Source organism: Symphodus melops, assembly GCF_947650265.1.
Source record: "Symphodus melops genome assembly, chromosome: 17".
Lineage (NCBI taxonomy): Eukaryota > Metazoa > Chordata > Actinopteri > Labriformes > Labridae > Symphodus > Symphodus melops.
Genome location: NC_136707.1, coordinates 6,696,938 through 6,811,785, shown reverse-complemented (window position 1 = coordinate 6,811,785; position 114,848 = coordinate 6,696,938). Strand labels below are relative to the sequence as shown.

Below are 114,848 nucleotides of genomic sequence, written 5' to 3'. Positions count from 1 at the left end.
TGAATCGCTGACAGACTTTCAGACACCGATCTTTGTTTTGTCTCTTAATCGTGATACCATAGACTTAAAGAAATATGGCTTTAGAAACAGAATGTCTCAGAACCCTTGTGTCAACAGCGCATATCTTCTTCCCTCATGTCACTCAGTCTGGCTGCCTTTAGTTTTCCAACTGTGACAAATATTCACTTATTTTAGGAGGCTCATGGTTCAGCTTCAACACTTAAATGACCTCTGGCTCTGTCCAATCGGCAGGCAGGTCTTTCTCAGAATGACCCCTCAGGTCACTTGAGCACCGTCCTTCTCTGTGGCTGCTTTTCATTTCCCTCTTGATGAACAACATGAGAGATAAGGTGATAAATACAGCAAAGGGAAACAGGAGACATTTAATGCATGGAGCTGGAGGACGAGAGTCATTTGTCTGTAAAGAGATCTGCTTCTGTCAGGCGAGGTCAAAAGTTAAATAGAAGTCAAGTTAGTGATTGGAAATGTGGTTTAAACAACATCATCAGAGAAGCACTGTAAGCCATGTTTTTTTTTGAGTTCCTACCCAACAGACCCGCCTCTTATTCTGCCATAAAAAGATCAAACACAGATATGTTTGTTTACATTAACCATAAACACTAATGCATCATGGGAGGCCTTTCAGCATGGGCTGTGATGTATTTTCATCTACCAGGAAGCTGGTGAAAACTGACACTGGGACACATGACTTTGTGATCTTTGGGAGTGGAATTATCTGTGTTTGCATGTTCATTTAAACCACAAGTAGACGTTGTTGCTTTCAACAAGTGCGTAAAGGACATGGAATGTGGCTAAAATTAACGTACACCCGACAGGAACAAAGTTACATTATGTTGTTTTTTTTTTCCAGTAAAGGGTGTTAAAATTACAAGTCACTCAGCAAAGCCTGTAGTGCATAAATGGTCCTCATGTTCTAGTTTAGTGGGATCTGCTATTATTGCCTGTGTGTGAGTCAGATCCATGAACTGCAGGCATACAGGTGTACAGGTCTAAACAGTGAAAGATGTTCAAAAAAAGTCAGTGTTTTAAAACTGCATTCTTCCTAATGCCTGGCAGAGGGCAACCTGATTTGACAGTATGGACATTTTAAAATAGCATGAAGTGAACTGAAAAGCATATAAAGCTAGCTTGTTATTGTGGTATTTAGTGCTGACACATCACAGCAAACTAGTTCTTTGTTTTACTCCCCAAAGGGATATCCCCTTGTAGAGAGAGAATGTTCTGGCTTCTGCCTACTGAATACTTTACTTTTAATTTGTAATTATGTTTGGAAAAGTGCACAAAACAAGCAAACCGACAAGTACTACAGGTAATAACAGTTCTTTGGTGGTTTAGATGTCAGCCCTACAACAGGTGAGCAATGCAAGGCAGGCCAGTGTTGTGGTGGATAGTTCTACTCCCTTGCAGCAACTACATAATGAAATGGCAGGCTATACACATGTGTACAAGTTGGGGTATTTGGAAACATCTGGATTAAAGTGTTGGTGGCCAAGGTAGTCTAGGCACCATTTGAAATCTTTGAAGGTAAATCCATTCGTGCTTAAATCATGATTAATCTCAGCCCCTTCGGTCATTGCTCTTTTTTTTTTTTTTTTTTAAATCAATTGATGCACGAAAAATATTCTCCCCACGGTAGAGAGACCAGTTACTTTTTATAGTTCTCTTCCTGTTGTGTCATTTATGAATTCAGGGCAATTCCCACTATACTCAAACTGTTCAGACACCATCTGTTCAGAAATTCTTTTCATGTGAACCTGTGTCTGTTAATTGACTAGATGTGCTCAAATGCGTACGACAAAAAGAAGAGTAGATAATAGGACCATAATGTGATACACGAGACGACTGCAGAAGAACACATTGTGAGTGGAGGGGAGATAACATACAGTACATGAAGCAGGGTTGCCAAAAACATAGGAGCCGTAACTCATAAATCTCAAGGCTTCACTTGGAGACCACCAATGTCAGCAAGATACCATGTGCGACCCCCCCCCCCTCCCCCCCCACATGTCATGATTTAGGAGCAGTTACAAGGTTAATGTTGCGCTAAAGGCTGTGGGGACGGGTTGTTGATTTTAGCATGTCGTTTTCACACTGTAAATCTAGACATGTTAACCACGCATGGTTTAATAACAATTATCAGTACTAACTCAGGACCAAATGTACCAGTTTTTAGGGAATAGGAAAGTATTTACAAATACTCTAATTGTACCTGTAGTCAGAACGCTGTCAATATGAACATAGTTTAAAAGATTGATCGTTGTTGTTTTCTTGATTTATTTCACGTTTCTCCATTGCTATTATTATTCTAGATGACAAAATGTGTTTTTTAATATTTCATCTTTAATTACATTACATAACCTATTAGCTTGGGTGATAAGGTCTAACTATAAAGTTGACAATATCCATCAAATATACTTTTTTTAGAGCAATAAAAATACTACTAACATTTCAATCTTCATATGTGTTGGTTCATTGCCATAATTTAAGGGCAGTTTTTTTTTTCCTGAAACACATACTTTTAGCTTTAACTACAGTTAGCTAATATTACTTTTGGACCTTTTGCTAGGGTACGACTCCTACTTAAGTTAAAATTGTGTTGTTGTTTTTTTAATTGTTATTTCTATGCTTTCAAAAAAGAAAAGGCTCTTTTCATCCACCAAAGAAATAATAATAAAAAACATCTACCATTAAACATCAGTTTAAATAGACACAAACTCTTGGCAGTGTTTATACTGAGAGCAAAACTTACACAGAAACAGTGCATGGGCAACGAGTGAGAAGGAGGAAGCACCTGCCTTGTCAATCAGACGAGAGCGACGAAAATGACGAGGGGAAGTCTCGGCAGTCCCTGAAAAGCATCCCAGGAGGCCTTCACAGATTACAGCCTCACACTTATTGTATCCCCTGGCTATACATGTCACCATAGCGCCATCATGTTAGTGTGTAATGAAGTAACAGGATAGCATGTTTAATGACCAAGCCTGCTCGTAATGTACACTGGTATATTACATAGTGATCGTTGAGTGTATAGTGTTGTGCATAGAACCCCTAAACGCACCCAAAGGTCATGGTACAATACTATTTAAGCCCTATCACTGACAGCAGTAAGCAGCAGGTGTTGAAATTTGTTTTCATGCCACTCACAGAGCCTATTAGGTATTAAAGGAGTCAGCGCTAAGCGGGCATTCGGGCTTCATTAAAATTCTGTTTTTAATAGCAGGGGGACACTTTCTCGTGACAGCAAGCTATTACGTTTTATTAATTAAGACATGCCTTTTAAAGAAACCCTTGAGACCAGAAGGTTCAGGACAGACACAAAGTACAAGTTCAAACATGATGGCTCACTGTTGGGAAAATACCACCTAAATTCAGCAGTCAAACATCATTTTGGTGAACATGGTTCTTTTTGGTGCTATATTCAGACATTATATATTTGTTTTTGTGTATTATAAAAGCAAACTAAACTATAAGACAAACATTTGATACACAAAGAAGTGATTGTTTTTACAGTGTTAACAAGGAAGCCATAATCAATACACAATTTATCATTTGAAGAGCAACTGAAGAGCCATGGAGAAAGTGAACATCATTCTGTAAGCTACCGTTATACAAAACTTAATGTTTGCTTAAAGAGCCAGAACCCAGCTAACATTAATTTGACCATATGACAAAACAAATGTGTAGCTGTGTAGTAACGGTCATAGGCTGAATGCTCCTGCAAAGGAGGCTGTTGCCTAATGTTAGCTTTTAGCCAATTATTTGCAAACATGTGCTTATTACACTCATAATTCAAATGTCGAGCTAACAGTGATTTACGCTCAGAAAAAACTCTTTTGGGCTATATTATATCAAAGAAATAAGCAACCTGTTGTTCATGTAGATTATATCCAGTTCACATTATTAAGAAAACTATTATGAATACTAAGCAAAGCTTGTGTTTAAATATCAAAAGATTTGCTTTGTACCATAAATATCCCTTTATGTTCTTGTTTGTTTTTAGCTTCTTGCACACAAGGGTTCAAGGCCTTTCTTATGTTCCAAACATAACCAAAAAGGTTCATAAGTCTGCTCTTCCAGATTTCAGACATTTATTTGTACAGTCTACTTATTTGCTCAATCTGTATACTCCCTTCCCTTCTAACCTCTACTTAGGACTTGCCTTTATCTGTCCTACTTTACACAAATCCAGCCTCCTCTGATTAGACTCAGCCCCACAAACAAGCCTGTTCCTTCCCCTTTGTAACAAGTGGTTTTGTTTATTGCGCCACAACAAGCTTTCCAGAATTCGTTGTTTGATTACTTATTGGACTGTGAGGTTTTACAGGGTTGTTGATTGAAGTTGTGTTCTGAGTCATTAAGCTTAACAATTCCTACCTTTGCATATTCACAATTTTCCCATAAGAAAATGAATGGCATTAAAACAAATAAATTAAACGAGAATGTTGTATGTTTGGCATACAAAACAAATGGCAACGTTATTTAAAGGGGAAGAAGCATTTGCAGTCACTGAATAACATTTTAATTTTGGATGATTAAAGCCAACAATCTGACATTTAAAGTCCTAACTACAAATAAATGTGATTAATTAAAATTGGTTACTTGAGAAGACTGAAATGTCAGTAACATCTGTGAGCACGGACTACTTACAAGCTGTTATTTTCAAGCCCTGACCACATCAGCAGTTCAGTACACGTTATTCCAAGTTCTTTGCAAGAGTGCCCCTACAGCAGCTGCTGATTGATGGGATCTGGAGATTGACGACAGCTCTCCCAGTGAGTAGCTGGCTGCCATCTTACATACTGACCACCCTGGCTCCTCTTTGCAGAAACACCTACAGCACGTTTCAGAGTCAGTTTAAATTAAATTCAGTCGCCCTTGGGTCAAAGCAAAGCCAACCATTTGAATTTGTGTCAGAAAAGAGGCATCAATCTTTGATTCCCACTTTGCTGCAAAATCCATTTTCCATCCATTAATAGAAACCTCAAATTTGTCTGATTATTTCTCATCTTGGGTGTGTAAATCCCATCACATGCTCGTCCCATGTGTATGCAAATGAGAACGCATACTTGGGATATACTGGGTATTTGCTTGTCTCCATCTGATCCCCAGAAAGGTTCGGGAGTTTCATGTGTCATGACAGTGACCATCCTTTGCAACCAACCAAAACTTCCCTCCTCCCTCCCCATGCTTTAGGAAGTCAATAAGAGTGACCCTCCAGGGACGCAGAGGCATTATCAAAAGAACCCCACCGTTTGATGCCAAACAGCACCGGGAGCACAAAGGGAACCATGCCTGTGCCCAAGAAAGCAGGTAAGAAACCCTCCTCCTACTCGTTTCTGTGAGGGACTGGATTCCACAAGACAGGATGAGAGCATCGCCAGTTTGTCATTTGGCATCAAATACATATTAATTTAAGAAATATAGAATTAACTAATTGAGTATGCTACAGTTTACCTCAAAAGCCTCAAAAGCTAAATTGAAGTGAGTTTGTAAACTATAAAGTGAACAATAATAGCTATTTGAAGCTCGACACAAAGGCAACTGGATTGGTTGAAGATCTTGAAGACATTTAACCTCTACGCCGAAAGAACTTTTAATCCCCACAGAGGCTTACATTTCTAGCTCCGGCCACTACATAGTTTAGAGGAGAAGAAGCCTCTCGGAGGAGAGGTGAAACGTCTTCAAGATCTTCAACAAGTCCAGTTGCCTTTGGATCAAGCTTCAAAGTTACTATGAGCTGAATGACTGAGAATCTACACAGACAATTTTAGCACAGATATTTTTTTTTCAATGTATGAACAGGTTACATTTTTTTTATTGCTTTTCATTGTTTTTATTAGGATACTGATATAAAGTGCTCAATTTGATGTAAAAAAAAAAAAAAAGTTAAATCGTCTTTGTAATTTAGTTTATTTTCAGCATTGCTTAATGCTCTTCTTCTCTCAAGTCTGAAAATATTCTGTCCCTGTCCTGCTTCTTTTGTATGTCTGATCCCTGCACACTGGCTCCCATTTTAAAAAAATCGCTTCGATAATGAAGACAAACTCCTCTATACAGATTTTACAACTGCCTTCCCTGGCAGTCACAGTAACTAACTGTGAAATGCTGCACAGTATCTCAAGTCAACAAAATATGAAAGAGTGCCTAGCTTTGATTTATGATACTGCCGCTATGTAGCAAACAGCACAGGTCTCTGAACTTTGACTTCTCCCTGGCACAAGTTTTCTTTGTCTGTCTGACCCAAAAATTGTTATATAAATGCACGTTAACCCAATGTCAGTTACAAAAAGCTCACAAAATATTATAAAAAATGTTTTACATTGTTGTTCTGTGCATAATGACTGACATTTTACTGATTAGTCCCATTTCTTTTTGTCTGTTTTTATTCCATTTACCCATCAATCTCTGAAAGTGTTACATTTCCTTTAAAACACACGTGTGGTCATCACTCAGACGCAGGGCTTCAAGCCAGGATGTCTTGACAGGAACCAGAGGGATGAGTCTGGGCCCACGCCACATTCGCTCATCTTCAGATCTTCTGATCTCGCTGTCTCAGTAGGATGTTTTGAACCTGATCTGCACAGATTATGTAGCTCTGTCCCACTGAGAGGGGAATCTGGGGCGGGTCATCGTCCATCGTGACTGTGTATAGACAGCATCCAACGTTGACCTTTTGGTTAAGCTCTCGACTCTTTCAAACATGTGCTCACGAGGACAAAACTCGTGTTGTGCCTTGTAAATGGCTCAAAACGAAGACCAAACCCTACCTTGTTAAATGTCTTCTCCAAATCTTCTCATTTTTATCAAAATTCCAGCTGTGCAGTTTAAGCTCAGACTTCAGTATATTCATTTGAATATTCATCCATTATTCCTGACTTGATTTATGAGGTGTTGGCTTTGGTCCTTCTGCCCTTAAATATTTTAATACCTCACACTTTGCTCCCCTCAATCCCTCTGTGGCTGTGATGTCAAGTCATCGATCTTTCTGAGCATCTGTTTATCTCTGTGGGGATTTTCTGTTGATGCTGTTGGGTGTGGAGAGTTATACGCAGGGGATTAGACGAACTGGTCGACTGGCATATCTCCAATTAGCCATCTCACTTGTCAGCCTGATATCTCACTCCAAGGTCATCGAGTTGGAGTGGATTGAAGCCAGAATCCCAGGGGGAAGCAAGAAACATCTTATAGATTCTAAGACTCATTTCTTCACCGTGAACGTCTGTCTTCCAGTAATTCCCTCTTTAAACCTTGATGACACTGTTCCACAAGGCTTTTCTTTCACCGTGTTCTAGTCTCACCTGCTCTCTTCCTTTATGGATGCCATCATGGAGGAACGAAGGGGAAGAAAGACAGATGGAGTGATCTGTCACCACCGCTTTTCATCCCCGCTAATTTCAAAAGAGGACTGCATGGCCTTCACTTGATCTCTCAAAGTCCTGCCAAACCTCTCAGCTTGTCTTCATGCTTTCTATCCAATGTACATGGACGAACAATGAAGCACACTTTGATTGTCTGTCAAGTCTGACATTATGCACAAAAACATTCGAAAACAGATTTGGTCTGTTATGCGAACCAAAGCTCTTATTAATAACTCTGCTGGCCAAATAATTATCAAACTTTCGGGTGTTAGCGACTCTCACGCAGGTAATTAGATTCCACATAATGAAACAGCAATGCACTGTTTATTTAGATCTTTACTTTGAACAAAAAGTGTTGAAAGGAGTGAATCTTTGCCTTATAGCAAACAGTTCTTAAAGTCTGCACTTTCAAAAACAACAACACTGAATATAACCACAGGCAATCACGAGCGAATGAAAGTAATGCCACCATCTCATCTCAACTAGTGCCTGCAGATGTTATACCAGGCTCACATTTACCCCTGCCAGTTGGTACATGACTGGCGTCTTTCACAGCGGAGGGTCAGGCATGCTGCAGTGTCTAAGTTTCTCAAGCTCAGATATGTACTGGGATCAACCATCCCTCCTGAAAGAGCTGACTCGCCTCCTCAGGGTGCTCGTCCTGCTGTGATCACAGAGACACAGCCACCTTTGAACTCTCATACTGTTGACCACATGTTTTCATCACGAATACTCTTTTTTCAGGCAAATAATTGCAGTATGTAACTTTGGCCATTCTTTTAGCATGCAGTAATGTGGCCCAAACCTGAAATACCATAACAATGGAGGATTACTAGTGCTACCTAATATGAAGAAACAAAAACCCATTGTGAAAACGGAATAAAAATGAAATATCGAGAGGGAAGTTTTGTGTGAAAATATAAATAAGATTTGAACATTGTCTTTTTTAATATTTCCAACCTTTTTTCTCAAATGTTTTCCCTTGCCTATTTTAATTTAAAATTATTCCGTTTTTTTGTATGTCAAAGTGAAGCAAACCATACTGATCATTTTTTTCTCAATTTTCGTCAAATGCAAAAAGAAAAGTTCAGACTTCTTTTTAATATATTTTACCCAAAAACAATCACAAGCTGTGCGCTACCTCAGTATGCAATTACAACACATCGGTTCGAAAGCCCTCATATGTGGACACTGGCAAATTGAGGCATTTCTAAATTGTCTAAATTTGGCCAAAGCAAAGGATGACATGTTATGACGACGTAACCATCTGATAGACAAGTGGGTACTTAGTAATCTGTGTGAAATCTGAGAAAGCGGTAACTTGAGCGCACACAGAGGGGTATCGGATCATGATCAGGCAGTCAGTATTTAGATCTCAATTTTCTGAGAAATTACGAAAATGAAGTGACTCATACGCTGGAGGAGGAACAAACAGAGATGATACACCATCCCACAACATGACAAACATACCCTCAGCAGTATGAAGTAACCGCATCATATAGAAAAGTATATTCTTAGAATGACAGTCCTGCTGTCAGTGATCATGATGTGTGTCCTAACAAGTAGATGCTCCGACCTTTTAAATTCCTTATGTTGAAACCTAAACCAATGGTGGCATGATGGGAACTTCATGAATCAGTGCTGAGCACTCATTCCCCTCTGTGATCTAAAGCATGTTGAGAGTAGTTGATGATCTCTTGCGGATAAATGACAGCCAGACAGAAACATCAATGAAGAGAGAGGCTTAAAAAAAACATGAGAAGCCCGCATGGTTTGGCTTTTCATATCCCAACAAGATCTTAAAAAACATCTTCAAGCATTAATGCTAAAGAAATTAATCTTTCCCTTGACTTTAAAAAGAAATCCATTGATAAACTACAATGAGTTCAGCTGTAGCCTATGACTTTGAAGAACAACCCAGTTATTCACTATAATAGAGAAACACAAATAAGAAAATCAGGACCAAAGTTTGTGTGCACAAAAGTTGGGGATCGCACTAACAAAGGCTTTAACTGTGCATGAATCCGAGCTAATTCAATTCATTTACATTATTTCCCGCTACATTAACACAACACAATTCAACCTTGACACAAACACAACCCAAACATCTTTAGCTCTCTGAGTTTTCACTAAACAACTACATAAACACATGATAACCCTACATTCAGGTGAGCTAAGGTCCAAGTGTTGCTAGCATATCATGAGGTTATCAGCAAACAATAGCACGAGCGAGCTAACTGGCTATTCTATGTGTATTCGTCATCCATGTTTACTTGAAAACTACTGGAGAAGTTGAATTCATAGGCTGTTGGCAATTTTACTTCCATAAACTGAATATAGGATTCTGAAGGGTCAAAGCATCAAGACATTGAGTTGGACAACACAGTTGTTCATATCTTATTGTTTTAGTTTATGTGCCAACGATGCACATTGGTGGGTCTCAGGGCAGTAATAAAAATAAACCTTGTGTGAGTATTGGATTCCCCCTACTGGCCATTAGAAATAATGCAGGTTTAAGGAAATTATAAATCCAGAGGCTACATCCATTTGCAATAGTTGTTTTTTTAATTAACCTTTTTGTTTTATTACATTCAACATAAGACAAATCCGTATTCTTTAACATATTTCAAATATCAAGTATTGGACATGTTGTCAGTGTTTGGTGCTTGGCAGTGTTACCACAGTCTTTATTTTTATTTTTTTCAGGAAGGAAAAACAGCAGCGCCCAAGAAGGTAAAGACCAATATGTGGGAAAGTCTCCCTAAATAACCAAAGGATAACAATACCTTTATGAACAATAAATAATAGATATCATGATTAATTTATCTCCCCCTTCTGATGTTTGTCCCCTCAGAAAAGCTGCCGCCATATGAGCCCAACGTCCCTGAACCCACCACCAGAGCTGACTTCATGAAATGTAAGGTTTCTGAAAAAATCATTACAAAGTTGCTTTTTTTTGAACATTTTGATCATAAAACAGTTGGATACTGTCTTAACATTATATTTAACACAACAGTGATAAAAGAAGAAACTAGTTCACTAAAACTGATCAATTTGATCATAGAAGAAACTAGTTAAAATTATTGCGAACGTTAACTATTAGTGGGGTCTAAAACTACAATTAATTTTAAAAAAAGACTTGTAAAACCATTAAAACAGATTTGTTTTTATTACTTTAAGACAAAGTAATTGACTCACACTGATTCATAAGCCTGATAGTCTGAATACATAATGTTCATTATATCTGCTCATTAAACCTCAACATAAAACAGATAACTGATTACTTATATGGGTTTTTGGGATGACAGATCTTCATTTGAGCAGGATGTAAATCCATCAAGCATTTACATTTTCTTTGATTTTTTAATTAGTGAGTGAAGCAAGTCATCATATTTTTAGCAGCTTTCGTGTTCTTTTTCTTCAACTGTCTCCCTTTCCTTTTTCCCTATTCATGCTCTCAGATTGGATCCCCATCACTCTGGATGATAAAACTGCACAGAAGCTACTGTGGATTTCACAGGGTGGTTTAAAGGTGGCTCGTACATCTGATGCAGTCTGCCCATATCCAAACAGACCTGAGAGATACGAACACTCCCCACAGGTGGGCTAGTCTAAAGACTAAATGGCCACTTTACTTGAAAACATTTCCAATAGAACTGTATTATAGAAGAATTGTTGAAGTTTTAAAATTTTTTGAAAACTTCGGCATTAGTGAAGCAGCTTCAAATAATAGGCTACTACATTTCAGTAATAATAATTTACCCCGCTGCTCTGTATGAGATAAATCTGTGTTGTTCCTGTTGTCACTTAAATCAAAATGTTGACCCTTTAATAATCTTCATTACTCAGCCACTGAGTTATTTGTCTTGTGTGTTCAATTCTTTTAAATTTAAATTAAATGCTTTTTTGTACGGTTTGACAAGTCACAATAAATAGAATAGTCATCTAGTAACTAACTTTGTGTAACTCTGAAATAAAACTAACCTCATCTCCTGTCTTTAGGTGCTGTGTAAGGAGAATCTGCTGGGACATCGGGGGTATTGGGAGGTGGATTACGATGGCTGGGTGGTGATCGGGATGGTCTGTGACAGCGCACCCAGGAAGGGCCAGGAAGGGCCCAGCGGCCTTGGAGAGAACAGCGGCTCCTGGGGTGTCGGCTGGTCCGGCTCCTGCTACCAAGTGTGGCACAACGGCGAGAATGTGGACGTCACGCTCCCCATGACATCCAAGATGGGCGTCTACGTGGACCAGCCCGCTGGCATCATCAAGTTCCTTGTGGTGGAGGGCGAGAGCGAGGACGAGAAGGAGGTGCGGCTGATTCACAAGTTTAAGGCCAGCATCCAGGAGAAGATCTACCCTGGGTTCTGGGTCGGAACAAATTCATTCTGTCTCATTCGGAAAAAGGAACAGTGAAACAGCATCATAGGGGAGGGGGTGGGGGGGTTGATTTGTGTACATTTGAAAGTTCTTGAGAGGGAAATGAAAAGGTTGTTTGGGGAGCAAGTGTGGGAAGTTAAGTGGAACAGGAGCATCACAATATATCTTTGAATGTTGTGTTTGCTTTCTCTGGTGCATGTAGAAAGCATTTCTATTTCCTATATATCCAAAGATGTCCAACTATTTTATTAACTATTGTTTAACTATTCTTAGAATTTTAGGCAGTGTCTTGTTTTTGTGACACTAAGGGCTTTGCATGTATTAGAATGCTTCCTGTATTTTTTTTTAAGTGCTGTATGTAGTCAATAAATGTTGCTTCATGTAACAACACTGACAATGTAATTATTTGCATCTTGAATCATATATTACTTAGATGTGTCCCTTTCACAGTATGTAGTGAGGCTTTCTACAGGCTACATCAAATTGTAAAGAGTAGAATTAGTCTTTTTCATTTGGTGTTGCTCCTTTATTGAAACATAAAAGTACTTAACAGAATACTTGGTTGCGTCTTTGAAAATGTCTGATATGGACTTTTTTTTTTTCTCCTTTCAAACCATTCTATTTCTCTCTTTCATACAGTTTCTCACACATACAGTCATTCTGAACGACTTGCACTGGAGCAAAAAAAACAAAACAAAACACACCACCCCCTTTAACTCAGTATGGATTTACAATCATTCTATCAGTCAGTCATTCATTGGCATAAAAGTAAAAGTACAAACAGGCATGTTAGGAGGAGCTGCTGGTGTCCTCCGCTCACATTTTGAAAAGCCACAAGCTTCTTGTGAAGTGAATCATGTGTCTGCTTTTGACCCTCTGAAAAATGGATGTTGGTTTTTTTTAAAGGGTGAAAGGGTGTTGGGGGATGGTCAGCAACTAGCCTGTTGGGTTATTTACCTGTTCAAGGAAAAGAGCATGAAGAGAAAACATCCATATGATTTAGGGAGATCACTGGCTCTTGGGCTTCATGCTTGGACTTCAGCAGTTACTGCCCTGAATGATGGCGAGGCTGAAAGTAAGAGCTGGGAAATGCTAAACTTAGCATAAATACTGGTAATAGGGAGAAATAGTGAGACTGAGAAACAGTACACTGACTGAGAAATGATATCTCCCATTGGTTTAGTGTCAATAAACCATTTCAAGATTGCAGTTTTAGAACCATTGCTGGTAGCTACTGTACGTATAAATGTAACTAAAAGTGAACTAATATAAATCAATAAACCTCTTTTAAAACTTAGTTATAGCACTTTTTTATATTCCCTTGATTCACTGCTCTCAGTATATAGCTTTGCTAAGTCGTCCTTCATGGGGTGTTTATGAAATGTGGCTACAAGGCTAGCAGTTGGCTAAACCCCTTTGATGTCAGTACAGCAGTTGTTTGCTAACATTATGCGATTACAGAATAAAGCTACAAACTTGATATTGTATTCCTGTTTGTGAACGGTTTAAACATAGATTTCATACTTGGAAAGAGTGAGACTAGCCTGCTTTGAGTCTATACTAAGCTGAGCTAAGCTAAGTTAACTTTCTCAAAGATCTAGTTCCAAGCTTCACAACATGAGTCTCCTTTTCCTAGTTTAGCTGTCAGAAAGAGGGCGCAAAGCATTTTACCAGGAATTAAAACAAATAATAAAAGCTTATTTTGTATAATTTTCAGAGAGAGGGAATAAAGTGACACTTTTAGCTCTCACCAGAGAAGGATTTAGCATAGGATGATAAAGCAGCACCAAAGCCAACAATCTACCACATATCAATGGCTGTTTCTCAGGTTCTCATCACCTCATAGGACTTGTTTTTACCACAGGCCAAGCTTCCACAAACCTCAGTCAGTGCAGAAGGTTCGTAAACATGGTAGATTCAGGTAGTTTTAGTGTCCTTGTTGGACATATTTAGGTCCAATACTATTGTAGTGATGTGGGATAGTGGCACTGTGAAATGTGTAGTGACAAAGAGAGGATGGGGGCTAGTGTTTTTGATGTTATTAGTGTTTATAACATTTCTTCTTTGCTTACTCCTCGAAGCATGTGCCGTTAATTTGGTTAGTGCATGGAGGTACTAGCTTTCACACTGTTTCACATACTGAACGCCACATCTGCCGGCCGATCGGATTTTCTCCTGTCATTACACTACATCCCTCCACTTTCGCGTTTTTGCTCTGATTTGCTCTCTCTATCCATTTCTCTCTCTCTCTCTCGCTCTCTCTCTCTCTCTCTCTCAGTGCTTGAGGGAGAAGTCTCCTGTGTTAAGACGGGGCCGAGGCAAGGCCCCAAACATTTCTGTCCCATCAGTGGCTCCGGGGGCCAGCAGTGCCTTCATGCTGGCAGCAATGTGTTCCAGATCAGCACAGCCCACCTGAAAAACAAACAATGTCGTGATGGTAGAGAAACACATTGGGCAGAGTTTCCTGTACATCAAAGGTGATTTATTTTGCAAAGATGGCTTAAGGAAAAATCTAGACAGAAAATTGCAAACAATTTCTCTTTTTCATGACAAACTAATTTGGGCAAATATGTCAGAAATCAGAAAATGGAGCAAAATGGTGAAACACAATCAGTGCCTCAAACCTTCCACCCAAAAATTTGAGGGTGGAAAACTAATACAAACTGTAAATATCGATAAATTATACAAAATAATTCTACTCAAATATGTGTGATCCCCGTCTGAGATTCTTACCTCTGACATCCTTGAAAAAGGCAAAGTGACTATTAATCTATAAACATGTCGCTCTTTGATCTTTAACCCCGACAGCTCTTTAGTCTTTTCCAGAGTTCTGTACTGCTGGTGACAGTGATGTTATGGTCAATAGCTGCTCTGTTTACTCTGATATCCTGATGTTTCCTCACAACATTTACCTCATAGAACAAATAACCATGTTCATCTAGCTTGCTTTAGCATAAACTAGCAATTAGCATTCAGAACACTTGATATAAACCCGAAGAAGCTGGTTCACCTATGAGCCTACAAGCGTTTACTTAGCTGAACTCTGATGTCCAAACACTTAAAAGGCCTCAGCGGAGAAGGAGAGGATTTTATTTCCTCAAAAGCCATGATGTCACTCCCTTTAAAGCCACCAGACTCCATTTAGAAACACATTCATTAACTATGCACAGCATGGGAATCGGTTGTCTACCGCTGCCACAGTCAATCTGTTTCGTCGTGGGGTATTTGTACCTTTCAAACATACTGTGGTGGGTCGAACAGGACGATTTAAACGCCCAAGTCACATGATAACACAAGCAAACTAAATAGCGAGCAGTTGAACAGCAACTCTTTTGCTCTAAGCTCAAATAACTCCTCCACTGTCCCTCTGTAAGGTGCTCACCCGTTCTCCACTGCTGTTGTCCCCTGGAGCAGCTCTGCCGCCCCTGCAGCCCCACACAGGCACAGATACGGGAAGCGAGCGGGCCAGAGCCATGGGGTGGGGGGCGTGCCGGGACGAGTACGCAGCCTGACCCATGGCCATGCCGCGTGTCGGTGGAGGGGCATCCTCACTCAGAGAGCCTATGACAGGACGAAGAGAAAGTATGTGGATGATGCGTTCATGTTGGATCGGCGCAGATGTGTCAGAACTGCAAACTCTTACCATCCGTGCTCTCCTCCTCGCCATCAGATTCAAAGAACGGCTCACAGTCCCGAGACAGAGAGTCCTCATCCATTGAGAAGACCCCTGTTGCAAAATGATAAACACACAATGTTTTTGTCAATGGAGTTTTTTAACAGCAACACAACAGTATTTTTTTCTGGTAAAAAAAAAAATATATAAAATTTTTTCCAATATAATAAAGGTATTTTAGGATGAAGAGTGAAATTGTGAAATTGCAGCCATGACACTTAAATGGCTAACTCGAGCGATACATAATTCACACCCCCACATTTATTGACAAAAGGGCTACAGTTTAAAAATACCAAAAGACTTCACTCCTCACCAGCACTTTCATTCCCGTAGGGTCTCCTCTCATCCATATCCTCCTCATCTTCCTCATCCTCACACTCTTCCTCCAAGTCCACGATGGCGGACCTCTGTCTCCCCCGCTCAGCCTCCAGCAGGCTCTTCTCCCTTTCTCTCTCTTCGTTACTGTTCTGCGTGGCGCCCTGACCCATTGCGGCTCCGGAGCTGTAGATTGACGGGTAGCTTTGGGAGTACATTCTGCTGTTGGGACTGACTCCGCCCACGCTGCCGTCTCCTGTAAAGTTCTGGAACGATAAAGAAATTCACTGTTTTCTGTATATCTTTGATAAGCATCACAGAGGAGAATTAAATCCGAGAGCAAGCCACTTACCCCCCTATGTGCGGGGTCAGAGGTAAGGTCAACCACCAGCTTGGCTGCTCCCTCGCCTCCCGCTTGGCGTGTGTGTTTTTGGGCTGTTAGCATGGTCGTGGAGTGCAGCACGCCGATGTCATCCATGTAGCGACGCGCCGACTCGGCCAGAAAGCCTTGCCCCCACACATTATAGGAGAAATCACACTCTGTAGGAAAGGCACTGCTGCTCTCCCGTTTCCTCACGCCCTCTCCAGCCAATGACCGGAACTTCTTACAAGCTGTAAGTATGGCCAGGTCACAGCCAGACTTTTGGCAATATGCTTCTGCTGCAGAAAGTAGCGCCAGCCAGCTCTCTTTGTGGTTGTCTGGGATCTCAGGCTCAGATGAGTAGGCGATGGAGGCCATAACGGTGCTATGTTTGTTTGCAGGTTTCTTCAGCTGGACTGACTTGAAGAGAGTAATGCTGATGAACGATGAAGTGTTTTTTTTGTTTTTTTTTAAGGTTTAAACTCAATACTGGATACTGAGCTGAATACAATATTGACAAGAAACTTTGGTAGCTGTGGTTTATGTGACTTTGATCAAAATGCTTTTTTTTTTAAAAAAAAATCACTTCCTTAGTGATTCTTCTTGACCTGCTGGTGTAAGTTTACTTCTTTTTTGCCCTGGTGAAGATGAAGAGGAGTAAAAGGATCTATCAGGTACAGAGGCACTGGTGACTTAATGATATGATGGATTTGGGAGGTGTCCTTTTGCACTGGAGAGCCAGGGGAGAGAAGAGATGTTGCCAATTTGCTGGTGATACCTTAAAATAAAAACAAAAAAGCAACAACAACGTCAAGTTTAACTCTAAACCTCTGAAAACAGAAATTATGTCCACATGTGTGCAGTGAATGATGCAGCTTTGTTTTCTTTTTGAGACGAGTTAGAAAATGAGTGATTGCACATTGAAATGTGTGGATATAAACATCCAATAGAAAACTCATGTGTCCTGACTGACGCAGATCCAGCCACCTCCATCATGAGCTTGTCAGCAAACCATGCTAACTAATGTAGCTACTGTAAGATTAGCTGCTGTAGCCTCATCATGAGTCTGCTCTCTCTATTGATCCTCTTCATTTACATTACAATCACCCATCTCTTTAAGCTGCGTGCTGCGGACTCTTCTGCACGGCTGCTTGTCGCTGCTGCAGCTGTTGTTGTTGATCATGTTGTCTATTCAGTTTTTTGTGCAGCCTCTCTCTCTCTCTCTCTCTCTCTCTCTTTCTGATGGAGCCACATTTCACCTCCATTTGTCGGGCTTCAGCAAGAGCCGAGACGAGCGAGCGTAAATGACAGAAGCGAGTCAAGATGTTCACCTACCTCTTCAGTGTCTTTCTTCACCGTTGCCAGATGGCTATCAATCTGAACTTCACTTATTTTTAATCATACGTTTTCTATCTTCTCCCACGGTTTCTCTCCCCTAGCCAGGCTCTACACCAGCAGCAAGCCAGCAAGGACTATATGCGGCTTTTCCGTAGAAGCTTTTCAAAATAAAAGACGACAATCTCAGCGCAAAGCTCGAAGTCAATAAATGAATTGTATCTTAGAAAAATGTGTGACAATTTATCATCGATAAACCCTTTTTTGCCCGAAGCGATATTCAGGTGAACTTGTTGATTTGGTTTTAGTAGGTGCCTATCTAATGTTATTAAAAATGTATTTGTGTTTTGTGTCTCAATAACTTCACTAAAGTTTATTGTAAATATGTGGCTGATTAAGGAGTATTTTGAGCAAATAAGAATACCCAAATTTTCTTTATCAGTCAGGTGATCAAACCGATATCTTGATGGAATGAGTCTGTAAACATGTCTATAAGAACTGTTAAAACGTGTAAAGGCCAATGTAAATGAACAATCATTTTCCAATGAACGTTATCATGCAATGTTTTGACCTTTACATATTTTACTGAAAGATATGTATCAAACACGCTGTTTACTGTATAGTGCATGTAATGAACGTTTTTTTTCCTATATACAAAAATATCTAAGTATTTCTTATAAGATGAATGAGCAAACAATAATAATAAAATTAAGAACATCTCTGGTTTGTTTTTGTTTTTTGAAGTGGTAAAGCGATTATTTGACGTTTCCATAATTATTCCTTACTAATAAATGCCTGGATTTTATCTGCGTACATTTCACTTTACCAGGTCTTTGGTTTCCGTTTCGTTGCTACTTCATTGTTGCCAACTTAACACTGACGTCACCTGTTTACAGACTTCCAATCGAACGCACGTTGTACACGTGACCGATATCAATGGGCGGGCTCGTACCCGCCTCGTCCACATGCACGTGTACGTCACCGAAAATACAAGATTTTTCTTTTTTTCATACATGAGCAGCCCTAACGACCTGCTAATTTAGTTGATTGTTAAATACTCATAATAGTAAGTAGCCTAATTCTCTGCACTTTTTAAGTATTACAACATTTTGAAAATGTAACTTAAGAAATAAGTATTTATTAGACAGTATAATTACACAGGTTTTCAAAATTATTATTTTGGTTAACGTGATAATAGTTTCCTGGTTCTGTAATTTCTACAACGACCCTAGATATTTAAAATCATCAGTGTGTATTGTCCTCTAGTGGTCAGTATTAAGAACTCCAGTCAAACAAATGAGTCAAGTTCCACATTGTAGTGATTTGAACGTATGATTTGAACATCCTTTTAAAAAATTTCAAAATAAATTGAAGTTGCTAAAAGGGAAAATAAAAGGAAGAACTGACCTAAAATGGGGTTTAACTTCCGACACGCCATATTTCTGTTTTGTTAAAAAAGTGTTTCTTTTAAAATTAACAATAAACCAGTCTGGTGGCCCCACATTCCAACTGTTGACATGACGTCTCTTTGGGGGCGGGGTTTTCCTTAGTCAGGAAATGTGACGTAACTTTTATTTTGGAAAACGAGTCGAGCCAGAGGTGAGAGAAGAATGGAGCAAAACGTTGAAGATTACAAGGTATTTTCATGGTTTTAAGAATTATAAAGTGTTCGTTTCGAAACGATTTCTTCTACTCAACTACCCTCACTGCAAACTGTGAGATTACATCTGGAAATATCCGACTTTTCCGTCAATGTTAGCTGTCTTTAAGCTAGCGCTCATTAACGTTTTACATGACTGAAGCAGTAACACTACAGTATTGAGTGTTGTCATCTGAAAAGGGTGTCGGATTTTGTTGTTAGCTCGCGGATGAGAAACAGGATGAACCTGAAAATGTGTCTTAGAAGGAAGTCAGTCGGTTTTTATTTCGTAATATTAAAATCTATCTAAAGTTTCTCCGTGTGTTTTGATCTGACGAGGCAGCCACAACTATCATGTGACCCTGGGCTGTCAGGAACCAGCAGACTGTAAAGTCATCAACTGTTTCAGCTCAGGGTCAGCTTTAGATGGGCATCTTTAGGACAATCCTTAAAGGACACATATTATACCCCTTTTCCACCTTTTCAAGCGGTCCCCTGTGCTCTAAATGAAACGTCTGCTGTGCTTTGGTCCAAATATAACATGAATGAAGCACCAGAGGAGGTTTGTGATAGCATATAAACCAGGTCTGTCAGAACGCTTCGTTTTGGGGTGTGTGTGTGTGTGTGTGTGTGTGTGTGTGTGTGTGTGTGTGTGCGTGTGTGTGTGTGTGTGCGTGTGTGTGTGTGCGTGTGTGTGTGTGTGTGTGTGTGCGTGTGTGTGTGTCTCATTAAATGCAGCCCCCCTGAGTTTTCCCAGTAGACGTCACTTCTCTGTAGAGACAATAACAATGGTAGACCTGCGCAAAAGTTTTACTCTAGGCTGGAGGTGGAGTCCTTGAGTGGACATACCAGGTGAAGGGAGGATATTTTCTTACCGGAATCCAACTTGTGATGTCACAAACTGAGAAATTTTGAAACTTAAGCAGACCACTAACAAAGGACTGGATGGATTTATTTAAAATTTTGTGGGTTGATAGACGCTGAGGTTATCCAAATAAATGTTCAAAAACACATAAGTGGATTTTTCATTATGTGTGTCCTTTAATTTTATGTTGGCGGTTTATGTTCCATTTCCTTTCACACATTTCAGGATGTGTGTCTTTTCTTTAAAGGGTACAGTAACACTTTGCTTATCCTAACAATGCGTGGAATTAAATTGATTATTACCACACACTTATTTTACATTTTAGAGTAATCAATATAAACGCAGCCTTAACATTCAGATGTATTTCAATTATAATAATGAATGTTTTTTTTGTATCCCTCAGCTGATATTCGAGAAGGAGGGGGTCTACCTCCACACAAATGCTAAGAGGAGTAATCATGAAAACACCATCCCAGGATTCATCCGCATTGTGGAGCGGGTGAGCAAGTCTGTGTTTATCCAAGTTGTTCACACACACAAAGATTGAAAAAAAAAAAAAGAGAAGAGTCAATGACCTTGTTTTGCTTTAGGTTGGAGTGCCTGCTTTAGAGTGGAGCCCACTGGAGGATGAGGGTCGCAACGCCCCCGCTGTCCTCTACACCAAAAAGGTCAGAGATCACCTTCATATGAAAACTGTAAGAGTGTTTATTTTCTCCTGTCTGTTTTTAATGTAATCTCCTTTCAAATCATTTGTTATTGTCAGGATGGAGAAGGAGGGGAGGAGGATACAAACTTTGACCCGGGGTATGAACCTGATTGGGCTGTTATCAGCACGGTGAAGAAAGATCGGGAGCAAGTCCCGGTCAGAGACTCAGGTGCAGTTTCCTCTTCTGTCACTTTCTCTCACAGTTATAATAAGAAAGTCAAAGCGAGGGCGCGTGTTAAAGATTCTTTACATAACCATCTAATGTGCTAGTTATTGACATAAATGATCATTGATTGTGTACAGTCAATGTCAGAGAGCTGCGGGGAAAGAAGAGCTCATCATTATTTCCAAAATCCTTAAATGACGTCTTAAAATTACTTTTGTACAACCATCACAAAACCTGCTAGTTACAATGACCAGCAGAAATTCAACTGGTATCAGAATGTGTTTTTACGTTGCTGCTTTGAAAATGACTGAACCGATGACTCAATATTAAAAAATAAGCAGCAAATGTTTTTTTTGTCTTTCCTTCGTGTTTCCCGTGCAGGTCAGTGGTCGTTCTCGCTGCCGCTCTCAGAGTTGTACTCCCTCCGAAGAGCTCGCTTCTCGTTGGGTCGAAACTTCCTGGTGCTGACTAGTCGAGGGGGGCACCCGCTGCCCCCGCTGCATTTCCACAGAGGAGGAACCAGGGAGCTGTTTAGGGCGCTGCAGCACTACATCACCCTGGACCAGTAAGAATGGTTGTCCTGATGTAAGCAGTTTTTTTTAACGCCTTGTTTTCTCAGTCACACATCACACTTTTTTTTCTTTCTTTTTTTTATTGTCGTCATCGACAGGTCTCCAGTTGACGGGCGGCTCTTTCTGGCCTATCCTCAAGACCCAGGCGCTCTCTCTCAGTCCTTCGACAAACTGCAGCTCCTCGACGACGGAGGCTCAGATCTTGTTTTGGTAATTTGCCTGAAAGCCATTTAAACTATTGATCACCAAGCGCCTATATTGGAACATATAGTGATTTCTGTCACATTGCAGCAAAAAAAAAAAATCGGACACGATGAAAACAAACAATGTAGGAGCAGATAAACTCTGTCACTTTTTTTTTGTGATTCTCTATCTCTTCTGTGTCCTTTCTTTGATCGCCTGAGTAGAGATTTATCCACGACCCGTACGCCACCACATTTGGCGGATTCTCAAAAGTCACCAACTTCTTCAAGGCTGCCCTTCGACCTCCAGATTCCCCAAACCACTCTCGTACCTCTCAGAATTCCAGTTTCCCCCCCCAGTCCGATGACGAGCCAGGCTTCGAACTCATCACATGCGTACGAAGGAATTACATCATGTGGAACCATATCATGTTTAGAGAATGAATTAGTTGCTCATGGGTCCATTTTGTGTCTTATTCTGAAGGGGGTCGAGCTCGGCCCCAGACCGCGTGTAACCAGGGGACAACCTCTGGATACCTGGGAGGAGTTTTTGGACCCAGAGGGGCGAGTGAAGAACCCAGAGAGGATCAAAGAAATTGTGTTCAGAGGGGTGAGACAGAACATAATTATATGTCCATTCATGCTGAATATGTTGAAGACACACTTCTCTCTATCTACCGGACGGTCATGTTAAAACATCCTTCTTGTCCCATGCAGGGCATCACGCCGAACCTGAGGAAGGAGGCGTGGAAGTTCCTGCTGGGCTTTTATCCGTGGAACAGCACCATGAAGGAGAGAGAGGACATCCTGCGGCTCAAAACGTTTGTGACCCCGACGAGCAAGAAAAAAAAGTCTAACACATGCATCCAGAAGCACAGTGTTTGCACAAATGGATCAATAATAATCCAACCTTTGACCCTGTCAAAAGAATCCTTCGCGAGCAGATACGAGAGATCCCCGATTGAACTTTTTCTGTTTAAATCAATCCACGAGAAGGACACAGGTTCAACCTACTGTGTCATTTCTTTGTGTCGAGCGCGGTGCAAAGGAAACGACGGTCACATGGATCTGAGATTTAAAAACACAACAGCCTCAGCCTAGCTTTCATAAAAGGTCTGTTTAACAGGGAACAGAAGCATTTCCCAAAACTGTAATCATGATGTGCACAAATATGAGTGTAAAGCAGTGGCATCAATGGGAAGCTTCCATTGCAGAGTTTGAAGATTGAATTGGGGTATTTGAGATCTGCAGTCAGGTCAGTTTTGTTTTCGTTGGACTGAGCTATGCTGAGCTGTTTCTCCCAATTTGCAGTCTAAGCTAACCAGTTAATTCCTTTTAGTCCAACATTGAACTCACAGACGGGATACAATAAAGTAGTGTTTTCTCTTCCTGTAGTTCTTTATCAACCTGTGTGTGCGTGTGTCTGCAGGGACGAGTACTTCAGGATGAAGGTGCAGTGGAAGTCGGTGAGTGAAGAGCAGGAGATGAGGAACTCCCTCCTCCGAGGATACAGAAGCCTGATTGGTCAGTGATGCAGTCTTGTCAGACGAACAGATCTCTGTCCTGTGACGTCAGCCAGCTTACCTGTGACAAAGTGTTCCGACACGCGTTCATTAAGTGCCCGTGTTGTGTTGTGTTGCCACAGAGCGAGACGTCAGCAGGACGGACAGAAACAACACGTTCTTCTCCGGGAACGACAACCCGGGGCTGACCCTGCTTCACGACGTGCTGATGACGTACTGCATGTACAACTTTGATCTCGGTACGTAGCTCAGTGAACGGACACCACAAACGACAAGGAGTCACACGATGCTCTGAGCGGTGTTACGTGACGATAACAATCCCTAATAGTGACAGAAAAGCAAAGTAACCAGACGAGGGTTATACTCAGAATATCGATCTTAACAGATGCGTCTGTGAGGAAGGATTGACTGTGCTCACAAAACAACACACAGTTGAGTTTTCATGCACGATAATAATAGTTGTGTTTGGGTTCCATGAAGGATATCAATTATTGACCATTCATCCATCAACCAACACAAATGATGCTGTAACATTAATACTTTGACCTTAACGTTAAGAAGACAGCCGTCTTTTCCTGTCAGCCGACGGCTCTCTGTTTGAAACCAGGCAGCTCAACCTGCGTCATTTAGAGCCACCAAGGACACTTTTCAGATCATTTCTCACTTTTTGAATTAAACGTTCCTTATAAGTAAGTAAGTCTAGTTTCATTGCAATCATGAAATTCTTATTGTGGTTATGAGGAACTTGCTGTGCAGTCTCGTTTGACTGGGGAGAAACTGGAAACACAAAGAAACATTAAAAACAACTTCACCTGTAAAAGTGTCCCTCCTGTTTTAAAGTTTAACCTTTCGACACTTCAGCCATACTCTGGGTTGAACTTGATAGTGTCTTTAGTTTGTTTGACGTTTACCTGATTTGTCGTGATGCTTTAATTAAGATGATCTGAGTTTCTACTGATGCCTGGGTTCAGGTTATGTCCAGGGGATGAGCGATCTCCTCTCTCCTCTCCTCTTCGTCACCCAGAATGAGGTGGAGTCCTTCTGGTGTCTGACAGGCTTCATGGAGCTGGTGGTGAGTACACATATCTCTGTCTGTCTGTCTGTCTGTCTGTCTGTCTGTCTGTCTGTCTGTCTGTCTGTCTGTCTGTCTGTCTGTCTGTCTGTCTGTGCTGAGGGCAATCATATTATGATTATGCACCATCAAAGCACAAGGACACTTTTTAGAGATGCTTCAGGAAGAGTTAGAAAATTATCAGAATATCAAAGCTGACATATAACAAAAGGGTTCTGTAACTTTTCTGTCCAACAACTTAAACGCCACAACACACAACTTCCTTTAAAGGGAATTTTTTTATTTTTTTATTTTTTTTATTTTTATTTTTTTCATGAAGATTGAAGAGTAGCCAACTCAATCGATGATGAATGTTTTTGGATATGTGGTAGGAAAACCGGAGCGTCCCGGAGGAAAAAACCTACAAAGGGTTAGAGAGAGCAAACAAAGTCCACACAGAGAGTTCCCACTGGTCGGTAGGTTCTCCCTGTGAGGCCACAGTGCTGCCCTCTGACATGACTACAAGATGTTTTATGTCATGTTTTTTTCATGAACCTTATCAAAGCTGACATTTTGAATTATTATGGTAAATCAAAATGTTAGCAATGAAAAAGGTTTCCTTTTTTTGGGGGGGGGGGGGTATTGTCGTGGGGTCAGGGGGGTATTGTCGGGGGGAGAGGGGGTTATTGTCGAGGGGAGAGGGAAGAAGGTTCTTTCTTTTTCTTCCAACTCTCAGGTTTTCTCAGTCCCAGGAAGTGCCTGACTCGCTTCAAACAGGGCTTCTTCTGCTCTGGCTCTTGAGGCTGCATTGTTTCCACAGCTTCAGTAGCCTCTGCAGTTTCTGCCACTCCTGAAGTTTCTGTAGGTCCCACAGGTCCTGAATTTCCTGGAGCTTCTTCAGTGACTTGGGGGAGAGTCTCTTCCATGCATGAAGATTCGCCTTGCTTCTCCTCACAGCTTGCTCTCTTTCTTGTTGGAAGCGTGCGATCCTCCAGATGAGCCTCAAGTTCACTTGAGAGCTCCTTGTTTTGTGAGCTCAGGAGCTGAATCTGGGTTTCCAGCTCCTCCACCTCTTCACACTGGATGCTCTCCCTCTCCATGCTGATCTGCTGCAGGGTCCTGATATTTTCTTCCATATTTTGATGGAGGACGACCTTTTCAGTGTTCAAATTCTCAGTTGAAAGCTGATTGCCTGCCACGGTGTTACAAAGAGACTGTGTTTCGGCTTCAAATTCTTTCTGATGGCTCTCAGCCTGCTGTGTCAGAACCAGTACATCAGTTTGGTATATTGGGCTGTGCTCTTTGCTGGACGCTCTAAACTCCTCCAGTTGTTCTTGGAGAAGCTTGCTGTTGTCCTTTTCCTTCTGGAGCTCAGCAGTAAACTTGTCCTGGCTGGTTTTATAAGCCACTTGTAGCTCCTCAAACTGCTCCTTGATGACTTTCTGATCACTGAGCTGAGTTTTTAGGCCCTCAAGCTCAGTAAAGTTCATCTTCTCTGACTCAAAAGCAGCCTGTTGCAGGACAGCAATCTCTTCTCTCGCCTTCTGACCGAGGACCTCCAGTTCAGCTTCCAAGGTGGAGATCACCTGCTGGTCTCGGGACACTCTTTCTGCGTGAGCCTGACCTTGCTGCTCATTCTTGCACTGAAGCGTCTCCACCAACTGCTTGGCAGCGAGCATGTCGGCTTCGTACCTGACCTTGAGCTCATGGTGTGAAACTTTGCTGCTGTCCAGTTCTTCTTGAAGGAGCTTATTTTTCTCCTTCTCACTCTGGAGCTCTTTTGTGAACTTGTCGTTGCAAACTACGTATGCCACCTTGAGCTCCTCGTAGTCGACGTGAAGATCTTTCTTCTTCCTCTGCCTGGTGGTGTCGTTCACTTTCTGGGCGATCTGAAACGCAGAGAGGGTCTCTTCGTTGCTGTACTTTTCCAGCCTCTCGAGCTCTCTCCTGGTGTCTTTCCCCCGGTTTATGTACATTTCCTTGAGGGCTTTCTGCTTTGCCAGATGTTGCTTTGTCTCCTCCAACTCTTGGCTGATCAGGAGTTTTTCGTTCCTCTCCTTACAGCACTGTTGTCTCTCTCTCCCCAGGAGATCAGTGAGGTTTTTCACATCTTGATGAAGTCTTTCGAGCTCCGAGTGTTGACCATAACCCTGCTGTCTGAAGGTGTTGTTGTTCTTTCTTGGGTAGTTTGGTCGCTGCATTTTCTTAGGCTGGTTGTTTAAGTCACAAAGAAATGCTGCTGTTGTTTGTAAATTGTCTCTGATGAACAGATATGTTGATCTGAGGTGATCGTTGAGTTATCTCTCTTAATGCTGCCGCTTGCTGAAAGGTTCCAATTCAACTGACTGTCTAGAAAGCTGTTGCCTCATACAACGACCTGATGACTCATCAAAGACACTTAGAATGGAATCAGTCCTTTGAAAAATAACATTCCATGGAGTTCAGCAGCTTAATTTCTTCTTCTACTCTTTTTTCATGTGTTGTTTACATTCGTTCTTAATAATAACACAGAGTTTAATGTAATCAACACAAACTCACAGTAAAGCAAATGTCTGTCTGTCTCTCTCTCTCTTCATGTTCTATTCTGACCCAAGCACTGCACAGACAGCACAGTTTCATTCAGACAGGTGTCCTCTTTAAAGTAACTGCATGACCTACACCAGGTCCTGTTGTTTGTGCATGGTGTAACTTTTCTATTCATCCTCTTGTTGTTTTGTTTTTTTAAATGTAACCTTTATTTAACCTTTTATTTAAAAAACTAAAATTTCGGTCTAAGAAGATTTTTCAGAATTAAATTATTTTTTTTTTTTAAATGTAACCTTATCTAACCTTTTATTTAAAGAAATTAAAATTTCGATCTAAGAAGATTTTTCAGAATTAATTTTTCTTTTTTTAAAAAAATGCAACCTTTATTTAACCATTTATTTAAAGAAATTACAATTTCTGTCTAAGAAGATTTTTCAGAATTAAATTCTTTTGGGTTTCTTTTTAAATGTAACCTTTATTTAACCTTTTATTTAAATAAATTACAATTTGTGTCTAAGAAGATTTTTCAGAATTAAATTGATATTTCAACACAAATCCAAATCTCCTTTTGTCTCTGCAGCACCAGAACTTCGAGGAGTCTCAGGAGGCCATGAAGCAGCAGCTCCTTCAGCTCACTCTCCTGCTGAAGGCTCTGGACCCCGAGCTGTACGACTTCCTGGGTGAGTCAGCTCAAGCCGGTCCTGTCAGGCTGGATCGGCTCAAAATAAAAACCCGACGAGACCCCAGGCCATACTGTGTGCAATAAAAATAGGCGAATCAAACAGAATGTGACCTCCAGGCTAAACATTAGAATCTGTTAGATACAGTATGTATAGAAACATTTCAAGTGATTTACTGAAACTCCAGGATATGGAGAGTTTGCTCGAGGTGTATGGGATATAACTTTGGATATGACTCATGCTTCCTTTGTCCACCAGACTCTCAGGACAGTGGCTCCCTTTGCTTCTGTTTCCGCTGGCTGCTCATCTGGTTCAAGAGAGAGTTTTCCTTCGAGGACATCCTCACCTTGTGGGAGGTGAGAGAGAGAGAGAGAGCTGCAGCTTCACATATAGGAACAGTATGATACTATGCCCAGACGACATCTGCAGGACATTCAGGCTAGCTCTATTCCTTCCACCTTCATGGTGTTAAGCTTCATACTTTGTCAAGACGTTATATTGGACGTTAATCAGGAGTGCTTGTTAAAGCTTGTTATGGTCCAAAGGATTATAAAGAGAAAGTACATCCAACACAAGGCTGTTTTTGACACTGTTGTAAAATCTGTATGAACACATTCCGTCAATGAAAGCTAGAGAATAAGACCTTTTAATAAGGTCAGATCGTTTTTGATGGCAAGAAAACATTGTGAGCGTCATCGCTCTCTTCATAGCCACCAGACTGACATCGACAAAAATATCCCTTTCATCTTGCAGCGTGATGCTCTTCCACTGCTTTTACTTGTCAGTCAGTAAAGTTAGTTTGTTGTGTTCAATCCCAGCTAGAAGCTCTAAACTTCCAACAGAAATATAAACTGGGTAAAACAGCAAGAGACGAGCCTATCCTGTATTATGTAAGTGTAAAATAACCCTTGAAGCATCTTAGTTTTTTTTTTTTTCATATCTTCTCAGGTCCTCTGGAGTCGACTCCCATGTGACAACTTCCACCTGCTGATCGCCTGTTCCATCCTGCAGTCCCAGAGAGGAGAGCTGATTGGCTCTGACCACGACTTTAACACCATTCTGAAGGTGCGTTCTGCGTTACACTTGGTCTCTGAATATATATTTGTTATGAACACTTTGTCAGTGTATTTTAAAGGGTTGCGTTGATGCACTTGATCCATAACCTCACACACATGGTCTGTGAAATCTCCTCAGCACATTAACGAGTTGACGATGAGGTTGGACCTGCAAACTGTTCTGGTGGGAGCCGAGGCCATTTACCTCCAGCTGATTCAATGCAAGGTACAGTAAGCCCAGAAAGACCCAACATAGAGTAACAGAGTGTCTCAGTTGGTTTGAGATGTTTTCAGAACAATCAGAGTATCTCGCTCCTTTCTCTCTTTTTTTTTTTTTTTTTTTCCTGTCACTGTAGCTTCTTACAGAAAGCCTCTCAGCTCCTACTTTACTGAGTGTTGCAGAAGTGGTTGTTTGGTTGAGCACTCAGGCCAGTGCAGCGCCAGTGACAGTGCCACTTATCATTGCTATTTAAAAAAAACATGAATTGTGTTGTTATGGTAGCTTTAAAAGGTGGCCTAAAACAGAGACAACTGGCAGAAAGGTAACTGTAACCTGCTCCTGCTGTATTTATTTTTTTTTGTCATTGTACATGTTGGTCTGTAAATGTTTCTAAACGTTTGATCAACGCTGGCGTTTTAGGAGCATGCTAGATGTATTTTATTTGTCAAGAAAAACAGGAAATGTATACAGGAAAAAAACCCAACTGTGGAAATATGATTCAGCAAGTTCTTCAAATGACTCCTGTTTGTTGCATGAATATGACCGCAGGGTTCGTTGAACTTCTCCTCTCCTCCCCAGGAGCTTCCCCTAAAGGTGCAGCAGGTTCTGGGTCTCTACGTCCCGTCCAGCTCTGAGGAGGACAGTCCCGTCTCTCAGGCCAGCGAGACAACGGGCCACCTCAGCAGCCAATCGGAAGCATGCGCTGCTTCGTGTAGCTCAGCGCGCGTCCCCACCTATCCTTAAAGGAGCGGGGCGGCTGGTGAAGCGACACAAACGTTTGGAAAGTATTTATATATGAAGACTGTACACGTATCAACTCATATGATGAAGTCAGAAAGTGACCGTGTTGAAAACCGTTCTTACTGTTTGTCAACAGCAGGGGGCGTTGAGGCTTTTTCTTTTCTTTTCTTTAAATGTACCCATGAATGTTGCTGAGTGCTTGCAGTGCTCTTTCATTATGTTGTCATCTGTGTTGACGTGTCTCTGCTGCCATTCTTTCTCCCCCTCCGTCCTCCTGTTCATGCTGCTGTTTTACCTTCTCTCACATTATTTAATCATAGCTGCCTGTCATTTTGTTACGCCGTACTTTGGTTGAGATGACCCCCCCCCCCACCCGCGCCACTTAACCTGCAAAGGGAAGAAAATGAAGGAATAACTCTCCTTGTTAGTACTGTATGATGCCATTCCAGCTCTATGCAAACTTTTTGCATGCCTTATAGATTTCACAAGTGGCGTGATTACATTCTAAGCCTTGTAATTACCTGTATTATGTCTTTAATGTGATCATCCCCTCATTATTACATAATAAAAGGCTGAATCTTAATGAAGAAGAGTTTGTCAAATTCATTTTTTCTCATCTGTCTTTCTCAGTCGGGTTTTGATACAGTACATAAACCGTCATCTGCCTCGTTTTAAAAAGTGAAGTTGCCCCACTGATAACTAAACAAAATGTTGGAAAACTCCTCAATAATGGTCAAAAATATTTGGAGACTCACAAGTCAGCAGTTAAAAAAAGGAATTCAACTACTTGAATCAGTCTGACTGAAACGGTAACATGGCAACATAAGCTGTGGTCACAAATGCACTCCACAATTTCTTGAAGTTTCAGGAGAGCCCGCCCCTTGTTTGTATTTTTTTTAGGGGGGTCTCAGGAAGCAAGCCATAAAGTGAGGCTGACACCGAGTCTATTCCTTTCTATCACTGTTGTGTTATTTGGTGTTTGCACAGTGACGAGAGAGTGGAGGAGATTCTGTCGACCCCCCCCCCCCCCCTTCACTCACAGTGAACTCTTCTGACTTTTCACTGCAACGCTTCTGCATTAAATCTTGCCCACTTCATGCAGAGGCTGAAGAAAAATTAGGCGGTTTCACAGGTGCATCTCATCAAAGAAATGTAAAGAAATATTCAGGAGTTTTGTGTTTTTGATGTTTGAAAACAGCAGTGCGAAGCAGCACAAAACTCCATCAATACAAAATGATGCAACAGAAACAGAAAATCATGTAAATCCCAAAAGTCTAACTAAGTGTTTCTTTAAATCTATACTTAAGACATCTGATGTTATGTTGTCTTTTAAAGATGTTAAAAAAAATCTATTCATCTATAATTCATCCCTCCAAACAATTATTCCCTTCTTGTCATTGTTTATGTAAATATGGTCATAATGGAAGATTCTTAACAAAGCTTTACTTTTCCAGTGTGTTGTACGCTGAACATGTCAGGATTCTTTACATGGACTTCTGTCTTCATGTGCTTCAGCTACATTATGTCATGTTTACTTTGACTGTGGATGATAAATGGGGTTTGGTTACAGTTAAGTCATTCAAATAAGATCTGAGGAAAAGCAAAGGTATCATTTTCACCCTTCTTTAGTCAAACACACACAAGAGTAGGAAAGATATTGTGATAAAGTGAATTTTGTGATCACAAAAAAACCCTGTAATTGTGTTAAATGTAACAAGTGTTTGTTTATGTGATGTGGTGTCCTAACTTGTGAACTGGTTAAACTTTGGCCTCCCCCCTTCCCCCCTTCCTCCCGCCAGCAGGTGTCTGTGTGAGGTGAATGGCTGTGTGGAAAATAGGACCTCTGTTCTCCACTGTCCCGGGAAATGAGCTGGAAAATGAGGGGCGGGGGAGACACACCTCCTTCTCAGGACCTGCTGCACTCTTCTCTTTCTGTCCCGTCGCCGTCTCTGTCCCCCTCGATCCATGTTGTTTGAATACAGCTGGAACGTATGAATTGAGTAGGCTGCTTAAACAGGCCGACGATCTGTCACTGTGTTTCTCCGAACACGCCCCTTTACATCTCCCTCTCCATCCACCCCAACCTGACCCCCAGAGCCAAAGTCACTCCGTCCCTCATTCAAACTCAATCTGCTTTCAGCCCCTCTCAAAGCCTGTTCCATAAGCGAGGTCCTTGTCGACAGCTTTAAACCTCATATTCTTTCACTAATGCTACAATCGACTGCATAGTGGAGGATTACACTCTCTTTATCTTGTCATTATGTCAGATGACTCAGATAAGGAGATTTAAGCCTCTGGTTTGTTTTTGAGTACCAGAAGAAATAGAAATGATCAGATCATTAAATGAACTTAAATAATTAATACACACTGTGAAAATACCCGCTACATGTTAAAAGGCTGCATTTAAAGCTTCACTTAAAACTCCCTTGAGGAGTTTCGACCGGTTATGAAACTGATAGTGATAGTGCCAATCAGTGAGCCCCCCCCCCCCCAAAAAAAAGCAGACTGCAAGCGAGAATGTTGATATTTCTAATTATTTGTAATACCTGTAATCACTGCCGCGGGGTAGGTGTCAGACAAAGTGAATTATAGCACTCTGCAGAAGCAGACAACAACAGTGTTCAGTCTGTTCAAGCTAAGATATTTATGCCCCTGTGACTCACAACAGAACACAGAAACGCAAGGGAATTGACAGACTGGGATACCAATATTACAGAATCAATATGAATGTACAAAGACACGATGATGTCTGAGCTTAGTTATGGCTCATACATTTTTTCACAGCAAAGTCAACAGTGAATGATATTATTAACTTTCAAAAGTCGGCAGGATGAGATTTTAAAAACATAAAACATGACTTACACACATACAAGACAAGATCAGAGGAGAAGTAGTGCTTTATCCACTGTGGGAGCAAAATATTACTCAAAGGAGCTTTAATATCTGACGCTTTAGAATTACATTTATAGCTTCTTTTATTGTATGTTGCATTATACAAATGTACATTTTATAGATAGATGTAAAGGATTGTGTTAAGTTTCACTACTATACAAATCTTCAACAATACATCCAATTCAAAATATTTATTTTTTAGAACGCTCTGTATTCAGTTTCTTCAAAATGAATCTGATTCATTCATGAGGATTTTAAACTATTTATTTAGCTGTGAAGTACAAAAGGAAAAGGAAACTTTTTTTTATTTTATTTTTATACATTAAGTGGATTTAAGGTTCTTATCCAACAGTTGTCTGTGGTACATTTTCGAAACAAGTCTGTGTGAATCCCAGACTGTAACCCTTTAAAATGTGGAGCAGTTCCAGGGGGATAAAAAGGCTCTAAACAAACATTGAGATGTCAACCATCAAGAAAACTTATATGTATTTAAGTGGCCCTTTAATTGGCAATTACATAGTACAGGCTACAGATGGATTCTTAGGGCTAACAGTTTTTGTGTCAGATTCAAAACACCAATCTGTTGTACAAAATAAGGAATTTCAACTATGCATTAGAAAGAGAGTCCATATGGCGCAAGAGCTGCTGTTCTGTTTATCAAAGACTGTCACCAGAGACTGGACCAAAGACAAGACATTTAGTTTCTTTATTTGACTTGATTTTCTGTATGTTTAACTTCTTTTTGTTAAAGAACACCTCTCTTTTGTAACAGCCCATCTTTATTTACATGTCATAATAAAAAGAGATGTCATATACGATGGTACTAAATACCTTTTTGGTTCCATTTTCAGTAACTATAGCTCATACTCAATGTTTACTTAGGAAGTCCTTCGATGCAGTACCTACTTTGAAAAAAAACTGTGGATTCCTTCTTCCACCAATGTGAAATATAAAAGGACCAAAAACAATAAAGGATGTTTGTTTGAGATAAAGAGACATAACTTCAATGGTTTATTGATGACCTACGGAAACAGTTTGCATGTTCTGCTTAAATATCATTCACTGATTGAAGTTAAGTTTCTTAATTTTGTCTTAAAAAGGTTTAAATCCTCGGCTGTACTCTGAGCCCTGGCTGTATGTTGAATAGAGGATGAATAATTGATGCTCAGCATCAGCCATGGTGTCCGTGTGCTCGTCCATTTAACTCCCATTAGAAACATGAGCTGCCACTGAAGCCGTAATGTGTGAAGAGCCACCTGTAATGACTGTCAAATACAATCTGTGTTGTCTCTCACTGCTGAGTGCGACCCCATTGTGACCGGCAGAGGAGTCCCTGGAGAGCGTGTGAAAAGTGTGTCTACGCTCAGTGTGTGTGTGTGAGGGGCCAGCAACAGGCAGAAGGCCAGGGGCTGCTGTCTGACACTGATTTGTAAAGGGAGACAATACGGCTCATTGACCTGGCCAGCTCCACTGTCTGTTGCACATACCTCGCCCAGCCCACCGGCCCTCCACGTTGGCTTCACTGCTCTTTAAACACGAGCGGCAGATTGCCACAGGCTCTCGAGGAGGGGGGGGGGGGGGGGGGGGGGCACAGGTTGCTTTGACAATGAAAAAAAAACTCTATATGTATGTATAGTGGGGCACAACCAAAACTTTGATGAAAATATATTTAATAATCCTTACAAGGATATGAAGCTCAGTATCTAAACTCAATTTATTGTTTAATGTTAATTTTTGTGTTAGCCTGAAATTTTCTGAAACAGGGGCGGGGCTTAACATAAGTAAAGTGAAAAGATGTCAAATCAGCATACCTCACAGGAGCTTTAAACTGTTTACAGAAGTGATGCAATGGTTCCCATATTTTACCTCTATTTCCTTTGCAGACTTTTTCTTATTTGAATATTTTGCCTTGTGAGGTCAAACAACATCCTACTCACCTAAAGAAAACACCAGTGCATTATTACTGAAATGTGTATTTGTTTAAAGCCTGTCCAACTCAACAATCTTGTGAGACTACTCTTGATTGGATTTTGCCGGTGAAAAGATTTGAACATTTTTCAACATTAAAAGATCAACAACAATACAAGTAAACAAGTCTTAGTGATAATTACATGTCAAAATTGTTTACCAAGTTACTGAATATATGATGGTTTAAAATGAGTGAAGATCACATGTATGCGTGGGGATATTTATAACATCCATCCAGAGTGTGACATCTCCTCTCTGGTGCTCGCGTTGTAAACAAACACTCATCCTTTTGTAATCCATTCCCATTGTCAGAGTCTGGATGTGACCTTTTCTCTCCCCTCACCCCTCACACCCTTTTCTTTTTCCTCCCTTCTCTCTTTCACTGTCGAACTCAAGCTGTTGCATCGTCCCTGCGGGCCACTCCCTCACTTGTCTGCCCCCCTCGCTCTGATTCCCTCTCCCTCTCCCCACCTGTTGGAGCAATTGTTGCACTCTTATTGTTGTCTTCTTATTATTTTATGTCACTCAGGAGGGTCCCCGTCTCTCTTTCTGCAGGCTTCCCCCCCCCCTTCCCCCTGTGATGCCACTCCCCCCTTTTTCTCCACCCTGTTGGTATAAAACTCTGAGACCGATGTGGAGGACTGATATTCAGCCAAAAACCACAGGAGGTCAAACACTATTTCCAAAAAGAGGATCTGCAGAATTCTCCCAGCTTCCTCAGCTGACACAGGGACACAATCTTTCTTTTTTTTCATTTGGAAGTAAGCAAGTTCAGATTTTACCCAGGAAGCTTTGCAAATGGACCAAAGTGAAAATATGTCTCTGTGGTGTGAGGAGGTGGAGGATGATCAGAACCAAATTGAGGCACAGAACCAGCTCCAAATCAGGGGTTCGGCTCAGCTGCGGGCCGCCTGGGACCCCATCGTGTCGGGGCACCGTGTGATCCAGAGGCTGCTGCATGTAGAGGAGAGGTACATGCCTTCCACCCTTTACATCAGCATCATCCAGAGGGACCCAGAGTGTCGGGAGGAGGTTGCTAAATGGGCCCTGGAGGTATGAAACACATTATTATACTTCACTTTCTCTTTGTCTGAGTTTAGTCACCTCTGCAACTGATGTCTCTCCTCTTGTTTCCTCTCTTCAGGTGTGCTGTGAGTGCAGCTGTGACGAGGCCGTCTTCCCCTTGTCTGTCTCTTTGCTGGACAGGTTCCTGTCTAACTCTCTCTCCATACCTGTCTCACCCTACTGCCTTGCTGCCGGCTGCATCCTCATCTCCTCTAAACTCACAGAGTGTGACAATGTGACCACCGACACGCTCTGTGCTGCGGCTGAATACAGCTTCCAGCCTTCCAACTTGCGGGTGAGTCAGACACATAACAAGCTGGACTGTTTTTGACCTTAAAGTCAGGGCAGTAATTGAGTGGTTTCTTGACTTTCTGTGATCCTTCCCAGTTACTGCTACCTCATATCATCCAGACATTTAAACTTACTTTTAAGGAGATTTAATTGTAAGCTTGCAAACTCAGTTGAAACCTCAATTTTAAAAGTAGAATAAACTTGTTATCATACAGCTAATAACAAATTAGCTTAATTAAAAATGAAAAAAACAATAATTCTCTTTTGATTATTGTGATGCCTTATCACATCCATTACATTTTTAAACATTTAGGTTTGTGTATCAAAGGAATTCATTAGATGATGAATATCAATCAGAAGTAGAATCAGAATGAGAAGCTGGAACCTGAGACATCTCAGGGATTTTTCGATACAGATTGAAACATTCAATAAATAAAAAATAAAGTTTCCGTTCATCCATTTCCCCACTCTTAAATCTGCAGATAGGCCTATCTCATTTTCAAAATATTTTTCTATTCAATATTGGTGCCTTCTTCCAATTCTAAATTTGAAATTGGAGTAGATAGAAAAGTCAATGACAGCGAGAATGAGAGACCATTTTAGATGACTTCAAAGCAGAAATCAGGTTTGAGCTTTTTATCAATACGTCATCAAATGATTAAATCCCCACTGTGTCCAGTCACACCACATTTTCTGCATATTAACATCATGCATTTTTGTTGGATCATTACAAAATCATTCACCTAACCACACCTGTTTTTCCTCCTGTAGGAAATGGAACGTGTCATCCTCGCCACCCTCCGCTGGGACACAGCAGCAGTGACACCTCAGGACTTCCTCCCACATTTTCTCACCTCAGTGAAGGAGAGAGGAGTCGGAGATAGCAGTGAGTCTGAGGGGGAGCTGATCTCCACGCTGCGGCGGCACAGCGACACCCTGGCTGCTATGTGTGCCTGTGACTCCCGCTTTTTGGATGCCCCTCCATCACTTGTTGCTGCAGCCTCACTGAACTGTGCCCTGCGAGGTCTGGGCAACAAAAGCCAAGCTCAGCTGGCTGCTATGGGCGAAGCACTTGCAGAGCTCTGTCAGACTGACCTGGTGAGTAGACATGAACCTTTTAAAACCTCTTGATTTGGTTTAATTTGATTAGATTTAGGATTTTTGTCGGGTTTTGAATAGATTTTTTATTTTTATTCTATGCAAACAGATTTAGAATACCTGTGTTTTGAGGGACCGGTTTGTTTGTTAGTCATGCAAAAAGCAGAAACAGTGTGTCAAAAAGCTTTAATGTCTCCGTCTTCCATTCCAGGCAGTGCTGCAGTGCTACAGTGAGATGATCGAGTATGCTCTCAGACAACGGCTGAGGAGTGGGCTTCAGCAGGGCCCGATGGAGAAAGATGAAGAGGTGGAGACTGAAAGGCCTGGAACACCCACTGACATGAGAGAAATTGATTTCTAAACACTCAACCAACTATTATATTGAGAGTGGGAATCAATTAAAAAGCTCTCAAGTTCATCAGTCAAACTGATGTAAATCTATTATGACCTCAAAATGCTCTGACATGTTTTTATATTATAGAAATGTTTTTATCCAGTAATGTTAATTTATCATTTTAATTTATTCATGATGAACTTTTGACCTTTATGTGTTTTCCATGTGCCATATTTTATCTATTTTTATTAAATTTATTATAGGCCTAGGTGTTTTTGATGCATTATATTTATTCTTTTTAATTTATGATCCCGCACAATTGTTGGCTCTTAACATGTTAATTTATTTCATTTTGCCATGTCTTTGTATTTCTTTAATGATATGAAACACAAAAAATATATTTTTCAAAGCAATTAAAACGTTTTAAACGTTTGTATGTACTTGGTCTGTTATTTATTTTTAGATGATACCTTAAAGTTAGCTTGTAATTTTAAGCTGCAGAACGATTTCCTTCCCTGATTCTGGAAAATTATTGGCTATTAGGGAGTTGACACGTGCACATTTTTATGATTTGAACTTCAAAATATCATGCCAGATTTTCCTTTCATTATTATTATTTATTTAGTCTTCTTTATTTGTTTATATCCTTTATTTATTTTGATTGCAATAGAAATATATCCATTTTTCCGATAGTCCATGAAGGGAGCATGTTGGACAGGGGGCTGTATCTCATGACGTCATTTTTAACCGACGCAAACACAGATCGTGCGCGGAGGATCTTATAATATATATGTGGTAAGAGACGAGCTTTTTAATGTTATAGTGTGTCGACACACATGTTGAAAGTGTTTTAAATATCGGAACATGTTCATAGGAAGAAAAGAGAGATAATGTAAAAGATTGTCATCCTTGTAAGAGATGACGGTAACATGAGAAGATAAACGTGATCCTGTGATGTTGACAGTAAATGTCACATTTATTTATAAGACAGATTTGAAGTTTCTTTTTTTAAATGAAATGATGGGTTGAATTCTACCACGGGTGATCTCACCTTCATAAAGGTTCCTGGATCCGCCTCCGCATCCGTGTTGTCTTTTTTTAAGCTAGTTAGCTCAACAGCTACGGACAAACAGTATCGTTCAAGTTAGTATTTTACTAACTTTTATTTAAATACAGATATACAATAACCCGACTACTCTGCCTTCTTAAAATGTATATAGCTTGTTAATTAAACCCAATAAAGATCATCTACACTGAACTCCTTTTAAAGTCGGTATGGTTTTTTTTCTCATTAACAGAAAGATGACAACAAACGTGTACGTGTATGAAAATGTCCAGACTAGTTAAACCTGTACAGTCAGCTGACAATGATCAGCTCTCTGTGCAGGCCTATTTATGAATGTATTGATGAATAATAATGGACATTGTTTTACTGATTTCGTTGTGTTGTATCTTAAATATGACCAATGCAGTATTAGAAGAACACGTGGTATAATAAATAACAGATAGTCAAAGTAAACTACAATTTGTGACTGATAAAAAATATAATTCTGATGTGGAGTAACGCATCGAACCAGGAGGACTGAGAAAACTACAAAACTGTCTCAAATAATTCTTTCCGTTTTAGCCATCAGCCTTTAATTAATTTTGCCAATCTGTTCAGTTTTACATACAGATTTAATAACTAATTAGTCATTGTTGTCTATTTTGCAGGAGGATGAACCTAAAACCTTGCTGGCTGCTGCTTCTATCCGTCATCTGTGTTGGGGTCCGGTCGGTGCCTATAGATCGCAATGTAGGCCAAGAGGAAGCTAAAGAGGAGGTGCAGGAGGAGCATGGGGTAATGTCATTTCCTGTGTTTAAAATCAAAGATTCACTTCAGATGCAGCTTGGTTTGTATAACCTCCCCTCTCTCTAACGTGTGCCTGTAGGACACCGGTCTGTACTATGACAGGTATCTCAGAGAGGTGATCGAGGTTTTGGAGACAGACCCTCACTTCAGAGAGAAACTGCAAACAGCAAACACAGAGGACATCAAGGTCAGTGTCAAACATGTTACTCTGTGTTCTCACTAAAACTAAAGCTTGCTGGTTAACCTTTTATGATGCCTTGTGTTCTCTGTCAGAATGGTCGTCTCAGCAAGGAGCTGGATCTGGTCAGTCACCATGTCCGGACTCGCCTGGATGAGCTGAAGCGGCAGGAGGTTTCTCGCCTCAGGATGCTGCTCAAGGCCAAACTGGACAGCACCAACATTCAGAGTGAGTCAGCTCGGTCACATTTTTACCTCTATAGATGCACTGTATGAATTCAAATGAAATCTCTTTGGTGGATTGATTAATGCTTCTGTAGAGAGGGGAGGATGTTCTACAAGACAGTAGCTGAATAATTTATTATCTTGTGTTTACTATATCAAAACTCACCTGTTGAAAAATGCTGATGTTACCTTAATAATGTTTTAACTAAATATCAGATACTAAATTTGATCCAACATACTCGAGCTAAAAAATATAAAAAGTACAGAAAATAAAACTTTGATAATGTTGGGTTTTTTTCCCAGTTCATATTTTAATGATTTATTTTAGATGTTTTTTTGAAACACACATTGCAGTCACCATCTGAAGAAGTCTTTCTAACGTGTGTGTAAATATATACAGTATAATGACATGAAATGTCTGATGTGTTTTTATATTTGTATATCTGTAAATGTTTTTGTTTTGTTTCTGTAGTTTTGTGTGAATGAACGTAACTAAACGAATCGTTTCCCGAAGCACTATTTTGTCTAAAATAGACATATATAAAGGGAATGTTGAGAGAAAAATGTTGACTCCGTTCAGATCATCACAGGGGACACGTGGCACATGTTTGACATTTCACGCGTTCGCTTTCAAGCTCTGCAGATGGACCACGCCTCGCTGCTGAAGCAGTTTGAACATCTGGATCATCACAACCAAAACTTTGAAGCCAAAGACCTGGAGCTGCTCATTTCAACAGTGAGTCTATCATGAGAAATCAAAACGCTCTTATAGACAGTGTATTCTGTCCAGATTTTAACATCAGATTTGATCAAGCACGTTACAAATACCAATTGTTAAAAAAAACAAAAAAAACCAGCTTTGATGATACAGATTTGTTTGTTGGCTAGGCCACCAAAGACTTGGAGAACTACGATGCTGAGAGGCACGAGGAGTTCAAACGCTACGAGATGCTGAAAGAGCACGAGAGGCGGGAGTACCTGAAGGGTCTGGACCAGGAGAAGAGGGAGAAGGAGGAGAAGAGACTGCAGGAACTCAAGGAGAAACACAGCCAGCATCCAAAAGTCAACGCTCCGGTGCGCACACATAGGTTTTCATTTGCGGTGGGGCGGGGGGCAAGGAAGTTCTCCTGCAAATCATCATTCACGTTTCCTTTCTGCCACACACTCTCAGGGTAGTGTCAATCAGCTGCGGGAGGTTTGGGAGGAAACCGATGGACTGGATCCTCAGGAGTTCAACCCTAAAACCTTTTTTAAACTGCATGGTCGGTGACAGCTCTTTTTTCCTTTTAACATCACAAGGATTACATAGGCATCTGAATACAACTCTTTACATGTTCTCTGCTTTTTAGATACGAATGAAGATGGTGTTTTAGATGAGCAGGAGTTGGAGGCTCTCTTCACTAAAGAGGTAGGGTACTGTACAGTGCAGCTCTGACTTGTTCTGGGTTTAAAATGCGGTGACGGACATTAACGGCTTCTAACGTCTGTCCCCCCCCCGCCAAGCTGGAGAAGGTCTACGACCCCAAGAACGAGGAAGACGACATGATGGAGATGGAGGAGGAAAGGCTGAGGATGAGGGAGCATGTCATGAAGAACGTAAGAGATTCTTTTCAACCCTGCCGCTTCCGTCTTCATTGTCAGAAGGGAGGCAGTCTGAAGCTTTTTTCTTTCCGCTGATCGCAGCTCGTGTTGTTTCTGTGTTGACAGGTGGACGCGAATCGAGACCGCCTCGTCAGCTTGGAGGAGTTCCTCAAATCCACAGAGAAGAAGGAGTTCAATAATCCCAAAGAGTGGGAGGTAAAGAGCGTAAAGGGGGGGGGGGGGTTTGAGACCGGACGCTCATAGTCAAGAAACCCAAACTGTTCTTTCAACATGCCGACAAAAATAATAACACTGCGGAGCTAACGCTAACGCTAACCGTCCAGTGCTCTTACGTCAGCTCAGGAGAAAATCTTTTTTACTCTCCTCCTTGCTTCAGTTTCTGGATACTTCACATGTGAATGCTAAAGCAAAGATATGTTTGAAGGCTTTGGAAGGATCAATGTGATCATCATCTGGGTGTGATATAAGACGTGCTTAACTGGTTTGGTGTGTGCACAAATCTCGTGACGCCACCTCTACACCTCCATAAAACAGCTCATTGTCCACCTGGAGAAAGAAGGTCGCAACATAAGGGTTAAATATCAAGCAAGATAGATAGAGGATAGTGGACCAATCAAAAAGCCCTCCACTTTAGTAGGTGTTTTTATAATCCTGTAGATTTCAGTCATTCCATTCATTCACCCGCTGCCTCTGTAGACACTGGAAAGCAAGCCGGCATACACAGAGGAGGAGCTCCAACGCTTTGAGGTGGAGCTGAGGGATAAAGAGGAGGAGCTTAAAAGGCGGGAGGAGACTCTGCGTCAGGAGCAGGAACTGCTGAAGGAGAGAGGGAAAGCCCTGGAGGCCCAGAAGAAGGAGTACCAGCAGGTGAGTGACCCCCCCCCCCCCCCCCCCCGGCATAAATTCAAACATTGATGTGTTTTTGTTTGAGATGTTCTTGACGATTGAGATGTGACGCGTCATATTTCAGGCGGTGTTAGAGATGTCGCAGAGGCAGAAGGATCAGCAGGCAGCGGAAGCGGCGCCTCCCGCAGGTCCTAACGGAGCGCTTCTCTTCAAACCAGATACGAATAAAGAGGAGGATAAAGGTGAACGTCTCTGACAAGTGACACATGCGCTCATGTCATCGTCGTTTGTTCGTTTTTTTTTTTGGTAAATGAACCTTTTTTTTTCTTCTAGAACTCGCAGGGGAAAAAGTCCCAGCTGCACCCGAAGCAGAAGTCCAAAATAACCTGCCAGCAGAGCCTCCACAGAATCTGCCCATACACACTTAGTGCAGCACGCTCCAACAGCCTGAACACACACACACACACACACACACACACCTATTGCACTGACACAGATGTCCAGATGGCTCCTACTGACTCGACTATGTGAACTGGATGTATAAACTCAGACAGACGTGGCTCATGAATCATGACATATTATACTGTGTTTTCATCAGATTAAAGACAGAAGATGTGGATATCATTTACAGGTATTCCCAGAAATCGACAGTTTCAGGGAAATCTTCATTTCCGCAGAGTATTTCAGTGTGAAATCATTAACATCTCAATAAAGTCATAATTGGAAACCACTAAACCTGAAGTCCTGACCTCATAATACTTACCTCTGTAGTTTTTGGGGTTTTTTTCCCAAAAAGGAAAACTTACACAAAATTCAGCCCGCCTCATCGTTCTTCAAACCCTGAACACTTGGTCCAGTTTATTCCTTCCACTGATGAATTACGTTTTTATGTCAGATGCTGCGAGCTTTATTTCCCGATGTGAAAGAAAGAGTATGGTTAGCACACTGGCACCTTTAAAAATCGTCCACAAAACTGTCGAAAAATCCTTTTGTGAAAAAAAAATAAAAAATAGGAACGGAGGAGGAAGTGACGTGCATGCTCTAACCTTTTTGTAAATGTTAACAGTTGAAGGTCTCATTAAGATTGTAGTCCTTCCATAAAGATGTCATATCTGTTGTAGTATAGTAGTTGTGTTGTACCTTTATGACAATGACAACGGTCTCTAGATACAACCTGCGTTAAGGTTGAATCAGGACAAGTAACCCGTTTTCTTCACTCATTACTCTAAAGACACAATTTGACTTTATAATGTGATCTCGGAGCGTTAACGTTTAAACTCATTGAATCATTTTGCTCTCTTTCCTGTGTGTTGTTAAAAGGTTGAAACAACAGTTGAGTATAAACATATTGACAAAGATCACGTCAGAAGTAGAGCGTCACATTGATGTAGAGCCGGCGTACGTTCCTGCTCCTCCTCTTCCTCCGTTTGCTCCCGCGGACTCTCTCCCTGGTGTCCACTCTCACAGCCCTCTGGGGACCTGCTGCTGATCTCTGTTGTCCCGCTGACATGATGCTCCCCGAGCTGACACTCGGAGCATTCCTATCAGCATTCCTCTGACCCGCTGACCTGTCGTGACCCCTCACGGACCCTCCTCTCCTGGTGACCCTGCAGCTGTGTCGTGTCACTCACTGCTCCCAAGTCAGCCAAATAGAGACATCTTTAGGACGCATCCTGGACCTGTAATTCATCCTTTCTTTCACATAGAGTCTCCAGAGTTCAAACAAAACGGAAAGGCTTGAATCGGGAAAGAGGTAGGTGAAAGTTGCTTGTTTTCAAATATCTGAAATCATTCACAGCATCTCATAAAAAATTAAGCGATATGATTTAAAAATTAAATTTTATTCAAAATAATAAATGTATTAACGCCTACTTCCACAATAGAAAAGATAAAACATTTGAGCAGCAAGTGGTGATAAACAGGCCCTCGCACCTTTATGCACCTTGGGGTGTGTCCTGGCTGTTGGGTGTGTTGCAGCGTCTGAATTTCGCTGCAGCTTCAACTGTAATCCAGTAGATGGTGCTGTCACCATGACTCACACTTAAGTCGAGCTGTTCAGGCCAACTGGCAGCGTCTGACAATGTTTAGGCAGAAAGAACACAAAGTATTAACGTCTTTTACGGGGGGGGAGAGTATAACCATCATCCTTAGATGTGATTGTACATTTATACTCTGATATTTAAAAGAAACAACCTGATTTTTACTTTTAACGTTATAAGTTGCCATTCATTTGAGAACTGATCTTGAGCTTTGAACTCCTCAAAATACCCACACTTCCATGAAGTTCAATATTGATGATGAAAAAAGTCTGCAGAACTGACTGCTTAAGAAATGTAGTTAAATTAAGTTATTTTAAAAAATCCTCATTATTTCTGCCAAAAAAGTGAAGTGTCCTGAAATTAATGTCCATAATTGCCTATATTTTCAGAAAAAAAATTCTCAGAAAATTCAGACCAAATACCTGATGAATATTCCCAAATATTGCTGAGGAAGTTTTGCATTACTTTTTATCGAAAAGTTGTAAATAAATCAATCTTGTGTATTTAACATATATGTTTTCTCCTTTTTAGTTCACCTGTGTGTGTGTGTTTGCTTGTTTGTTTGTTTGTTCTTTTTTCATTTTTAAAATAATGTCTGATTTTTGGTTCCTGCTAATTGCAGGTGAAATTCAAAGATTTCTTAATCGTCAGACTGGATCCACTTTCAAACACTGACTTGATATCTGAGTACTTTGCTCGTGATGGGATGTTTGTTTGGTATGCAGATCCGTCTGTGTGGTGTATTTGGGCCCCTGGTATTCTTGCTGACAGGCAGACTGGAGCTTCTGTCCTGAACCGGCTCTCCACAGAGTCTCTTTGTGACTTCTCTCTGTTTGGGTTCAGTGGTGCTGAGTCATATAGCCAGCTTAAGCCCCCCTGATTTTCATCCCCACTGATGGTCAATGAACAAACGAGTCAAAACTGCTTATGCTCATTAGGGGAAGCCAAGTCTGCCAGGTAAATAAAACAATAACAATAATACAGTACTGGGCATCTCTACATATTGCATACTTCACCTTCAGTAAGACTTTGAATCCAGGATTTTTACTTGCCATTCTTTATTTTAACTTTTTGGTTTTGTAGCCTTTTCACTTGTTTCTATCCCTGTCGACAAAGATGTGCAGCAATGATAGGTCTACATCCATGAACAAGTTGATCTTCTTGTAAGCATGACAAGCCAAATGTAGTGAAATGGATGCTTCATGGCTAAACACGACCCTCAAGATGCTCCATAGTTCTGTTCAGCTGCCTCGTTTTCAAACTAACTTCTTGGTCAGAAGCGTTTCACTGTTGATCCCAAACATCCTTTTCACTCTCAGTGTTGATCAGTTAGGGATTTTTGTCATCAGCTATTATGGTGTTCTTTTTTGCTCCATGTTTCTGTCTCTGTTTCCTCTCTTGAGAAGAAAAACTCCATACTTTTTTGCGAACTTACTCAGCCATTGCATTGCTTGAAGGACCAGAATTCATGGTAGTGAAGTCTGTAATTGTATGTGGGAATGAAAACAAACCAAAACGTTTTCTAGATTGAGGTCTATGCTGCTTGTTTAATGTTCACGTCTTGAAACAGGGCTATGAGGTGGTGATGGAGCTGTGTCTGAGACGGTCGTGTTTCAAGCTGGTTCGTTAGGATTCCATTTGGAATGTGGCCATGTACCGAGCCGTGATTGATGGTAACGGAGAGGTTCACGCTGCGTATTCTGGATGTAAAATGTCAGAGCACAAAGCAATCCCAGCTTATTACACACTCTCATTTAGCTGACAGGCAGCTCCTTGGGCCTCCGATCAGTCAGAATCAAGCAGCATTGAGATTCTACCCCACACCCTTTTGCCTTGTACGTCCTGCAAATGAAATGATCTCCTCATGTGGGACACATGAATCAGCTGTTTGACTTGGCCCTTTAATAACTTCAGCGTCAGTGAGGGAGGAGAGAGAGAGAGAGAGAGAGAGAGGCCTTCTTCTCCTCTTTCTTCTCTCTCTCTCTCTGAATGTTTAATCTTCAGGACATATTACCTCAGTGACCAGATCTGAGGCAACGCTCAAGATTGTTAAAAAATCCCGAGGGCAGAAACAATCAGTGTCTGCTTAATGATGCAACCGAACATTGGTCCTTAACGATGGAGCCTTTTAAAGTCAACAAATCTCTGCCAGACTTACAGTGTGCCATCTCATTTAACCTCTGTTAACAGAGTCCAATTGGGATTCAAGGCACTGTGTTGTTGTTTTTCGCCGCTAATAGCGACAACACTCTGAGGCCAAATAGTAGAGTCGTACGAGGCTTTATTTACTGCCTCCCAGTACCACTGGTTTCCACTCCCGGTGATTTTATGAGCCAGAAACAAAGACGTTTATTGTGTCCCTGTGCTGTTGTGGTTTTACGACCTGTGGCAACAACACAGCTGAAAAAAACTACCACTGTTTTTTTACACAATGTGTCTTTATTTTCAAATCATTCGTACAAGGTAATGTTGTCTATTTAATTGTGGTAAATTAGCTAGAAATTTATAATAAAAAAAAGAAAGAAAGAAAGAACACTTATACCTAAACTCTTCCCGTCTTCAGGGATGCTCACCAAAAGATAAAACGCTCTTTACTCTTCAAAGAGCAGTCAGAAAAAGAAGATCATTTAAAGTGCTTTATGTGTGGCTGTTGTCAAGGTGACGCACGATACTGGTTTGTATAGCTACTGTAATTCTTTCTGGAGTTCAGATTAGGTCTCACCCTCTCCCTCCCTCTATACATAACCCCCCCCCACCCCCCCCCACCCCCCACCCCACCCCTCCACCCTCTTGTCTCCATCCATCCGTCTTCAGGACGTCTAACAACCAGAACATGTGGAACCACCCTAAAGTCCCACTGTTTCACTGGAGCCTTGGCTACAAGCTACCCCTGCTATGTAAGGGTGTGAGCGTGCTCAGAGTCAGAATTATATACATACAGTATATGTACACATTTTCATAGGAACATTTTATGAGCGATTGCTGTGGAACATAACTGCAGCACACAGAAAAACAATGGATGTTGGCAACAGCTTCTAATTCCAACTGAAGCAGTTTCAACAAGCAGACAGGTAAAAACACTTCAGAGGCAACATAGGCTAGAGCCTCAAAAGTATTTTTGGACTGGACCGGGGTCCCGGGCGAGGTGTTCAGAACAAGGACAAAGACAAGTGCGGTAATGTGGGGGCTCAGACGTTCTCATGCAACAGTTCAAAATGGGGCAACAAAATTGCAAGGGAGCAGACGGGAGACGTGGTTCAGGGATGAATAGATCCATAATCGGGTGAAGGAAGCAGCCAATGGGAGAGGCAGACAGAAACATTGAATGCTGGGAGTGAACTCAAGGTCTGGGACAGAGGGCTGAGGTAATTTCTGGGATTGGGGACAAAGAAGGCAGGTCAGAGGACGACACGGTCGGCAACAAGGACTCAGTCTATGAAGTCTGGTGTTCGGTCCGTTTTGGGTCATCATTTTTTTTCTAAACTATAAAACAGAGAAAACAGTGACTTTTATTAAAGCCTTATCTGCTTACAGTATACATTCAGGTAAGCAGACATTAATAAATAATTATCAAGAGTTGGGTTTTTTTTATGTAACTCTGCCTGACAAAGAGAAGAAAAAAAAAGGTTTTGTCCTCCATGCTGTTTGTTTCCTCTCACAAAGAGAAATTCACCCTAAATCCTGCAGGTTATGTGTTGTCCAATAGCTTGCATGTACATCCCAGCGATACATGTGCTTTTTTCCCTCCTGTCTCTGTGTCTAATTGTCTGCTTCTTATGTCAACAGGTTCTCCCTTTCTCTGACTACAGTGTGAAAGTGTCGTCCCGACTTCTCCATCCCTTTTGTTCGATCAAACTTTCTGAGTCTGTTTTTTGGGTTGTTTTTTTTTGAGAGCTCATGTGTGGTCAGGTTGAATTTGGTGGCGAGACCCCGTCACACACATTCCTTTTCATTCATCTCGAAGAGAAAGGAGGAGAGCAGGACAAAAAAAAGGGGGTGAAAGTAAGAGTGAGACAGAGAGGGAGTGAGTCAGAGGCTGGGGAGAGTTGGGGGGGAGTAGGGGAGAGAGACAGGGAGAAGGCCAAGAGACATTTGTCGTTGAGTGGACGAGCATGGACAATCCCTGGCACACAGCTCTTTGAGTGTCATGTACACCACCCCTTCACTCTCCCTTTTTGTCCCTTTCACTGCCTGCCACCCTCCCCTCGCTCTGCCGCACCCTGTGGCCTCTCTGCTATGGGTTTGGGGGACTTGCCCGCCTCTATAAAAACCCTGTTTGTGCCCCAAGTGGGCTTAATTCCCCATCATGGAGAGTCAGAGAATCAGTTCCTCTTACAGGAAGCGTTTTGGGCCTCAGGGCTCGAGCATCGCAGGAGTCCGAATTGGGAGCCTTTCTTCCAGCCGTGCCTCCTGGCATGGCACCCCTCGCAATCTCATCCACTCCAGCCCCGTTTCCCGGATCTCCTTTGGTTCAACCAACACGGCCATGCTCCTAGGAAGCTCCGGGGACCGGCTGGACTTCTCAGCTGACACCCTCATGAAGGCCCATTACAAGGAAACCCGCACCAACGAGAAGATGGAGATGATGGGCCTGAACGACCGTTTTGCCAGCTACATAGAGAAGGTGCGCCTGCTGGAGCAGCAGAACAAGGTGCTGGTGGTCGAGTTGAACCAGCTGAGGGGAAAGGAGCCTAGCCGCCTCGGAGACATCTACCAGGAGGAGCTGAGGGAGCTGCGCAGGCAGGTGGATGGCCTCACAACAGGCAAAGCTCGGCTGGAAATAGAGAGGGACAACCTGGCATCAGATTTGGCCATGCTCAAGCAAAGGTACGAGGTAGCAGGGCGGGACTCCTGAGGGAGGGGGCTCAGATTGGCTGAATTTACAGTCATGCTATTCCACTATGTTGTTATGTTTTTCCTTGACACTTATTTTGAAAAGATAACTCTCATTGAAAGCATCGTATAAAAAGTTCAGAAACTCTGGAATTTGCACACCACTTATTTGACATGCATGCATACTGTGATGACATTTAAATGTTGGCATTAGTCAAACATATTGGATGTTTCCAGTCACTTCTAAAGGCTTAAATACAATATATTATAATTGTATCATTATCAGTGCAATAATACTATAATGTTTTTGTTCTAAAATATGATACCTATTTGAAATTAACATAGAGGGCAGGAGTGACAAAACTCTTCGAGCGTAAACCTTTTTTGGTATATTTCAGAATCTAACCGTGTGCTAAACATTAGTCATAGTGTGTAGTTAAATGTGCTTGACACTATCGATAGCTGCTTCCCAAATATGGACAACAGGTCCTTATTTGGGTATTGATTCTGCAAACTCATTATTTTAACTTTTTATTACAAAGCAGGCTTAGTTTATTAGGATTTCTTTATCTTTTTAATTACAAATGCATTTCTATGCAGATTTACTCTGATCCGATTCGTTGGAATGCAGCCCACTGTGCTCAGCTTTACTCCTGGATCCCTCTTTACAAACTTGATCCTGACTGAACCACTCGTAGCCTGAGGGAGTGTGCAAGAATGAGGCAAACACAATGGTGGCCCTGTACAATGGGAGCAAAAAGACAGGCAGATGTGCTGTTACTCTAAAACTCAAAGACTTTTCCACTATAAGGACAAGCATGGCTTGCATTTATAACTAAATGTTGTCAAAAAAAAATGAGGAAAAAAAAGTGGATGTCTCTGAGTAAGGTAATGTCCACTTCAGAAGCCTTAGAGGAGAGAATAGTGATAGGCACCTGGAAGGTCAGAGGTCATGATTGTGATTTCCTCTGGTTTTCAGGAGGAAATGCTGTGTGAATCTTTACAGATGTTAGCTGCGTATGGACTGTGTGCGTGTGTGTGTGTGTGTGATCTCCATCCCGTGGGAAAGGCCTCTGGCTGTTGTGATGTGAGGGAGAGTGTAATGATGCGTAAGTTGTCCTTTCAGCTGATTATTCGTCATCCCCGGAGCACAGCAGAGGCACAGAGGGCAGCAAAATAATTCATTTTGTGGCCCCATTTATTAGTTCTCCTTTATAGAGGACTTTAATATTCATGATAAAAAAGTAGTATACTCTTGTGTGTGGTGTTTTGCAAAGAAATAGCAGCAAGAAGAAAATGAATAGTAAGACATCAGAGCAGAAAAGGACATGTTCTGAATACTTTTTTGTATTTTTAAAACACCTATAGTCTAACATATCTGTGAGTTTTAAACACGTTTCTTTTCAATATTCCAATTGTACATGTTGCTCCACTTGAACCAAGCTGTAACCTGTTGAGAAATGGAGACTGACTGCAACAGCTGGGAAATCCACATTAGATCCCATGTTAACAAACCCATTTAAAGCCGAAATAACCCTGTTTACGATGTGCTTAAAAAATGGTGGTTACGAAAACTGACTGCTGAGTTGACTGATAGCTGTGTCAGGAGTCTTAAATCAATAGTCAGGTACATAGCATGTCCACTATGGCTATTTATAACAACTCTTCAGAAATAATTGAAACAGTATAAATAGATGTGTCTCGATGGATAAAAGGAAACTTTTATGTTGTGATTTAGTATCATCCATGATCTGTCTCTGAGCTCCTTTTTTTTCTGTTTCAATCAGGCTCAATGAAGAGAATGGCCTCCGACAGGATGCAGAGAACAATCTGAATGCCTTCAGACAGGTTATTTCCTTCATAATTTCTCTAAATTTATACATAAATAAGTTTTTGACTAGCTTCCTTTCTGAATAAGCCCTCACTCTTTTCATAGGATGTGGATGAGGCTGCCCTAAATCGGGTCCAATTAGAGAGAAAGATCGATGCCCTGCAGGATGAGATCAACTTCCTGAGGAAAACTCACGAGGAGGTACGAGTCAGAATTGAACTGTAATAATAATAACCTTTAACCACATTCAAGCACCTCCTTTAAATATTTACTTTGACATCACTCTTTATCACCTTCTGCCTGCTCAGGAGCTGCGTGAGTTACAGGAGCAGATCGTTGCCCAGCAGGTGCATGTTGACCTGGATGTGTCCAAACCAGACCTGACGGCTGCTCTGAGAGACATCAGGACCCAGTATGAAACCATGGCAACCTCCAACATGCAGGACACAGAGGAGTGGTACCGCTCCAAGGTCAGAAGACTCACTTATGTCTTACTTATGTCGTGTTCAACAAGTTAATTGAATACTGTATGTGATTGGACGAATATTAAAACTGTAAAGACATCAGTCATACTCACAGGCTGTTTGTCTCTGTCCACAGTTTGTCGACCTGACAGATGCAGCCAATCGTAATGCAGAAGCCCTGCGCCAGGCCAAACAGGAGGCCAATGAATACAGGCGACAGACCCAAGTGGTGACCTGTGATTTAGAGGCTCTCCGTGGGACAGTAAGTGCACAAAAATATAAGTGTATAAAGTGTAAATGAAATGCTATACTCCAAAAAGCAGTTTAAAACTACAACAGAAAGTTTGAGCAATGACTTTCAGCTTTACCATGTTTACACCATATCAACAAAATGGCATCAATTTCTGGCATTATTTTCACATTTTAGGACACTTGTGGATAAATTGGTTAAAAGTATCGTTAAGTTTTCTTTACCAGGGAAATGCTGCATTGATTTATCTTTATATTAGACTTTACATGCCACTGGTTTAAGAAATACAAAGATGGAAATACAGCTAACTGTGACACATTATCAGCCTAAATTTGACACTAACACTGCAACCCCTGGATTGATGATAACTTCAAATGTAAGCCATCCGATTACTAGTTTAAGATGATAGTGAAAATTAAGCTTTAACCTTAGATGTGCATATGTTGGTTCACAATAACATCATGAGCTTGCAAACAAACAATTGAGTAGTTTACAAATGAAAAGAGAGGAGAAGTATTTTAGCAGTTGTGTTTTTTGTTTCATGGGAGATATTATCATTGCTACGGTCTACAGGGTAGAAAGGGTTGATTCAGTAACAAAAGTAGTAAAACAAACAGCAGAATAGGTCTTAAAGTAATAATATTAGCCTACGTATGTTACACTCTGTTATATTAGACGTTTGCTATACACATGGGTCTTATTATCTCTTCTTCTCTCCTTTGAGAACGAGTCTCTGGAACGCCAGCTCCGTGAATTGGAGGACCGCTTTGCCATGGAGACTTCAGGTTACCAGGATACAGTGAGCCACTTAGAAGAAGAGATCCGTGCCCTAAAGGAGGAGATGGCGAGACACCTGCAGGAGTATCAGGACCTGCTCAATGTCAAACTGGCTTTGGATATCGAGATCGCCACCTACAGGAAGCTGCTGGAGGGAGAGGAGAGCAGGTGCGCCGCAGCTTGGAAGATAAATGTGAATAAGTCGAGATAGTAAATATTTATTCACTGGTATTGTTCCTTCTCTCTTCCTCTAGGATCACCATTCCAGTTCAGAGCTTTTCCAACCTGCAGTTCAGAGGTCAGTATCAAAAATGATGTCAGATTCAGTTCATTTAACTTATATTTCAAGTAAACAAGCAAAGAAGTGAACTTGGCCACGATGAGTGCAGTTTGGAGTGGAATCTGACCTTACATCCATTATTTATGCTTACAAGTACCAAATGTTGGCCTGATAGAGAAACTTGCAAAAGAATCAGGGGTTTGTAGCATTTACGATTCTGGATCTTTAGATGGTTTTAGTTTATACAAGGTTTTTAATAACATCCTTGGTTAAAAACATGCAGTATCATTGAGATTAGAATTTCTTCCTTTAATACCCTTTTATTCAAAGAAATATACAAATACAGTTATAAACACAGACAGATGTGCAAATGTTTTGCATATAGAATGTATTCTTCAACAGAAGTGGGACCTTGATGTTATTTTCAGGCACCAAAACGAGAACTCTAACTCAGACTTATGTTTTGCATTACACACTTTCTCTCCCGATATTTCCTATCCTCTCTTTTAGCATTTAGCATCAAAGTGTTTTTTTGCTCCCTGAAAGTCAAACGTGGGAATGACATGTATTCCTTCCATGTCCTTGTATTTTTTCACCTTTTAATTCAATTCAATTCAACTATATTTGTAAGGGACTATGTGCAATTTAACATAAATGTAACCATTTATTTTAAATTGCACCAGAGTTAGCCTTGCAGGTAACAAATAAAACTTATATAAAAATATCAAACACCACACAGCTAGTAAAGGACATGCAGCAAATAGCAATATATTGCACATGAAATGTCCCTCGCAGGCACACATCTTTCGTTGTCCATCATTTATCATCAGAGATGATCTTGATGGCACCGGGAGAAATCCTATGATTAAAATTTACTTGGGTTGTTGAGTTGAACTCAATTTTACCTTCAATCTGATATTTCAGAAACCAATCTGGACACTAAACCCCCAGAGGCCCATGTGAAGAGGAGCATCCTGGTTCGAACTGTGGAGACTCGAGACGGGGAGGTACAGCATGTGTTTTGAAAGAACAACTCACCCACTCACAGGAAGGCAGCTGATCTGCACATGGACTCTATTCCCTCTGGGGGGCAATGTTGAACCCTTCTGCAGATTTTCACCTACATTCATTGTAGCTCAGCACACCTGATGCCCAATGCTGGTTAAACAGTCGCAAAAGATTGATCTATTCTTCTCTCTTTTTAACTCTTATCTCTTTTCCTTTCAGATCATAAAGGAGTCAACAACTGAACATAAAGATCTTCCTTGAAGTTACACAACCACAAATCTGAAGACTTGAACGCTTCTTACATTTTTTATTTCCATACCCCAAAGCTGCCCCAAACAGTCATCGCATTATTCAGTGTTAGCCTTTTCATCTGAATCTGCATGCTAATAAGACAACCATGATTTAACCATTAAACACAGCTTGACTCGCTCGTTAGGATGACTCCAAAAACATGCGTTAAGTTTTTGACTCGAGTTGGGTGCAGGTTGGTAAACTTTAATTTTTAACTTGATTGATGGATCAGATTTTGTAACATTGTTTCAGATTAGTTGCCATAGAAGAGGCCTTGAATTGTAGCAATTGTCTTCAGCTAACATGTAGCGTTGTGGAGGTGGATAATGGTATTTGTGTATGTGAAATGAGTAATAGTAAGTATAAGATGGGGATGCAGTGTAAGTTAGTTAAAGACAGGGATTGAGAGATGTGTGTGTATGTATTATAGAGCACCTTTTGGCAGGACAGCAGGTGATTTTGGTTTGTATTTAACCCTTGTATGGTGTCATTTCATACATTTGTTGTAGCCACCTAATATAGTATGTCTGTGTGTTGTCTTGTATTAAAGATCCTATATGATTGCTCAGGTGTTTTCAACTGGTGCATTACTGTCTCACATCTGACTCACAAGAAGTGTGCTCACATTATTTACTTCTTTCTTTTAAGGTTTATTTTTCTGGCTTTTATGCCTTTACGTAGAGAAAGGACAGTGGATAGAGTTGGAAATTGGGGAGAGAGAGAGAGAGCACAGACAGGCATGCAGGACAGGAACCAAAGGTCAGATTTGAACCCGCCTGCTTGGACAACTTTGGCCTGGAAGGGTAAAACTGAAACCAAGAGGACAAAAATAAATTGCAGTGTAAAAACATAACTCTGATTTAATTACCTGTGGACACTGTGGTTGAAAACTTAGTTCCAAGATATATTGCCATCGCAAGCAAAGTGCCATAGAAAGCACAATACGTAATCAAGAATCAATCAAGATAAGTAGGCAATATAGAAAGGAGTATGATGCAATATTTCACTAATGTCAGAATGTACTCCAAGTCCCATTCTTAGACTTCTTAAATATATTTTAATAGTCACAGTGTAATGTTTATTTTACATTGATGACACATGCATATTGTTCATAAAAATTGTAACTGTACATTAACAAGAGCCTGATATGAGGTCTTTGGCCTATCAGTAAACAACAAGATTTTCCTTTGTGCAAAAAACAAAAAGATGATTTTCTCGGTCACTTGAGTGCATCCAGAAATGAACCCCTCAATGTTTCTGACACCAAGACATGTCAGGGCGTGTTTTATCATCATCTAGCAGAGGTGTGAGGGACATAGCCAGTTTTGAGGTGTTGGAAGAGGTGTTTGGAGACTGATGTGATCCTTTGCCAATCTTCCATGTAATCCACTGACATGTTTGATTTACAGCAGACAGAAGGTGGAGATAACCTCGAACAAATCCCTCGACACTTTTTATTTTATTTTGAAAGGGAAGACGCTGGGGTAAAAAAGGAAAGAGGCTGGGATGGAACGGGTGGCAGAATGGATGGATAGATGTCACAGCTAGAACACAATAATCGCAGCTTCTTGCTTTGCAGGCTGTCAGTAGCTCTCCTGACAGTCCCCCCGCTCTAATGAGAGTTGTGCAGTGCCAAAGCTGCCTGTTGCTGTACTTGTCGCCAAGGACACACGTGAATTTGTGTTCCCATGTGCCTCCCACCCACCTTCCTCTGCAACCCACCCCCCGTCACTAAATCCCTTCCCCTGCTTTTCTTCTAACATTCAACCCCAGTTTGTATTCACTCTGTCAGATAGAAGTCATGACAAAGACAGCTGAATCCTGCTTTTTAAAAAAAAAAAAAAAAACTTCTGCATCTGTGAATATAACATTAGGTTTTTTTTTCCAATGCTACAGCATCTTGTTAACTTACCAACAATAAAACATTTTGTTGGAGTTGATGCTTTCTTGTTTTAGTCTGAAGTTGTTGATCCTTAATCATTTAATTGTGACACATGTCTTCACTGATGACGTTTTTTTTTTCCAGTGAAATGTTATGACAGCCAACTTGGGGGTTTTAGAGATTTGACAGCAGTGGTCAAACGCTGTTCATCAGGACTGATTGTTTCAGCCTCACCGTTAGGCCTAGGCCTCACCGTTGAGCAGATGGGAGATGATGAGTGTTACCAAAAACAGGATGTGCATGGGCAAGGAGAAAACTGTGGTCAAAAACAAGTAAGAAAAAAAACAATACTAAAAAAATGTCTGTTTTTCACACTTTCATTTAACCAGTTCAGATACAAAAGAGACAGAAACATTATCATGTTGTAAGTGCAGTCATTTAAGATTCAGATTAGTTGTTATTAGTTGATGTTAGTTGATGTTTTTGGACTGTCTCAAAGCAAAGCACCACAATCTTTCAGGTTTAGGCTAAATGAGCAATGTTTATTTTCTTTCTGTTTAGTTCATCTGAAATGTCCATTGGACATTCAGAGACACACACCGATGCCTTTTAAATAGTAGGTGATAGGGGAACATTTACGTTCAACTATCTAGAGTGGGAAAAAAGAAAAAAGAAAAAAAGGAAAACACCATTTAACAAATGAAAAAAAAAAACACTTCAAGGTAATGGCCACTATCCAGGGAAATACAGATGCAGAGATGCTTCTTGCCTTCTCCCCCCGTCCACACACACACACACACACACACAATGATTAAACTCTGAGATTGTCTGAGATTGAGATAAATGGACTCATCCCCAGATCCTTGTTGTTTGGATGAAGTGTGTAATGTGTGTATTAAACTGTGTTTAGTTACTTGAGGTGTGTAAAGTACAGTGAGTATCTGTTTAGCCTGGCTGTAATCAGAAGTATGGATGGTCTCTGGTCTGCACCGAAGGCGACCCTGAGCTGAAGGAATTTCAGTGGAGATAAAAGTCATCTGGGACGTCTGACTTTCAAACACTTTCCCATCAGTTACACAGAGCAAAGAAATCTGCATTTGCTCATCATCTTTGCAGCTAGTGCCAGGCGACAATATGTCTTTTAGGCTTAAAGATGGAATTCAAACACCAAAATACTGAAGGCTATCTTTGAAGAATTACACATGCATTTAGTACTTTCAGTGTTTTCTTATTTCATACTTTTTCTCAATAAGTATTGCACACATAAGTAACACACAACTCAACACACACACACACACACACACACACACACACACACACACACACACACACACACACACACACACACACAATTTATCTTGCTTTTAATTCCTGTAATCAATTCAGGAAAGTGCAAGTGTCAGAAATCAGGTAGAAAGACAATGTGGAATAATATGCAGGAAAGGAGCAACAGGTCATTGTCAAACCCCATTTAATGGAATTAAAGCCATGTTGCTCTGTACAGGTTCGGCCACTGGCGTTCCAACAGCCCACTTTTTCTTCCATGACTTTATCTGGGAATTCACCAGCTATCCCCTCGGTTAAATGTATGCAAGAGGTCGGGGCAATGAAAGAATGGAGCAGGTAACATTCAGGAAAATTTCACGCAACAAAGTTAGAGGGGGTGTTGAAGTTTTTCTTGTAAATGATTCAGTTTGCCATCATGTTTTCTGCTGATCTTTTGTGTATAGATACAGTAAATGCGTATGACTACACGGGATTGTATCAAGCTCAGTTTGCCAAATAACACTGTTCAATGGGGACATGTGTGAACAAGCCACTACAGAAAGAAATTGTGTAAAAAAGTATAAAAAACGTTTTAACTATAATATATCATGCAGTGTAGCAGCTTGTTATCTCTTGCAAATGCTCATTCCCGTCTCACTTGATTCTCACACAAAAGGGTCACAGGAAGGCATGTGTGCTCCTGAGTTATTTTTACTCCTCAATTATCAAAGCTGTTGAGACAGAACACAGAACAAGCACCTCAACCTGTCTGCTGAAGCCAAGAACGATGTACCCTCTGATCTCCAAACACCTCACAGAAGGAATAAACACGGGTTTATGGTGACCACTTTTCTCTGAAGAAAGTGGAGTAAAGACATCCTGGTTTAGGCTCATTAATAATATTATTGATAATAAGAAGAAGTACTACAACAAAAACAAGTAACTAATCTGTACATGCACAAGATCATTTCACCCCTGATGTCCAATTTGTTTGACTGGTGTTAGTGCTCCAATCCTTGGCCCTGACACACTTGGAAGAAGTGTGCTTCAGCATGGTACCCTTAATGTATCCTCTCTACCCTTTCTGCCTTTGATCTTCCTTCATTGTTGTCTTCACAGGATTTGAACCCTGAGCCTTCACTCTCTAAGGCAGCAGTCCAAACCGCTTAACCACACAGCTGTTTGTTGTTGCTTTCTGTTTCGGGCTTTGTCCTTATTTCAGGACATTTGGACAGTTCAAAATCATGCTCCATGGTAGAAACTCAGATCAACATGTTTGGCTCAACCAAGATTCAAACCCTCAACCTTTTGCGTCAGAGATGTCAGTCTTTGCCACTACACTGTGCAGCCTTCAACTGCATGGGTTGTTGTCCTATTCATTTCAGAACAATAGGATAGTTAAAAATCACACTCCATTTGGGACTGTGGATATGGCCACCATGTGATGAATATGTCAGATTAAATATCAACTTCTATAAAGAACTTTTAATCAAGAAAAAGAAAAATTGATGCAGGCCTCATGTCTGTGCTGCAGTTGGAGACACTTTACTCCCAGCAGTAAACATTTGGTTGGTCAATAAAACCTGTCAGTGGCAGCTAAACAAAACTAACAATGTGCAGTGCGCTCTTGGGTCTGGGACCTCCTTGAATGCTCTCTGTGTGACCTTTAAGTAGGTATACAATTGAAAATGTGTCCTGAACAACTGCTCTGTGTCTAAATACAAAGTGTGTGCCAGCCGAGTGTCCCCAGTTTGGGTTCAGAGGCAACATGTCATTAGCATCCAGGTGAAAATATAAGTTATTAAAGCTAAATTGCTTTTCTTTTCGTGTATTGTAATTTTGAATTAATCGTATTTTCTGCTCAGTTCTCGGACAGTAAGCTTGTACGTCTGTAAAGCCATAGCTTCTCTTCTCCTCATCTGGCCGTACAGCTGTATTGTATTTTTAATGTTGGACCTTTTCTGTATTTGACAGGTCTATTTCTGCTCTAGTGGCACTTATCAAGCTCATTGGTGTGTTCTGATTCATAATGCCACCCCTCAAGCCCACTTTTTCCCATCATTCCCAAAGTAACTTCGCGTTTGAAAGCAGAGAGATAAATCTTATAAACTGAGGTTTTATTGTCCGGACATTTTAAAGGGACAGGACATCTCCCACAGACACCACATATATTACCATTTTAAAACTTAGTATGAATATAGATTTTCTGTAACATTTTCCAGAAGTGTGATGGCAGTCACAGAAAGAGAGGATGCTGCTATTTTGAGCCCAGAGACTTGAGATGTTGAGTGAAGCAGAGTGGACAGATAAAGGGGTCTGCACTATGTCAGAGTCACATCAAGTCGTCGCAGTATAAACGCTAAGGCGGGGGAGGATTTTCACAATAAAACATCCCATGGCTTAAAGTCATTTCTGGATAATTGGGTCAAGACATCCAAAATATTTTACTTCTATATATGATGATAGATTTGGATGACACACACAGGTTATTTTTCCATATGCAACAGCCTTTTTAATTGATATTTTCGGAATTTTGCATTTGATTTTGGGCCTGCTTGGTGAAAACCATGACATGACAAAGACTTGACATGACCCCCCTGATCCCCCTCCAGCTATTCCTCCCCTGCTCTGCTGATCAGGTAAAGAACAATACCCAATTTTAAAAAGAGCAATCAATCATGACGTTACATCCCATATTTCCACATCAATGAATCAATAAAAAAGGGCAGGTTATGACCTGGAGTCAGGAGGAGGAAGAGTTCTAAATAATTTGGCTTCACTTCCTGTGCTGTCAATTGTTTTTTACAGTCCTTGGTGAAAACCATGCCATACTTGGCGTTTATTTTGAAAGTATGTCGCATTGTGTTTCCGTTTTGGACTCGATTGACTCTTTCTCCGTTGACGCTGCTGACAGCAGCTGCTGTCAAGCCAGGGGGCAGTGGAGAGGCCAGTAGGTGAGGGAGTTCTAGTTAGTAGGAGCGTCTTCTCCGTCGTCTCCAACGTGCTATGTCCAGACTCTTGGGAGTAACTTCGACTGAAGAAAGAAATGAGAAATTCTGCGCTTAATACGAACTTTGTTTAACAAAGCAGGCAACATTAAATGTAAAGCAAAAAACTAATGTTGAGAATTATGTGCAGCTTGTTTTTACGCGTCAGTGCACATGGCGTTTGTAGCATCACGTAGCCTACTTCCCCCCCCCCCCCCTCCCCTTGATATGCGCGTGCAACATCCTGCTTGTATTATTGCCAAGGCAACCAGTCCTCCAATCCGTCATCCTCTCGCACTTCATCCCTCGCCATCACCATCATCGAAACCAAAGGGGGTACAAACCTGCTTTTGACGCGTCTTCCACAAGAGGAATCTGATATTTTATTAAGAGCTGGGACTTTTCTCTCTTTTCTTATATATTTATTTATTATTGAAAGCCGTACATGTGTCGGGGAACTGTTTTCGCTCAGCAAAATGCCTGTGAGACGCGGTCATGTTGCGCTCCAGAACACCTATCTGGACACTATCATCAGGAAATTCGACGAGCAAAGTAAGTGCACATGAAATTAAAGATCCTAAGTTTTCAACAACTGAGGAAACATAATGTAGACTATAGTGAAAGATAAAACAGACATCAATGATGTTTAAACGCTCATCATGGCGTGCATATTATTGGCAGATGTAAGGCTCTTTGCTTATAGTGACAAATGTGTTTTATTTATTTAAATCAATCTCCACACACTTGCTGATAGAAAGTGAAAATTGTTTCGTGTTGTTTAGTTTGCCCTCCATTATGTTTTAGGATTAGTACACCTGCAAATGTGTTTGTGCTCAGTGCTCACCTGATGCCTCTCATTCTGTTCCATTTGCTCACATGTTCCACTGGCTGTAATGGAAAAATAAATCCTTTCTTTTGTCGACAGCTGTTGAGGCTTGTGACAAAACACAGATGTTGCATTTAACCTCCTCCTTTGATAAGTTTGGTTCATTTTTAAATGAACTTCCTTTATCATGTAAACCTAACATCAGTTATTTACCTTTACAATTAGTTATTAGGACCCCAATCATTTTCCATTTTTTCCATTTCTCTTTATTTCCCCCTGCCTGCTTTTTGTCGCTGTGGACCATTCACCATATTTTGAAATTGCTGTGACTCTAATAAGAAGCCAGAACAACATGGCGAAATAGGTGATTGCTGACAACTCTAAAAAAGGAAAGCTCATTTATAACTGGGACAATTATTTATTTAAGGTATCACCCCTTAATATATTGCAAGTCCTCCACTGTATGTCTGTTGGTTTTTGTGCACGTGCAGTCACATGTACATAGACCACCAGGTGAGCGCACATCCCCAAGCCAGCGCTGCTACTTAGCAACCGTGTGACAATCAGTGTTCCCACTCCGGGTCCAAGATAATGACTTTGGATGGACTGGTGCTTTCCATCAGAGGATCTGAATCCTTTACTTTACAGAGAGGGGCTGAGTGAGTCCCCTCCTCTCATCTGTGCAGCTGCAAACAGACGAGCTGTTTAACTCAGTTCACCACATCAGGATTATACAAAGGCTGTTGAGAGGCTGTATAGGATATACTGTATGTACTCTTCATTCAGCACTTTAAACTCCTCCATTAGATACGCTCAAAGTAAACTGGCCCAATTTACTTTCATGGTGGACAGTGCTTTGGCATGGTGACTGTAGAGGCCCTTTATAAGCTACAGACACTACAATAATTAATAACAGGAACGGGGTGGTATAGCTTTAAAATAATACTGTGTATTTTGGTGAGTTAGTAACTTAGCTAATCAACCATGACGAATTCAATAATGCAGGAAAAAACATAATTGTGTTCCTGTTTACACTGTACTCAGTCAAACCACTGTAATACTTTCACTTTGAACTTAACATAAAAAAGTATTTACTTGTAGTTTATAGTCTGAGGTAAACTTAAATAGGAAAAACGTTGTTTTATCTCATGAAATAAACATTTGATTCCCAAATAATTCAATATATGTGGAAAGATTACTCTCTGCTATACATTTTAGCAATATTTAAAGCTAACATACTATTTTTGCTCCTTAAATCAAAACACACCCAGAACCATTTAAAAGAAAGAACATGTTCAAACATAATTCAGTCTGACTCAAAATATTTAAATTACTAACTATTATTAGTACAAAAAAAAAAAAAAAAAAAGCTAACAGCATTCACAGTATAAGAACATAGGCTCTGAAAAGCTAATCCTGATCGACCATGGACAACCTGTAATTTCCCACAATTAACAATAGAGCAGGTGTGACACCACAGACGCCACCTGCTCCTCCTCGGCCCCCTTGGAGAAACTGTGTTACTTAAGACATTATCACCATGGCAAGATGGACCTCATCAATTCTTCTTCAGCTGATTGTACAGAGCCATAATTCAAAACACCTGCACTTAAATGAATTTGTTGAATCAAAGGATTTAGTATGAAGTTTAGTTTCACTGTAGATACTTTTACACATGTTGAACATTTAATTTTGTGGTAACTTAAAGAAACTAGTGGCATATTCCTTTGACACTGAAATCATTGACTAAACATGCACATTTAAAAAAAAAAGTAATAACATAAATACTGGAGTTTGTTTTACTGTTTGAATTATTAATGCCAGTTGTTAAAGTCTGATAACAGCAAACGTGAAGTTCACCAAGCTTCAAAACATATCATGAATAACTTATAATATTAAAAAAAAAAGATAATAAAACTAAACAAAAACAAGGCCAAACAAAGCTAAATGTTATAACCTTCTAAACTTCTAGGACTGTCCAACAGATTTGTCATCCAGGTAGTTTTTCATCCTACAAGGGAGGCAGTAGCTGTCCGGTTATAAGATTAGCAGCTAATGCTAGCCCCACGTTAGCTTAACATTAGCTGTAAACTGATACCCTATTGGGTTTCCTGGCTTAACATATTCAGGGAAACAATACAGCATCTTGTCATTAAAAGATTTAAGTGTGTCACGGTTTGGCTAGCTATTCTCTAATCTCAGTGAATGTCTTAGTTGTATCCTGTATCTGTTACTTTGAGCTTCTCCTTGATTCTTAAGGTAAGACGGAAAGTTAATGGATGAGCTGGGAGTGAGTTCTGAAATTTTGTGCTGTTAACAATTTAAGTAGTATCTTTATGCCACAGTACTACAAAGTACAACATGAAATGTCTGCTATTTAAATTGGAGTATGACACCTCTGTCCTTCAGATCGCAAGTTTCTGATTGCCAACGCTCAGATGAAGAACTGCGGCATCATTTACTGCAACGAAGGCTTCTGCCAGATGTTTGGCTTTGCCAGGGCAGAGATCATGCAGCAGCCCTGTACCTGTCAGTTCTTGGTGGGCCCCGGCACCATGAAGAGCGCCCTCGCCCAACTGGCGCAGGCTCTGCTCGGTTCTGAGGAACGCAAGGTGGAGATCCTCTACTACGCCAAGGAAGGTAAGACTGCAGAAAAGGAGACGAGTTATTCACAAGAAGAAGGAGGGTTTCCACCAAGTGGTCCACTTTTGTTTAGCGCAGTTTGTTTTGGTAAACCCTGCCCCTGTTAGGATTTCCACAGCCAACCATACCCTTGTTTGGTAGGCGGCGTGTAAGCCGTATGGTGATAGATAGATAGACAGGAAGCCTTCTGACAGCTGAGGCTAAACTAAAGAGTTTCACATATAGAAAACACGAAAAGCAGAAAGAAAAAGGATTTTATCCATGTCCCACCATGTGAAAGGCGGTCACTTGCGGTGATGTGCCATGCTTTTGCTTTTCTTAATGTCCTCTCAGGATGAACAGACACTTTTAAAAGCAAGTGAAGTACAGTTGTCTTCCAGGCTGACCTGTTTTTCCTTTACCCTGACACAAAATCCTGTCACAGTGGCCATGTGCATGGGAGGGAAAGCAGCCACTTAGTGTGTGTGTGTGACGTATGGCGTGTGTTTGTGTGAGCGTCCCTCTCCCCTGTTTCTATTTTTAGACCACACTGATTGCAGAGTGAAGTTAGACCTAACAGCAGTGAAGCCTATTTACACTATTTTAGCTTTGAACTCCTCTCCATTTCCCCCCTCCTGGAGTTTCAACCTTTATCACCGTCCTTAAAAGCCTACGGTCATAAAAGATATCACATGGAAACATCTTCCACGGAAATGTGGGGGTATAGCTCAGTGGTAGAGCATTTGACTGCAGATCAAGAGGTCCCCGGTTCAAATCCGGGTGCCCCCTTTATTTAACTCTCTCTCTCTATGTCTATAGGGACGTGCAGACCATGCCTGGTGGACATTGTTCCTGTAAAAAATGAGGAAGGCATCGTCATCATGTTCATCCTCGACTTCCAGGAGCTGATAGATCGTTCTCTAAAGAAGACAGGCCTGAGGCAGAGAGTCGCCCAAGGATGGATTTACTGTAAACGTGATTTACAATCAAACTCAGGAAGTCTTATGGATGTATTGATTTTAAACAAGTGTTGATTTTCTGCTTGCACATATGAACATGTTTTGTAGAGTTACATGGCATCACAGTGGTCGGAAAGGAAATGTTTCATTATAAGCTCAAAAAGTAAACAGTCTTTCAGTTTACAAGTATACAGCACAGATTACTACCTGCAAACAACAAACATTCACAGTACGCATTGAATATATAAATGTACTAAAGGAAAGACTGTGTGAAATTGTAGTTTTGGTAATACTCATTTATTGTACATGAACACAATTGTGAGTAGTTGGAGTTGAAAACAGAGCTGAGCTGAGTAAGAATTTCCCCCTCAGGTCAGAATCGCAGGTTGAAGATGAGGCTACCGGTGCTGCGCTCCATGAGAAGGTCTTCCCTTTCAAAGGATCAGTTTGAAGGTGTGGTTGTGGACTACCTGCAGGTTAGCTCTTGGTTTACTCACATTTAAAAGAACCACAAGTTGATTTTTACCGCATGCTTGAAGCCCTGAAAACCCCACATTTCCTGAGTCTGACATCGTTAGAGGAGCAGCTTTTCTTTTGGTACGGGCTACACAAAACTATTATTTAAACACTGCGCAGTTTCAACTGTCTTCTTCGTCAAATAGCAGTGGGAATTGTTTAAAATCCAAGGACTGATATCTCCGCCAGAAACACAACAAAGGGAAGAATGAGGGGGGAAAAAAAGTCTTCCATTGTTGAGTTCATCTATATCTGTTCAGAAACCCCTTTACTTTTGTTTAAACTTCTCTGTTGTTTTGATAAATCACTTCTTGTTAAAGAAACTATTTCCTGACAGTATCCACAGTTTCACTCTGGAACTATCTGACCAAGTCAGGCTAACGCTCCGTACATGTTAGGACTCCTTGTGCAGGGAATCATTCCTTTCTTTTGTGTATTCTATGCATACGTATGCTTGCACAATTTATCAAAACAAAGAATTGTTTGCACACGAGTGTCCTCCTGCTCCATGTTCTCCACAGCCAGAGAGCGAGGAGGTGCCCCTCAAAGAGTTTCGGATCCCGTCTAAAGAGAGCTGCATGCAGTCTGAGACGGAGGCCCTAATTGAACAGGACCAGGATCGTCCCTTCCCTCCGGCCCAGCCCTCCACCAAGCAGCGCTCTCTGCTGACAGACAGGCTGGACCCTGGCGTCTCCTTCCCAAAGGGAGCGTTACCTCGGAGCTGTTCTCGGGATAGTGTCCGCAGCCTCCGACGTGCCTCCTCGTTGGATGACATTGATGGCATGAGAGCAGAGTGGAACGTTCGACCTGGAGACCCCCAAGCCAACAGCAGTGAGTGTCTGCTGTATTTGGCTTTGACGTCAACTCAAATAAAATCAGTTCAAGGAAATACCGTTTTTCCATCAGGATTTAAAAAGCTGTAGCATTGCTAAATTAGACAATACGTTATATTACTGACTCATTTTGGGCTGTTTTGGTGGAACTGGCTGCAAATTCTGGTGAGATCCATTTTTTTTCGACAATCTGTTTTTTTCTGATTGTTGTTGTTGCTGCTCCCTGTTCCAGATCTAAAGCCCAGCACTCTGAACTCCACGTCAGACTCAGACCTAATGAGACTCAGGACCATCAGCCGCATCCCTCAGGTTACTCTCACCTTTGGCTCGGACCACATGAGACCTCCCTCGCCCACCGAGATTGAAATCATCGCGCCAAGCAAGATTAAAGACCGAACCCAGAACGTCACCGAGAAGGTCACTCAGGTCACGCAGGTAAGACAAATCCTTTTCCATCTTGTCAATATGAATGCTTTCTACCGCACTCATAGGAAATCTGATAAGATCAAAGTCAGATGAAAAAAAAAAAAACAACATGAGAAGTATAGTAAGAATTTTGGCCTGGGTGGTTGTTATTGCAGGTTACCTTACACCAAGAATTTTTCTAGAGAGCTATCCGGTGAACTCGGTAGATCAGCCAGATTTATGTTTGTTTACTTTTTTTGTTTTGTTTGTTTGTTTGTTTGTTTGTTGTCCTCGTTCTGTCTGCACTTTCACACTGCACAAATATAGTTCATTGATGTCTATAAATGGTCTGTGCTTCTGGCTCACTGAAGATGTTAAAAGACATCTGCAGTCACAGGGTTGGAAGTGTGAAAGACTGATCTCACCTGAGGTGTGACATGTACAGCACCAACAGTGGAGCACACTCCTCAGCCACCTGTTATCACCCCAGCGTGTCCCAACGTTCACAGTAATCTGTCGCACCATGGAAAAATACTGGCTTCTGTTTGAAAGTAACTGGAGTAACTAATTGCAGAATTGTGAGTCGGGTTGAGTTGAGCTGAATTCTACATAGTTGAACTCTGAATTAAAGGAGATTGCCAATTTAGAATTTTTGGTACTTGCCACCCGTTATGTATTTGCGTGTTTTGTGCAGGACAGAGGCGCTACTATGATGACACCGTGGGACTCCCTGAGTGCAGCACATTAACCTAGTTTACCACAGGGGCTTCCACAGAGGGCAGTAAACTCTCTTTCCAATTTGTTTTTCTCCCAGTCTATCTGATTGGCTGTCGGATTGTCCAATAAGAAACACAGCTCGTAATTTTTTTTTTTTAAAAATGCTGAGAGCTTTATGAGATGTTCTGATGATCTCAGAATCCGCATGTAAGTCTGCATCTTTGACTATAGGGAGACACACTTAGTCTCAGGGATACAATAGTCTGGAGTGACAAGTGAAACATCGGCATGAAAGGCAGAGAAAAAAAAAAGTCTTTTTTCAAAAGGGATGCAGAACGATGATAGGCTGACAATAAGGGAGGAACCAATGACAATGACAGCCCCAGAATATGACACTGGAAATGTGAGTGAGCGTTCAAAGAGAGGAATGAATGAGAGATAGACCCCATCGTGAAGGCCATAGGCTTCCTGACTCAACTTACACTAGAGCTTCATCTCAATAAACCTGCTGTTTTGAAGGATCCCTTTTTACCCTCTTGTGTTGGTACATTTGACCTGTCAATGTCTAGGTTATGACTATGCGCTTATTCCCAGTCATATCATTTTATTTGCCCAGATTTCAAAAAAGTTATCTGCATGTTTTTCTTATTCTGTATTACATTTTCATGCTTTTTGATTTTGTTTGCAAATGTTAAAGTTTGGTGATCGGATGCTGCTGCCTTGGCAACAGTGAGATCTCACGCCAGGCGTTAGAGTGGTGTACACAGCAGACTGTGACTTTCTGCACAAAACAGAAAGCGACATGGCATCCGCGGCCTTGGGAGAAATGTGACAGGATGAACAGAAGGCCTCCTCAGCCCGGCCAGAACACTTGTAATCTAAACTCTGCTAATGTATGATTGGATACAGGCGGCATTTCTAATATTTATCGATCTTCGGCCTGTCTCCTGATGACACACAATACAGTCTCTCCAATCAGTGTGGTGGAGAATTGTGTCGCGAAAATCCTTTTAATGGAAACATTGATGAGGTTTTTCAATGTATGCCAAACGTTTCTTATCAGTGAGCTATGTGAACACATTTCAAGTCTCTTTTGTTTTGTGATATTTTCTTGTACATGACGCGCACGCGGACTATTATGTTTAATAAATACGGGTCCGGGTTTGAATCTGACCTTGGGCCCTTTGCTGCTTATCATCCTCACGCTCTCTCCTCCCGACTTCCCCCGTCTCTCTTCAGTTGTCCAATCCAATAAAGACCAAAAAAGGCCAAAAATAACATGGGAAAAAAAATAAAATTCTGTGGATGTACTAAACGCTACATAGCTTCTTAGAGGATTGCCTTCCATCTGTTTTTATTGTGATGTGTTTTGGATTGGTTTGTGGAAATTGGTTGGGACTTCAATGCAGATTTTGTGGGTACGCGCCGTGTGGGGACCGCAGAGTGTGAAGTTGTCGTTGAGAGCAAAAAAAGGCGGTCTGGTGAGTCGCAGTTATGAAAGTGAGTGAAAAAGCACAACAACCGCGAGCTTATTGAGCGGCTTGTTGCTACATGTGACCTTGGCCTCTGGTGCTAATGGACGTGGAGGGCAGTGTGTGCATGCTCTCTATGCATCGGACGAACGTCCAACTCAAACATGCCAAATCATACCAGCGGCTTCCTCTTCTTCTTGCCCTTTATTTTGTTGTGGTAAACAACATTAGTTGATCGGAGTGGTATCACAGTCATGAGGTCAAAGACTAATGTCAAACCCTGCAGGTCAATCACTGCTGCTACTGCTACGTGTGAACACACTTAATGTGTTAATTCCTTTAAAGAATTCTCCTTTTTTTATACCTGTAACATTATCTATATGTTTATTTTGCTGTCAGTTATCTGTGGTTATACAATAAAATGGTTGGTTATCCAGCCTTTGTAATTGGATTTCGATTGGCACCTTACAGAAAGGGAAATGAAGGTTGACATTGATCTTTGCTCACATTGATTAGTCTGTGTAACATGAGGCACACAGTGTGATTGATTGCAAAAGACTGGTAACTGCAGAAAAGCCCCAGTACGCTCAGACTCTGTTTGTGTCGGGGAAAGAAGTGTGTCTATTTGGCGCCCCCTGGCTGTGAACGAGGATACAACACGAGACTTTGGAAGAATCTGGACTCAGTATGAATCTACTGGAATATCCTGTTTGATGCAGCCTTTACTCATGGGCATGTATGTCTGCAGAGCTGAAGTGTGTGTGTTTAACATGTTTATAGTGACATACTTATTTATTAAAACTCATCATTGAAAGAGAAGTCCTAACTTTGCATTTGACATCCATTATATATTGATCAAAAGCTAAATTAAAGGGGATGAATACATGTCCTCAAATACACGCTGACACATTAGAATAGTAGTTCTTTTAATACAAATGTTACTCAGCCACATGACACTTTTGAAAAGTAGAAATTTATTAAAGCAATTCTTGAGAGAAAAATACAATACCTGAATGAGTATGACTAAGATCAACAAATGAACTCTGTAAAACTACAACATGACTTTTCATAAGACTGTTTAAACGTTGATTTTTCTTTTTTTTTTTTGAAAGTGATACAAAAATTGAAATCGCAAAATATATGTGTCATTGTCCCTGCACTTTCTTTACATGCAAAAACAGATATTTCCATGTTGTAAAGGTCCATAAGTCAGAGTGCCGACATGTTGCAGAACGTGACGCAGAGTGCTACATCAAAACCTCCTAAGGCAGAGCAGGTCCTGTGCTTGACACAACATGAGACAGTTTGACGTGTTTAAGTTAGGTCGTTCATAGAGCCAGTGGGGTTTTGCTTTCTGTGTGTTTTGATCGAGGATGTGGTGGGGGCTGGGCGACACACAGGGAGGATGAGCCAGGCAGCAGGAGAGAGGGGAGGTACAAAGTGATGGACCGAGCTCGCCTGCTTTTCTTCCTGTATTTGCCCTTGTGTCGTGTGATTCAGCATGAGCTTAAAGCTTAAACTTCAGCCTGTGAGTACCTCAAGTAGCCTTACTGACTCTCTCGAGCGCCCTGGTGTCCTCCCCAAACTACCTTTCCTCCTCCTTCCTCCCACCTTTACCCATCTCTTCTCCCTCCACAGGTGAGCAACATCAGCTTTATCCAGATTATGCTGATGCCATGTCACTGTGCTATAATGTGCTATAAAGTCCCTCGTTTGTGCACAGAATCTTCATCGTATTTCACCTTCATAACCGTCAGCATATCACTTACTCCTGTTTCAGGTTTATACAGTTTTTAAAGTAACACAGTATGTTGTGTGTTTATGTTGAGATTAAATAAGACATGATTAACTTACATTTTCAAGGGAGGACACAAAGTATTACGTGATGGGGCCCTTTGCATTGTTGCTTTATATCAAATTGAGCATGAAAGACAATGAAACTCATCAATGTTCTTTTTTTGAATAGTAAATATGTTGTCATATTATTCCCCTGTTAGAAGTCTACACTGGCTATTGCAAGACTTTATTTATATAGCCCTTAGAAAACACTCAGTTACAAAGTGCTTGACAAATAAAATCAATCGATCAATTCATACAGCACGGCAAGATTACACGAATAAATCAGAAAGTCTAACAAGACAAAGTAAGTGACAGGAAAACATATGCACAAACACTAACGTGTGAGCTTTAAACGCCGTCTGTGTTCGCTCTGCAGGATAGTGAAGGGGGACCCGTTGCGTGCAAACTGGTGCTGACAGTTCTCTGGAGATCATTATGAAACAGAGCGGACAACGTCGATACCTTAGCATTTCTTGGATGAGTGAGCTTTCGCTCGTGTGTTTACTTTCTAATTACAGTGTTGTCTTTTTACATCTGTGCAGCTCATGTGGTCCGTCACTGACACACAAAGGAGCTCTTTAAGTTGTCGTTTGGATCCTGTGTAAACCCTCACATACTGTCCTGCACTCTGTCTGGACATGCATTACGCATATATAGAGCAAAAACTGAAGCTAAATCCACTGTTTAATATAAACGTCTGCTGTTTTGTTTAGCAAACATGGTCAAGTACCTTCAACCATGGTATCTTTTCTGAAATACTACAATTTTCTTCAACTTCTGTATTTCTGGCCATTTCAATTCTCTGTCCCTGAAAAGTTGAGGAGACTGAACATATTGAAGCTGGATGTTGCCTTTAAAGAAACTTGAGTCCAAAAAGATTTTACAATGCCGGACTTTACTCGTGGTTCCTGTTGTTGTTGTTGTTGTTGTTGTTGTTGTTGTTGAAGACCTGCAGCTTCTCATCATACAAATCCAGCCTCTATTGTCATTGTGCCTATGACCATAATTATGCAAATGGAAAAAATGCAAATACTGGTGGGCGGTTTGTGAAGGTACAAAGAAAGGGAAAACAATGCATGCCGTTTCATTGTGCAGTGGAGCTGTGGATATCAACAGTTGGGCTTCGGAAAAATACAATTTGTTATAGGAGTGAATTTTCACAGCAGTAGTCTAATTACATCAGCAACAGTGTCCTGACCTTGCAGTTCACAATGAATTAAAAACACTCCTCTGCATGGCAGCCAATCAATGTCAGTACTTAATTCTGGTTCACGATTGACAAAGCTCTGATAGGAGTGGTCACATGGCGCAGATAAAAGGGAGACTTAGTGAGTAGTCTGGGTTAAGGGCAGATGAAGCTACGTGGAGACTGTTAGCGGCTGAGTTTTTTTGAAATCATAGTCGGTATATTTACATGCAAGAGGATGATGCAGGAGAGAAGATGGCCGCTACACAGCAGGCAGGTAGGGCTGCAGAAACTCTACCTCTACTGCTGTGGTCATGACCAGGATGAAACACTGGACAAAGAGGCTCTCACTGCTATACCGGTCAGTGGGATTCTTAAACTTGTTTAGCTGACACGGTCTTATTTATCTTACTGTTTTTTATTGTTGGTCTGCATGTTAATGCAATCAGGGAAATCCATCAGGAAGGTGTGGAAACTCTTTGTCCTGCTAAATAGTTGAGATGTTCCTGATCTTGTTGCTCCTTTACGAATGCAGCGTATTTAGAAACTAACTGAACGAAGCAAAGCTGCGATGAAAAAGCCGAGGAAGCAAATATAACAGTTGCATTTATTTTATTTTTTTTGCATGTGCTTAGAAAGGGTAAATGTTAGAAAGTAAGGCGATACATCGAGCAGCACACGGGAAACTAAAGTTACCGACATGTGACTTGAGTCACATCCAGTTTGGATTCTGTTTGGAGGGGCACAAAGGAGGAACCCACTCATCAATGATATGAGGAATAAAACGTCCTCCTGAGTAAACTGAATGCACTCAAATAGTCCTACGCTCCTGTATTTCAATGTTGGCCAAAATGGTGGTACTTAGAGAGCCAAATATTGTATCTGCTGGTCCTCATTGCGAGAACCACTGGCTTAAACACTTTGACTGATAGAGCTGCGAGGACAACGAAAGCCAAATCTGTTATTAGATGAACAAAGAAATGAAAAGTGCTCTGTCTCGCTTGGTGTTTTTTTTATACACAATAGAAACGACACACATGAGCCGACGCCATTCCCTGAAGTCGAGTTAGAATGATGGTGCAGTTCATGAATATTAAACCTCATCTGAAGAACGAAACCTGCTGAAAAATTTAAACTCCTTAAAAAATTCAACCTGGTCATGAAAGCTTTAATTAGTGGATGAATGGTAGTGAATGATAATTAAAAGTTAGATAGTTGTAGATGTTTAATAAATATAAAACGTCCAACTTTTTGTTACATCTGTCTGCTGATTTATTGCACTCTTCTTCTTCTTCTTCTTCTTCTCTGCGTCCCAAGTATTTGCCGGAGTGAAGGCAAAGAGCTCCTCCACATGTTCCTGTCTCCTCACAGATGAATCAGATTTTCTTCCTTTCTGAATAATGTACTCCATCGTACTGGTAGCTGAGGGTAATATCTTACAACCGTCATTATCAGTCTAACCATCCGTTCCCTGTGTCCCTCAGGTTTTGTCTCTGGGTGCCGACGTGCTGCCAGAGTACAAGCTTCAGGCTCCACGCATCCACAAATGGACCATCCTTCATTACAGCCCCTTCAAAGCGGTGTGGGACTGGGTCATCCTGCTGCTGGTTATCTACACGGCCATCTTCACGCCGTACTCGGCCGCCTTCCTCCTCAATGAGGTGGAGGAGCCCTGCGGCTACACCTGCAACCCGCTCAACGTGGTGGACCTGGTGGTTGACGTGATGTTCATCGTGGACATCCTCATCAACTTCAGGACCACCTACGTCAACCGCAACGACGAGGTGGTCAGCCACCCGGGACACATCGCACAGCACTACTTCAAGGGCTGGTTCCTCATCGACATCGTGGCCGCCATTCCCTTCGACCTGCTCATTTTTCGCTCAGGGTCTGAAGAGGTGAGAAAGAAGAGTTTTTAATCTCAGTTTAATTTTCTCAAATCGACAAAAAAAACCGTTATCTGCTTATAATACGTTTTATTTGTGTTTAAGAATTCCTGCCCCACATATCTGTTGAAAGTTACCAAAAAAGAACCGCCCTCAGTTTGAATCTGATTGAACTGGTAAATTACAAAAAAACATGACAAGGTGTTCACTGTTATGGATCAGCTTAGTTACATAGCATATAATCGGACACAGACTTTAGGACGACTGAACGGTACCACGCAGAGTGGAAAGTCGTGCAAAGTCCAACTTTGTTCCATACAGTTGAGCAAAATTGATGTTTTATCAGAAGTCAAAGTCCCAGTGAATCCATTACAAAGTTCACTGACAGGTCTAACTCTCAGGAATCAGTTGATTCTAAGTGTTTCCCAGCCTGAGTGTTAGAGAGTTTATTATGTGTTTTTGAAGCCGTTCGTTGTGATTGTTGTGGCTTCGATAGACCCGAAGGCATCATGCTGTGTATATTTTCTGTTTTAATACCTCCCATGTTTAAGTCTACATTTAGGTCTCGATATACTTTGCTTCTGCTATGTAAAAATAATTCTCAGGGATTAATAATCCACCTTCTCTCTCCACCAGCCTCAGACAACCACCCTCATAGGACTTCTGAAAACTGCCAGACTCCTGAGGCTCGTCCGAGTGGCCAGGAAGTTAGACCGATACTCAGAATATGGAGCCGCCGTTCTGTTTCTCCTCATGTGCACCTTTGCCCTCATCGCTCATTGGCTGGCTTGTATTTGGTACGCAATCGGCAACGTGGAGCGAACCGGCTCGGCCCGCATCGGAGGAATGAAGATCGGCTGGCTGGACAACCTCGCCGAGCAGATCGGAAAACAGTACAATGACAGTGACACCGCCTCGGGCCCTTCTATCAAGGACAAGTATGTCACAGCGCTGTACTTCACCTTCAGCAGTCTGACCAGCGTGGGCTTCGGAAACGTCTCGCCTAACACCAACCCGGAAAAGATCTTCTCCATCTGTGTCATGCTTATCGGCTGTGAGTAGAGAGAGTGTGAGTCTGAAATAAGAACCCTTTGAAGTGGACTCACTAGAACAAATAAAATACCTCCAGTTTTTCAGCCACTGTAGTTACAAGTGAATATAGTAAAGACGCTTTTGTCACTTTAAAATGAGTTTTCAAACACTTCTTGGCACCAACGAGTCGAGCACAATCTGATTTTGGGAAGCTGTTCTTTCACCCGTGGAGCCAAAATTCAACCGCCTGAAAATAAACTGTTGTTGTAAAAAGATCTGGAGAAGTGACCTCGCCGTAGAATCGTTCATTAAGAAGAGAAAAACGGTTACCTTGCCCTCATGTGCTAAACAGAAAGAGACTCTAAAGAACACCGTATTTTATGTCCTGAGTTTTCAACTGGACTCGTTTTTTTTTTTGTTGCCAAAACTAAAATGATGGTTGAATACTTCAGCTGTGCACTAAAGTACACAGATATAACAACTCTTCATGATTCCTCAGACTGAGTTGTCATGTATTTATTCACATTTGGCTGTTTTTTTAAACAGCATGCTGCTCTTAATACTGCAGCACACATTCTCCTCATCCTTATACCTGATTTATATTTTTAATATTGTGTTTCAGGAGTTGTTTTTTTCTTGATTCTGTTGCGTAAACGGGTTAGGATTAGTTTACCTGCATATTGCTTAAAGACCTTTATCACAGACAATAAACTTTATCCACACATTAAATAATTAGTATCATCAAAATAACGTTTTTTTGTTCGTCTACTGTCGTCTCCAGCTCTGATGTACGCCAGCATCTTTGGAAACGTGTCGGCCATCATTCAGAGACTGTACTCGGGCACGGCTCGGTACCACACGCAGATGCTGCGGGTCAAAGAGTTCATCCGTTTCCATCAGATCCCCGGAGGCCTGAGACAGAGGCTGGAGGAGTACTTCCAACACGCCTGGTCCTACACCAACGGCATCGACATGAACGCTGTAAGTTCATCCAGCCAATTGATAGATAAGCGGTTTGTTCAACTGTTCAGAAATGTGGAGCTGTATAACTTTGTACCAAAATAACTTTTTCCCAAATCACTGTTTATGATTCCAATCATCCGTGGGGGGTATAGCTCAGTGGTAGAGCATTGGACTGCAGATCAAGAGGTCCTCTGTTTAATTCTGGGCTCCTTCTTTCTTTAAATACCACATTTGACCTTCTTGTCTGCAAAATCCCAAACTTGGAAGGGCAAATATCTAATTATTTAAGCATTCATCATCACCAGAGATACTGTAAGACAACATGCAATATCTGTGCAATCCGGAAAATATCTCATTGGAAGAACATGCATTATTATATTATATTTTATTTTACAAATCTGAGATTAAAGTCAGCACTCTGACTTGTTTTGTTTCGGTATTTTAACAGAAATTCTGAATTCTGACTTCAGTCTCATAATTCATAAATAATAATGAATTCTGACCTTTTTCTCAGAAGTCTGAAGTCAAAATTAGTTTTTGTTTTTATTCCAAGTTTAAAGTCAGAATTTTGATTTGCAAACATCGGCGGCCCTAATTGTCTTCCAGAGTGGAGGTTCATCATAGGAGGCAATAGATGCCGCCTTATGTCAGTGCACTTACTTCCCTCACGTTGTCAACCTGGTGAAAAGATACCAGTGTTGTCATGTTAGCTGTGTTTGGCCTATAGGGTTTGTCCACCTTGTTTCTGCTGCTGCACTGACCCAGTTATTTAACAATGAACCTTTATACACCTGTCTTCTCAAGTAAACACAAATACATCTTTCGTATGTTGCTTCGCAGGTGAATTTCCTCTGTGAATAACATTTTTTTTTCTCCATATTTTTAGGTGACGGTTTATCAAAGTCACCTTTTTCCTGTCTTTGTTTTCAATGTTTTGCTGAATAGGAGGTTGTGTAGCTCAGTGGTAGAGGGTCTCGCTGCAGATTTAAAGGACCCCATTTCAGACCTGTGTGCTCCTTTGACAATTCAAAACACAGAGACAGAGCAATTGTAGAGCTGATGTGCGTCACACTGCTACGTGTGGTTGGGCTGCCGGCAGCATCAGAGGGCCGTGCTAGCCGCTGCCAATTCAATGTGAGAATAGATCATCACTTGGAGCCACTGTCCTTTGTGACCAGCCTGAATCAATCTGACACATTGCTCTCCTTCCCCGGCTCTCACTCTCTTTTCTACGAAACCCTTTTAGATTCCAATCCATTTTTAGATGACGTGTTTATGGGGACAGAGGACAGAAAGGGGGCGCAGATTCACCCGGTGCTCACTGTGTCCCTGCAGGTTTTAAAAGGCTTCCCTGAGTGTCTGCAGGCGGACATCTGCCTCCATCTGAACCGCAGCCTCCTCCAGAACTGCAAAGCCTTTCGAGGTGCCAACAAAGGCTGCTTGCGGGCTCTGGCCATGCGGTTTAGGACCACCCACGCGCCTCCTGGTGACACTCTGGTTCACAGTGGGGACATTCTCACCGCCCTCTACTTCATATCCAGAGGCTCCATAGAAATCCTCCGGGACGACGTGGTGGTGGCGATACTAGGTGAGCTGCAGATCCACTTCTGTTCTTCCAACCTTTTGTGCCACGAAGCCCCAATTTCAAACGGCACCACACAGACACACTTACTTTGTTTTGTGTCGCCAGAGGTGTTTGGGCACAGCTCCACTTTCATTCCACTGCGGCATTGATCATCAATTGGCCCAGCACTCAGATCCAGGCTGCATGCATAGGTCGTTTCTTTTCCAGTTCGGTTTTAGGGAACCAATTTGTGTCGACAAGAAATGCTCCTCAGATCCCTGTCATCCAAAAACTTTACTTAACTTTTCGTGTTGATCAGACATACCACTTTTTTTTCTACTAAAACTTGCCATGGTTAATCAGTAGGTCAAACAACAACTATTATTGTCGTTCCACAAACTTTGTTTTTGCCTTGTCTTTTAGGAAAGAACGACATCTTCGGTGAACCCATCAGTCTGTACGGGAGGCCGGGCAAATCCAGCTCTGACGTCAGGGCTTTGACCTACTGCGACCTCCACAAGATCCTGAGGGAGGACCTGCTTGAAGTCCTGGACATGTATCCCGACTTCTCTGACATGTTCTGGAACAACTTAGAGATCACCTTCAATCTGAGAGATGTGAGTGCCAGCACAGAAAGGAAAAAAAAAATGTACACGTCACATCATCCTAAAAAATTGTCGATGGCCATTAGCATTTTCTTGAATGCTCTTGTAGTATGAGGTCTGCTGTGTATTTCCGAATCACTGAAGCTGATGTGTATCAGGCAGATAGAATAAACCAGACATCTCCGGGCAAGGACTCTGAATGTGGCTACCGCCGGGCAAGGCATCGGAGAAGTTCCCTGAGGCGGCGAAATCGACCAGGTGAGTGAAGGACGAGGCGTTTTAAAAAAAAAAATGTTTTCCTGTATTCCTTATGTTTCTGTTTTTGTGTACTCTCCATGTTGTCTCATCTATTGTCTACACAGACGGTATGGATCGTGACGACTCTTACCCGGATCAGTCCTGTTTGATGGGAAACCACCATCATGGTGTGACGAGCGGATCTCACTGGGATGACCTCTGCAGCAGCCCCAGCATCTGCTCACAGTCCAGCGATGACGAGATGAAGTCCATGGGGCAAAGTAAGGTGGAGCTGTACCCCCCCAGCAGTGACACCAGAGACTACCCCCCTGCAGTGGTCAACCTCCTACCTCACAGCGGACCCTCAGCTGGAATGGGGCCGTCTGTAGACCTCGGAGGGCCACCGTACACAGGTAAACATTCCCTCCCCCGTCAGCTCTGAGGTGCCACACAATACTTCAGGTCCATCTTCAGTGCTTGTTCTTGAGATTCTCATCACCAAATAAGTTCAGCTTACATGAAGTATTTCCAAAACTCTTTCTCCAAGGGAGAAAAAAAGAAACAAAAAAGAAAATATTTAACATACTCTTGATTTTTTTTTCTGAATCTTGGGTCCTCATTTTTAATACATTCAAGTTATGTTTGATGATGCCGTGAACTGACGAAGAATCCCTCAAACATGCACACACACTTTCTTTACTTTACCTCATCAAGTCTTCAAAGACTCCAAGGCTTTTCAAGCCTGACGCAGCTTCATCAGACGTCTGTTCGTCATGAGTCTGGTTTTGCCAGAGATTTCAGCCTCTTTAAAGGACGTTTGTTTTTTTCTTGCCTCTGCAACGTTACTTAATGTTGCCAAGTGCTCATAATGGATTAACTTTAGGTCTTTGTAATATAGCAGCGAGTTAAACCTTTAACTTCTCCTTTTGTAAAATTAGATAACAAAGAGTGTTTTTTAACCTGTAAAATGAATCAAGGTGACACTTGTGAATTGGCACAATACAAATTAATCGACTAAAGATTGAAACAGCCTGATTTTGTATTAAGAGAAGTTAAAAATGTAAGTGTACATTGTAAACACAAACATGAATTTTAAAAAAAACACTTTAAACAACTAAAAATGAATCTTATGTCATCTAAAAATTGAACCAAAATAAACAGTTTGGCTGGGATTGGAAGCAAAAGCAACAAATACTACAAACATCAGCAGGAAAACAAGCTGTTCCACAGTTCAAAACACAGCTGATTGTGTGTGAGAGCAAATGTTTCATCAAGTCTGTTTTCATGTCAACATTAAAACTTCACAATAAGAATAGCCTTTAAAATGTTTATACATTTGGAGACTGTTAGACTGAATACAGTTGTCGTGCTATACTTGACTGATAGTCCTTACCTAGAATAATCCTGTTAGGTACACACTCTGCACACATATTCAATTATATTTTCAATAGCAGACAACAAGCTGTGTAAGAAATTAAAGAGGGATTATATTTCTTCGCAGCAGCAGCACCAATCCGCATGTCAGGCCTTTATGGCTACTGGCCAGACCACAGGGCCAGTCAGTTCTCCCAGAGCCAGAAACGAGCCTCCTCGGTCAGAGCCGGTCTCCACCCTTCACCCTGCACCGAGGATCGGCCTAGTGAGCTGGAGTCCAGGCTGGAGCTGCTGCAGTCCCAGCTAAACAGGTGAGTCAGTGGTTTCTGTGAGTGAGAAAAAAAGACAGGTAGGGGGCACCCGGATTTGAACCGGGGGCCTCTTGATCTGCAGTCAAATGCTCTACCACTGAGCTATACCCCCTGACGACTGTCAGTGTCCACATCATGTGATTTGTTGTCATTCTGCAGCCACTGTTTGCCTCTGAGTCATGCTTGTAAAAGCTCCTCCCTCCACTGCTGTGTTTGCATATCAATTCCCATCCGCTTGTGTGCATGTTGTTAATGCCTCCTGCATGTATATGACACAAAAGAGGGAGGGGAGGAAATGCAAATGCAGATGAGAACGTGAGGAGGACAATCCTCTGTAAAGGTAGGCAAGCACGTGCTTCTTTATCGCTGCCTTTTTGCTCTCTCTGGAATGAGAGCGAGAGACTCCAGTTGAGTGCAAAAGAGACACCTAGTGGACACTTCTGAAATAGCAGACGGCAGGACGACGAAACATGTCAGAAAGAGATCTATGTCACTGACGTTCCTGAATTCACATTGGCCGTCTTTTTCTCCTCTTCCCAGATTGGAGACGCGGATGACAGCAGACATAAACGTGATCCTGCAGCTCCTCCAGAGGCAGATGGCCCCAGTGCCGCCAGCCTACAGCGCCGTGTCCCCAAGCCCTCACCTGCCTCACCCCACAACGCTGTACGGCACAGGGGCACCCACAATCCACACTGTTCCCCCAATCCACTCGGCACAGATTGACAGCACTGCCTCTCTTCTACAGGTGTTGTGTTTGTACTGCACTATTTCACTTAAAACATGACATGTAACGTGTCAACTGGTGAGTTTTTCTTTTAACCCCTGCGAGCTGTTTCTAGTCTTTATGTTCAGTCAAGCTTAGTGGCAGTGTTTCCAAAGTATTGAACTATTTCTTTAAGCACTAAATTAGTTGAAAGTCCAGCACGTAAAAAAAAAAATGCTGCCTGAGTAAGGCTCAACTCTGCTTCCTCTCCAGAGTCCAGACTCTGACATCAAGGTCAAATCCAAGGACTCGCTCTCCAGTGGGATCCACCTCACTGTGGCCTCCAACGACGCCGTGGCCATGTCACCAGAGACCGACCCTCCCCTTCTACCGTCCATGAACCTCACCCCTCCTCAAGATCTTCCTGGACTGATGTGTGGCAGTCAGCGTTTCCCCTCCCTCCCCGAACACCTGGAGACCTCGACAGAGATGCAGGAGATCCAGAGGCACGTCTCTGACCCCGTCCTGCCCGGCAGCTAGAACAACCACCAACACCGGCTAAAAAGCCTGATCCTTTGGATGGGATAGCCATACGTTGTCCTCTTTGCTACATCCTTAATCCTCCTTGAAAACTTCCTCCGTCCTGTTCAGATACTGCTGTAGAGCGTGGGACGTCCGAGGGTTCAGAGTGCCTCCTGTGTCTAACTTTTTGGACTCTGTTGCATCGTCACAGGCTGCTGTGATTTTATGCTCCAGCATCCCTTCACTCGTGCAATAAAGAGATTATTCCTGCCCAGTAGGGCGGGGTGATTGTTAAACTTGAGTGACCTGTTAACACACACACATATAATGAACTTCTGTCATGCAGTCACTGTATCATCCCAGTACAAGGTTTCATTAAAAATAGCTGAAGTGTCAAGGACTACTACTATATCTGTCTGTGTTCACTTTGTATGAGGAATAGACTTTAGCTTAGAAACAAATCTATTATTTTGAAGTGAATATATTTTCCAAATATTAGAGATATATCTGTTATGTAAAGAGTGAGGAATCTAGTTTTATGATTCATGAGATTCACTATTTTTATGTTGGTGTATGTAAAAGATATCAAAAGGCATGACAGAGCTGGGGATGAAGCTGGTAGCCACTTTGAAAACAATAGTTTTCATCTCATATTTCATGTCAAGACATTTTGACACAAATCAGCAGTACTTGTTATTGTGTTATTGAATCGCGAGAAGGTAGAACACAATCAAGCAGAGCAGAAAAAACATCATCCATGTACATTTATAACGTAGCCCTTACATTTGTATTCTGAAAACAGCTGCTTTGCTTGGTTTGCCCTGTTTTTGTGTGTGTGTGTGTGTGTGTGTGTGTGTGTGTGTGTCTGTAGATCTTCCACTCATACACAATGATGAGCATGGTCACATGGTTTCATGATGTACCTCAAGTGTGATTTTTTTTCAAGTGCCAACATTACAGGAATTCTTGCCAAGATTCACATAGACTGTGTTACATGAAGAGGTGAAGTGAAACCCTGCAGAAAGTTGCAAAGTGACAAATGAAGGGACACAGACACGCAGACGTAGAGAGTCACCTCACGGTGCGCTTTGTTAAGATGATTCTACATTTGCAACCACAAGGTGAATGTAATGACTTTTTAACATTTCTTATTCGCTGTATAATGGTTCTTGAAGCACAAATACCTGTTATTTATCTTTTTTTTCATTAAAGACACATTAAAGTCACACTGGAAGTCCATATGCATTATTGTAATGCTTCTTTAAAAACAACAACAATATATATATATATATATATATATATATATATATATACATTGAAACCATTACATGATTACTATTCTTGTTACTACAAAAGAGACACTGCTTTGAAGAGTGTTCAAAGGTTTGCCAATTCAGTGTAGCTTTGCTCAGCAGAACACCACATTTCCGTGTGTTGCTAAGCAACACAAAGTTTTTGTGAACTGCTTTGTTCACGAAACATTTTGTCAGCTGGTAACAGATGATGGCATCCTGTTCGGCTGTCGTCATATGAAAAACAATGTACTCTGTCCTGCATCTTATCCCTCTTGCTTGGGACGTTTCTTCGCAACATGAAACACATTTACCCAACTGTAGTCACAGGAAGTTACACTATCAAACCACGAGGTGGTGGTATAGGAAATCTTTTTTTCAATCGTCATTTCAGGAAAATGGATAATATTTCTAGAGATGTATATTTCAACATTATAGATTGAACTTCTGCTGGTGCTCTCGAGCACTTTGAGGCTGTAAGTACAGATTCTGAACCAATATTTTTTCAAAGGTCTAGAAAATAGGTCAAAAACATTGTTAGAGGTACACATTAATTAAACAAATATTCTTTATACAAATATAGACTATATATGTGTAGTTAAGAAAGAGTGAATACAACACATCATTTCTATCTGATTGCTTTTATTCTTATTTAATCAGGACATTGTTTACATTTTATTGAAAAGATTAATATGAGTCCTCCTGATGAAATAATAATCATTTTGAAATCTGAACCAAATCATTCTTTATTCCCAATGAACTTTACAGAGTTTATTGGCAAACACTTCACTTTCACTGATTTATTTTATTCTTATGTTATACTTAATTGACTTTTAATAATTGAGAATTTAATCATGTTTAAGTATTCGTCTGGAGGCCTTAAATGAAAAGTAAGTTCCAAAGTTTTTGATCCTGTGTTGTGAAAAAGAATACATCATCAGCACTTTTAATAAAACTCGGGCCGACATTACATTAACTGTTTAATAGTTTATTAAATGTAAGATGATTAAAATATTACCCCTATATTCATTAACCTACGATGTTAGACTGTCTGTAGTCCAATGCGAATAAAGTAATAAGCATTCTCTTAATGTTTAAATACAAATTCTAGGTGAGGTAGCGAACAGACCCTTACAGATTCGTTGGTGACCTTTAGAGGTCCCTGAACCTCAATTTGGAGACCACACGTACACAGCCCTGCTATGAATGGATCCAGGGGTTTGAGGAAACGAGGAGGAGGAGGAGGAGAGAAAAGTGAATCGGGAACTTTACGTGTTGGGAGGAGTTTCCCTTTACGCGACGGAGTGATGTGAAGACCAATAAGTGTTCAGTAGTATTCTGCAGCAGCCGACACGCTCGTCGTCTACACGCCTGTTTACAACACTAGACAGTGACACACGGGGCTCAACTGTTGTGTTGACACTTCACAGAAAAAAGCCATAGAAGCGCGTTGTTTTTGCAGGATGAAGGATAAAACGCGGTTTTAAAAAGAGCAGTTGGATTCTCTGCAACCCAGAAACTACTTATTCAAGCCTCAGAAATCATGGTCATTCTCACAAAACAAAACTCGAGCTGGTGGCCTGATCAGAGTTGTGGATCATCTTTGAGGATGGATTGAATGTGGGCCGAAGGGGTGCCAGTGCCGTGCAGGTCTGCAGCGAAGAGGACGGAAAGCAAAGCCAGCTGAGAGAGAGTGTGTGTGTGTGTGTGTGTGTGTGTGTGTTTTCTTAACCCGAGATAGGATTGGGGGATGTCGGGCAGAAGTGTAGGAGCACCTTGGGGGTGCAGCAACCCCAGCCTGCTGCCCCTCAGAGCCACAGTCCCATATCAGCTCCAGAGGGGCTCCTCTCTCCTCTGCAGGGAGGCCAGGACCGGTAAATACACACACACACACACACACACACACACACACACACACACACACACACACACACACACACACACACACACACAAACGGTGGAGGAGGAGGAAATGGTTAAATCAGAGTTTACCTTCATGAGGTCCACAGCTTCAAAGTTTATCAGACTCAAGGTATCATCAGTAGACTACTTTAGACATACTAATTATTGATGGTGATGACCTACATTTAATGGATTTGATTACAGAAAATAAAACACTTCAAAACTTTTATTTGTGTTGGATCAAAAAGGAAAGTAGGTGAAAGTAATTAGTTGATTCATCATAATAAAAAAAACCTGATAACTTTACTGTCTGTAAAGTTATCTACTAGTTATTTCATGAATTACATTTATTTAACTATTTATATTAAGAAGTAGAACAACTACTAGATTTTAACGCCGGAAATGGCACTCAAATAATTTGAAACAAAAAGGTTATGCAGGCAGCAAGCTTCCTCAATTTCAATTAATTTTGTTATTCGAAATTGTTCCAAAAGTTTCCAGCAGGCTATGAGATGAAAAGTCAAAGTCAACACTTGCAACGGCTAACCCTGAAACACAACACTATGCTAATAATAATGTTATTTGGACTGTGAGTGGCCCCGTGCACTCTGACCTGTGGGATCTGTGCTGCATGTTTCATACTAGCACAGTGACAGCGTCTTTGTTTTACCCCGAGCTTGACGTCATCTAACTGTATCCATCAAAGTCAAATGTGCATGCTGTGCTGTTTATTTATACATCCTGCCTGGGCCTGTAAACTGTGCTGATGACAACATGCATTGTGTTTGTGTGTGTGGTAGATATGCTATATTCTTAGTGATGGCTTAGCTCCGGGTCAAAGGCATGGTCCACACCTGCCAGAGATTACAAAGAGCTGCCAACAAGCACACACACACACACACACACACACACACACACATAAACACACACAAAACTACACACAACTCTGCACGCCACATTCTTGTTGGTGGGGAGGAAGCCTTGGAGCAATTTAGTAAAACGCTGGTTTTAAGATAATGTTTGTCCTCATTAAATGTCACATGCAATGTTGCTACAAGCTAAACATGATCTCAAAGGCGAGACTCCACAAAACATCTGCAGAAGACATTGTTTTCACCGGACACTTGCACAGCCTCATACGCTCACTGACTTATCGCGTGTTTCTTTTTCTCTTCCCAAAAGCCGACAGAACATCAGCACGTCCACCCAAGCCCACCATCCGCCGCACTCTTTCTTTGGACACCATCGTTGGACCCTATCTGCAGGGACAGTGGCCCAAAGAGGCAGAGAGCGCTGCTGTTAGCTGTGTCAACGACAAAGCTACACAGGTGAATACTAATATACCATGAGAAAGTCACATTTATCAGTGTAGTTACTGCATTAACACACAACAGGTCCAGGGTAATAGAAGTCTACCCAACACTTTTCCCATAAAACCTGTTGCTTCATGTTGCATTAAAGACGCACACTGGGTGATAAATGCTTCTCTGCTCTGGTTTTCTTCTATGTTAACAATTTCTATAAAAGACGAGATGTGTGACGTTGGCTCTGCAGGTGTTTTGTTGTTCTAGTTTGACGCTGCGGGTTGAAGGAAGTCAAATGGATAAAGTTGCCGTTCCTCCCCCCCCCCCTCTACTGTATCTGCTCCTAACTGATGCGCAAAGCCCAAACTAAAATCAACCCAGCTCTACACCCTCACCCTCGCTTCACACACGGTTTAGAACCCCAAAGTGAACCCCCTTTGCCCCCATTGTGACGAGCAGACCCCTCCTGACCTCATTACACAGACACCCCATCCCCCCAGCACTCGCCTGAACCACACACATGCGCCCCACCCTGCAGCTCCTTGTGCAAGGGTTCCTCTGCATTACTTCAGATCGTAGTGCTGATTGTGTGATGCTTTTTTTTTTCATTCTTTATCAGACGTAAGTTTGCACTTCTTCAGTTTTCTTTAATTCCGACAAAAGATTTGCTGTTGTGGATTTGTGGCATGAGAGATTTTTATATTTTTTCTCAACAACCAAACAAAAAACATATCTCATTAAGGGATTGAAAATTACCATTAGTTTGAAGATCCAAAGCATATAGCATGTATCTTCTGATAACAGGAGCCATAGTACGAACACTACACTTTTTCATAACCTATCCATGTGCTATGTTTTAATGTATAAACTGAATAATGATAATAATCTTTTTTTGTCCATGTTGGCTTTAAAAAAAAATCACTGGAAAACACAATCCTAATATATAACATTATTTCCACCCTTGTAAACAAATGTCCACAGTCTGAACTGATAACATGTAAAGCATGCAGGCTGCATCATGTCAGGTGACTGGTCTTGTTTGTAGCAGAAATAAATGTACCATCCATTTTTTATGTTGTTTCCACACATTCACAAAAACTCCAATAATCCACAATTTTCAGGGTGAACTACTTGTAGACCCCACATAAAATGTCAGTGTAGGTACAGGAAGTAGGGGTAAGCTACATATGCAGGTAAAAGTCCGGAAAATTCACCACCAGCGAGCTGCCTTTTGAATGTGAGAATTTACTGCTTTTCTCTGTTTTGCATGTTATAATTAGATATTGTTTAAGTCTAAACTGTTCAGAACAAGCAAGCATCGTTTCACTTTAGATAGCTGTCTGAACAATTGAGACTTCAGACAGAACTAGAATTGACAGATTAATCGCTAATCAAAATAATCAAGGGACGAAGCACTATTCTGATTATGTACGGCGTGTTGCAAACAGGAATTAAATACGCGTTAATGAGTCGATCAAAATGGAAACACCAGCTCTGCCAGACCGGTACGTCTTTTTATAGCTTCGAGTCCCATGACCCCCCACACCCATGTTCATGTTTTGGATGATTGTGGGGGTCACCAACTGTAACTCAACACCCGTGTCTCTGTATGACTGACTCATACGGCATTCTGACTTATTTAGCCGAGCGATGGGCTGCATGTGAGTGAACAGTGAAGGTGCAGGAGATGGTGTCTTTGCTTTCCAGTAGGCGATTATGGCACCAGCAGGATTTTTTTAAGTTGTGAGGCCGACATCTAAAGACCAGGTTGTATTTCTGAGGGGGAAAGGAGACCATGACATAGGGTCAGGCAGTGAGAGCTAACATGACTGTTTGTAAAGTTAGCCACCTTCTGAATGGCATGATCAAGAAGTGAGGGGACCAGAGTGTTGGTAAAGTGTGTGTGAAGAAGCTGACTTGAAGCCTCAAAGGGCTACGAGTCTTGGTCAACTCGGCCTGGGTCTTAATCAATGATGAACGGCCAGGAGTCGGGAGCAGTTGACCAGAAGCAGCCTGGGAGAAGATCCAGAGTCAACGTGAAGAAATCGGTACGATATATAGAAGGGAAAATTGGATGCTTTGGAGCTGTGATTAACAAAAGAAGAAGTGGCTGTTTTTCTGTACTGTTTTCCTCCACAGTTTGTGACTTTGTCAATAAGGGGGGTTTCTTAATGGGTGATAACAAATGCTCTGAATGCTTTTGCTTGCACTATATTTAGAGGGTCTACAAAGATGTGGTTTGGATGTTTTTGTTAAGCGTGTTGAAGCAGGGCTGTTTTGTGGTTTTCTCGTTGCCTGCCTCTGTACAGCTGTTGTGAGGCAGGTGTCTGACACAGCTGTGGAGCTCCACTTCTGTTATGCACTTTGAGTTGTCGTGTCCCACACAAACTCAATGGTTTCGCCAAAGAAAAAAGGAGAAGCAATAACAGGCCATTTGCTACCTTACATCTAGGTGTTTGCTAACACATTGTGAACATTTATTTTTCCCCCGCGTAGACTCCAAGTTCCTGGGCCGAGGAGACACGAGGAAGGAGGAGCGCTGTTGGACACAAGCGCTCGGCATCGTGGGGCAGCGCTGAGCACCTGAGGGAGGCGAGTACTTCTTCAGCAGTTTAGGAATCCATTGTCCCGTTTCTCGTTCTCACACCACACACTCTGCACGTCGAGCACTCATGGTGTGAAACGCCAGCAGCCCCTGAGGGGGAAGCAAGTGACCTTTTTTTTTTTTTTTTTTTTTTTTTTTGTAGATGAATCAAAGTGACTCAAGAATCTTTTTTTTTTTTTTTTTTTTCAGGTGGCAAAGCTGAGGAGCCAGTTGCAGAAGCGCTCCCGCCATGCCCCTCCCCCTGCAGGACAGGAGCTCCCCCACCGCCACCCGCTGCCAGCAGGTCACGCAGCAGGCGTCTCTCAGGTGGATCTTTGCTCTCTCTGATTTTTTTAAAATTTTCGACAACATAAAAAGATAACAAAAGGATGAATTGAACAAAATGTCCACGCCGAACACATATGCCAAAGCCCAGGCAGGACGAGGAGGAGCTCAGCAACAGAGATATAAAAAAACACAGGTGCTTTTCTTAGTAACTGCTGTCATCCAAGCTTGTGTGTTAGTGACACGCTGCCACAGAAAGACTATTTGAAACCAGCATATAACACCGTGCTAAGGGCAATATCTCAAGTCAGTTATTGAAGTTTTACATGAAACATGGGTGAAAACATCAGAAAGAAATTTGAATAATAGAAAACGTTTGAATGTGAAGTCCATGATCAGCGTTGGGTGCTTTAAAATCAGGCACTACTCCACTACTATTAGCTCGCCTTGTACATTATTTTGATCACCATTCCTTACTTGTTTTTGAATATTCAGGTGAGAATTTTTCAAATGGTTATTAACTTTCCTACAATTCAGACCCCGGAAGAATTGAGCTCGACACCGTTACATAATTTGGATTAAATGGAAAAAAGGTTGCATTCATTATCTGGCACACTTCTTCTGCATTGGCATTCATGTTTCTTGTGTTGCTCCAGACATTGCCCCTGATGCCTCTGAACAGACTCGCCTCACGGCTGAGACGTAGCGTTGAAGGTTTGAACTTGGAGCTGGAGGAAGTGTTTGTCTCTGATAAAGCCAACGATCAGCTTGAGGTGAGGTCTAGAGCACAGAAATTGGATGATATACTTTCATTTCAACATAGTTTCAGACCTTATAAGAAGAAAAAACATTGATTTAAACATATTCTCCCACGCTCTCAGTTGTTCCAGTTACACTAACCCTTTTTTCTTGTTTTCTCTCGAACCTTTCAGATATTAGATATCCCAGATGGCCACAGGGCCCCAGACCCCGCCCAGAGATGCAGCAGTGGCTCTCAGAGTGAGCCGTCCCCAGGTCCCCTGGATCCTTCCCTCCTCTCTCCTTCTCACTCTCCCTGTCCTCTAGATCCATTGCTTTTGTCTCCGTCAAACTCCCCCTGTCCTCTGGATCCTTCGCTACTGTCCCCTTCAAACTCCCCCTGCCCACTTAGCCCGTCTCTGCTGTGTCCGTCACACTCACCCTGCACCATTGGAAAACCAGGTTGGACACTACGCAGTACATCAACAACTGTATACTGAAGTTTTGCATGATGTCAACTTTGTCTAAAAGTGTTATACATGTGTACTTTGTCACCCCTTGCAGAGTTAGTGGAATGTGAAAACCTGCATCTCTCTCCGTCTTCGTCGCTCCCCTTATTTGCACTTGACCCTCCTCTGATGCAGACCTGCTCCTCCTCCTCTACTCGTGCCACAAAAACCCGCTCTTTCCAGCGCAAGCCACCAGAGGGCTGTGAGAGAATACAAGTTTGTGAAGAGGCAATGTAAGTTAACACGGTTTAGACCAAAGCATCCTGCATCGACTTTATTACACGGTATAATTATGTGAGCAATTTCTTTCACTATGGCTGGAATAATCTCCCTCAAGAACCAGGAATGGTTATGAATATAAAATGTACTTTTTTCATGCACATTCTATACCATAATCTGGCATTGACTATGACTTATATAGCAAAGAAAGTAGCATGAAAATAAATGTTGTTTCTGACTTATTTTAATTTTGTGAATATGTTTAAATTGTAAGCAAAGCTTTTTCTGCCCTTGAAAACAAAGTATTCTGAGGTAAGTGCCAACCAGCTCTGCATCTCTTTACCCTCAGATCTGCCTGTCAGGATGAGCCTCTTCTCCAGCCATCCTGTCCTGACCCAAATAAAGTCAACTTCACCCCCCATGGAGGCTCTGCTTTCTGCCCCGTCAGTCTGCTGAAGCCCCTACTGCCCTCCATGGACCTCCTCTTCCGGGGCCTGTCAGTCTCTCCAGTCACAGGCTGCCCAGGTCAGGCGTCTCCCACCAGGCACCTTGGCATGCAGTAGGTGGAATTGTGAGCACAGCCTCTCTGGACTTAACCGCACTGCACCATCAGGACTGGCAGAAACTGGATGTGTTTTATTACACCAGTGTTCATCTAGGTTATCACTGCTGCTGTAAGTTACAGTGATCACTGCAATCAAATTAGACTGCCACTGTAAACATTTTCAACATCACACTTGAACTCTGGCATTAAATCTGGCAGCTTTATCAATAATGTCCTCTGCAGGATGCTTGGAGATACTTGACACAAACCTATTTGTGCTATGAATAACACAAACAAGGCTTAAGTTCTGGAAAAGTTGGAAAATGACAAAAAAAAGAAGGTTGAATTATATCTGAAATTGTTCTTTTTAATATTTCTTATTGGTGTCAGCAATTCTGACAAAAACAACTGTCAGATTGAGATGTTTAACTTGTATGTCAGTGAATTAATTCTAAAAAAAACCAAAGCACTTGGAGCATACAAGTATTACTTTCTTATTAGCATTTACAAATGATTTACATCTTTGAATAGTATTGTTCAGATAAAGATAATTGAATACACTTTAAGATTTATACTTTGAGACTTGATTGATAAAAGACAAAAGTACTTGATGGATTTTTTTTCCTTTCATTTCATGAAATACGACTGTCATGTTGCATATTTTGGTCTTTTGTTTGTGGTGGCTAGTTTTCTAACACAAGTAAGTACCGCACGATGTATGGAAGAAATATTTTTGTATAGTATAGAAATAATCTTTCTATACTGATGATACCTCTTCTGTATTCACTGATGAAGTTTTGGATGCATTTGCATTTGGTGATTTATACACAGGAACAGGTTTCATAGCTTTACCAAAGGCAGGGTTTGCTCTTACCAAACAGGTATTTTTATTTTCTTTCATGAGCCTTTTTATACTATGTGGTTCTGTCTAGAAAGGGCTGATGTTTAAGTATTGTTTTTGGCATGGATATGTTCAAGTTAATGTTCATATGGAATAAAATGCAGTTTCTTTCACTGTGATCTTTTTCTCATACATTTTAAGGGGATAAAAGCAGAAACAAGGGCTGTTGACTGAGGACAAAAGCTACGAAATACAGGCCACCACAACCACAATACCCTCTGTAATAAGCATTGACTCTAATTTAAGGTTAGTTGTTGTTGTTGTGCCTGGTTATGACACGTGGATTTGAGGTTTTTAAATGTAAGCCCCTCCCATTTCACAGAAAGCTGCTTTGTGATTGGTCAAAGAAGGTTCTCTTTTGCCCTACATGGACCAATCATTTTAATCCACATCCTACGACGACCAAACAGGTTGCGACGCTCTTTAAAGAAGGCCCTCTTTATTTGTTGTTAGGTGCCTACACTATTGCCACATGAAATGTGCAGCCACTAATAGTTTAAAAATAAAACGTAAATGTTTAACTCTCTGGAAGTGTATTGTGCTTTGTATTGACGTTGTGACGCAGAACATATAATTTTATTTTTTTTTGTCTAAAAGATTTAACACATTTAATTAAATTCATCAGGCTCGACCGGCGACATCAATATGGTCCTTTGTTGAAACGCCAATGCTTTTCTGTAACTAAATATATGCTATAATTTCTCAATGGAAAAAAACAAAAACTGGCTTGACGGCGTGCTTTCTGCAGTCCAGCTGAAAATGGGACTTATATGAATGTCAAGTTTTCCTGGTGCGATAAAAAAAGATGAATGAGACGCAATGACTAAATAGCTTGATAACAAGCTGTCTGCAGCTTCACCAATCTGAGGTACCATTAGCAAGCTTTGAGGGATACACACACACACTCCCTGTGCTCGAGCCGTTTAGAAGACAAGTCCTTCATCTTAAGTTACCACTGAGAGACCGCAAATAACGTGAGAGCGCGAGCACCATTTCCGGGCTCGTGACATCGGCTACAGTGGAGCGGGACGTGGGTTTGAGGGGCGCAGCAGGGAGCACAGCGGTGTCGGTTTCTATCCCCGGGCTGCTGCTGGACGATAGCATGGCTGCTGGAAAGGGAGCAGGGAAGCCCGCCTCGCTGTGGGACAACATGCGGATACGGTTCGCCGTTTGCTTCCTCGGAGTCTTCGTCTGTTATTTTTACTACGGGATATTACAGGAGACAATGTGAGTCACCGCTTCGACCTGTTCACGTTAACACACCTTTCGTTGTGTATTGCTTTCTCACTCCGCTCTCAAATGTGCCAATTTTATGCCGGCCTGAATGTTAATTTATCATATTTTGGTTTGACGCACTTAAAACGTTTGCACAATAAACGTATAGACAGTGGCAGGACTCAAGCTTTACTTTGTCTTAGTTTGCGAAGTGTATTTAGATCCCACTACAAAGGCTGAAGTTATACAGTCTGACGATAAACTGTCAGTTTTTTGAATGGAGTTTGGCGTGCAAATGAACAAAGTCACAGAGTTGGCACAAAATCCCCAAAGCTTGTAGTTGACAAGTGCTTTTGTCATTAACCTCTAAAATATATCTTTTATTTGATTTAATTGAATTAATGGATGTGATGTTTGTTTATTAATCAGCCTGCAGTGTAATAATGCGTCTTTCATTCTTCAATTGAAAGTCAATCGAAGGGAATGAAGTAATGGGAGCTCTGCCTTTATTGCAGATCAGACACTCAGTCGTGACACAGTTGGTGTGGTGTTGCTTATGCCACGACGAAAGTCAACGTTAATATCACGTTTCAAAGTGACTTCAACTGGTGATGTCTCTTCTGTACGTTTTTCACAAACTATTGTTGATTTCAGTGCAGACACAAGTTCCTCATTACACATTGCCCATTGACAACAGCAAGCAACACAGCTGCTAGACATTCTTGATCCCTGAACAAAATGTCACCACTAACACGCTGCCCAGTCTGTTGTAATTTAATGCATTATGGCCTCTCCTGTCTGAGGAGGCTTTTTATAGCTTGGAGAACTGTGAAAGCACTCCACTTTAAAAAAAAAAAAAAAACCCACGTTTCTACCAAGTAGGATACTTGAGTTTCACACCCGTTGTAGCAGTTGTGATCTCTGCACCTAACAGAGATATGTGTTTGTCTTTTGCAGCACCAGAGGGGATTACGGTCAGGGTGACCAAAAGGAGAAGTTCAGATTTGCCCGGACGTTAGTCCTCATCCAGTGTGTCGTCAGCGCTCTGTTTGCTAAAATCTGTAAGTTTGTCCTGGATATATTTTGGAAGTTGTCGAAAGAAATCACTTTGGATTGTCATGAATTTGAAATTCACTCTCGTATTTATTTATTTTCGTTTGATGGTATCAACCTGACATATTATTTGCACTACAAGCTACCAAGTTGTGTTTTTATTTCAATCAAATATTCCTCTTCATCATCAGTGATCCAGTTCTTTGAGGGCTCCAAACCAGACTTGACGAAGAGCTGGCTCTATGGAGTGTGTTCCCTTTCTTATCTTGGAGCCATGGTGTCCAGTAACTCTGCCCTTCTGTATGTCAACTACCCCACACAGGTGAATCTGTCCGTTTAGAAAACTTACCACAATGAGTTTGTCATGTTTTTTTTTTTTAACTACTAAAACTTTGTGCTATCTCATCCTAAAGCTATGTTTTGACCCTTTTAGGTGTTGGGTAAATCCTGCAAACCCATACCAGGTAAATGTGACGACTAATCTATTTACCTCCCTAAACTACGACTTATAGAAAACTAGCTAGTGTGACGCCAAGGCCTAAAGATACACGTCTCTATGTAGTGGATTCTATAACATCTTTAAACAAAACAGCTAACTCATGACCCAGTGGAGTTTAATCATACAGATCATGTTGTATACATGTACAAATAACTACTTTGTGGGAGTTGTATCATCTCTATATAACGCATATTAATAATGATCACCAAACAGAGAGTTGTCTTTACAATTCAATCAATGAGGCAGAAATACAATCAAAGAAAAAACTAAAAGAATAAGAGCAACAAAACGATGACACAAAGATTCTTTGGTGGACTCATCAGAGTTTTGTAGTTTTTCCACAGCCGTCCTTTTTGTGTACATTTCCTGCTAATCTGTGTCAATATTGACAGACCCATAACCTTGCAGGTGTCATAGTGTGATGTGCTGTAAAGAGAGGTTCTCTGTTCAAGGACACTGAGTAAGCACATTTTTAGCATCTACACAGAATACAGCAGAGTGTTGTGTTTGGACATGGATGTTATATCCCCACACTTACTGCTTAGTTATCTCGAGTTCACATCCTGAAACACTCAGACACTCTATGGCCCTCCGTGTCCCCCCCCCTCACAGGGTTGTAGACCTAACACTGTAGGATATTAATGCGAACGTCAGACACGTCTCTGTGATCTCCATGGCTACAAACCATCTGTCATGCTGTTTGTCGTGCTGTTGCAGTGATGATCCTTGGCGTGACGATACTGAGGAAGAAGTATCCTCTGGCCAAGTACCTGTGTGTGCTGCTCATTGTGAGCGGCGTCGCTCTGTTTCTCTACAAACCAAACAAGAGCTCGGCGGTTGCAGACGGCCATGTGTTTGGGTTTGGAGAGGTTCTGTTGGTGAGTTCGTACGTGTCCCGTCCATCTTCACGTTGCAGCTCCATGTATTACCACGTGTCGTTAATGCCAAGCCTTCTCTTTCATCGTCTCGTGTGCCGTGTTGCTGCTGCGTCAACAGCTCGTCTCTCTGACATTGGACGGCCTCACTGGCGTGGCCCAGGACCACATGAGGGCCCGCTTCCAGACCAGCGCCAACCACATGATGCTCAACATTAACTTGTGGTCTACTCTGGTGCTGGGACTAGGTGAGTCAGCTGAGCTCTGAGCCAAAACTCCCATCTCACCGAACGTGTGCCCGCACCAAGGCTGTTCCCTGATTGGCTCCCTGCTGTCAGAGAGGAGAAACTAATGAGAAGAATCACCTTGATGTGGTTCAGTTCTGCCAAAATATCACAGAATGAAGCGGGAAGTGTAAATGAATGAACTTCTAAGGTATCAAACAGGTTTAAGGAAAATTGTCACTATGCAGCATCTGACATTGACTGATATGTTGTTGCATGCTGCTTGAGCTTAAACGTATTAATGTCACTCATTGTGTAAGCATGGATACAGACAGACATGACAATGCATCAATTATTCGAGTGTACTTATTCAGTTTTTATGATTTTTTTTTCCTTTTTTTTTTTTTTTTTCATAAATTGCATTTTAGTTATTCGATTTAATTTGATGTTTCTTTACTTCTGTGATTTTTCTTTGTGTTCATTGAACACAAAGTCACACTCAGGTCAATTCATAGTTATGTAAATATTACGTCTTTGGGTTTTTTTTTCTTACAGTAGACGTGTTCAAAGACAAAGGTCTTTACTGTTCTTCTCTATCTTAGGAAGCACCCACGTCAGGGCCGGTACTGATACGGTTGTTTAATATAACAGTTTAGCCGATTCAAGATTCCAATGTTTATTCCATTTGGGTGATTATTTGCGTCTGTATTTTGAATGAGCGATGTGATTTCACATATCTTAAGTGTTGCCAGTCTCTGAAACATGTCTTCTGTTGTTGATCTGATGATGGAAGACTCCATTACTGCTGAGAGTCTCCTTCACATTTAACCATGAAAACAAATAAGAGTCTGTCCAACAGGGGACTCCTGTCTATTTAAACAAAAACAAAACAACAACTTCTGAATCAACAGTTATATATTCTAACCTGCATTAAATACATGCAACAGATGCACATCAGCTGCTGACATGGGGGCATGCAACATAGGCTGATGTCTGTCAACCCAGCAGAAATAATCATCTTAAATACAGGGTTAAGATCTTTGTGATGTGATTGGTGGTTACAGCTTAGTTGTATAGCTGTCTCTGTGATGTGCTGTGATGCTCGAGGTCATGGCGATCCAATAAGAAAAAGTAAAAATGACGCAAAAACAACATGATCAGCATCGGCTTTCTGAACGGTGAGCACAATTCTCTCAGGTCCAAAAATCTCATTAATTCAGTGGAGGCGAAAGTGTTCAGTGTTCTCTTTATAGATAAGGAATGCTGCACCTCAAAGCCCTCGGTCCTGTTCGGAGGTTTCCACAATACTCTAAAGACTGAGGTGCATTAAAACGAAGGCGGTCTAATGAGGTGTTTTCTAAAGTGAGGCGCTAATGGGCTGAAAGATACAATCATCAGATCAAAACCATGTATGAGAACTGAGAGCCGGTTATCTGTCTTATAGCAAACTAATTGGCAGCGTCTCGTATCTCCGAGAAAGTTCCATCGCTGCTGCACATCTGCTTCCTGCTTTAAAAGGGCGCGTCACAAAAGGAGCTGTATTTGTTTTAAAAAGAATCCAGAGTCAAGCTGTGTCCAAAAACCTTCAGACGTCCTCCGTTTAAGACACTCCTGCTGCCCTTGCAATAATTCTGCCTTTTGATCGCTTTGAAGTGCCGTTATTTCCCAAGATAGGAAGGTGTTCTTGTACCTTCACTCCCACAAATTAATGACGCCCCCACACAACGGTTGAAATCAAAGTTACAGCATGACGCCACATGGTGGTGCTATATGACCACACGGTGAACGTTGCACTCTACACAAAGATGACCAAGAACAAATGTGAGACACTGTATTCGATCTTAGACGTCAATACTTTGTTCTTCTTCTTCTCTGCTTTCAGCTGTGTTGTGGACGGGGGAAATTTGGGACTTCCTTAGTTTCACTGAACGCCACCCGAGCATCTTCTACAACATTCTTCTGTTCGCACTGACCAGTGCTTTAGGCCAGGTGAGCGAAAGGGATTTGATGATGAAAGTGCACGTCGATGATGAGGGTGAAAGAAATGTGTCCTTGAGTAAAAGCTTTGGAAATGACTTCATTTATGTGATGCAACCTTTTCCCTTGGTGTGTTTCTTTTCCTCAAATCCATGCGCAGACCTTCATCTTCATGACGGTGGTGTACTTCGGGCCTCTGACCTGCTCCATCGTCACCACCACCCGGAAGTTCTTCACCATCCTCGGCTCGGTTATTCTCTTTGGCAACGTTATGAGCACCATGCAGTGGGTTGGCACCATCTTGGTGTTTCTCGGTGAGATTTCATTCTTAGCCCAGCTCCAAAGATCCCATCCTTTTCTAACTGATGCCAGCTTGTTTTTTTTAATGGATGCCTTTAATGGTAAACTGCTTGCAAAAACACATTTGAAGACTTCAGTTGTTACCCATGATGATGCGTTTAAAAAAAACAAAAAAAACAATTAGGCTCAGTTAGAATATCGACACTTCCTATGCAAACTGCTTGGTAAATAATGCACTGAGAGTATAAGCGAGTAAGGACAGTTGACACTGGCATGTTTCAATTAGATGTTGAAGTGCTCGTGATGTTTTGTGTTTTAAAGGGTCATAATAGTGAGGACCTACGTGTCACATCATTTGTGTTTAGCGGCTGATGCTAAGCTCTGACTGTTTAATCACAGATCTTTGCTTTTCTCACTTCAGGTCTCGGATTTGATGCTAAATTTGGCAAAGGCCCAAAGAAGACGACCCATTGAAACATATGGAGCACCTGAGGGAAAGATTGCAAAACAAGCAAAAATACTCTATAGTCAGTATCTTATTTTCACATAACCTCATGTACAGGCATCCTGTATGTGCAGAGGATTTTTTTTTTTTTTTTTTATACAATGGTCAGATCTTCAACTGTATTTAACGGAGCTCCTGTTGTGCACAGTGGATATGTTGAAGAGATACGGTAAACTTGGGATCAAATCCTGGATGAACTGTCTTGAGCCACTTGCATCTTTTTTTCTTAACTACACGACACCACACAGCAGCAGAAGAATTATGATGGGCGGTAAGACAAAGAAGTTTAAAAAAAACAAAAAAACAACAACTGTGTAGACACTAGTATCTGTTTTTGAAACCAGCCTCCCCCCCCTGATAGATACTGAAACAAGCCTAACATTTCAACCATGTTCTTATTACCAAATAAGGTTTACAAGTTGTTGCTTGAATATGTGCAATAATCACATATGACATTTGGCCTAGCATCATGTTATTATAAAATATAAACGGTTGTATGTAAACTGTTGTGTTATGTCCAATCTCACTATGGAATTGTTTATTGTTATTGAACTTTATTTTCTTCTAGCTGAACATAACTTAAAAAGGAGAATTGTTATAAAATCATGGTGTTTTGTTTTGTGTTGGGAAATCTTGTATGGCTCGGAAATCTTTAGTTGGGATGGATTCTCATTTCTGGTTGGCTTCTGGCTTGATCAAATGGCTGTAAAATATCAAACAAGCACATTATATTGATCAGCACTTATTAATGCTAAAAGGGAAAATAACACACTTGTTCAATCTGTTTTTAATGAAACAGTTTATTACCAATCATAACTTAAACTTATGATTCATTTTCCCATGATATTGAGAAATTATTGAAAAAAGATGTCTCTATGCACCCTCAACCTGTGTCGGCAGCTTAAAAATAAATATTTTATGCAATATAAAAGTGGAAATGTAGGTTAGATAGTTTAAGAACAGGTGGAATAATTATTTAATTTAGGCTTAAAAACAACTTCTGGTGAGGAACAAACAGCGCCCCCTGCTGGTATACTGCTGTAAACACTTCGACTTGTATTGATAAAGGAGGTTGGCTGCTTATCTCCATCGTGACACAGAAGTAGATAACTTAATTGCTGCTTATCACTTAATACTGCATCATAATCATCTGAAATTGTACATGTTGCATTAGATCAAGATAAAACCACCATAAATAAATAGACAATATCGTGTGAAGCCTATTTATATATATACCATTATGTTTTCAATTGCAAAGTAAAGCCACCTTGTGAGTGATTTACGTCAATATTGATTTATAGGTTGGGTTTTTTTACGGGTAGAAAAATGATTGATGAATGAATGAAATGATTTCGCGACCTTTTTTAACAAATTAACAATTATTTTTGCCAGAATAAAATGCTGTCAGAAAAAAAGAGATACGGATTGAATTATATGCAGCATTTAATGAAATCATACAAAATAAATTGCATTCATTTACATACAGTCTCACAGAAATGCTTTGCATGTGTCATGTATAATGGTTAGTAAACGTGTGTTTTCCTCTGCTGGCGGTCAGGCAGTGTGTGTAGCATCCTGTTTCTCATGTTGGCCTTTCTTCCGCTCAAACCTTCAGATTAAATTGAGCACCAGTCTGGCGACAGTGTTGGTAATCCGTTTATTGCTGTACAAATTATAAACCCGTCTTCACAACCAGTCGAAATGCTCGCCACAGTCCGCAAGCAGCTGAGAAGCCACCCAGCCGTAAGTAAATCCCAAATATATTCAATAAAAGATAATTTCAGAGTTGTTATTGTAATACCTGACCCCTTCTGTGAGCTTGTGTAGCTAACCTAGCCTAGGCTAACTAGTTAGCAGTGCTAGTACTCCCGACTGTGACCGCACTGACTTTGAGACATTTTGTCCCAGAAAAAGGATGCTTCGGTGTTTCTTTTCCCCTCAAAAAATGCAAATCAATACAATGTAGTAAACCCCGAGCACAGGGACTTCAGACAGTCGATACTTAGGAGTCAAACCAGGTCACAGATTGACCCAGTAGACGAGCCCAGAAAGAGGGTCCTACATTTCATGCTACTAGTTAGCTGGCTAGCTGGCGTTAGCAAATAGCTACTTGAGATGTTTACGTACACGAACACTTATATTTAGCGACGGTAAACACGGCGCCACTGAACTTTTGGAAGTTCATTTGGATAGACAAGCTTGGTCAAGAAGTGGGGACTGATAGAAAGTTTTAAATAGAGATAATAATGGGGTTGAACTGACTAGTCTTAACACAGGACAGCTGCAGGGCACAAGGTCAACAGGTACATTTCGTGTAAAGTTGTTTAAGCCTTAGTTTAGTAGGGCAACGATTTCTGTGTAATATTTGTCAGCAGTCTCCCCCTTATCTTAAAACGCCTCCTCAAACCTATGACAACTTTTTCTTTTTAAGTGAATAAAGGGTCTAACCTTTATCATCTCTCCAATCCTAGCTTATCCCACTCTTCTTCTTCATCGGTGGAGGAGCTGCCATGTCCATGATGTACCTGGCACGTCTGGCCCTGAGAAACCCAGATGTGTGGTGAGAAGAGCATTCATGACATGATCAATCTTATTTTTTTTAAATGAATATCCTATCTGAATACATTTCTTCTCACAGCATCCAGAGTGTGTGGGTCAATAAGAAAAGGGGGAAAGTAGCTTACAGTTTCTCTCTTGTTGATTTGTCTGTCATGACATGTTCCCTTTTTTCTTTTTTTTCCTCTTCTGCAGCTGGGATCGCAAGAACAACCCAGAGCCCTGGAACAAGATGGCCCCCACTGATCAGTACAAGGTGTGCCCCACTTGACTCTCAGAAAATCATAACAACAAATGCTGTGTAGATTTCCATTGCTGTTAAGAGTAGGTATTTTTGGTTCAGGGCTCATAATGGAATTTGGCCAGGCTTGTCCTGAGCCATGGATTAGTCTCTTAGTCTGATTGATCAAAGGACATAATCTGGTTAAATCTGTCTTACATGAACACATTTGATGAAGTCTTTAACTTCTCAGAAACAACAGTAGGAGTTTAACAAATCAGTTAAATTACAAAGAGCATCTAACTTCATTACAAGAAGCTTTACTCAGTGACCTTTTAAAATGTTAATCATCTAACAGTGAAGGAAAATACCCTAACACAAAAAAAACGTAAGTCTTTTTTTCCTGCCAGTTATTCTATTGAAAGTGTTTGTGTTTGTTGTTGACCTTAGATTTGTTTGTGTTCTCAGTTTTACGCAGTAAACATTGACTACAAAACGCTGAAGAAGCAGGGCCCTGATTTCTAAACATCAGCTGGACCAAAAGTACAAAGACAAGCTGCTCCGCACAGCACCATGGTTAAACTATCTCGAAACACCTGATGGATGCAGAGGCTTCACCCGCACAACGACTCATATTTAAGTTTCCCCATTGCATCTCATTGGTTTTTTTCAAACCTTGTCTATTGATTGTGGTTGTCAATAAATTGAAGGAGTCTTTTCTCCTCCGTACAGAGAAAAGAATTCAGTCCTTATTTGTGTTTTTGTCAATCGTTATTTTGCTTTGCATGCACAAGATCTTGCTTCAACTTTGTTTATTTAATGCATTTTATTACACTTAGTTTGCATTACCACCGAGACCACCTTCCACACATTGTTTACGATTACATCATGCCTGGCTGTTATTAAACAAGCATATCGCTTTCTCCTCATTTCACCTCTGTCCTGCCTTCACTGAGCTGCTGTTGCATTACGTGGCACATTTCTTGGCTGCTCTCCAGAGCCTTATCATTCTAGCAGGGGCAAACTTCCACCTGGTTATATTTAAGCGGCTCCCTCTGGTAGTGGCTGTGACATTCCAGTGATAAGGTGATGAAACCTCAAGCATCCAGTCCGTTGTCCTGTACGTCGACTTCACTCAGTCCAAGTTTTTCAAAAGATTCGACAGACGCACGCTGGGAAAAGATGAGCGCAGTAACCTGGTTTCTCCACTAAAGGTTGATTTATGTTTGTTTGACGCCATAGCATGTTCATGTGTGACACTTGAGCTGAGGAAACGGGACTCTATAGCGGGACACGTGTAGGTGTGACTCCTTATAGAATGCCATCATTCTCATCCAGATGAGTGTGTAAATGTCAACAGGTCGTGCCGTCCCTGCAGCTCTGAGAAATGCGACACGGATGAGCAGCCAACACATTGCAGGAAATGTCAAGGAGACCTTCAGATTCGAACAGAAGGCCACATCTAAATCTTAAACCACCTTCTCAATGACGCTGATTTTTTTCTCATTTCAATTTGTCAGAGCTTAATTGGCCAATTTTTTTAAATAATTTGAAAATACATAAGTTTCCAAGAGCTAATTTATTTGTTCATTTTAATTTGGTGAACGCAAACAAAAGTACTTGACATACTGTGTGGCTACACAACAAAGACCTGTTGTCGACTGTTAAGAGTGAAAAAAAAGATGAATGTACAAAAGAACTAATTCACCACCTCTCAATTAAAGGGAGCCTTATTTCATGCTGCCAGTATAGTTGGACGTTATTTACTGCCTCTCTATGTATCTCAGGGAGTATTTTAAATTACCAATTCCCAACTCAAAGACAAAGTGAAGCATCTGGTTTCTTGTATTGAATGCAACAGCCATAACTAGTTCACGTGACACAAACATCTTAGAAGATTGCCATTGAGGATTTTTGCAGCACAGATGACCCTTTTGTTAATCAGGACTCTTATATGCTTTTGTAAAACATTATGAGGATTGTGTTTGGAAAATTTTGTATCCATGATTGTATAGGTCGATATTTCTACGTTTGAAGAATAAACTGCCGGAAATGGTTTTCTTTGTTTATGTTATTATGACTGTTAAAATACAAAACAAGCCACAACCTGCAACATGCTAAAAGGCTCGCTCGGAAAATAGAGGAAGCCCCAGACAAATGTTAATATACCAATTATTATAGCAGAAAAAAATCCATCGTGGCTGGGTACACGATCGATAGATAGATAGATAGATAGATAGATAGATAGATAGATAGATAGATACTTTATTGATCCCGAGGGAAATTCAAGGCATCCAGTAGCAGTATACAGAAAGACTTTCCAATATGGTGACCCCCATGGATGGGTTTTAGAACGCCTCTTTAGAAACTAATGGGTGATGTCACTGAGACTACGTCCGTGTTTTATACAGTCTCTGTTAAAAAATAACATGCCTCAAGTCTACATTCATGATTGCAGCTATGTTTAATAACAGTAACAGGCATGATAACATGCTTTTACCATGATGGTAGAAGGCAAAAAGTTATTCTCAGTTCATATCCTTATGAGTCAGAACCCTAAATTTTAACTGTGGTCATGATAAGGAAAGGTTCAATTATCTGTGAATAAGTTTTGAGGACTTTGAATATTTAGGCCATGAATCTCTGTAAAAAGATTATGTGGTCTCATTTAACAGTTTGCACATTTTCAGTCTACAAGAGTCCACTAATCAACATGACCCAAAGCCGTGCTAGCAGTATGGCTAAAATCATTTTAATACCACAGGGATAAAAAAAAAGAAAAAAAAAAAGGAATTCCCTTTTATGGGAAGTTTTTGTTTCCTGACAATTAGAACCTCCAGAAACTTTAAAAATCATTCCTGCTTGCTGTGGTGCTTTTCTAATCGCCCAACCTACTAACAGTCACCACTGAGGGTCAGTTTTTGACTGACAGCTGGAGGGTTCAGAGTTTAAATGGCTTTATGGCAATAAATTCTCATTGGACACAGGTTGAACACAACTGTAGAGCCAGTCTGACCTGCATCTTTACCCTCTTACTCCTGACCCCTGACCCCTGTGTGGAATCCAACCCTTTTCTGCCCCACCACAAAGGTAACATTGAAAAAATAATGAGGGAAAATAATGTGAGGCGAGGCACAGAGCAATTGCTACTGCCGCAAATTGTCTTCTAAAGGTCACGCCAAAGGTCGGGCAGACCAGTCACAGGGGGAGTGCAGAGAGTCCTGCAGTTTTCATACCAACAAAGTCCTGACTAAAACATCTTGATAGTGGCTGTATGAGTTTCAAAGTGAGTGCAAGACAAGGAAGGATGGATAAACTTGTTGTATTTGTTTCAACACACATTGATTTGCAGATAAATGAAGTATTGAATGTATCCAAAATCTACTTTGTGGCTGGCAGAAATGTAATTTTTGCAAATTGAAATACCTGATGATTGTTTTATTATCATAAATATTGATTAACCTGCACTTGTTAGAAGTTAACCCTTTGTATATAGACAAACTATTTGTTCATTAAATTATCCTCAAAATATGCTTTTGTTTCCTCTCCCTTTGTGTCAACCCTAACGTAGACACATTAATCTACTCTAGATCAGGAATGAACTATAGATGTATATTTTATAGTTAGGGTTTTTACCGTTTTACATACAGTAGCTATAGATAACATGTAGCTTTACATATAGCTAGAAAATCATTCTATCAACCATCTCCTATATGCTTGAATAACATAATACAACCAAATCCAGCTGTAGTAACTGAAACTCTGCCTTTAACAGTTTTCATTAAGGTCTGTAGACCTTTGAACTTCTGCAGAGCTTACATCTGACTGTAAACATGATCATTTCTGTTCCAATGTTTTACTTTTTAGCTGTGAGACTTTTGTATTGATTAACTTTAAGAGCTGGCCTCAGGTGGCCATTTGCGGTACTGTAGTTTTTTTGCGCCTTAGTGTTGGTTTCATTTTCAGCTCCTGAGGTCTCTTGCTTTGAACTTGACCATGTTCAAACATAACACCTGTCACCATTCACCTTGTACCAGAGAATTTTTCTTTGAGAAAGATGATCTCATATCATTCCAAACCTTCAAATTTAACTTTATCGCCTGTTTATTAGATTTTCTTCACAGACATTACCTCCAGATCGTTAGCTGCATTGTTTTACTCATTCTTTGCTTTCAATTCAAAATCATGAAACAAGATTTCATTTGCATTCCATCAACATTGAGTATGGCAGAGCGCCCATATCTCACAAAAAAAAAACCAATGGCGCATATGAACAGTGGTCCCACTGGAGCCACAAGCTAGTTTAAGCTCTATTATCGTCCCTTTGTTTCCTCACGTCTGCTGCTTTCTTTTCCTCCCCGCTGCTGGGCACAAGCAGAGACTTGGTAATTTCCACTGTGATCCAGTCATGAATGGTAATGGCTTGATTATTTAGTGAGAATTGCATCTTGTTAGATTGAATTGTTGATATAAACAATTGACATTTCCCCTTGTAGTAACTGTGTTGTTGATCATATTAAGCATTTATGCCTGTTGAGAATTGAAACAATTATTCTGAGTCAAACAAGTCAAAAACAAATTTCTGATGTGTTATCTTTAAATTATAACATTTCTGAATTGTATTACAGAACTATGTTTACTATGTCTATGGTAAGATTAAACAAACTGTAATTTGGTAACAGATTAAAAAATAAAATAAAATAAAACAATCTGGTATAGCATTGGTTTAGATCTTTAATTTGTGTTCCACTTAGGCATAAATGTTAAAAGAGCTTGACATAGATGCAAAGTTATCATGTTATCACACAATCTGGGCTCTAAAAGATATCTACTCCACTTAACAGCTCCTGTTGGTGCGAAACTCTTATTGATTATGTCACCTTATCTTTTGAACGCCTGTGATATAGCTACTGCTTTTGCTCTGACTCATTATCTAAACATGTGCTGCCGCCATTAAAAGCAGTCTTCATTTTGTTACTTAACAGATATTACTCACAGTATTGTGTGAGCAGAACTCGACAGAATAAAATACGCTGTGATTTCATCCTCTTTTGTGTTTGTGTCAATACTGCCTGCTTAATGCTTTAGTAACATATCAGTTACCTCTTTATATCCACTCAGACAGACTTTCACAGAACTAAACTCTTACATATGCATTACTGAAGGAATAAACTCCTTTCAAACGCCTGCTGTGAGCCGTGTTAAGTAATGAGTGAAAGCCTCTCTCCCTCTGATTCTTGCCGAGTGGGCGCTTTTAATTTTATGCCATTCAGTGCTCAACTCTGCACTTCTCTCAACGTGTTCCTTCTGTGTTCTAGCCCTCCTTTTTCCTTTGTTTTTTCTCCGTCTTCTCTTTGTCATTACGGCAGCTTGCAAAGTTTTCTGAAGCCTGCATATGGATACACTCGTGGCCTGTAAAGAGAGAGAGAGAGAGAGAGAGAGAGAGAGAGAGAGAGAGAGAAAGTGCATCGTAGAAGTTTTGTTCCAACAGAACCACATTGATCCTTCTGCTTGCTCACTCAGGATGACAAAGTGCAATTTGCAGCAGATGCACAAAAAGGTCAGGGTTGTCGATGTATTTTTGCATGAGGGATTGAGTAAGGACACTGCAATCTAAAAGCCGTTTCAACATGAATACCACAGGAATTAATCTTCCCCGATATCTCAGGGACAGAGGAGCTTGGCGCGCCCGCTTTATGCGCTGTTTTGGAACATGCATCACTCACTTTGGAGCCAATTCAGTGCTGGGGCAGCCGGATGCTTAGAGGTTGTTTCATAAATACAAGGTCTCAGGTTTGATCCCTGAAACAGCCCTTGCGTCTTGTTATAGAGTCCTTGGGTAAGACAGTGAACGCCTCTGAATAGATCGTCAAAGGGAAATGTGAGTTAAAGGGAAACATTTATTGTGTCATTATTCTATCAGTGCCTAATAGGACGGAAAGATGTGAGGAGTGCTGAAAAAAAAAAAAAACTAGCAGAAGCTTCACATCTAACTTCCCATCATCCTTGGCATCTGTGTTTTGATGGAATCTTATTTTTTTTCTTTTTGCATCCATGCTAGGAAAGCAGGTCAAAATTTAAATAGCTGAAAATAGAACATCTGGCTGGGCCTTGTCAGTCAGCAGTGCGTAATGAAATATGGAAATTGGGGCGCTCTTCAAAGAGACGCAGGCCTCTTGGTGCTGTCCTGGGTCTCCAGCAGGCCCCTCAACATCCCCGACGGAGCCCCGCCTCTGTGAAACGTGTGCTACATTTCCAGGTGCTGCCGCTGCGGCCCAGTCCGCCGCCAGTGCCAGCTCGTTAGCGCTCACAGCCTGACGGAGCTGGCAGCTGGCATCATTAAACTTCAAACCGGCTTTCGACCTGGGGTGCCGCTGCGGGGAGAGACCGCCCGCTCATCCGCCTGCCAACAGCTGATTAGAGCCCCACTGACACCAGCAACCGGACTGCATCCACACACTATCCAAACAGCATATCCTTACACCAACAACACCACAAGCAACCAAACAGCATATCCTTACACCAACAACCACGCCGCAAACTGTCGAAACAGCCCATCCTCACAACACCAACACCGATGAAAAAGCTAAACACTCACATCTCCACCCAAACCACCTCTTCCTCACACCACACCACACAACTATCCAAACAGCACACCATCTCACCTCCAGCCATAGAACAAATGTTGTCAATGCATCAAAATAATCACCTTGGACAAAATGGTAACATCATTCTGTCCCACATGGTTATCAACACAAATCAACTTCCAAGAGGAGATAGGGGAGCTAAAAGTGTCCATCAACCAAGAGCTGCCAATATTGTTTTGTTTTATTGCTTTTATTAGGATCCCCATTAGCTGCCCATTTAATGGCAGCTCGTCTTCCTGGGGTCATATATAGCACTAACATGAAGAAAGAAGCTATAAATCCTCAAACTTAATGCAAAACTCCAGTTAAATTTCTTTGTAAGAGTAAATCTTTCAACAGGGTTTATTCTCCTCGACTTTCAAAAATGTCCTGCTACTAGTCGACCTTTTCAAAAAAGTGTCCAATCTCCAGCTCTATTCACCAGGATCAGTTCTATTTTTTTGTATGCCCGCAGCCCTGAAACCCAACAATGTACCCTGCAAGTATTTTGGGATGATAAGGGAGCTGGCCAGGTAACATAATTCCCCTAAAGCACTTTTAAAGCTTATTGATCATAGGGTATGTGTTCATTGTTTTGTAAGAACTAAAGGAAACATAATGTCCTGTTTTGTTTTGGGGTTTTTTTGTAAACTTTTAAAAAAGTGACAATAATTCCTCTGGAAATCGCAGCAATGGACCAAAAAAAAGGTAGCTATTTATCCTCTTATAATCTTCATGTGCCATTCCCTCATGTTTTACCCACAGCAAGCTTTGTGGTTTTTCCCAGTTAATGTTGAGTGGGAAGCAGGGCTGGGAGTAAGTTTAGAATGCACTATTGTAACTCCAATAGTAAAAGCAGAATTAAAAAGCACTCTCTACTTATTATTACTTTACGTGAAACAGCTAACAACTATCATGGTTGTTGGCTGGTTTAGTTTTGTATTTCATGGTAGTTCATGTAGTTGTTGATTGTTTCCCTTGTGTGTTTTACTGTTTCCAAGTGTAGTGTTATTGTTTACTTGTTCAATCTTTAGTGTTTCTTAGTTTCGTCTTGAGTGTTTGCTGTTTTATTTTGTAATATCTTGTTGTGTTTTCAGTGTCAGGTTTTACTTTATATTTGTCCTCACTGTTCTTTGCTCCTTGTGTGTTTGCCTCCTGTCTGATTGCCCCGATTGTCCTCACCTGTGTAACCAGTCTCACCTGTGTTTGATTACCCCTGTGTCCATTTAGTCTCTGTGTCTCTTCCTCTCTGTTTCAGTTCATTGAGTTTGTCTTTGGTAACGTGCGGTCTGTCGGTTTAGTGTGTCGTTTTTCTCCCTCCTCCTGTGGTTGGGGGTTTTTTTCTTGTGGATTTTTCTGTTGGATTTTGATGATATTTGTTTGGACAATTTTGCAAGTACACTTGTTTGCCTTTTAGTTCATTCAATATCTTTGCTGCTGCACCTGGGTCCTCCTCCCTTGTTTTTCCACCCATGTCCATGACAACAACTACGTGGGTTACGCTAACGTCACTGTAAGTAGCATCCTGGGTGAAAGAATATCACATGTACTAAACACACAAACAGGCTGAGAATGATTCATTGGTGAGCTTTCATGTCTTGGAAATACCAACATTATTGTTCCCTACTCCATTTAAACAACATGAGTTTAGTGTTGAGCTGTAGTCTGTGTCTATATGAATTTTTTAGTTGTTTCTCTCACACTGTCATAGCAAGACTAAATAATACATACATTCATATGAATATCGAAGCTAAACTAAAGATGCTTTCCAAAGTATCTAGTTAAATAATGCAGTTTTACTCAGTCACTTTTAGATATTAAATTACCTATTATTGGTTGTTTAAAAAAAAAAAGCTACACACATATTGGAAGCTTGGATATTTATGCCTTATCAAAAGGGCAAATATATTAATAAAATAGTGTCCGAAGTTTCCTCGAAGGAAAAAAGTAGAAATTAAAAAGCGCCAAGCAGAGGTACCCATATGTAGCCTTGTTCATAGCAGCCATTTCCTTCATAATGCAAAAATCAACCTAGTTTTAGAACATGGCTAATTTGCTTGGAGTTTACTTCAAGATTATATCTCCTCTTCCTTCCCTCTTCATCCGGCTCCAATCGCTGATTTGTATGCACTTCTAAACTCCCCTCAGTGCTGATGGAATGGAACTGAAGCAATTCTATGTTGGCTTGAATTTTCATGAACAAATGTTTGTTGCAGCTTTGCCTTTGAACAGTTCACACATAATCGCTGTCCACTGTTTTTGTTGTTGCAGTTTTCCTTTCAAGTGATGTCTTTTATTATTATTATTCTTCACAAAAACAAACCTAAATCTACCTTTAACAAGCATGTAATGGAGAAAGTAAAACAAACTGACAATATGTGTATCTTCCTTTTCCTATGATCACAGTCATCCTCCCTAAATGCTCTTCTGAATGCTCTCCTGATGTGATTTTCTTCATAGATATTGCTTCCTAAGATTGTTGTTGTTTCCCCCCCATCCTATGCCTTCCATTCAAACCATGAAATAAGACTTAATTTGCATTCCATCAGAGTCGGGTATGGCAGAGTGCCCATATCTCACCAAACCCCACTGACGCATATCAACACTGGTCCCACTGGAGCCACAAACTGGTTTGAGCTCTATTATCGTCCCCGTTGTTTCCTAACATGTCCGCTCCTTTCTCTTCTCAGCTGCTGGGCACAAGTAGAGGCTTGGTAATTTCCACTGTGATTGAGTCATGAATGATAATGGCTTGATTATTTGCCCAAAATTGGTCTCTTTGGATTCATTTCATGTTTGTTGATCATTTAGAAGCTTTGTCCAAACTGTTCCACTGACTGATTTAACACATCCCTCAGCCTCCATATTGTTTTACTGCTGAAATCTTTTGGCCAATCGAAAGCTCATTTCAGTTTTTGTGCGGTGGGAAAATCTCTGGATCGTTTACATTAAATCAATGCATAAACAAAATGCAGAGCATAAAAAAAATAGTCAATTCAAAAATTTCTCTCTCTCTTTCGAGTAAAATCCTCGTTGAGGATTTTCTCCCTTGTCTACTCTGAAACGTATCTAATGAGTATACGGTGGCTGACTTGAGCAAACACTTTGATATACAACTTACATGGATAAAAGTGTGCGGCAAGCTCAAAAGTAAATGAAACTACTGAAAAGCACTGCTAATTGAAAAAAAAAAAGCCAAAACAACGACATTAACATCAGACGTGCAACAAATACATGAACAATGCACAGTCAAACCACACATTCAGAAAACAGCTGCAAATAGAAACATGCAGCCAAATGCTCAGTGTTAAATTCTTGATTTGATTTCTTTATCTTAAAACAAACAAAAAACAATAGCTGAAGTAAAAAAAGTGAAAGTCTTCACTTATTGTTCATAATTATATGATGATAATATAATGTAAGATAATCATGTACACAAAATTATCTCATTACACATGCGTAAATATTCCATCTCATCCTAAATGAAATCACCTATAGCATTTATTGAAAAAAAGACAAAAACACATACACAAACTTATATACTTTCTCATTCCTTTGTTTCAATAGGAAAGTGGCAACAATTGAAGTCAATTAGGAAGTTTAAAGTGAGTCCAGCCTGGAGTCTGACAGTGGGGAGGATGGAGTTCTGTAGGAGCAGCCCTAGCATGCCTGGAACTAGCACTAGCTTCAAGGCTAACTGAGCTCTGTCTCTAAAACACCCATCTCACTGGTGTCAGAGCCCGACCCCCCCTGTGCCTTCGCCATCCCTGCTGTAAGCATCCAGGTGGAACTCTCTGAAAATCTCTTGGCTAGTTTAACATAGCTGTCTGTCATCGAACAAAGCCTCAACTCTCTGAAAGAATCCCCTGCTCTGGGCCTGACAACTTGAGTCGCCTCAATCTTAAGCATTTCAAGTTGCAGACCACTGAAGATATCAAAATGTACCATGGGATTTGGTCTAATATTTTAATCCCTAAAATGAGGATTTTTCTTCAGCAATAATGTTCCTCATGAATGGCAGGGAATCCGTTAATGTGCTCTAAAGGTTCCTCTGGGAGCAGTATAGGCTGCTGGGTGGAGAAACAGCTCAGCAATGCAGCTTTGGGAGAGAGGATATTAGTCGTAATTCAGCTCTACTGTACACGAAACAGACGCCCACAACTATCAAGACCAACTTAACCCAAGCAGGAAAGAATTTATGTATCTGCAGAGAGATAGAAAAGAACCTTAACGGTTTTAAAGTCTCCACAAATAAAATATTTTGAATGCATTTTCCCCTTATTTCAATAAGTGTATATTTCAACATACAAATGAGCAAGGGGTTAATAGGAGGTCCAGTGGAACATGTATCGTGGGTGGCTAACTCCTTAATGAGCTCATCTTGCTTCTTTATACACGCTTTGCATTGATTTATCACAAACCACTGACACAAAGGTCAGCGAGCGACTCCATGATTAACTTTGGTACATCTGGGTTCTGACATGACCCCTTGACCTCCGCCTTGCATCAGTGTCTGTCACGCAGCCCGTCATGCATCACAACACATCCAAAGCACTCCCTGGGGGCGATGCAGCACCCCATCAATATGTACAACATATCCCATCAAGCACTTCTCCCTCTCTGTCTGTGAAAAATGAAGCCTCAACTCCTGATGATTTCAAAGCAGCATCGCCGAGGAGACCTTGAGAAGGCATGTTGTGTCTGCATAAAAAAACTGCCCCCGCTCAGACAGGACTTCAAAGCAAAGATGCAGTTGTTACCAACATCCACGAGGAGGTAGCAGAGGGGTTTGTGGGAGAAAAGGAGTGGAGGTATACGACCCCTCTCTGTAAGCAATTGACCCTCGTGGTTTGGAGGGCTGAGTTGCCGGGTGCTTTGCGCCGTCTCCATGTTCCCCTGGCATGGGGCCCTCAGGCCAGAGCTGGACAGAATGTGGAAGTAGTGCCGGGACCAGAGCAGAACCTCCGGACTCCATCTGTCGCTTTCCCCACAGCAGAGGGAGAAGAGGGAGACGGGGAGCGAGCCAGAGACAGGTGGGCCCACCTCTCACCAGCTGGCACTGCAGCCAGCATCTGCCCACAGCCAAGACAACTTTTCCTTTCTACTCATCAGCTCGTGCTTCCTTTTCCTCTCCTCCTTTATCATCCATCCCTCCACCAGCTACGCTCCTCTAAGATGCTTTCATACTCGGTGCTATAGTTTGGGTACACTTGAACACTGTTCTGTTCAAAGACTCTGCTTCCTGTATTGTTCTGCAGCTTTACAGTCGATGCTAAATCAATGACAGAAATAATCAAGCTTTAGGCGCCTGCAGAGGGATGTAAACAGAAGACAAATAAGGAGAAGACTTTAATGCTTCGAGACAACTGAGCTCTGAATTGTAAAAGCGGGCGGCAACTTATATTAGATCAAAGATATACCTAATCTTATACTGTACAGGCAAATAATAAAACCTGACCACCAGAACAAGATTCAGAGCTTGTAAAAAATGTGTCAGGCCCCAGCGACAGCTCCTCACCAAGTTTGAGTCATAAGGCATTTTTACTAAACAGAAAAGAAATGAAACACACATTTCAAGAAAAGGCACAAGAAAGACAGGTACTATTATATTTTTGCACTTTTTTTTTTATTTGCTTGCTTGTACATGATTCTTCAAAAAAAACCCAGATTTTTACTTCATGCCATAGTTTGTGAGTGGAAAAACTAATCAACAATATGCTGTCAGAATGTTGCTTAGTCTTCATTTTGTCCTTCATTTAAAAAAACAAACACAAAAAGACAAATGTCCTTAAGTGAGAAGCATTACCTAAAGTCTTTTGTTTTTAGACGCACATTTTCTGAGGTAGCAGGAACATTTAGAAACTCTTTTCTTAGAGTAATTATTTGCAAAAGGTCAAAGCTGTTTTATGTTAATTTAATTCTGTTCTGGGGTTGGTTGACCTTGTTCTCATTAAAGTGTTATTGAATATTTGAACAGATCATTCAGAAGATAATGCGTGAGTATTCCCTCCTTCAGGCCTCATTTTCCCAGCTCTGGCAGTTTAAAATGTCACGACCGGCTTTACAGAAGTCTTTGCGATGCCACCCCCATCACCCTCCCCACCCCAGATGTTGAGAGTATAAAAAGTACAATCCTGAAAACAACGTTCAAACTCTGGTCCCCACCTGGGAATTTGCTATATACCACAATAGGGTTGACCTATAGGGGGAGGTAAAACCTTTCTGAATAATTCACTGAACTAAAGCAGGACTACAGTGCACGTCTGACGTATATATGACAACATAGGACACACACTAAACTTTAAGACTAAGACTCTGATTGACACACAGAGCATCCTTCACTGACCGGGAACACTCAGATAGCAAGACGAAGAAGACAGCATCCACCCCCACCCCCGGAAAATTCTGCTACACATCTTGTGTACCAAGCTAATTTAGTTGATGCAGGGGTGAGGCTAAGATGTTACACAAGACAATCCAGTGAGTCTGATTAGGCCGCATGTAACCAATTAGGTCTCCTGGATCCATCTGAAGCCGACTGGACAACAAGCACAGGCCCATTCACCCAATGGAGAGCTTTTCGTCTACCACCATGACACAATTACATCCAAATTCTAACACTGAATCAGAAATCTGTCAGCTTTAATTTTCTTTTAAAGTTCAGACCAACAATAACTGCAAAAGGGCAAAATGCAGCTTTTAGATCTATAGCTCCAGTTTGGACAGTCCACATGATATTTACCTCTAGATCTTCGTCTTCTAAAGGTTCCTCTTGGTTTATGATGCTATGCTTGCTATTTTCCCATCAAATTTCCTTCCTTTGAGTTTTATCCCCTTCAAAAGAAGATGAATCTAATTTAGCTTGCTCCATATTTCCTGTAATCTTTGAGTGAGTTGAAAAGGGAACGGCAGTTGGTTGACGGCTTACCCGGAATAACATGCAAATGAAGTCGTACATGCAGCTTTCACAACATCACGTGAAACTCAAACTTTTCTCCACAAATAAGACATACCTACACTCACCTGCCACTTTATGAGGTACAGATGTTCAACTGCTTGTTATTACAGGTATAATCAGCCTTTCACATGGCATAGGCATGTAGACATGCTCAAGACGATCTTCTGAAGTTCAAACCAAGCATCAGAATTGGGGACAAAGGTGGATTTGTAGTAGCTCAGTACGTATAGGGACTCGGGTTGAAAACTGGAGGGTCCTTGGTTCAAGTCCTGATGCAGACCAACATGTGGGATGAGAATGGTTCGAGCTGAATGACAGGCAGTGTTAACTCAAATAGCCATAAGGTACAACTATGGGTGTACTAATTGAGGATCATTTCAACGCCACAGCCAACCTGAGCATTGTTGTCCGGGGATCATGTGTGCCCCTCTTTCGATGGCTGCTTCCAGTCAGATAACACACAAAGCTTCAATCATATGCCTTCTTGAGAGATGTCAATGAGTTCACTGTACTCAAATGGCCTCCACAGTCACCAGATCTGTCACCAACAGAAGATTCGTCTTAAGGATGTGCACTCCACAAATCTGCAGCAACTGTGTGAGGACATCATGTCAATAATCTCGACAGATATGTTTCCTGGACCTTGTTGAATATATTCCACGAAGAATTATGGCAGTTCTCAAGGCAAAAGGGGGTCCAACCCGGTACTGGCAAGGTGTACCTCATGAAGCGGCCGATGAGTGTAAATCACAACACTTGCTTCCCTTTTTTTTTTTATTCGAAGTTAAGACAAAGTGTACCCATTTTATAAACGACTATTCTGTGCAAATAGATTCATTATCTGAAAACATCAGCGGTCACGTAAAGACATGAACGAGTGATCAGTAGAAAAATAATATTGCTTGTGTTTTGTTTTTCATTGCATATTAACTGCAGTTCCAGGTATTGTTTGTCGCTGCAGCCTGCTGGGTTTAATCTCAGCTCTCAGCAGACCCCGAGGTCCATCTAGTCACCATGATTAGCCTTTAATAGATGTGCAGTTGGATTGTGTTTGATGACCCAGGTTATTTGTTGACAAAGCCTTGATGCGTTCTTTTATGAAATGCATTAGGCTGCGACAAGAAGTTTTCCTTGCATGATGACTCAAAAGCCCACATTAATATGCAGTCCTCATATAAAAGATGTATTTATACTCTCGCCAATCCTTATTACAGTGCTCTGCTTTGAAACGAGGTCGTGAAACTTAGAAAACTGATTTATTGTAACATCACAAATGTATGAAAAAATACTTTGAAAGAAAAGGTTCATAGAAAAGTGTATAACATCGAACAATTATTTATTATGTTTGTACAAACTTTGAATA

At 41.1% G+C, this 114,848-nt stretch overlaps 10 protein-coding genes across 13 annotated transcripts; 9 read left to right on the top strand and 1 right to left on the bottom strand.

Moving 5' to 3' along the window:
- The first annotated feature begins 5,197 nt into the window (after positions 1-5,197).
- LOC306838419 (tripartite motif-containing protein 16) lies at positions 5,198-12,455 on the top strand. Its single transcript, XM_079366584.1, has 5 exons — positions 5,198-5,331; positions 10,086-10,112; positions 10,234-10,296; positions 10,841-10,980; positions 11,382-12,455. The coding sequence occupies exons 1-5, from the start codon at positions 5,277-5,279 to the stop codon at positions 11,790-11,792; spliced, it is 696 nt and encodes a 231-aa protein (XP_079222710.1). The 5' UTR covers positions 5,198-5,276; the 3' UTR covers positions 11,793-12,455.
- Positions 12,261-17,608, bottom strand: akt1s1 (AKT1 substrate 1 (proline-rich)). Its single transcript, XM_079366583.1, has 6 exons — positions 17,441-17,608; positions 16,097-16,883; positions 15,743-16,010; positions 15,400-15,483; positions 15,139-15,317; positions 12,261-14,168 (listed from the first exon to the last, which is right to left on the bottom strand). The coding sequence occupies exons 2-6, from the start codon at positions 16,481-16,483 to the stop codon at positions 14,031-14,033; spliced, it is 1,056 nt and encodes a 351-aa protein (XP_079222709.1). The 5' UTR covers positions 16,484-16,883; positions 17,441-17,608; the 3' UTR covers positions 12,261-14,030.
- Positions 17,609-18,967: 1,359 nt separating this feature from the next.
- On the top strand, positions 18,968-29,949 carry tbc1d17 (TBC1 domain family, member 17). Its single transcript, XM_079366464.1, has 17 exons — positions 18,968-19,077; positions 20,348-20,443; positions 20,535-20,612; positions 20,708-20,819; positions 21,198-21,381; positions 21,487-21,598; positions 21,796-21,966; positions 22,055-22,180; positions 22,288-22,391; positions 23,000-23,094; positions 23,216-23,332; positions 24,065-24,165; positions 27,251-27,350; positions 27,609-27,706; positions 28,299-28,415; positions 28,545-28,631; positions 29,205-29,949. Exons 1-17 carry the CDS (start codon positions 19,051-19,053, stop codon positions 29,367-29,369), a joined length of 1,890 nt encoding a protein of 629 aa, XP_079222590.1. The 5' UTR covers positions 18,968-19,050; the 3' UTR covers positions 29,370-29,949.
- Positions 29,950-34,822: 4,873 nt separating this feature from the next.
- ccndx (cyclin Dx) lies at positions 34,823-37,136 on the top strand. Its single transcript, XM_079366679.1, has 4 exons — positions 34,823-35,279; positions 35,371-35,586; positions 36,354-36,680; positions 36,892-37,136. The coding sequence occupies exons 1-4, from the start codon at positions 35,025-35,027 to the stop codon at positions 37,039-37,041; spliced, it is 948 nt and encodes a 315-aa protein (XP_079222805.1). The 5' UTR covers positions 34,823-35,024; the 3' UTR covers positions 37,042-37,136.
- A 584-nt stretch (positions 37,137-37,720) lies between these two features.
- On the top strand, positions 37,721-42,451 carry nucb1 (nucleobindin 1). The gene is made up of 13 exons (XM_079367151.1): positions 37,721-37,809; positions 38,728-38,854; positions 38,946-39,053; positions 39,140-39,272; positions 39,904-40,004; positions 40,157-40,342; positions 40,440-40,530; positions 40,618-40,676; positions 40,772-40,864; positions 40,976-41,065; positions 41,567-41,737; positions 41,841-41,958; positions 42,050-42,451. The coding sequence occupies exons 1-13, from the start codon at positions 37,805-37,807 to the stop codon at positions 42,142-42,144; spliced, it is 1,377 nt and encodes a 458-aa protein (XP_079223277.1). The 5' UTR covers positions 37,721-37,804; the 3' UTR covers positions 42,145-42,451.
- Positions 42,452-47,849: 5,398 nt separating this feature from the next.
- gfap (glial fibrillary acidic protein) lies at positions 47,850-54,055 on the top strand. The gene is made up of 9 exons (XM_079366023.1): positions 47,850-48,582; positions 50,376-50,436; positions 50,525-50,620; positions 50,728-50,889; positions 51,020-51,145; positions 51,858-52,078; positions 52,165-52,208; positions 53,115-53,197; positions 53,418-54,055. Exons 1-9 carry the CDS (start codon positions 48,062-48,064, stop codon positions 53,457-53,459), a joined length of 1,356 nt encoding a protein of 451 aa, XP_079222149.1. The 5' UTR covers positions 47,850-48,061; the 3' UTR covers positions 53,460-54,055.
- A 5,595-nt stretch (positions 54,056-59,650) lies between these two features.
- On the top strand, positions 59,651-80,605 carry kcnh6a (potassium voltage-gated channel, subfamily H (eag-related), member 6a). Of its 4 annotated transcripts, none has more exons than XM_079366193.1 (16): positions 59,651-60,176; positions 62,860-63,090; positions 63,892-64,041; positions 64,404-64,507; positions 65,069-65,378; positions 65,613-65,815; positions 72,484-72,897; positions 73,522-73,939; positions 74,699-74,898; positions 76,216-76,468; positions 76,868-77,061; positions 77,208-77,307; positions 77,412-77,699; positions 78,791-78,971; positions 79,512-79,719; positions 79,951-80,605. In XM_079366193.1, exons 1-16 carry the CDS (start codon positions 60,101-60,103, stop codon positions 80,215-80,217), a joined length of 3,597 nt encoding a protein of 1,198 aa, XP_079222319.1. In that variant the 5' UTR covers positions 59,651-60,100; the 3' UTR covers positions 80,218-80,605. The 4 variants fall into 4 exon arrangements, with proteins under 4 accessions (XP_079222319.1, XP_079222318.1, XP_079222317.1 ...); XM_079366192.1 differs by having other exon boundaries at positions 78,788-78,971; XM_079366191.1 differs by having other exon boundaries at positions 63,892-64,047.
- Positions 80,606-82,725: 2,120 nt separating this feature from the next.
- fam117aa (family with sequence similarity 117 member Aa) lies at positions 82,726-90,590 on the top strand. The gene is given in 9 exon segments (XM_079365848.1): positions 82,726-83,365; positions 84,576-84,721; positions 87,194-87,289; positions 87,492-87,608; positions 88,223-88,339; positions 88,499-88,766; positions 88,869-89,046; positions 89,382-89,569; positions 89,572-90,590. Coding segments are annotated over 9 exon segments (1,383 nt in total). The 5' UTR covers positions 82,726-83,241; the 3' UTR covers positions 89,721-90,590.
- A 533-nt stretch (positions 90,591-91,123) lies between these two features.
- slc35b1 (solute carrier family 35 member B1) lies at positions 91,124-97,728 on the top strand. Its single transcript, XM_079365771.1, has 9 exons — positions 91,124-91,704; positions 92,650-92,753; positions 92,937-93,067; positions 93,179-93,209; positions 93,962-94,122; positions 94,241-94,367; positions 96,226-96,332; positions 96,481-96,634; positions 97,042-97,728. Exons 1-9 carry the CDS (start codon positions 91,580-91,582, stop codon positions 97,092-97,094), a joined length of 993 nt encoding a protein of 330 aa, XP_079221897.1. The 5' UTR covers positions 91,124-91,579; the 3' UTR covers positions 97,095-97,728.
- Positions 97,729-98,699: 971 nt separating this feature from the next.
- On the top strand, positions 98,700-100,653 carry LOC306837909 (cytochrome c oxidase subunit NDUFA4-like). The gene is made up of 4 exons (XM_079365776.1): positions 98,700-98,868; positions 99,597-99,685; positions 99,877-99,937; positions 100,370-100,653. Exons 1-4 carry the CDS (start codon positions 98,827-98,829, stop codon positions 100,424-100,426), a joined length of 249 nt encoding a protein of 82 aa, XP_079221902.1. The 5' UTR covers positions 98,700-98,826; the 3' UTR covers positions 100,427-100,653.
- Positions 100,654-114,848: the final 14,195 nt, after the last annotated feature.

Bases quoted from the DNA above. Each gene is read 5' to 3' on its own strand.
- LOC306838419 (XM_079366584.1), top strand. From the start codon at position 5,277: ATGCCAAACAGCACCGGGAGCACAAAGGGAACCATGCCTGTGCCCAAG. The intron at 5,332-10,085 runs GTAAGAAACCCT...TATTTTTTTCAG, and splicing joins GCCTGTGCCCAAGAAAGCAG to GAAGGAAAAACAGCAGCGCC. The intron at 10,113-10,233 runs GTAAAGACCAAT...TTGTCCCCTCAG, and splicing joins AAACAGCAGCGCCCAAGAAG to AAAAGCTGCCGCCATATGAG.
- tbc1d17 (XM_079366464.1), top strand. From the start codon at position 19,051: ATGGAGCAAAACGTTGAAGATTACAAG. The intron at 20,444-20,534 runs GTGAGCAAGTCT...GTTTTGCTTTAG, and splicing joins TCATCCGCATTGTGGAGCGG to GTTGGAGTGCCTGCTTTAGA. The intron at 21,382-21,486 runs GTAAGAATGGTT...CGTCATCGACAG, and splicing joins CACTACATCACCCTGGACCA to GTCTCCAGTTGACGGGCGGC.
- ccndx (XM_079366679.1), top strand. From the start codon at position 35,025: ATGGACCAAAGTGAAAATATGTCTCTGTGGTGTGAGGAGGTGGAGGAT. The intron at 35,280-35,370 runs GTATGAAACACA...TCCTCTCTTCAG, and splicing joins TTGCTAAATGGGCCCTGGAG to GTGTGCTGTGAGTGCAGCTG. The intron at 36,681-36,891 runs GTGAGTAGACAT...CTTCCATTCCAG, and splicing joins AGCTCTGTCAGACTGACCTG to GCAGTGCTGCAGTGCTACAG.
- gfap (XM_079366023.1), top strand. From the start codon at position 48,062: ATGGAGAGTCAGAGAATCAGTTCCTCTTACAGGAAGCGTTTTGGGCCT. The intron at 48,583-50,375 runs GTACGAGGTAGC...TGTTTCAATCAG, and splicing joins TTGGCCATGCTCAAGCAAAG to GCTCAATGAAGAGAATGGCC. The intron at 52,209-53,114 runs GTCAGTATCAAA...CTGATATTTCAG, and splicing joins TTCCAACCTGCAGTTCAGAG to AAACCAATCTGGACACTAAA.
- akt1s1 (XM_079366583.1), bottom strand. From the start codon at position 16,483: ATGGCCTCCATCGCCTACTCATCTGAGCCTGAGATCCCAGACAACCAC. The intron at 16,011-16,096 runs GTAAGTGGCTTG...TTATCGTTCCAG, and splicing joins CTGACCCCGCACATAGGGGG to AACTTTACAGGAGACGGCAG. The intron at 15,484-15,742 runs GTGAGGAGTGAA...ATTTTGCAACAG, and splicing joins CTACGGGAATGAAAGTGCTG to GGGTCTTCTCAATGGATGAG.
- nucb1 (XM_079367151.1), top strand. The intron at 39,054-39,139 runs GTCAGTGTCAAA...GTTCTCTGTCAG, and splicing joins CAAACACAGAGGACATCAAG to AATGGTCGTCTCAGCAAGGA. The intron at 41,959-42,049 runs GTGAACGTCTCT...TTTTTCTTCTAG, and splicing joins GAATAAAGAGGAGGATAAAG to AACTCGCAGGGGAAAAAGTC.
- LOC306837909 (XM_079365776.1), top strand. From the start codon at position 98,827: ATGCTCGCCACAGTCCGCAAGCAGCTGAGAAGCCACCCAGCC. The intron at 98,869-99,596 runs GTAAGTAAATCC...CTCCAATCCTAG, and splicing joins AGCTGAGAAGCCACCCAGCC to CTTATCCCACTCTTCTTCTT. The intron at 99,686-99,876 runs GTGAGAAGAGCA...CCTCTTCTGCAG, and splicing joins CTGAGAAACCCAGATGTGTG to CTGGGATCGCAAGAACAACC.
- slc35b1 (XM_079365771.1), top strand. From the start codon at position 91,580: ATGGCTGCTGGAAAGGGAGCAGGGAAGCCCGCCTCGCTGTGGGACAAC. The intron at 91,705-92,649 runs GTGAGTCACCGC...TGTCTTTTGCAG, and splicing joins GGGATATTACAGGAGACAAT to CACCAGAGGGGATTACGGTC. The intron at 93,068-93,178 runs GTGAATCTGTCC...TGACCCTTTTAG, and splicing joins ATGTCAACTACCCCACACAG to GTGTTGGGTAAATCCTGCAA.
- kcnh6a (XM_079366190.1), top strand. From the start codon at position 60,101: ATGCCTGTGAGACGCGGTCATGTTGCGCTCCAGAACACCTATCTGGAC. The intron at 63,091-63,891 runs GTAAGACTGCAG...CTATGTCTATAG, and splicing joins CCTCTACTACGCCAAGGAAG to GGACGTGCAGACCATGCCTG. The intron at 74,899-76,215 runs GTAAGTTCATCC...GTGTCCCTGCAG, and splicing joins ACGGCATCGACATGAACGCT to GTTTTAAAAGGCTTCCCTGA.